This window comes from Salmo salar, chromosome ssa19, assembly GCF_905237065.1.
Source record: "Salmo salar chromosome ssa19, Ssal_v3.1, whole genome shotgun sequence".
NCBI classification, from domain to species: domain Eukaryota; kingdom Metazoa; phylum Chordata; class Actinopteri; order Salmoniformes; family Salmonidae; genus Salmo; species Salmo salar.
The window spans coordinates 62080290-62224468 of NC_059460.1; the positions used below are offsets into that span (position 1 = coordinate 62080290).

The following is a 144179-nucleotide window of genomic DNA, read 5'->3' on the forward strand; positions in this document are numbered from 1 at the left end:
AGGAGCGGTTCTCCAGCCTTCCCTGCTTAGCTGGGTTCCAAACCCACCTCAACCTTCTGGGCCACTCCCACCAGAACAATGCCAGTGGGCCCACTCTGGCACTGGCTCTGCTCCACAGCACAGTTACCCTCCTGGCCTTCCACTCAGAACCTGACGGGTGGAGGACCCTAGCTCCTTTCTCTCACTATCGCTACCATAGCCTGACAATGGGGCCAACATGATGAAGCTCCTTGTTGCCTCCGTGTACCCAGACCTAAGCTGCCTTACTTCGAAAGTGGGAAAGAGAGTGATTTCATTCTCTCGAAGATGGCACTAGACAACCTCCTAGGTAACGATGGTCACCTCTCAGAGCAGTACAAGTTTCAAGTGCTCCTGGATCATCTGAAACTGCCAAGTGCACAGAAACTGGTGGTCATACATATATAACACCAGGCAATACACCTCAACTCTCAATGCCCTGAATGCCAAGTATGGATGGCCCCATCAGCTCGTGCAGCATCAAACTGTCAATGTCCTCAATGCGCCACATGTGAGGGTAGGAGATAACACAGCTTTCCAAGAATTTTCTCTTTCCATCCAATCCTTGATAGGCATGCTGTAGACATTGGAAGATGATCAGGGTGCTGAGCTCAAGTGTGGTTCACATGTGGACCGGTTGTTGTGTAAACTGCCACCTGCATACCGTGATGGGTTTATCCTCTTAAGGATCTGACCCTTTTTAATTTTTTTTGCCTAAAATGACATACCCAAATCCAACTGCCAGTAGCTCAGGACCTGAAGCAAGGATATGCATATTCTTAATAACATTTGAAAGGAAACACTTTGAAGTTTGTGAAAATGTGAAATTAATGTAGGAGAATATAACACAAAAAATATTGTATTATTCCAGCCCAGGCACAATTTAGATTTGGCCACTAGTGGCAGCAGTGTATGTGCAATGTTTTAGACTGATCCAATGAACCATTGTAAAGCTGTTCAAAATGTGGTATCAAGACTGCCCAAATGTGTCTAATTGGTTTATTAATACATTTTCAAGTTCATAATTGTGCACTCTCCTCAAACAATAGCATGGTATTCTTTCACTGTAATAGCTACTGTACAGCGCAGTTAGATGAACAATCATTTAAGCTTTTTGGCCATATCAGATATGTCTATGTCCTGGGAAATGTTTTTGTTACCTTATGCTATGACACCGATGCCGCCGAGGTTATTGAGCACTGCTAGACTCATGGTATCTTAGGAGATGTAGCAGGGCAAACCTATGCCCTCCAGAACCTGTCTGACTGGTTGCAGGTGAAAGCAAGAGCCAAAAGACTATCCCAGACAGCTTCTGTTCTTCTCTACCAGGACAAGGGGGAGGTTAACCGGAAAGAACCACGGTGCCTGGGTGCCACCAACATGTTCCTGACTAGTGACCATGACCACAAACAAGCCAGTTACAGCTCTCCTCACGGTAAGCAGCAACAATCAAACCAGAACAAGCCCGAGTTTAAATTCTGTTGTCTTTACTGTGAAGGGGAAGAAGACTTCCTAGGCTCATGTCCTGAGTTCAAACCACTCTCGAGGGAGAAGGTCAGGGATTGGATCTCAGTTAAAAACCGCTGCTGGAGGTGTGGGCAAAAACACTCACCAAAGGAATGCAACCTAAGAAAGCCATGCAACACCTGCAAGAAGTTACACCACACCCTGCTACATGAGGTCATACCGCAAGAGCACAGGAGCGTCCTTATGGTCAGCACAAACAAAGCTGTGATGGGGGTCCACTACCTTGACCGCCCAACCCACTCATTACGGGTGATGTTAAAAGTGATCACTCATCCTCTATCATGGTGAGGAGGCAATGAAGACATATGCCATTCTTGATGACGGCTCAGAACGTTCCATCATTCTCCCTTGCAGCTCCCTATTGCTTTGGGTTAGGGGGTGAACCATAGGTACTGAGCATTTGAACTATACGTCAAGATGTACTCCAAGTAAGTGAAGCTTCTGTGTCATTCACCATACCCCCTGAAGGAGACAGCGGCACCCGGTATGAAGTCCATAATGCTTTCACAGCGGACATTCTCAGCCTAGCTGAGCACACCTCCCCCTCTGACATGCTTCAGAGGAGATGGACTCACCGCTGCCACAGATCCTCAGGGCACAGCCTCTATTGCTCATATGGTCTGACCATCCACACCTGTTGGTCTCCATTGAGCTAGTCCGTACTGGCCCTCTGGAAGGCCCTGTCGCTGTCCACACCTTGCTTGATTGGGCTGTGCAGGGCCCGAGAAGCCTGATGTCACACACATATGTCCAGCAATGCCTATTCACTACCATTGCTTCCCCAGCCACTGGACTCCTGAAGAATGTAGAGAAGCTATGGCAAGTAGATACATTCCTCCATCGAGACGAAAAGGATGTGACACATTCCAAGCAAGATCAGCATGCCTTGAATCTCCTGGAGAAGACCACAAGGGTCTTGGTGGATGGGGTCCAGAGATATGCAATGCCTCTACTCATGCAGCTGTGGGCTCTTGGGGGCCCAGAGTAGAGGCGTCAAGCATGTCTTCTATGTTGACACCTGCCTCCAAAGTCTACCCACGGAGACAGATGCAAGGTCACTGATGGACAGGCTGCGCTGCTGCCTCTTAGCTGGGGGGGGGGTCGAGGTCATGCAATGGGTCAGTAACATACCCTCTGTTGTGGAACACCTTCCTCCAAAAGTGAGGTCAGAGAGCAGTGAGTTATGGCTCTCCCAGTCCACCATCGATACACAAGAACTAACTCTGGGCCTGAGCTGGAGCTGTCAGCCAGACACCCTCGGTTACAAACATTGACCTGTCCGGAGAGAAGAGGAACCGACCCTGAAGGTAATTTACAGAGTGTTGGCCAGCCGATATGATCCCTTAGGCTACATCCTCCCTTTTACAACCCGGGCAACGTTTTTGTACAGGACCTCTGGTGCAGCAAGAGGGGCTGGGATGACCTCGTACAGCCTGACTGCCTGATGGAAGACATGGGAACGTGAGCTCTCAGACCTCTCCAACATAACTATGCCCAGATCCTATGTGCCCCCAAGGGCAGACAATCAGATGGTAGAACGTGAACTGCACACTTTCTGACTCATCAGAGCGAGCCTATGGGGCAGTAGCTTATCTCCTTACCCAGGACTCCCAAGGCCACATTGCTGTCTCCAAACAGTCATCTCACCTGAGTTCAACCTAGCTCCTGGGTAATGGCCCCTTCCTGTGGCATGCAAGCCAACTCCACCTTATCCTCCAGTGAAAGGGGGGTCAGATCCTCATAGTGTTCCCATTGTGCGTCACAGTACCTAAAAGTGAGTTTTACTTGCTTTTTCACGTGTATAGATGCACATTTATACACACTGGTTTAATACTGGTAGAATGTTTTGATGCACAGGAAAAAAAAAATTATAATAAAAAGGTATGAAATGTACTGTAATGTACTGTACTTACAGCATTCACTACTGTAAGTCGCTCTGGATAAGAGCGTCTGCTAAATGACTAAAATGTAAAAATGTAAATGTAATGTTGCTGCGTATGGATAGTAATATTGGATATGCCTTGAGATTAATATACTTAGTAAATGTGTAGGAAATAATTTATGTATGACGAGGAATAATGTTTGATGTAAAATATCCTAATGCAAATGTTTTGTTTACTGTTTATTTTTCGCACACACACTTATGGAAATGGATAATTGAAAGGATAAAATAAATGGGAGCTGCAACGGAACCTAAAACGGAACCTCAAGTTTCTCTCCCTATCCTTGTACTCTAACCGGGACACCTGCACCTGTATCAGCTCCTACCTCACCCAGTGCATTCAAAATAGGCAACCTGCCTTAACAGTTATGCAAAAACAATTAGCTGTGTCATGGACAGGAAAGTTTGTTACTCATTATGTTACATGTCATACAAAACAATATTCAAAGCTATTTAGATGCTAATAATGTTATGGTCCACTGTCTCGATACGGAAAAGAGACCGGGAGCGACAGGTAACATTATAGAGGGTTGCCAATTAACGTATGACCAGCGGCAACCTGTCACTCAGAGCAGGTGGGGCAGAGCCCCACATTTTTCGCAAAAAAATAAATAAAAATGTATATACAGTTGAAGTCTGAAGTTTACATACACTTAGGTTGGAGTCATTAAAAGTCGTTTTTCAACCACTCCACAAATGTCTTGTTAACAAACTATAGTTTTGGCAAGTTGGTTAGGAAATCTACTTTGTGCATGACAAAACTCATTTTTCCAACAATTGTTTTCAGACAAATTATTTCACTTATTCATTGTATCACAATTCCAGTGGGTCAGTAGTTTACATATACTAAGTTGACTGTGCCTTTAAACAGCTTGGAAAATTCCAGAAAATGATGTCATGGCTTTAGAAGCTTCTGATAGGCTAATTGACATAATTTGAGTCAATTGGAGGTGTACCTGTGGATGTATTTCAAGGCCAACCTTCAAACTCAGTGCCTCTTTGCTTGACATCATGGGAAAATCTAAAGAAATCAGCCAAGACCTCCGAAAAAAATTGTAGACCTCCACAAGTCTGGTTCATTCTTGGGAGCAATTTCCAAATGCCTGAAGGTACCACGTTCATCTGCACAAACAATAGTATGCAAGTATAAACACCATGGGACCACTCAGCCATCATAGGAGACGCATTCTGTCTCCTAGAGATGAATGTACTTTGGTGCGAAAAGTGCAAATCAATCCCAGAACAACAGCAAAAGACCTTGTGAAGATGCTGGAGGAAACAGGTACAAAAGTATCTATATCCACAGTAAAACGAGTCCTATATCGACATAACCTGAAAGGCTGCTCAGCAAGGAAGAATGCACTGTTCCAAAACCGCCATAAAAAAGCCAGACTACGGTTTGCAACTGCACATGGGGACAAAGATCGTACTTTTTGGAGAAATGTCCTCTTGTTTGATGAAACAAAATAGAACTGTTTGGCCATAACAACCATCGTTATGTTCGGAGGAAAAAGGGGGATGCTTGCAAGCTGAAGAACACCATCCCAACCGTGAAGCACGGGGGTGGCAACATCATGTTGTGGGGATGCTTTGCTGCAGGAGGGACTGGTGCACTTCACAAAATAGATGGCATCATGAGGACGGGAAATGATGTGGCTATATTGAAGCAACATCTCAAGACATCAGTCAGGAAGTTAAAGCTTGGTCGCAAATGGGTCTTCCAAATCGACAATTACCCCAAGCATACTTCCAAAGTTGTGGCAAAATGGCTTAAGGACAACAACGTCAAGGTATTGGATTGGCCATCACAAAGCCCTCAATCCTATAGAAAATGAAAAAGCGTGTGTGAGCAAGGAGGCCTACAAACCTGACTCAGTTACACCAGCTCTGTCAGGAAGAATGGGCCAAAATTCACCCAACTTATTGTGGGAAACTTGTGGAAGGCAACCCAAAACGTTTGACCCAAGTTAAACAATTTAAAGGGAATGCTACCAAATCCTAATTGAGTGAATGTAAAATTCTGACCACTGGGAATATGATGAAAGAAATAAAAGCTGAAATAAATCATTCTCTCTACTATTATTCTGACATTTCACGTTCTTAAAATAAAGTGGTGATCCTAACTGACCTAAGACAGGGAATTTTTACATGGCAAACGTACAAAATCAGCAGGGGATCAAATACTTTCCCCCCCCACTGTATATACACTGCTCAAAAAAATAAAGGGAACACTAAAATAACACATCCTAGATCTGAATGAATGAAATAATCTTATTAAATACTTTTTTCTTTACATAGTTGAATGTGCTGACAACAAAATCACACAAAAATAATCAATGGAAATCCAATTTATCAACCCATGAGGTCTGGATTTGGAGTCACACTCAAAATTAAAGTGGAAAACCACACTACAGGCTGATCCAACTTTGATGTAATGTCCTTAAAACAAGTCAAAATTTGGCTCAGTAGCGTGTGTGGCCTCCACGTGCCTGTATGACCTCCCTACAACGCCTGTGCATGCTCCTGATGAGGTGGCGGATGGTGTCCTGAGGGATCTCCTTCCAGACCTGGACTAAAGCATCCGCCAACTCCTGGACAGTCTGTGGTGCAACGTGGCGTTAGTGGATGGAGTGAGACATGATGTCCCAGATGTGCTCAATTGGATTCAGGTCTGGGGAACGGGCGGGCCAGTCCATAGCATCAATGCCTTCCTCTTGCAGGAACTGCTGACACACTCCAGCCACATGAGGTCTAGCATTGTCTTGCATTAGGAGGAACCCAGGGCCAACCGCACCAGCATATGGTCTCACAAGGGGTCTGAGGATCTCATCTCGGTACCTAATGGCAGTCAGGCTACCTCTGGCAAGCCCCCCAAAGAAATGCCACCCCACACCATGACTGACCCACCGCCAAACCGGTCATGCTGGAGGATGTTGCAGGCAGCAGAACGTTCTCCACGGCGTCTCCAGACTCTGTCACGTCTGTCACGTGCTCAGTGTGAACCTGCTTTCATCTGTGAAGAGCACAGGGCGCCAGTGGCGAATTTGCCAATCTTGGTGTTCTCTGGCAAATGCCAAACGTCCTGCACGGTGTTGGGCTGTAAGCACAACCCCCACCTGTGGACGTCGGGCCCTCATACCACCCTCATGGAGTCTGTTTCTGACCGTTTGAGCAGACACATGCACATTTATGGCCTGCTGGAGGTCATTTTGCAGGGCTCTGGCAGTGCTTCTACTGCTCCTCCTTGCACAAAGGCGGAGGTAGCGGTCCTGCTGCTGGGTTGTTGCCCTCCTACGGCCTCCTCCACGTCTCCTGATGTACTGGCCTGTCTCCTGGTAGCGCATCCATGCTCTGGACACTACGCTGACAGACACAGCAAACCTTCTTGCCACAGCTCGCATTGATGTGCCATCCTGGATGAGCTGCACTACCTGAGCCACTTGTGTGGGTTGTAGACTCCGTCTCAAGCTACCACTAGAGTGAAAGCACTGCCAGCATTCAAAAATGACCAAAACATCAGCCAGGAAGCATAGGAACTGAGAAGTGGTCTGTGGTCCCCACCTGCAGAACCACTCCTTTATTGGGGGTATCTTGCTAATTGCCTATAATTTCCACCTGTTGTCTATTCCATTTGCACAACAGCATGTGAAATTTATTGTCAATCAGTGTTGCTTCCTAAGTGGACAGTTTGATTTCACAGAAGTGTGATTGACTTGGAGTTACATTGTGTTGTTTAAGTGTTCCCTTTATTTTTTTGAGCAGTGTGTATATATAAATATTTGGGGGGGGCTTGCCTGTTTTGCATGTTATTTTTGCATTAATACGTGTCACATATCAGTTTGCAAACAATAAAAAAATATATGTAATTTAGTTAATAAAGCCGCATACAAACAGGCAGCTCCAAATACAAACAGGTGTTTCAGCCTAGCTCCGTGCTTTCTGTGGTGGTAGGGCAGGCCAGAAAATAGGAGCATTGCATCGTGATTGGCTCAGTGTTCTGTCACTCATCGGGACACTATGTCACCCGCCTTTAGTAAGGGTAGACATCAAGAATGTGAGCCCTTTGGGTGCTGCCATAGAGTTACATTAGAAGTGCCCTTCCAAGAAGGCTCAAGGTCATTGGCCACAGATAAAATAACGTCAAATCACGTTATATCTACAATAGCTTTGACTGGGCTGATCATGTCAACATCATCATTTCACAATCTTAGCTAGCAGTCACCAGCATGAATCAAGACTACTGGCAAATCATTTTTAATCCTTGTCATATAAAGAGAAATTATAGATAAAACGTATCGGTGCTCATCGGCCGTTGAAAATCGCTAATTCAACAATGAGTTGATTGTAAGGAATTGGTGACAGTGGCTAACCACAAACATTGCAACTGGGAAGTCAGACTGGGAAAATACGTTTTGAACGGTCATCCAACTCGGAATTGTAAATCTTTTTTTTTAATGACAACATTTGCCAACAAAGGACCACCACGCACAATAAGGTGAGTCCAAAAATGTCTTATATGCAGCTGCATAAATTATGTAACATGCCTGGGAGATATTGTCAGCTATATCAGCTGTTTTTTTAAAAGTAATTAAATGAGGCTGAATGAATTGTTTAACTGCTAGACTAGGCTCCGCTGATAGCCAGGTGTAGCCAGGATTCACTACATTGTGCCGGAAAGAAAGCTCTGCTGTTGGGACAGCTTTATGTAGGCCCTAACAGTTTGTGGGCACTGCTTTTCACCGTTATAGTGCAATTAATATATTGTTTAGTGTTGTGTAGTGGCTTTGCTGGCATGCATCTAAAAAAATAAAAATAATGGGGGGGGGTTCCCCACCAAAATGTACATGCTGAAATCGCCACTGCGTATGACTCCTCCTGGCAGCTATGTTGGAATACCACCGCATCAATTCTTTCAACAACTGCTGAGTGGCAACCCCAAGCTGCATGATAACAGTGATTTAAAACTAGTTGATTCATCACCAGTCAATTTCTGTGCAGTATTTGGCTGCTCTGACAAGGCAGGAAAGATAACGGATTTACAGTTTGCCCACAATTATGAAACACCAAGGAGATAAGACTCGAGAACTGTGAAGAAAAAAAGTTTGCCCGTCAAGACCTGAACCCACTGGTAAATATGATTGATTTTGTTTCTTTCAGCTATTATGCAAACCAGGTGTTAACAAGACTAAGTTGGCCAACATTAGATAGCTATATAGCTTATAATGACACAAGACCCAGATACAGGAGGCAGATGATTTGAGCTCTGATATTTATTATTGTCCAAGGGGTAGGCAAAGGTTGGTCTGGGACAGGCAAGAGTTCATAACCAGGTCCAAAACAGTTCAGGGCAGCAGGCAGGCTCAAGGTCAAGGGCAGACAGAATGGTCAGGCAGGTGGGCTCAGAGTCAGGACAGGCAAGTGTCAGAACCTGGATGATGAGAAAAACAGAGACTGGGCAAAAAAAAAAAAAAAAACAGGCGTTAGGAGAAAACCACTAGTTGACTTGGCAAACAAAACAAACTGGCACAGACAGACAAACACAGGTATAAATACACCGTGGAAGATGGGCAACACCTGGAGTGGGGTGGAGACAAGCACAAGGACAGGTGAAACAGATCAGGGTGTGACATAGCTTGTAGTCTAGCTATTAGCCTGTATCTCTTACATAGGCGGTGGGAGTTTCTCGTTTTGGGGAAGCAATTTTTTTTCACCATAAAAATGCACCTTTTTAACAAAGGATTGCATGCATGTATCATTGCATTTGCAGACTAATGTAAGCCTACTATTCCTAATGTGATGAGTAGATTGGATAGTCATAATTTACTCTATTAATGAGCGTATAGTGGCATAGGCTATATCAGATGTTTCTTTCCTTTGCACTGGAAAATTGTGGCCTTTGTGACATTTCAGGAAATTCTTCTACACTTCAAATGACAATATTTTTTTGAATACAACAGACTAGGCCTACTTTGCTGACACTGACAACAGATCAATAAAAACAACCTTGTCTTGAATGCAACCATGTAATCTAGGCCTACTGTATGATAAGGGGTGATGGCTAGAAGGAATTTCGTTTTATTTTAGCTAACCCTAACTCTTAACCTAAGTCTCCAACCTGCTACGAAAAGTAAAATCTGCAGCAACATCCGTCTCTCCTTTTACTACTTTGTCCTTTTCCAGATAAGAAAGGAGACATCCCTCAGTTATACAATGTGGTTGCCATATGCTGTGTTTAGGTCAATCTGAATGATTCTGTTGTGTCATTTGAGGAGAGAGCACCTTCACCTTGTCGTCATGACAAAAGTGCCCCCTTAAATCGTATGAATATATAAAATGTCATTTGGAACATGTATACTGAAGAAAAATGCAACAATTAACAATTTTACTGAGTTACAGTTCATATAAGGAAATCAATTAATTGAAATTTTATTAGGCCCTAATCAATGGATTTCAGGCTGCTGAGGGGAGGACAGCTCATAAATGGCTGGAACTGAGTGAATGGAATGGCATCAAACATGGAAACCATGTGTTTGCTGTATTTGATACCATTCAGCTCCAGCCATTACCACGAGCCCATCCTTCCCAATTTAGGGGCCACCAACCTCTTGTGCTGGGAATACAAATATGCATCTGTTGGTCACAGATTAAAAAAAAGGTAAGGGCGTGGATCAGTAAACCAGTTTTTTTTATTTGACTCTTGCAGCATGACACCTCTCCTTCACATAGAGTTGATCAGGCTTGATTATGGAATGTTTTCCCAACTTCTCTTCAATGGCTGTGCGAAGTTGCTGGATATTGGCGGGAAACAGAACACGGTCGTACACGTCGATCGAGAGCATCCCAAACATGCTCAATGGGTGACTTTTCTGGTGAGTATGCAGGCCATGGAAGAACTGGGACATTTTCAGCTTCCAGGAATTGTGTACAGATCCTTGAGACATGGGACCGTGTATTACCATGCTGAAACATGAGATGATGGCGGAGGAATGGCACGACGATGGGCCTCTGGATCTCGTCAAGGTATCTCTGCATTCAAATTGCCATAGATAAAATGCAATTGTGGTCAGAGACCATAGCTTATACCTGCCCATACCATAACCCCAGTGCCACCATAGGGCACTCTGTTCACAACGTTGACATCAGCAAATTGCTCCCCCACACAACGCCGTACACGTGTGCATTGCAAATGCCCATAAGGCAAATGCCATCACACTGTAGCTGTGGATCCCAACTCCGGTCCTCGAGTACCACCAACTGTAGACATTTTAATTGTAGCCCGAGACAAGCACACCTGATTCAACTAATCAGGCCCTCAATGAGTTGAATCAGGTATGTTTGTCTGGGGTTGCAACACAAATGTGTGCTGTTGGGAAGGTCCTCAAGGACTGGGGAAAAAAGTGACAATCAAAACTAATTGGAGAGCTTACAACTGAACAAAAAGCTAGTGTTTATTTGAGAATACAACACAAACGCAGACAAATTAGAGACCAATTCCCTTCCCCTCTTTATTGCAGTTGTTCATCTTGAATAATAGTTAACAATTAACCCTCTATTCTAAGCCCTGTTGGGGGGGATTATTTAGCTATTTGATTTGGAATGAAACACTGAATTTGGCATTACTGCTATTAGCCAACACATTGAATAGCATCTTCTTGCTCCACTGATCCCTGATCTACTGGGTGAGCAGACTTCTATTTCTGCTCAGCAATGGCACACTTAATTATCAACTAATTTGGTTTGATAAATTGAATCAGGTGTGTTAGTGCTGGAACAGAATCCAGCACACCCAGCAGGGTTGACCTGATCCAGTTTAATATGTTTACACATTGTGTGTGTGACTTTTTTTAAACTGTATTTTTGTTAACAAAATGTCCTAACATAGACCCATGGTATACAAGGATGTACCCTTATTCTCTCAGGGCGTTCATTGGGACATCTTCCTCTGCAGACAGGGTTTCACAGCTCTCTGAGGACAGAAAATATCACAAAGAAACAGGGTGCATTATACTCAAATTAGACAGCACTGAAAATGTTGCTATAGCTCTCCGTTCTCAGTTTTTCTCGCTAACTCTAGGGCCTGGAGAATATTTTCATAATGTCCTCCGACAAAGGTACCTGCGCTATTCAGAGTAGCCTGTTCTCTGACAGCCGGAACTGCTAGCTAATCCTTTCACCTTCTTCCACGGCTGTTAGCTAGCTACCTAGCTACAAATGCATTTAGAGTTACAATGATACATCAAGATAACTAGCTAATATGATGTTAGCTAGCTGGTGTTATTTAACTCACTTGGCTAGCTATCTAGCGAACATTACGTTAGCAGCTCATTTGAGTTAGCCTGAACACTAAGTTATTCTAGCTAGCTAATAATACATAGTTTATTATTTTCTAAATATATTTACTTACTTGAATAGGTTCTCCCTCTGCATACACTTGCTGGGTCCTTTTGGGAAAAACTAAATAATGGGGTAATCTTCAACGTTTCTGGTGGTAGCAAGCCATGTGGACGATTGGAGGACTTCTACCAGACTGACTCCGGTCTTCCAACATGGCGCCTGGTGTGGTTGCTAGGTGATTTGTGATACAACCTCAAGCCCTCTATAACGTTATAGCAGTAGTAGGATAGCTAACGTTAACCGTCTCAATGCTTTTTTTCAAGATGATTGAATTTTCAAGTTCACTGTTAGACATGTAGCTACAGTAGGTGTTGCAATCTATTGGGAAAGTCACGACTGATAGTGTTTTTAGATAATACTGCAACAAGTCTACACAATATTCTGCATAATGATAGCAAACCTACACAGTACAGCATAATGTGACCGATACAATTAACCTTCCAGTGGGCATTGCTAGAGAATTCCTAACAACGTAATCTATGTTTCTAATGATATGACTAATGCCTAGAAGTGCCCATAATGTTGTCATTCAATAAGGCTTCCAAGTTTAATTTGTATAATAGATCGTCAAAAGTGTAAAGCTGACTATTTGTACATTTGCATCGTGTTTCTGTGTCAGACAGACTGGCGGTGTTGTGCGAGTACACCCTCCAGTTTGGAAAATAAAATGGCAAGTCTTTCCGGTGGCTTCTGGAGAATGGTTTGGGATAGACCTTGTACCTCCATCAAGCAGGTTGAACAGGAGGGGAAGACTAGGCAGTTCAACCCAGTGGGTGACAAAAAGGACATCCTTCCTCCAGTACAAAAAGGACATCCTTCCACCAGTACTTGAGGAGCTTTCAAGAGATTGAGGACCTTCCGAAGTACAAGTCACTAAGACCAGCTACACCTGTTGTGACCTCAGAGGATGAGAACTTTGTTGGTTTTGGGAAACAGTCCAAAAACACCTTGAGGGGAAATTTGGAACACCAGGGCTGATGGGTATGCTAGCTTTATCCTTAGTCAGAAGTGTGTGTCAAGCACACATGCACTAACTACAGCAGTCCCTGTTGAAGAAGAAAAGCCAGAAAACAACTGCCTCTGTTCCACCTCCAACATCATCTGTTGGAAGCCCCAACCCCAACAGCCACCTCGACCCTCGCCTATGATCTTCCAGGTCAGTTAGTAACAAAAATATAGAAAACTATTGGTTTACTTTAATATGACATGCTATTTGAAATGACGTCTTTGTTTCATTTCACAGTAATGGATGAGGATTTGGAAAAGGAGATGCTGGGTTTGTCCTCATCTAAATTCCAGACCTAGCTGAGTGAGTGTACAAATACTTTAAACTCGTGCCAATCATGTCCAGATTAGTCATTTATTTAACTGTACCTACTGCAATGATAAATGCACATGTTAACTGTGATTTCAGGTACACCAGCAGCAGCCGTTGGAGCCCCAGCTTACCCTAGATCTTACATTACAGAATGTGAGGCCCCCTGTCCCGAGCAGAGCAGGGTACAGTGCTGCCTCAAGGTATGACATACTCTGCCATGTAATTCATCTACACACTGATCTATTTTGGTTTAACAATATGTTTCATGTTTATTTTGTATCTTGTAGCTCTGTAACACCCTGCTTCTCCAGCACACCCTGCAGCCACTCTCCCACCGCCACCACCCGCGCAGCCTGCAGCCTGTCTCCCTCCGCCACCACCACCCGCACAGTCTGCAGCCGCTCTCCCTTTGATCCCCAGCTATGACCAAGATGTCAGATGCTGCAACTGCTCTCACCATCAGAGGATTTGGATGAAGACTGAGCTGTAGGCCATGGGGCTGTGGCCAGGGTCCCAACCAGTGCAGCACCTCATGGACATGGTCTCATTGTGGCATTATCCACCTCAGCCCGAACTCATAGAGACCTCCTCTGAGCTACCGTAACAAATACTTCCAGCTCAATTCCTCCTTCATTTGTAAACCGGAGCATGCCATTATGGAGAGTTTGGGGAACAATTATGTCCTGCCTTGCCTCCACGGTTGTCCCAACCCCCAGGTGGTCTCTTCTGGAGTAGGAAGGCATAGGGTGATTATTGGCACCACTGGCCAGTACTATGTTGTAGCCTTCCATCTTAGCTGCAAGGTAGGCAAAATGTACTGGTTTGCTGACAAACCCCAGTGGCTGGACAAGCTACCAGGGCGTTTCAGCAACATCTTGCCAGCTTTCCTCGGTCTTCTTATGGTTATCTGCAAGACGGTGATGGATGAGCTGAGACGTTCCGGCAAGTCATCCAATGACATGGCCAACCAGGTGACAGAGACACAGCACCTGAAATATGAGGGTGCCCACCTGGCCTACCTGCTCAGTGTGCAGAACATCAGGGATGCTGAGGCGGGGCTTTATGGACAGAGGACCATCACAGGGCTCCTGAGACGGGAGGACTCATCTGCTCCGATTGGAGGCTATGAAGATGCAGACAGATGGCTGGTGTGGAGTGTCTGTGTCTTCACACTACCTGACTGACTGCCTCCTACAAGAGTGCCAACAGCAAGAGCCAGCCCTCATTCAGCTCTACATGGCACCTTCGGACAGGTATTCAGGTCTGACCACACCCACAAAGTGGCCAGGAAGGTGACATTGTCATCTGGCACCATGTCATCCTATGTGGTGATGAATGAGAACTGGATGATCCTCTCCTGGGTTATGCTGCAGTCGGAGAGTGAGCAGTCCCTGGAGGCTACGTAAGAGGGCCAATCGCTACAGCGCTGCTGGCATTGAGAAGGCCAAGTACCAGTGGGTGGACACAGGGCAGCTCATTAGGCAGAATTAGGCGGCCGCCTATTAGGCACTGACATGTTTAACAAACATATCCTAAAAATAGGAATGGTCAAAGTACAATGGACAATCAGACTACTCACAACTGCTGTCCAGGAGTTTCATCCCGTGGGCTAAATTGTCATGATCAGTGGTTTCAAGCCTTTTGGATGTCTTTTTTTGGTGCAGTCCGGACCAGCCTTGATTTCCACGGACGTTGTTTTTTGGTCTGCTGCGGACCAAATCTGAACCAATCATAGACGTCTATGTTTGGTTAAGATTTTGTCCCTTCTGGCCTAGCCTTGATTTGGCCCAAACATTGCCGTCTATTAATTACATCATTCAGGACCTTAAACAAACCTGATTTCAACGACTGGGAAATACGTATTTTCAACATCTGGGAAATGCGTATTTTCAACATCTGGGAAATACATATTTTCAACATCTGGGAAATACGTATTTTGAACTTTCATTCAGAACCGAAAATGAACGTGAGTTCAACACCCGGAAAGCCCCTGGGGTGGACAGGTATGAATCCTTCATCACATTAATCACAACTAGTTTTAAGTACATATTTCACAGCTATAAGAAAATACAAATAATTATTTGCATCTGAAATGAAAATGACACTTCTATTATATCAACAACAACAAAAAATTCTGTATGTGTAAATAGGGACTGCTGTGCTGCATTCTGAGTCCCGGACTCCCAGCCTCATGAGCATCTCCTGTGGGCTGCCTGAACGACCACAGAGGCTATAAGTGGCAGAGGTCACATCTGTGCCTCACGGAGCAAGTTCAACAAGGACATCAATGTAAAACTGGACTTGTTCCACTGCATGCAGTGGTTCACCAGAGAGTGTGTCTCGGAACACCATCCATGCAAGTTCCTGTCCACAGCCTTCACTGTGGCAGGCCAGGCTGACCTGGATAATCTGAAGGTCTATGCCTTCTATGGGATTGTCCCTGCTAACCCCACCAAGCAGCACATCTGGGAGCACTGCAGGACAAAGGTTTCCACACCCAAGAGAGCTAGTGAAAAGAGTGGAATATGTTCAACAACACTTCCACCTAGCCAAGAGCCCCAACGATGTCCTGCTCTTCAAGACGTCAATGCTGAAGGTATGGTGAATCCAGTGTGCACACATTCTGAGAGGCTGCCTGAGTAACCCAGAGGTGGAGGAGGGGATCCTCTTCAGTTACGGTGGAACCCTGCAAATCAATCACGTTAAGGGTGAGGGGGGAAATGTGCCCACATGGTTCCCTGTCAGGGGAGTCTCTCAGCAGGAGGGCTACAGGTAACCGCGTTTCCACCGAGGCTGGTGGACCCGAAGCAACCTGAAGTGGTCCTACCTGCTGTGGTCCTACCTGCTGTTTTTTTTACCTGTTTCTGATGGTGGAGCTGAACATGGCCTCTGTGAAGGTGTGGCCCAAGTATCCAGCAGGGACACAGGGGAGAGGTTTGGACTATAATACATGAAGCCAGGCTGTCGCCCTGTTCCCATTCGACTGTGACAAGTACAAGGTGCAGAAGACGGACCCGACTCTTGTGGCTGTAGAGCCAGACCATCCTCCAGCACTGTCCTGCGTGGATTCCTCTGCCCTAGCTGTGGTGTTCAGTGGCCCTGCAACCCCTGCTCCTTCTGCAGTGGCCATGGAGGGAGACATCTTCCAGGTAATCCAGAATGATTTCACTCACTCACATAGTTTTGCTCCATGATTATTTTTCCTAGGTAATTGGGCCTCCTATTTAGGGAAGGACGGATAACCATGACCTTCTGGCTCTGGCTGCTCTAGTCTCTGCTGATACTGATCCAGCCCCACCAGCGCAGGCCCAACCCTCACAGGCTGTCCTGTTCCGCTCCCCTTTGGCACTAGTTCCTGCCACAACAAAAGAGGAAGGTTTTGAAGAGTTCCTGCTGGATACAGGTAATTCAAATTATATCACATACTATACATACTTATTGGTGCGGGCAGTAACTCATTCTTTCCCTCACTCACACACACAATTTAGGTTAGTGTATAGTCAAGGACTTGTCATTTAAATTAATATTGTGCCTCTCTTTCAGATCTGCCAGCCACACCACCGCTGCCCCTGACAGCTTCTCCCCGTTAAGCCTGAACTGGGCCCATCAAGACAGGAGGTCTTTGTCTTTGACCACGGCCGATGTAGAGAGCCCATGAGAGCTGCCATTAATGGGCTGCTGGCCAAGCAACATGGGGCGAAAGACATCCTGAAGCAGGTGGATGAGGATTATCCTGGCATGGTGCAGAGTACATGCACTGACCAAAACAGCCTCCTGCATCCTACCATAAAGCAACATATCTCCAGGTATGTGAAACATCTGGCCAAGCGCAAGAACACCAGCTCAGTTCATAGCACCAGCCCAGAGAAGCTCCTGGAGACACCGCAGCTGTGGCAGCATCTTACTGCAGAGAGCGAAATGGACAGTAGACAGTGTCCCAGTACCCTTGCCACCTGCTCCAGTAAACCCCCTAGCAGTGGGTCCTCCCCAGGATGCCCCTGTGACCCAGGGTGCAGTCAAGAAGATGGTGAACGAAATCTTGGATAAGCAGCAGCAGCAAAAAAAACAACAACAAAAACGAGGAACTGTCTAGCGTGTGGCCAGCCAAGGTCCTGCTACCTCGGTGATAGCGCCTTCGTTTATTTTATCAGACTGGAGAGGTGAAGTACTTCTACTGCTCTAAAGAATTCTCCCAGACTTACGCAGCAGAAGGCCTTACCAATTCAAGAATGCCGTTTGAGGAGTTTGTTGCTAGTACCTTCTTTCAACGGGAGCTGGAGGCCTCAAGCAGAGTGGGCAGTGAGGGAGGAGAAACCCTCTGTCCGTCTGTGCAGGTTCTGCCAACAGCCGCTGAAGCAGGGCCCCAATCGTCCTCGCATCCACACTGGCTTCCCTGGAGTGGTAGGAACCTGCCCTGCCAAAGTGTTTTCCCTGTACCAGGCACAGGGCATGATGAGAGAGAGAGAGATGACCTGGAGGGAGTTCCAACAGTCTGCCTTTTATGAGACTAAAAAGCAGAGATGATAAATTGGAGCTGATACTCTATTTCCATTGATGGAAGTGGTTTTTACTGTATATATTATTGCTTATTTTGTGTAAATGCTGTACAAAGACCTCCATTTTATTCTAATTGATGATGTAAATATATCCTAAATTATAAACCAATTGCTAGTGTGTGTAAAAGTTTGTTGTTGACATGGTTGCATTTGCCATTGTAATGCACATCCTCTCCTATATGGACAATATCCAGAAAACAGTATTTTTTTTACTTTGAGGTTTACTTTAAACCAAAGGCATATTTATGACCGTGTTGAAAAACAATCCTTTGTACAAATAAAACGCAATGCATTTACATTCAAATACATTTTATTTTTTTTACATTAAACAGACCTTATACAACTATTCAGCGTTGTTGCATGAAGAAATAGGTGTTGATTGGCTTTTATTGTCCTACTTCACAAAATATGGATGCATTGCTCTGAAGATGCACTCAGTTGTCCCCCGAGCACTTGCACAGTACTGTATGTCACAGAAGCAAATGGCGGTTAAAATACTGAATTCAAATAGCAATACATTTAGTTGTTAAATTGTGCACCCATAAGATTACAGGCGGTTTTCAGTTATGTTCTGCCAATGTCACAACATCTGAAAAGTTGACAAGCTAAATTATTGTTTTAAATGTATTTTTTATTAATATTATTTTGAATATTTCCATGAAGCCACCATAATTCAATCAATATAGGCTATGCAATATGATTATTTTTCATGACTCTTGTGTTCGATGAGTACAGCAAGCTAGTGGTCAGGCTGATCTTCAGCTAAATTTAGGTGAAAACGGATGGACTAAATACTATTTTTGGGGTGAAATAACGGCTCTGACTGACGGAACTGATTTCGCCCATAATTCGACATGATGTGCTGAGTGGGGACCTGTAAGGTTTAAAGATGTACCTACTGCTGAACCTCAGGTCAAAATAATTCTGACTATGCAGGACCTGGAGATGTAAAGTGTGATTTCTGCAATGGGAGAAAGCAGAAAGCTGTCAAGTCCTGTCTGGTGTGTCTGGCCTCTTACTGGGGCCAGACAGGTTTGGCCCAAAGATAGATCAGTGGCGATTTTAGTATGTATATCTTGGTGGGGAAAAAAAAAAGAAAAGTGGATTGCATGCCAGCAAAGCCACTACACAACACAACACTAAATAATACATTAATTGCACTATAACGGTGACAAACGGTGCCCACAAGCTGTTAGGGCCTACATAAAGCTGTCCCAACAACAGAGTCCCAACAGCAGTCCCAACACCTTACCACTGCTACACCTGGCTATCAGCGGAGCCTTGTCTGACAGCGAAACAGTTCATTCAGACTCATTTACTGCCTTTTAAAAAACCATAGCTGATATGGCTGACTTGCTTAAACAAATGTGGCTTCTAATGACAATTGAGATGTACAAACTATGGCGTAAGGGGACGACAAGAGGATAAGAGGCAAACTGTAATTTCGATTAAGACAATGAGCGAGCTAGGACGGACGTAACGTTAGTCAATATAACTATTTGTTTAGCACTTTTGAAATGTACAGCGACAGAATTCAGAACATGAACCGTTCTGACAGTGCTCTCCCTGTACACCAAGTTAGAACCGTAGGATAAATAACGGGGGAATGTAAGCAGACAATAAAAGCTCTTACAATATTCAACATTACATTTCTCTAAAACAGGTTATGGGCTACAGTAGAACAGTAGGTGAAATTAAGAGAGGTAAATAGACCAAATTATTAGGGTGAGGCACATGGGCTACTAATATCTTACTACACAACATACACTTAGTATTACTTTCTTAGCTACAGTAAACATACCTCCCTGGCATATTACATAATTTATGAAGCAGCATACAATACATTTTTGGTCGGCTTACTTGAACAGGAAGGTGGCGTGGTGGTCCTCTGAGTTAACAGTTGTTTTGAGCATGGCATAAATCATGCTTCATTGACAGCTTACAATTTTAAACTTGGAAAAGAGCCCCTTAATCCCAGATTTGGGACCACACAGCCACTGTCACTGATTCCTTCCAAACCACTCGAGGAATTTGCAATTTCCAACTTGTCGTCTAATGTTTATGTCCAATGGCTGATGAGCACCGATACATTTTATCTACAATTTCTCTTCATATTACAAGGATTAAAAATTATTACATTGTGAAATTATGATGTTGACATGATCAGTCCAATCAAAGCTACTGTAGATATAACGTGATTTGACGTCATTTTATCTGTGGTCAATGACCTTGAGCCTTCTTGGATGGTCACTTCTATGGCAGCAGCCGAAGGGCTAGAATTTTCAATGTCTTCTCTTACACTTGGCAGTGACGTAAAGTCCCCATGAGTGACAGAACACTGAGCCAATCAAAGCGCAACATTCCATATTTTTTGCTGGCTTGTCCCACCACCACAGAAAGCACTGAGCTAGGCTGAAACACCTACATTTTGGAGCTGCCTTACTCAAGAAAACAAAAAAGAGACAATGTTTATATGCGGCTTTATTAATTCAATGATATATATTATTTTACATTGTTTGCAAACTGATGTGTGACATGTATTAATGCCAAAAAAACAGGCAAGCCCCACCAAAAAATTATATATATATATTTTATTTTTGCTAAAAATGTGGGGCTCAAAACAGGTGGGGCTCTGCTCTGAATGACGGGTCGCCACTGGATATGATGTTTTGGATATTCCTGAAATTAAATCCATATAAAGTTCGTTTGGGGGAAGGTTTGGTATGCATTTGAAATCTGTATCCAAAATGAATAGAGAAATTTGGGCAAAGGCCGGCCCGGGGGCCATATGAAGCCCGCGACCTGATTCAATACAGCCCGCAGAATCATGCACAGATCACATAAAGAATTTGTGATACAAAAGTTTTGAAAAATGTATTTGTTATTCAAATTAAAAGCCCAATGAATACTGACCTTTGTGTAATGATTTAACTCCCACCGCTTGTGGGAAAATTATTTTGAAGGCACGTATAAATATGAACTGCACGAGGACAGACAGTGACTGACATGCTGACACACACGTCATAGTTACACAGTGTAGCTAGCTAGAAATTGCGCAAAAATGAGTTTTTCAAAGATTTAAAAGAAAACAAAAGTAGACAATGAATGTTGGGTGTTCCAGCAAGAGTGGACATCGAAATATTTATTTATTGAGGTATCTGGGAAAGCTGTGTGCTTAGTGTGCAAAGAGAGCATCGCAGTCTTGAAAGACTACAACTCGTCCCGACACTTCCATACAAAGCATGCAGAGAAATATAGGAATATGTCTTCTGAGCAGAGGGCAAGTACATTGAAAGGTGTGGCTGTCTCAGTTGCAAAAGCAGCAAGGACTTTTCACAAAACTGCATTCAGAAAACGACGGAATTGCGAGAGCTAGCTATGTACTGTCCCACAAAATTGATAAATATATCAAGCCATTCGCTGAGGGTGAATTCATTACGTAATGTTTAATTGACTCAACACCAATACTTTGCCCTGACAAGAAAGAGCTGTTTGAAAATGTTTCCCTGTCAAGACGAACATCGCAGAGAATATGGAACAACAGTTGAAAGACAAGGTAAAGGATTTCACCTATTTCTCCTTGGCCCTGGATGAGAGCAGTGACGCACGTGACACGGCGCAGTTGTTGATATTCTTACGAGGCATAACCCCAGACTTTGAATGACAGAGGAGCTTGCTTCAGTGCAGGCAATGAGAAGCACAACCACAGGGAAAAAGATTTATTGGAGGAGGTTAATACGTGTGTGGCAAAGCTGGGACTGAGTTTTGAAAAGTTATCCAGTGTGACCACTGAAGGGTGCCCAAACTTGACAGGAAAAATGTTGGCCTTTTGAAAAAGATACAAGATCAAGTAGCTGAGCTGAAACCAGATCAGAAAATTATTTTTCTGCATTGCATTATTCATCAGGAGGTGCTCTGTAAATGTGTTCTGAAAATGAGCCATGTTGTGGATACAGTCACTACAGTGATACACTTTATAAGAGCTAAATCTTTAAACCATAGGCAGTTTGTCTTACTGTTGGAAGAGACAGAGTCGGGTCATGCAGATCTCCCCTACCACCCAAACGTGAGATGTCTGAGTTTGAGGAAGGTGCTTGAAATGGTGTGAGACCTGAAGTTGGAGATTGCTGAGTTTTTACAAATGAAAGGAAAATATGTGGATTTCCTTCAACTGCAAGATAAAGAATGGTTGGCCGAAGAATGGTTGGCCTTCACCGTGGACATCATGGCCCTCATGAATGAACTGAATTCCAAACTACAAGGGAAGGGCCTTTTTGCACATCAGATGTACAGCCTTGTCAAAGCCTTCAAGGGAAACTTACTCCCCCTGACCCGCCAAGTAGAAGACAACAATCTCACCCACCTTCCAACACTACTAGTCTGTTCCTCATCAGATGACCAGTAGTTTTGAGGATTTCAAAGTGTTGTAAAATGACATGCTGTTGGTTTCCTCTCCTTCACCTTCAATGTGGAAAACGCTCCCACTGACCTGCAACTTGAGCGTATCGATCTTCAGTCTGATGCAGTGATTGGAGAACTATTCAAAACAATGTCACTGACAAGGTTCTATGCATCTCTCGATGAACAAAACTTTCCAAAGATTAGGAGTCATGCTCAGAAGATGTTTGTACTGTTTGGGTCAACCTATGTACGCGAACAGACATTTTCAGTGATGAAATATAACAAGTCAAGGCACAGATCATCTCTCATTGACTCGCACCTCTCAGTAATCCTGAGCATAGCGACGTCAGAAACTATACCTGACTTCACTGCTCTAGTCAATGCCCAGAGATTTCACACCTCACACTGATTGAGTAGTTTAAATGTAATGTTGAGCTCTCTCTCTTTCTTGTGTTTTTGTGCATACCCGTTAACAAGAGTTCTGTCCGTGGTGTTGAATGCACAGTGTACTTTTCCCTCCGTGTAGTTTATTGAATGTTTAATAATGAAAATACCTACCAAAAGGAGAACATGGTTGTGTTTTATTTCTGTGCATGTTAAAAAAGTAAAATAAGTAGCATATCTGGATGTGATTTACAGTAGATATATCTGTCGACACAGTCATACACATGATGTATAATCCTGTAATATCATTCTGGCCCGCAATGGCAAAAATATATTCTACATTTTTTTTTAGTCATTTAGCAGACACTCTTATCCAGAGTGACTTACAGTAATGAATGCATAAATGTCATACATTTCATTTCATGCATTTTTTTTTTTTGTACTGGCCCCCCGTGGGAATCGAACCCACAACCCTGGCGTTGCACACACCATGCTCTACTAACTGAGCCACAGGGAAGGCTAATGTGGCCCTCCATCGCAAATAATTGCCCAGGTCTGCTATAAACCATACAGTACTTCCATTTGTACTGCATTACTGCCCTACATGTCTACCATATACATCAGCTTCAGGATACCAATATTGAATAAATAGTATGACGTGTGAAAAACTATTTCAAGCGATCAATATCCTACTGATAAAATATGCATCGCCAAAATGAGGGGGCACCTGGATTTGAACCGGGGACCTCTTGATCTGCAGTCAAATGCTCTACCACTGAGCTATACCCCCGTTAACGATAAACCTTAAGATTTAAGTTTATGTAGTCTACACCACAATTGCCTTTGCTGTTGTTGCACTATGGTGTTCTAATAGTAAGGTGTTTTATGAAGAAAGGCAGCTAAAACAAAAATATTTCTAAACACATCTACCAGCACGGAAAATCTCAGATATGTTACAATGTAAATACGTGGCAATGTAAACCGCTGCCATGACACCAAAGGAGCATGTTCTCAATTTAACACTAGGTCGATCAAATCATTCTAGGCGTTTGTCTAATTCACCACAAAATAATAGGGGGTAACACATTTCTGGTTTCAATATTTGTGTATTTATGTATGTAGCCTATTATGTACTTTTTAAATGGGGGTGTGGGTTACATGTCATTTTTGTCATTTTCTTCTCGAATAATGGTCAACACATGGCATTGTTGTTCTCTGACTGAGCTTGGTTTTTTTTCTTTGATGGTTATTCGCCTAGCTACTAGTACATGTTGAAATTACTGCAACGCCCTAGAACTTGGCACACTCATCCAGGATTGCAACTTCAGTAGGTCTACCCCCTAAACTACAAGTTGCGAATGACTTGAATACCATAACCATACTTGTGCCAATGTTGTTTATAACAGCAAATACAAGACACATCTGCTGTGCTCCTTATAAGGTTATTACGGAGCAAATGGTCTGCTTGAAGGTTGTACATCATTACAGCGGTACCGCCTTCCCTCTCCGCTCTCCGAAAATAAGCCTCTCCCTCTCGCCTCATGACCGAGTTTTCATTTAATCAATTTCGTGAACGCGCGCGCCTAGTAAGAATTGTGCGCTGTCAAAAACCTGACTATTGGAATTTAGAACATCTGCCGATTTACCCGATGATATTTTGGATAGGTTCCCTTCAATAGGTCTACACCAGAATATTAATTTCATTGCGTCCCGTTATTTCTGAAAGAGGATTTCCCCTTTCGCCATGAATCCGTTATGTGGAAGATGCAGTAAAATGGTTTACCCCACGGAAAAAGTGAATTGTCTAGACAAGGTAAGGAGTGGGCATGGTTCGAGCGCATTTTGCCCTACGCATATTCACAGAATAGAATAAACTATATTGAGTTAGCTATCTTCTTTGTGCAAGCGCGTTTTGGGTTCATGGGTGAAAAAAGCAATGATTGATAAATTATCTAGTTGCACTAAAAGTTAATAAGTTTTGCTGTGTCAATGATAGCCTACAGTCTGCCATTGTCTGTTTACATTATACTTAGTCTTTTGGAAAATGTACAATGGATAGGCCAGCATATAAAACATTGTCTGATGTGGGTAGTATTGCTTATCTATCCAGCTCTGGCTAAATGTATCCAGTCCATATATAATAATACAATTTACTCCATGTAACATTTTAATGCCCTGTTTGGGAGCTGATTCATGTTGTAATCGGCTGTAACATGCAATTACAACTGCAAGGTGTGCATGACAAGCTAGACATAAATTCTCCTCTTTACATGACCAGTGAATTGGAAGCTCAACAAATCTCTATGTCCCTCTCTACATCTACAACATGGTGTTAATAACCCTGGTATTGTGAACAGTAGGAACATCATTTTGTTGTGTGTGTGTGAAGCTCATTGCATTTGTCATAGACCTGCCCAAGATCATATCATGTCTATTATCAAACACTTGAGGTTTGTGGCATGTGCTTATCTACCAGATAGGATTTTTGGTTATTGTTATTCTGTGTGTGTGTGTGTGTGTGTGTGTGTGTGTGTGTGTGTGTGTGTGTGTGTGTGTGTGTGTGTGTGTGTGTGTGTGTGTGTGTGTGTGTGTGTCAAATCTGGAACGTTGAAAGCACAAAAATCCCTCCAAATATATTTTACACTTGCTTTACGGATTTCTTCTAAATCAAGTCTGAAAACTCAATTTCCCATGTCACCCCACTCCGAGACCACACAGGTCAGGAGGATATGGTGGTTTTGTGAGTCATGGAACAGTGGTGCAGCTGTGCTTTAATGTTAGAAGAATGGAATTTTCCCATGCTGTCATTGCAGATTACATTTAATTTGCCATTACACTTGGATTTGATTTTCCCATAGGACAAACATTCCAACATTCATAGATTTAGTCATAGTTGAGTCGTGACACTAGTCCTAAATCATGTAATTTAGCTATTTTACCCTAATATTCCCCCTCTCTCCCTGCTCCCTGTCTCCTTCCATCTCTCTACCCCATCCTTCCATCTTTCTCTCTCTTCATCCGTCCATCTCGCTCTCCCTCCATCCGTCCATCTCTCTCTCTCAACCCTCCATCTCTTTCTCTCCATCCCTTTCTCTCCATCCGTTCTTCACAGTACTGGCATAAAGGATGTTTCAGCTGCGAGGTGTGCAAAATGACCCTTAACATGAAGAATTACCAAGGCTTCGACAAGAAACCCTACTGCAGTATGTGAGTATATCACACAGCATACCATTGATATTATCGTCCATGTTTGTGTTTGTCTGGCAGGCACTGCAAGCACGTTGTCTGGTGTGCTAGGTGCTTTTCATTTGAATTTTCATTCATGCAGGCAGGCAGACAGACAGATAGACAATGATCCCGCCAACTCCACTACAATGAGCTACGGGAATCACAAGACAGTAAGGCTATTGTCATGTCATTGAAAAGGTGATATAGAGAAGTGGGACTAGGCAGACAGACAGACGGGCGAAGGGAGGGAGGGACAGAGACAGAGACAACTCTGTCAGTCGTATGAGGATTGCTTCTTAGAGAGAGAGAGAGAGAGAGAGCGAGAGAGAGAGAGAGAAAGTCTTACATTTTCTCCCACACTCCCCCATGGTGACTAGATAAAATTAACCAAGAAAGGATTGTGCACAGGATGTATGACAGCGTGCAGTTGGCAAACTGACAAACACACACAGACATGCTGCGTGTCCATGTGTGTGCGCACACGTGTGTGTGTGTACTCACAGTAGTGTGTGTGTGTGGTGGGATTACCTGCTAATCCAGGATGTATTTTGCCTGTGTGCACACACCCTTCTCCAGATGGGGGCATTATAGGAGGGCCTTCTTAACATAGATTACCTTAGCTTCAACCACCCAAGTTTAGTTTGGTCAGTGCTCTGGAAAGGCCCAAAAATGCCACTGAAAATCAATTGACACTGGCAAAAAAGCCCTAGAAGAACGAAAAATGTACATTCTTACCCTGTGTATGTCTCTTCACATCCTGCTCTAATATCTCTTCTCTGTGGCTCTTTGTTTCAGGCACTACCCGAAGAGCTCCTTCACCTCCGTGATTGACACCCCAGAGAACCTGCGACTCAAACAGCAGAGCATGTTAAACAGCCAGGTTAGAACACAGATACTACTGAACTCTATGGGCCAGTTTCCTAGACAAAGAGTAAATCTGGTCCTGGACTAAAAAGCACAAAGTACTTTCAATGGAGATTGTCCATTGAAAAAGGCTTTTTTACTGTAGTCCAGGACACTATCTGTGTGCAACTTGCCTATCTGTGTGTATATACCCATATAATTAATTTATTTAACCATTATTTAACTAGGCAAGTCAGTTAAGAACAAATTCTTATTTACAATGACGGCCTACCTCCTTGGCCAAACCCTCCCTACCCAGACGACGCTGGGCCAATTGTGCGCCGCCCTACGGGACTCCCGATCACGGCCGGTTGTGACACAGCCTGGGAACAAACCAGGGTCTGTAGTGACACCTCTAGCACTGCAATACAGTGCCTTAGACTGCTGTGCCACTCTGGAGGTATAAGCGTTTATAAGAGTGCAAAGGCCCTCAAATCAACATCGAGGGCCTCTTTAACCAAATTGAAATTGAAACCAATGTATTTTAGACTAGGAATCAAAGACAACCCAGATTCACGTCCTGTGTGCAGAGATAGACTTTTAAATCCTGACATTAGACCTTACCTTGCAGGGCGCATAGACACTTGGTGTCGTACTGTAACCTCTCTCTAACCTTTTTCCTCCCGTCATTGCTACCCAGGTACCATAGTAATCTTTCTTTAATCCTGTGGCATGACCTCTTCTATCTTTCTTTTCCTCTCTCTATCTCCATCTCTTACTCCGTCACTCAGTAAGACAGATTGAACCCAACTCTCTACCCCGCTGTCATGACAATTGGATTCCTTCTACAACTGATGAATCCCTCTTTACCCTCCTTAGAAACTAACACACTCACACAGACACACACACACTTCATTGACGTTTGCATAGCCCAATTTGAACTCACATATTAGTAATGAGGCCATGGAAACACACACACACACACACACACACACACACACACACACACACACACACACACACACACACACACACACACACACACACACACACACACACACACACACACAAACACATACTTTATCTATCCAGCAATTACCAACATGGGTACTGCAGACACCCTACTGCAAAAGGTTACAAACCTAGGGGTCGAGATCAAGTTTCCTGGGGGGTTTGCAGGGCCTTACTTAATTTGAGGGGTAAAAAAATGCGATCCTTATTAAATAAATATATTAAATGTATAATGATGAATATCTCTGCAATGCTTTAGGCTAGAAACAACAAACCATAAACATTCAGAGCAACAACCTTCAAATGAGTCACAAATATTTGTTGCCATCAATTGAGCTATTCACTTTCTGAAAACTGCATAAAACCATAAAGCATTTGGCTACTTTGATAGTCCACAGTGTTTTGAATTGTAACGAGGGTCGTATAAAGGGGACCAAGGCACGGCGTGTAGAGTGCTCATACTTCTTTTTAATGAAAACACTTAAACAAAAAAACAACAAAACGACAGCCAACAGTTCCGTCAGGTACACTTGACAAAACAGAAAACAACTACCCACAAACACAATAGAAAAAAACCCATCTTAAATATGATCTCCAATTAGAGGCAACGAGGACCAGCTTCCTCCAATTGGAGATCAACCCAAAAAACAACAACATAGAAATAGAAAAACTAGAACTAAACATAGAAATAGAAAACATAGAAAACCACCCAAAACACCCCCTGTCACGCCCTGACCTACTCTACTATAGAAAATGACATCTTACAAGGGTCAGGACGTGACATGAATAAGAGGTTAAAATGGCTTATAATACAATATTACGACAATATTACGTCAAATTACCGGAAATTTGCTTTAAATTAGCAAACATTTCCTAGCGCTTCCAGGAATTGATCAAATGTAAAGTATGGTTGGGAATCCCTGTAAAAAGGTTAGGAACCCCTGTCGGGCCAATGTGATCATGGAGTCACATGCATTTAAAAATAAATACAAATATTTCATCTTTATTTAACTAGGCAAGTCAGTTAAGAACAAATTCTTATTTTACAATGACAGCCTACCCCGTCATTGTATATGCTCACACATATGCACACTCTCATGTGGCAATGAGCCAAAACTCACACACTGGCTTTCCTTCCCTATTCATACCTCTGATACAAAGCGACTAGATTAAGCAAAGTACTGTACTGAGTGTACAGAACATTATGAACACCTGCTCTTTCAATGACAGACTGACCAAGTGAATCGAGCTGAAAGCTGTGATCCTTTATTGATGTCACTTGTTAAATCCACTTCAATCAGTGTAGATGAAGGGGAAGAGACAGGCAATAGAATGATTTTTAAGCTTTGAGACAGTTGAGTCATGGATTGTGTATGTGTGCCATTCAGAGGGTGAGACAAAAGATTGTGTGCCAAGATTGTGTGTATGTGTGCCATTCAGAGGGCAAGACAAAATATTTAAGTGCCTTTGCACAGTGTATGGTAGTAGGTGGCAGGCGCAACGGTTTGTGTGAAGAACTGCTGAGAACTGAAGAGCTGCTGGGCTTTTCATGCTCAACAGTTTCCGTGTGTATCAAGAATGGTTGCCCATCCAAAGGACATCCAGCCAACTTGACACGACTGTGGGAGGCATTGGAGTCAACATGGGCAAGCAAACCTGTGGAACACTTTCAACACCTTGGAGAGTCCATGCCCGACGAATTGAGGCTGTTCTGAGGGCAAAAGAGGGGCGGGTGGGTGCAACTCAATATTAGGAAGGTGTTCTTAACGTTTTATACACTCAATGTACATTACCATGAACAAAGATGATCCAAACCAAGATGAACAATCCAATACAGAATCTCATGTGCATAATAACTCATAATCCTTTATGCATGTAGTTATAGCTTAAAGTGCATTGTGCATAGCTAATTAGGCACTATGAATGTGTTTATAATGCATTATGAAGAAGGTATTCATAAGAAGTGTTACCTATAACTCTTCCCTAAAACAATAGTCATGGATAAGGCTGGTCTTATCTTTTCACTTGTTGTATGACATCACATTTTATGTATATACATTTTATATATATTTTATGTATGTTTCTGCATATGTACCAAGATGATTAAATAAACCTAAACCTATTACTAGCCACACTGATACCACATAAATCCTCCCCACAGCCAAAGGTCAAAGCCCCCTATCGCTAAAGACGCCCTGTTCTGCTTGTCTTTCTCTATCACTATCTGTTGCTTTTTCTATTCCTTTCTTTCTCCTTCTATCTCTCGTTTCTTCCAAGGAAACGGGAGTATGTTTTGTGTGTTTTTAGGTTAGCAGCCACTATGCACACACAGCTGTACAGTATGTTTAGTATTAGCGAAAATATTAAGTGGCCAGTGTTACATGTAATTCTTCCCACTACCATAGATGCAGCTGTTTTTATATCAATATCGAATCATTTTTGGGTAACAATTAAGTACCTTACTGTGTTGTTATCAATTAAAATCATCAAAAAGAAACATAAATGGCTTCTTACCAAAGAGCAATTTCTCAAGCAACAATTTTGCTAGGACTATCTGGGAGTGGGGAGCTGAAAACTCCATCCCACCAAAACAGACAGAAATTTCACGCGGCCTTTTCAAACAGCTCTTACACTAAAAGGGCATTATCATCCTTTTCACAATTTCACAGTATTATTCCAACCACATAGTGTGGAAATATATATATAAAACACAGGAAAATTGACTGCACTGGGCCTTTAATGATAGTAGATACAGCCATATCTCAAAGATTAGCAATTCACATTTAAGTGAAAGAAATGCCTTGTCTGTCAATTTGGTAAAACTTTTAGGGGAAGGTTTGACAAAAGGGAAATGTTAATGTGATGTTAAACAATATAAATGTTTAATAACTTCTTAGAATCTTCCTATTGTAGGAGGGTACTTTCTGTGAACACTGTATGGTCCTTTCCCCCTCACTCTCACTCACCCGAGCAAGGCCTTTTTATTGTTCATAAACCATAACCATAAAAGTCGATGCACCCCTGCTCTCCCTCACTGAGAAAGCATATTCCTCATAGCATAGCAAGCACATGACTCACATCTGAGTGTGTGTGTGTGTGTGTGTGTGTGTGGCAAGGAGGAGTTCTCTCTTCTCTGCTATGGGTTGTTGGTAATTACTTTAGTACTTGTGGCTCCCAGCAGTTGGAGGCTTTAAAATTACGGGGTGTCTGTGGAACCCGAAATCTTTGGAACCTTCTTCCTGACAGCTAAAAGTTTGAAGCTTCTCCACATGTGCCAAATTCTCCACTATATGCACAGTTTCTGCTCTACTTGTTCGGGTGCCAAGAACAGGCTACTCTGGTAAATCTCAGTGAGGAATGGAGAATGGTGCTCGTTTATTAAAGTTATATCAAAGCTGAATCAATGTCTGCAAGATCACATAATGATAGTACTCTACATAAAATAACCAAATATAATAGAATAGTATAGCGTCATTTCTTATGAGATTTTAGGATGATTGTGCAAACGGTCAAATTTTTATCTTAGGCGTCCAAAAGTCAACAGCGTGCTCCATTAGGTAGGGCTGTTGCGGTGACCGTATTAACGCCACACCGGCAGTCACGAGTCATGACCGCAGTAAAATTCCACGTGACCGTTGAGTCACGGTAATCTCCTTTTATGAACTCTGGACATGCTTTGATAGTACACAACTTGCTAACAGCCATCAGGTCCTAATGGCCTTGTACTCAGTACTCTACTGTCCCTCTAACCACTCTGACATCAATGCAAATGCAATCGAAAATCATCAAACACTTATCATCAAAACGGTATCATGCTTTTAAAACTCACCTCAATGTGATGATCAATTTCAAGAAAGAAGTTCAACAGCAGGTTGAAACTGAGTGTAAAACATGGTCGTTGTGGATGTTGTTTCAAATCCTAGCACAATGAAATAGACAGCGCTTTCTAAGGTGACGATTAATTCGAAACATCAATACACATGTTAGAGCTTATGCTTAGGCTTATGAGCCCAAGTCCCAAAGGCTTACAGTTAGCCTACAATTATAGTGAATTTGTATTTGATTTTGAACAGCCTAGTAACAGGGCATTTTTTATATTTTCATAACTCACTGGGTGACACATTACCTCTAGCTATACAGAGTATCTCACCACCATGCTTTTCCATCTACTCCTCTCTCTCCTTTATTCCTGTCTCGAGCGTGTAGAGGGGCTGTCAACAGTTTAGGGAAATATGTTTCGTTTTGATTTCTAAGACATTGTAAGGTTTGAATCATTCACAATTAAAGTTGGCAAATAACTCTAAATCTAGCGTATAGGACCTGTTTCAAATGATCACATTTACGCTCAACATAGCCACTTCATATGCACCCCTCGCTCCGGAATGGGAAAAATATCCTTCCTATTTTATTCAGCTAAGTTCAATTATATTCTTCTTACTATAAAATCATATAATATATATAATGGCACAGGACATATCTTGTCAGCTAAATGAACAAGCCTACAGCATATGGCATGGCACATTGCCAGATAACATACATTAGGCCAACTCAAATTCTGTTCTTCTGAAATACATTTTCTTCATATCATGTTTCTTTAGACCTGACTAAAATACATATTGGATTTATTGTGTTGATTTATATTAAATTGATTTATTAAACTTTTTTAAAATGTAGATGTTTCAAAGGCGTGCATAAGTGTTTTGTATGCAGCTAAACTTGTTTATCCTTTTAGGGACAGACGTTCCGCTAGCGGAACGCCTCACCAATATCCAATGGTAGAGCGTGGCACGAAATACAAATACCTCAAAAATGCTATAACTTCAATTTCTCAAACATATGACTATTTTACACCATTTTAAAGACAAGACTCTCGTTAATCTAACCACATTAGCAAGCATATATGTCACAAAAAAACAAAACCACAGCTAAATGCAGCACTAACCTTTCATGATCTTCATCAGATGACACTCCTAGGACATTATGTTATACAATACATGCATGTTTTGTTCAATCAAGTTCATATTTATATAAAAAAAACTGCTTTTTACATTAGCATGTGATGTTCAGAACTAGCATACCCACCGCAAACTTCCGGTGAATTTACTAAATTACTCATGATAAACGTTCACAAAAAACATAACAATTATTTTAAGAATTATAGATACAGGACTCCTTTATGCAATCGCGGTGTCAGATTTTAAAATAGCTTTTCGGCGAAAGCACATTTTGCAATATTCTGAGTACATAGCCCGGCCATCATGGCTAGCTAATTTGACACCCACCAAGTTTGGCCCTCACCAAACTCAGAATTACTATAAAAAAATTGGATTACCTTTGATGTTCTTCATCAGAATGCACTCCCAGGACTTCTACTTCAACAACAAATGTTGTTTTGGTTCGAAATAATCCATAGTTATATTCAAATAGCTCCGTTTTGTTCGTGCGTTCAGGTCACTATCTGAAGGGTGACGCGTAAGCTCATTTCGTGACCAAAAAAATCAAAATATTCCATTACCGTACTTAGAAGCATGTCAAACGCTGTTTAAAATACATTTTTATGCTATTTTTCTCGTAAAATAGCGATAATATTCCAACCGGGCGACGTTGTATTCATTCAAAGGCTGAAAGAAAAAAATGGAGTAGTCTCGTGGACGCGCATCTCCAGTCTCACTGTTCCCAGCCTGACCACTCACAAATTCTCCTGCTGTTCTTCGCCCAGAGACTGCAGACACCCCATTCCACTTTCTGGCACCTTCTGAGAGCCAATGGAAGCCTTAGAAAATGTCACGTTACAGCACAGATGCTGTATTTTCGATAGAGATGCTACAGAAGGACAACAAATTGTCAGACAGGGCACTTCCTGTATGGAATCTTCTCAGGTTTTGGCCTGCCATATGAGTTCTGTTATACTCACAGACACCATTCAAACAGTTTTAGAAACTTTAGAGTGTTTTCTATCCAAATCTACTAATTCTATGCATATTCTAGTTTCTGGGCAGGAGTAGTAACCAGATTAAATCGGGTACGTTTTTTATCCGGACGTGAAAATACTGCCCCCTATCCCAAACAGGTTATGTTAATTAACGGTCACTTACCGCGAGACCGGCAGACTTTTGCATGACAATAACCAGCTGACAAAATCTCATGACTGCCACAGCCCTACGCACCACAAGGCAAAATATTTGTTTTGATGGAAACAAAGCACAGGTATGCTACAGTTTGTTAACACCATCTGCTCTAAAATCCACTCACCGTACGTAATTCAGAACAACAATGTACCTTGAAACAACACTGTACATAACTCAAGAAGATCTAAATGCATATTCCTGTGAAAATGATTGAGATGAAATGGTTGACATTCAGATGCTGCATGGACGTTTCACTGGTAAAACGTATCATTCACGATTTGTCACACCTGCTCCCGCTCTCCCTCCCTGGCGCTCAAGGGCGCTAGGCTGCCCAGCATTGCGCACTCCTACCACCATCATTACGCACACCTGCTCCCCTTGTCACGCGCATCAGCGATTCATTGCACTCACCTGGACTCAATCGCCTGTGTTCCTCCCGTTTATCTGTCTGTTGCCCAGATCTGTTCCCCGCTTCAGCATTAATGTTTGTTTGTAATTTTCTTCCCTGGTTCTGACGCTGTTCCTGTCCTGTTCCGTGTCTGTGCTACATTAAATGTTCAACTCCCTGTACCTGCTTCTCATCTCCAGCTTTGGTTCTTACACGATCGACAGATAGAAATGTGAAGCGAGGGTGACCACAAAAATGTGTGTGCAAATTAGGGGTAAAGAAACACATGCACAGAATGTGATTCGGATCTTCAGCTCTGGGGAAGACCCTTCCATGGACAACCTTACAATCGTTAGAGTGGAGGCAACGGTATGGAGTCACCATTGGTTTATTTTACAAAAAAAGTATCGGCGTTCCAGAATCCAGTGAGGAATATTAGCTGGGTGACCAGACTCTCTGGATGCCTCTTCCCGATAGCCAAACAACCTTCTGCGCATTTTATACTTTATACACAAATGTTTTTATGTAGCTCCGGTAGCTCCGCTGCTGCTTTCCCTTCCCTTCCAGTTCTCACTCACCCCCCCCGGCGATGATCAGACATCTTTGTCTGTTACAGCCTACGACATGTTGTACAAACTTCTTTGTCTGTTGTAGGCCTAACTATAAACAGCATGATCACAAACACAAATCGAATTTGGAAGTTGGAAGCACAGAATCATCTAGAATGTCATTGTATGCTGTAGCGTTAAAATGTCCCTTCACTGGAACTAAGGGGCCTAGCCCGAACCATGAAAAACAGCCCTAGACCATTATTCCTCCTCAACCAAACTTTACAGTTGGCACTATGCATTGGGGCAGATAGCGTTCTCTTGGCATCCACCAAACCCAGATTAGTCCGTCGGACTGCCAGATGGTGAAGCATGATTCATCACTCCAGAGAATGCGTTTCCACTGCTCCATAGTCCAATGGCGGTGAGCTTTACACCCCTCTAGCCGACGCTTGGCATTATGCATGGTGATCTTAGGCTTGTTTGCAGCTGCTCGGCCATGGAAACCCGTTTCATGAAGCTCCCGATGAACTGTTATTGTGCTGAAGTTGCTTCCAGAGGCAGTTTGGAACTCGGTAGTGAGTGTTGCAACCGAGGACAGACGGTTTTTACGTGCTATGCACTTCAGCACTCAGCAGTCCTGTTCTGTGAGCTTGTGTGGCCTACCACTTTGCGGCTGAGTCGTTGTTGCTCCTAGACGTTTCCACTTTACAATAACCTCTTACATCTAGACGTTCCGCTAGCGGAACACCTGCTCCAATATCCAATGATAGGCGTGGCGCGAATTACAAATTCCTCAAAAATACAAAAACTTCAATTTTTCAAACATATGACTATTTCACAGCATTTTAAAGACAAGACTCTCCTTTATCTAACCACACTGTCCGATTTCAAAAAGGCTTTACAGCGAAAGCAAAACATTAGATTATGTCAGCAGAGTACCAAGCCAGAAATAATCAGACACCCATTTTTCAAGCTAGCATATAATGTCACAAAAACCCAGAAGACAGCTAAATGCAGCACTAACCTTTGATGATCTTCATCAGATCAAATCAAATGTATTTTTATATAGCCCTTCGTATAGCTGATATTCTCAAAGTGCTGTACAGAAACCCAGCCTAAAACCCCAAACAGCAAGCAAAGCATGTGAAAGAAGCACGGTGGCTAGGAAAAACTCCCTAGGAAAAACTCCCTAGAAAGGCCAAAAACCTAGGAAGAAACCTAGAGAGGAACCAGGCTATGAGGGGTGGCCAGTCCTCTTCTGGCTGTGCAGGGTGGATATTATAACAGAACATGGTCAAAATGTTAAAATGTTAAAATGTTCATAAATGACCAGCATGGTCAAATAATAATAATCATAGTAGTTGTCGAGGGTGCAACAAGCACGTCCGGTGAACAGGTCAGGGTTCCATAGCCGCAGGCAGAACAGTTGAAACTGGAGCAGCAGCACGGCCAGGTGGACTGGGGACAGCAAGGAGTCATCATACCAGGTAGTCCTGAGGCATGGTCCTAGGGCTCAGGTCCTCCGAGAGAAAGACAGAAAGAGAGAAAGAGAGAATTAGAGAGAGCATATTTAAATACACACAGGACACCGGATAAGACAAGAGAAATACTCCAGATGTAACAGACTGACCCTAGCCCCCCGACACATAAACTACTGCAGCATAAATACTGGAGGCTGAGACAGGAGGGATCAGAAGACACTGTGGCTCCATCCGATGATACCCCCGGACAGGGCCAAACAGGCAGGATATAACCCCACCCACTTTGCCAAAGCACAGCCCCCACACCACTAGAGGGATGTCTCCAACCACCAACTTACCGTCCTAAGACAAGGCCGAGTATAGCCCACAACGATCTCCGCCATGGCACAACCCAAGGGGGGGGGCGCCAACCCAGACAGGATGACACACCTAGGACATTATGTTATACAATACATGCATGTTTTGTTCAATCAAGTTCATATTTATATAAAAAAACTGCTTTTTACATTAGCATGTGACGTTCAGAACTAGCATACCCCCCGCAAACTTCCGGGGAATTTGCTAACAATTTACTAAATTACTCACGATAAACGTTCACAAAAAGCATAACAATTATTTTAAGAATTATAGATACAGAACTCCTCTATGCACTCGATATGTCCGATTTTAAAATAGCTTTTTTGGTGAAAGCACATTTTGCAATATTCTAAGTACATAGCCCAGCCATCACGGGCTAGCTATTTAGACACCCGGCAAGTTTAGCCTTCACCAAAATCAGATTTACTATTATAAAAGTTTGATTACCTTTTGTTGTCTTCGTCAGAATGCACTCCCAGGACTGCTACTTCAATAACAAATGTTGGTTTGGTCCAAAATAATCCATCGTTATATCCGAATAGCGGCGTTTTGTTTGTGCGTCCCAGACACTATCCGAAATGGTAAATCAGGGTCGCGCGCGTGGCGCAATTCGTGACAAAAAAAATTCTAAATATTCCATTACCGTACTTCGAAGCATGTCAACCGCTGTTTAAAATCAATTTTTATGCAATTTATCTCGTAAAAAAGCGATAATATTCCGACCGGGAATCTCCTTTTCGGCAAACAGAGGAAAAATCACAAAGACGGGGGCAGCCAGGGCACGCGCCTAAGCCCACAGTCCCTTGATCGGCCACTTGAGAAAGGCGGTAATGTGTTTCAGCCTGGGGCTGGGATGACGACATTCAGGTTTTTCCCGGGCTCTGAGCGCCCATGGAAGACGTAGGAAGTGTCACGTTAGAGCAGAGATCCTTTGTAAAAGATAGAGATGGCAAAGAATTCAAGAAATGGTCAGACAGGCCACTTCCTGTAAAGGAATCTCTCAGGTTTTGACCTGCCATTTGAGTTCTGTTATACTCACAGACACCATTCAAACAGTTTTAGAAACTTTGGAGTGTTTTCTATCCAAAGCCAATAATTATATGCATATTCTAGTTACTGGGCAGGAGTAGTAACCAGATTAAATCGGGTACGTTTTTTATCTAGCCGTGAAAATACTGCCCCCTAGCCATAACAGGATAACAGCACTAAGAGTTGACCGGGGCAGCTCTAGCAAGGCAGAAATTTGATGAATTGACTTGTTGGAAATGTGGCGTCCTATGATGGTGCCATGTTGAAAGTCACTGAGCTCCTCAGTAAGGCCATTCTACTGCCAATATTTTTCAATGTAGATTGCATGGCTGTATGCTCGATATGAGCATCCCTGCCCTAAATTTTACATATGCACTAAGGTTGAGCAGCAAACTCTATTACACCTGACACTGATATTGATACACTGTACAAAATCTATTGATACTCTGTACAAAAAATCAAGGCAATCAGCTGCAACATGATTTCTAGTTTACATCTTGTATCATTCACATTTGTGGCTAATGTTAGTTAGGTGACTACGTTAGCTAGGTTAGGGTTTAGGGTTCAGACTTGGGCAGAAATTAGTTCTGTTTTGTAGTTTATTTTAAAATACCAACTTTTCAAATACTCAAGGTAGTCAAATATAGTTTATATAGAGCTTCAACTAAAAGGCAACTGTTTTCTGTGATATTCAAATTCAGAAAACCAAATAATAGTTGAAAGTATTTTGAATACCTCTCAGAAAACCAAATAATATTTGAAGGTATTTGAATATAATGATCATAGGCACATGGTTTGGAGGGCTCTTATATATTCAGCTTAATATAGTTTATAGCCTAAAATGAAATACATGAGGGACATGGAATCACCACAACATTAGAGTAGACCACTTTTGCAGCCTCAAAATGACTAACAAATATATTTTCATATTGAGTGACACATAAGGTAGTACAGTAATTCTTGACATCAAGCTCTTATACATGTGCTGTAACTTTGTGATTATTACAATAACAACATTGTTTTTACATAGGACTTTGGAAATAGCTTTATAATTGCATAATAATGGAGTTATTACATACTTGGAATATGGGACAGTCACTATACCTTGTTTACAGTAGTTACAAAATTCTCAGCTCATTGCTATGCAATTAAAATGCAATTACCAAAGTGTTATGTAACAACATGCTAATAAAATGTTGCTCCAATAGTAATTACAGTTGTATTAAACAGGTACAAGAACAGTTTAATTTTAAGTGTCACTGAGAATGCTAACAGTAACAAAATATGGGTATTAAGTATCGAAAGGAAACAAAATATCCCAAAACTGCCTTCTTGAATCAACTACAGACAAGGTAAGTAGAAAATCATGTTAGTTTATATTCTGAGTAAACCATCCCTTTAAAGATGGTATAGTGTGTGTTTAAAACAAGAACACTTAACCTCAGATGTAAAAGAGGTTAGAAGTTGTTTTCGCTCAGCATCCAACTTGCTGTTTGCAATATTTGCAAATGGCTTTGAATTACTCTACAGTATTTTCAGGTATGGTAAAATTAATTGCAGACTTCAAAATTTTCAGTGGCATGTTGAAAGAGTCGTACAGTAGTTGAGCGTCATAACTTATTTGTACTTATCGGTAGAAAATATTGGTAGTAATTTTAGTAAATAGTTGTAGTCACCTCCAAAGTAACTATGTGTTCCTCGGGAAAAATAGTTACTTTCCACAAAGCATAGTAAAACTATAATTATTCCAGGCCTGTTAGGGTTAGGTTGAGGGTTAACTAACATGCTAAGTAGTTGCACAACACTATGGTTGAGGTTAGCTAAAGTTGTGGTTAGCTAAAGTTGCTTTTTAGCTAAAGTACTCAAGTTGTCCCAGACGCGATTCGAACACACAACCTTTGGTTTGCTAGACGTTTGCATTATATGCCACACATCCTCCCGGGCCATCCTCCCTTCTATGGTTTTGCTAAATTTAGCTGTTAAGTACCAGTGTCCTGCCAAAAGCTCACACTGAATGAGGCCTGAGCCTTTTGCCTTTATCATGACTTTACTGACATTTAGGCAGATAGCTAGTAAACTTACAATTAGCAGACCAAGTGATATGGCCAATTAGCTCATATGGTAATTAGCTAGGTAGTTGGCTAGCTTGCTAATTTAGTCAGCCAGTTGGCTAACATAAATACGCCTGCCCATAAATCAACAGAACTGCTTTGAAAATGCCAGCTGTCAATGAAAGAGAAGAGACTGTCTGTTTGACAAACATGAACCACACAGACAGGTGAAAATAACTACATTCTAAAAGCAAATTCAACCATAGCTAGCTAGATAGCTACTAGCTAACGTTAGTGATGCTATCGCTACCTGTCCTATTTGTTTCCCAGTGCTAGCTAGCTAGCCTAGCGTTAGCCCATCGCAGAGATTTCAGATTGTGTGAGAGCAGAGCAACAACGTGAAATAAAATGTACAACCCTCATAGCTATACAATCAACACCCATTGCTTGCCTTGAGTGAGAATATATTATCTATACCACTTCTATAAATGATATTTTTCTCCTTCAACAAAGATGAAAATTTGCCGTTAGCAGGTGCCATATTACAGGACATGTACCAAATTAGCTTCCCTTCATTTTGACTGTAAGATTGATTTTAATTATATCAACAATACCTTTCTTAAATATTCAAACGGAAGTTGAAGGTCATAATTAATCTTTCTCTGTGATTCGAGTGTCACTATTGACAACTTTGTTGGATTTCTTTAATGTCTGTTCAGTAGTTGTCTATGGCAGAATTATAATTTTAAAACCTATCTTCGTGAAAGAAAACTGGTGAATGGATCTGGGCGTCGTGGTGAGCATTTAGGGAATGTAGTTCTTTGTGGACGTGCGCAATTTCGTTCCGGAATATGGAGGGTTCACGGAGAAAAGCATGCATTGCCCGATCAACACTATCACAACCACTAATGTCATAATTGTAGTACAGTATTTCGATTTCAGCCCTCCTACTGAAGTGTCTGTATGACCTACAGTAAGTAAGCAAGTGAAGAAATGTTGTTAGTATGTGAGGTTTTCTGTAAACCTGTGTGTGTGTGTTTCTGTGTGCGTGCGTGTGCGTGTCAGGCGCTGTACAAAGAGGAGTTTGAGAAGAACAAGGGGAAAGGCTTCAGCGTGGTGGCCGACACACCGGAGATGCAGAGAGTGAAGAAAACGCAAGACCAGATCAGCAACGTAAGTCTATTAACTCTGTATCTACATTTTCAAAAACAGAACTAAACCAGTATAGAATCAACATTCCTAATGAGCTACACCCACTTTCCTATCTCCCCCTCTTCTCATTTTGGACCAAAATATTTTAGCTGCAAAGGTCATTGCTACTAGCCTGGTCCCACATCTGTTTACGCTTAATACGTTTACAGATCTGGGACCAAGCTACATTGCTAATAGTGCTACGTACAAAACTGCAGTCCTTCTTTGCAGGCTGTACTGTTTTGTGCTCTCCCTTATCCTTTTTCCATCAGCAAACATAAACCCATTTTCTCCTGACTGACCAAACTAATAGACAGATTTTGTAAAATGGACTGGCTCAATCTATCTCATTCCATCTCTATATCATATATCAGATAAGGCTAAAAGAATGAGACTATTAGAGACTGTACTATTCCCTAGAGGTATAATGGAGAGCCATGGCTAGAATTCAACACTATCTCTCCTCATTCCGCTCTGCTACTGCTGCTCCAAGGAGAGAGAGAGAGAGAGAGAGAGAGAGAGAGAGAGAGAGAAAAGGGGGATAGAGAGAAGGGAGTGGAAAGAGAGGGGAAAGGGGAAATATAGAAAAAGGCAAGAGAGAGCAGGGGGAAGAGAGAGAGAGTGAGAGTGTCTATCTGGGGAACAGCAGCAAACTGAGAGTGGACATTCACTTTCTCCTCATAGCTGAGGGAATTTGACCATATAGGGCAACTCCTTCTTGGGCCCTAAGAAATGTCTGAAATGTGACTTCAAGTGTCAGATTAACAGAATCCTCTCCACTGACTCCCCCCTAGTTCTCTCTGTTTATGTTTATCCTTTCATTCTTTCCTCTTACTGTCTGTGTTTCTGTCTAGATGTGTCTTCTCTCTCTCCGGTCTTTCTGTCTCGTCGTTGTCCTCCCCTCTCTCTGCCTGTCTCACATTCTTAACTCTTTATCTCTCTTTGATTTTTCTGAATACTTGCCTCAGTCTGTCTCTAGCTGTTATTGTCTTTATTCTATTCTAGCTATTTTCTCTGTTTTCTTGTCTTTCTGTCTTTTACATACACTCTATATTTGTTATCCCTATTTTCCTCTCGTTCTAAAGCTCCTTAGTAGTTTGTTTACTTCAGGTCGTTTGAGGACGAGGGGGTTACAGAGGGCTGCACTTCACTTCCTCTGGACATTCAGTCCTCTGTTTCCTCCATCCTCAAATTTCAATGGCTGCATTCCAGTAGTTGTACACAGTTCGGACAGATCGTCTCCTTTCCTTTCATGGCCACTTGTCTCCTATAAGGGTTACTAGATACAATTGCTACTGGTTTATGAGAACTACTAACCCTATCCAGCCCTTTAAGACAAGTGGTCATGAAGGAAAGGAAACAAGGAAAGGAACCATTGTAGGATTTTCTTAGCACATGGTTGTGGATGGGAAAGTGATCTCGTTTTAGAACTTTAGAGCAAACCTCCTACCAAAGTTATGTGATCAGGGCTTAACTTGGTTGCAAACGTATTCATTGTTAAATCACTGTTGTCTTTGAAATGTAATTTCCTCTTTGTTTTTTTCAATACCTCCAAAAATGGTACTTCACACAAACCTAGACTATTGCGTTGTTGATGGCAGAATTTGGCAACATAGTGACCCCTTCTGGAATGATCTATAAAGTGCAGTATTCACTCAGTACAATGTATGATGTCTCCGTTCTGTCTGTCTGTCTGTCTGTCTGTCTGTCTGTCTGTCTGTCTGTCTGTCTGTCTGTCTGTCTGTCTGTCTGTCTGTCTGTCTGTCTGTCTGTCTGTCTGTCTGTCTGTCTGTCTGTCTGTCTGTCTGTCTGTCTGCAGATAAAGTATCATGAGGAATTTGAGAAGAGCAGAATTAGTAGTGATGCCCCACCCCCAGTGAATGCCAGTCAAGGTAAATACTCCACACACATGCAGGCACATGCGACGTGCACACACTCATACACGCATATACACATACACACAGACAATAAAAAGCATACTGTAACAGACCTGGCTGGGTTCAAATACTATTTTGGGTATGCCACTAACTTATAGACATTTGGAAGTAAGTATTTGGATATATAGAGAGGGAAAGAAAGAGAGAGGGAGGAAGTTAGGGAGGGAGGGGGAAGAGAAAAGAAATAACAACCCAAAAGCCCATTTTGACTTGAGAATTGTTTCCAACCATGTTTTTGCTCATATGGTCTATTATTCATGATTTTTGAAAAGTCAATTGATAAGCTAATAATGCTTCTCACTGACATTCTCAGTACACAGTCCACTATCAGACAGCCTGATGCTCTAATACTACAAATTGTTTTATATGTCTATGTCTTCCTTGCATCTATAGTATCAGGCCATACTTCCAAGTCATTACCAAAAATGTATTAATTAATTATTCTGAAATGTTGCATAAAGTTGGAAACTTTAAGATTGGCTTCCCGTTGACAACTACATTTTAAGACAGATATTTCTAGAATTTAAAACCTAGTGGGCTTCCGTGTTAGTACTTGTTAGCATACTATATCTACTAACTAGTACTTGTTAGCATACCTACCTGTCTTTCTGTACTGGTTACCATAGTTACACTAATCAGCAGCACCTGGTTTGGGCTGGGATGAAACAGGCGAGCGCAATTAGTAATCAATCAATGATGTCCTAATAGAGCAGTTGAAAATACCAGCACTGTGCATACGAAAAATATTTAATTGGTGGTGTGATGCAACTTGACAGAAATGAAGAATTCAATAATTTCATCATTCACAAGGAAGTTGTACAATATTTTTAAAATAAGAAATATGTATTATTTACAGTGTATTCAAAAAGTATTCAGACCACTTGACTTTTTCCACATTTTGTTACGTTACAGGCATATTCTAAAATTGATTCAATTGTTGTTTTTATCCCTCATCAATCTACACACAATACCCCAAAATGACATAGCAAAAACTGTCATTTAGAAATGTTTGCATATAAATATCACATTTACATAAGTATTCAGACCCTTTACTCAGTACTTTGAATAACTTTGACAGCGATTACAACCTTGAGCCATCATGGGTATGATGCTACAAGCTTGGCACACCTGTATTTGGGGAGTTTCTCCCATTCTTCTCTGCAGATCCTCTCAAGCTCTGTCAGGTTGGATGGGGAGCATCGCTGCACAGCTATTTTCAGGTCTCTCCAGAGATGTTCGATAGGGTTCAAGTCCGGGCTCTGGCTGGGCCACTCAAGGACACTCAGAGACTTGTCCAAAAGCCACTCCTGCGTTGTCTTGGCTGTGTGCTTAGGGTCATTGTCCTGTTGGAAGGTGAACCTTCGCCCCAGTCTGAGGTGCTGAGCTCTCTGGAGCAGGTTTTCATCAAGGATCTCTCTGTACTTTGCTCCGTTGATCTTTCCCTCAATCCTGACTAGTCTCCCAGCCCCTGCCGCTTAAAAACATTCCCACAACATGATGCTACCACCACCATGCTTCACCGTAGGGATGGTGCCAGGTTTCCTCCAGACGTGACGCTTGGAATTCAGGCCAAGGAGTTCAATCTTGGTTTCGTCAGACCAGAGAATCTTGTTTCTCATGGTCCAAGAGTCCTTTAGGTGCCTTTTGGCAAACTCCAAGCGGGCTGTCATGTACCTTTTACTGAGGAGTGGCTTCAGTCTGGCCTCTCTACCATAAAGGCCTGATTGGTGGAATGCTGCAGAGATGGTTGTCTTTCTGAAAGGTTCTCCCATCTCCACAGAGAAACTCTGGAGCTCTGTCAGAGTGACCATCGGGTTCTTGGTCACCTCCCTGACCAAGGCCCTTCTCCCCCGATTGCTCAGTTTGGCCGGGTGGCCAGCTCTTGGAAGAGTCTTGGTGGTTCCAAACTTTTTTCATTTAAGAAAGGTGGAGGCCACCGTGTTCTTGGGGACCTTCAATGCCGCAGAAATGGTTTGGTACCCTACCTCAGATCTGTGCCCCGACACAATTCTGTGGCAGAGCTCTACGAACAATTCCTTCGACCTCATGGTTTTTGCTCTGACATGCGCTGTCAACAGTGGGACCTTATATAGACAGGTGTGTGCCTTTCCAAATCATATCCAATCAATTGAATTTACCACAGGTTGACTCCAATCAAGTTGTGGAAACACCTTCTTTGCCCGCTTTGAGGATAATACAGTGCCACCGACATGGCCAGCTACCAAGGACTGTGGGCTCTCTCTGAGTAAGACATTTAAACGTGTTAACCCTCGCAAGGCTGCCAGGCAAGACGGCATCCCTAGCCACGTCTTCAGAGCATGCGCAGACCAGCTGGCTGGTGTGTTTACGGACATATTCAATCTCTCCTTATCCCAGTCTGCTGTCCCCACATGCTTCGAGATGGCCACCATTGTTCCTGTACCTAAAAATGCAACGGTAACTGAACTAAGTGATTATCGCCCCGTAGCACTCACTTCTGTCTTCATGAAGTGCTTTGAGAGACTAGTCAAGGATCATATCACCTCCACCTTACCTGTCACCCTAGACCCACTTCAATTTGCATACCGCCCCAATAGGTCCACAGACGATGCAATTGACCATCACACTGCACACTGCCCTATCCCATCTGGACAAGAGGAATACCTATGTAAGAATGCTGCTCATTGTCTGTAGCTCAGCATTCAACACCATAGTACCCTCCAAGCTCATCATTAAGCTTGAGGCCCTGGGTCTCAACCCCGCTCTGTGCAATTGGGTCCTAGACTTCCTGACGGGCCGCCCCCAGGTGGTGAAGGTAGGAAACAACATCTCCACTTCGCTGATCCTCAACACTAGGGTCCCACAAGGGTGCGTGCTCAGCCCCCTCTTGTACTCCCTGTTCACCCATGACTGCGTGGCCATGCACACCTCCAACTCAATCATCAAGTTTGTAGACGACTCAACAGTAGTAGCCTTGATTACCAACTACGACAAGACAGCCTACAGGGAGGAGGTGAGGGCACTCGAAGTGTGGCATCAGGAAAACAACCTCTCACTCAATGTCAACAAAGCAAAGGAGACAATCGTGGACTTCAGGAAACAGCAGACCACTGGAGGCTGAAGACATTTGGCTTGTCACCTAAAACCCTCATAAACTTTTACAGATGCACAATTGAGAGCATCCCGTCGGGCTGTATCACCGCCTGGTACAGCAACTGCACTGCCCACAACCACAGGGCTTTCCAAAGGGTGGCGTGGTCTGCACAATGCATCACCGGGGGCAAACTACCTGTCCTCCAGGACACCTACAACACCTGATGTCACAGGAAGGCCAAAAAGATAATCAAGGACAACAACCACCCGAGCCACTGCCTATTCACCCCGCTACCATCCAGAAGGCGAGGTCAGTACAGGTGCATCAAAGCTGGGACCGAGTGACTGAAAAACAACTTTTATCTCAAGGCTATCAGACTGTTAAACAGCCATCACTAACACAGAGAGACTGCTGCGTACATACAGACTTGAAATCATTGGCCACTTTAATAAATGGATCACTAGTTACTTTAATAATGTCACTTTAATAATGTTTACATATCTTGCATTACTCATCTCATATGTATATACTGTATTTTGCTTATGCTGCTCTGTCATTGCTCATCCATATATTTATATATTCTTATCCCATTCCTTTACTTAGATGTGTGTGTATTAGGTAGTTGATGTGGAATTATTAGATTGCTGCATTATCTGAAGTAGAAGTGTTTCGCTACAGTCGCAGTAACATCTGCTAACCATGTGTTTGTGACCAATAAAATGTGATTTGATGATTTATCAAGAATGATCAATGGGAACAGGATGCACCTGAGCTCAATTAAATAAGGTATTTCTGTTTCATTTTTTTTTTTATGGGAAAAGATTGCTAAAAACCTGTTTTTGCTTTTTCATTATGGGGTGTTGTGTGTAGATTGATGACGACATTTTTTTATTTAATCCATTTTAGAATAAGGCTGTAACATAACAAAATGTGGGAAAAGGGAAGGGGTCTGAATACTTTCCGAATGTGCTGTATAATATTCCATTCAAAATTTTGCTATGAAGCATTGCAATTCATTATGTTGAGTAAAACACTGAATATTTCAGAATTTGTGTCCCGGTGTCATCATTGTTTTTCTTAATATACCCAAAGCAGCCTATGTGCCAGAATGTCTCTGCTTCTGCTTTAGAAAGCTAACTTGTCGTTAATGCAACACTGTCAAATCAAGCCAATCTTGAAAGCTTTCTTTACACTCTTGAGCCAGCCAATATTAAGCTGGCAAGAGAGACTACAATGACTGCATTTAGACAGGCAGCCCAATTCTGATCTTTGTTACACGAATTGGTATTTTATGACCGATCAGATCAGCTCTAAAAAATAACTGATGTGAAAAGATCTTACGTGATTTTTCAAAAGACCAATTAGTGTAAAAAATATCAGAATTGGGCTTTCTGTCTAAACGTAGCCTATGCAGCTAGCATTGTTGAATGTAGAACCAGTCAGGTACCCAGTCTACCCAAAGAGTAGGCTTTGAATACAGTACATCCAACACAACAATAAAAGTGTAACGTTTTAATAATTTGATGATTGTACATCAATTGCAAAAAAAAACATGTATTTACTGATGAGAACTGATGTTCTCTTTGCGAAATATCCAATTAAAGACTACATGTAGCCATCTCCCATTCAAACCTGTGTGAGAAAACCCAAATGGTCATAGAAGAAGACAGTTTAAAGGTAGACTCTGCAAAATGACGTTGCCATGAGCAGCACCAGAGATATTCAGATGAGCGAGATGCAAGACTTCGCTTTCACACGGTCAAACACAGTATCTGCGCATGTGCATGGATTCACTTCATGCTGTTCTAAGCGTGGTAGCCAAGAATCTCAAATCTAAAATATATTTGTTTAACACTTTTTTGGTTACTACATGATCCCATATGTGTTATTTTATAGTTTTGAGGTCTTCACTATTATTCTACAATGTAGAAAATAGTAAAAATAAAGAAAAACCCTTGAATGAGTGGGTGTGTCCAAACTTTTGACTGGTACTGTATATTTTCTTTGAAATACACTGATAAATCCAAACAATTCAGATTTATATTTCTTCAATAGGTGTTTAATTGATGTGAAAATAAGTGGTTTCTCTAATAGGGGTAGAGTTATAAACTGTCTTGGTCAGGGGAGCCTTCAAGGACAGCGACACTGCATTACATGAATCATGGATCAATAGATCGCTTGATGAAGCCATCCATGTTGGTGCCCTTGTACCGGTGCTTGCCGGAGTCGTAGAACCCCCGTCTTTTGCTCTTGGAGGCGACCTTAGCACTTTTCTGGCTGTGTTTATCCAGGCAGTCGGGATGAAAGCGCCAGCCGCAGATATCACACTCTTTCAGGTTGAAGTTGGCTGATTGCAGTTTTGAAACTGCAGTAAAGGTTTCAGTAACTGCAGTCGACTGTGGGATTTTGTGTGCAGTGATTGCAGAATAACTGCAGTGTACTGAAATTGAACTACAATTATACTGCACTGTAGCACGGCAGTTACAATTATACTGCAGTTATACTGCAGTAAAAAAACTGTGTTATTTTGGATGCAGCATTTGCAGCATTTATACATTCTAACTACAGTTGTACTGCAGTTATACTGCACTCTGACTGCAATCTTTTTTTGTAAGGGATGGAGCAGCTCACAGAAGAATGACATCGGTAGCCGGTAGGTAGGATAGACTTTCAACTTATATCTACCAATAAATGCTAACTATGGCAACAATGGGTATGCAAACCAGGTATCAAAAAATGTTGGTCCAATTTGCGATGTGCAATTCAGTCATCATGCGCTGTTTGCATGAACATTTCTAAAGGCTTTCCCAAAAAAACATCCCAATTAAATGTTGACCGCAATGTAGGCTTACCTGATAGAATGATATAATGCTGATTTGTATCAATGGGGAGGGCATTTGCTTTGGTCAATTGAATTAAAGGGCAACTACACCCTCCATAAATATATTTTTGTTGATTTTTCCCAGACCTCAAATGGTCTGCTGATGTGGTTAAGCATTGTTGTGGACTTACAGCATAACATTTTTGAAAGTGTGATGTTGAAAGTGAAAATCTGAAAAATCGATGGGAAAACAGGATTTTTCACACAGGACGCCTTTCCTTCACACAGGACCCACTTCTACAGGCACCACTACACCACTGCATAGGGTCGATGGAAAGACAGCATGTCCATTCACTCTGACATAATAAGCCAGTAGGTCCCAGTCATAAGAATACAAAAACACAACCATTAGGCTAAGCATTTCCCAGTCGAAATGTACAACTGTTACTTCCCAGCTCAATTTTTTTTCTCAGGTTTAGCACACAAAGTAACCAGTGATCTAAAGTTGAAATGCAACAATGTGTCACACACATAAGTTATTTTCAAAGAGATGGCTACCAGCATGCAAACAGCAATAAAAAACACAGTTCCACTACCTCTTGTTGAAAGTTATTCTTGAAAAGGGAGAAGCTAACAAATAAGCAACAACATCCTCTTCAATAACACCTGCTGCAGCCGCTGCAAACTAGCCTACAATAAAAGCTAGCTAGCGAGACCTTGGGAAAACTAATGTTCGCTATTACACAGTTGACCTGTTGGCCTTCAAGAAGGCAAAAGTTTCCATACATTTTTGTAAAAACGGTCCCACCCATTACAAGTCAATGTAATTGGTTGATTCCACTGTCACTCCAACATTTTGCCCTAATACAGTTGAATGGCAGATGCCTTCTATCAAGCTTCTGATGGCCTAGCCCTCGCCAGTGGCTGACTTTGCTAGCTAGATGTATCTCCTCAGAGTCCACCAAAGAAGAATCCTGAATGGATCTTTTTTTCTCTTCAGTGTTAACCCTTTCCTTTTGAACAAAAACTGAAGAGATTAAATCAGAACATGATTGAAAAGAATAATATAAATAATGATTTGTATTATTTTATAAATCCTTAGCTTTTCTCTTAAAGCGTAGAAGGCTCTCATTGATCCCCACTGTTTTTGGGTTAGTAATGTTTTTAGACTGGCTCTATTTGAACTCTTGTTATGGGGACGATTTGACAAATTTACAATCATGGTCTTGAATTGGACTCGCATTTTTCAGGTCTCGGTCTTGACTCGGTCTTGTACCGCTCGTCCCCCTCCCGGTCTCAGTCTTGACTCGGTCTTGCCCCCTTTCGGTCTTGGCTTTGACTCTGACTCTTTTCGCTCTAGTCTTGGTCTTGAATCGGTCTCGAACACAACACTGTATATACCACTATTTCATAAAAAGAAAAATCACCACCCCCATTCCACCACTTTGACCGTAATTGATCCTACACCAGGCCGATGGCCTGGGAGGACAGGACTCTTTTATTCAACACATTTTGTAACTCTTCTGCAGTATAACCTCGCACACCAAAGTACTTCTCTGCAGCTGCTACCACAACATCTATTTTCTGTGATTTACATTCCATTTCTACAGTACAGTTGATAACCATGGCAATGAATGAATGCTAAGAAGCCAACCTTACTGAAGCACAAATTCATATCACTCTGTATTGGCCTAGGCCTACTACTCACCCTTGACCCATCATCCTCTACTCTCTTCACTGCCTCAGCATACAACACCTTCTGTTCTAGTCTGACCCTGGCAACCTCAACCTGTCTCTCTTGCACCAGGGACTTGTGATCCCCAGCAACATGAGTACTCACACAATTGACACACACAGTTTTTTCCACCGAAACTACACATTCCTTTATCCCATACCCTCCAGCACACTTCTCTCTCAGAATCTCCCTCCTAAACACTGCTGCAACATGACCAAAAGCTTGGCATCTGAAACACCTTGTGGGTTCGGCACAAAAGCTTTCACAGGATAACTGACATATCCTAACATCACTTTATCAGGTAAAGACTGCTTCAAAACAAAATGACAGACAGTGTCTTTTCAGTTTCACCAAGCTCGCCTCTGGGTCTGCGTCACACGAAACGGTGGGCATCACAGACATAGGGAATTTTCAATTTGCTCCACCTCAACACATAACATCACCCCAATAATCACTCCTTTCAAAGGCGCCCTGCTCCCAATTGCAGGTCACAGCTCTCTGCACTCGGCTCTTCTCCTTCTTCCTCACTGTCCATAACCACGTCTATCCTTTCATCGAGCTCATTCCGCGCCTTCATCCGCTGTACTGCTTGCAGAACACGCACTGATGGCCTTTCTCCAAAACCCATCTTCTGTTCCTTAGCCCAATTTACTAGTCTAGCAACAGTATCTCTGGCCTCTTCATGCTCCCAAAATGTGCCACAGTTGTCAGCCAGGTCTCTTCCTCGTCATCCATCCGAAAACTCCCAGCCTCTACCTCTTCTTCTCCTGAACCAGATTCAAAGTCACATGGAGGAAACACGTGAACAGTTACCTCGATGTCATGTGATATCTGTCATTTTTAATACTATTCTTGGACTCGAGTCTGACTTTACCTGACCGTTTATTGCAACAATAACTACATTTCCATCCACAATTTTAATGCAAGTAAAGTCATACCTTATAAAAAATTATCACGACAGCTATGATGAAAAGAGGTGGTTTCGGTACAATTTTATAAATGCCGAAAGATCATTTGTTCCTTCGACATAGTGGGATATTTTTTGTCTGTAAAATCTACTTAGACATTTCTGTTTCATTTTTGACAAGATATATTTTAATTTAGGCCTATAATTTATTACCCTCTGAATTGGTACGATGTTTATTGTGCACATGAACGTTCGCAAGACTCATGAAGTAGAATTTCTGTTTATTTACGGCTGCAATATATAACTTTTTGGGTGACCTGACCAAAGAACCCGATGGTCACTCTGACAGAGCTCCAGAGTTCCTCTGTGGAGATGGAACAACCTTCCAGAAGGACAACCATCTCTGCAGCACTCTACCCATCAGACCTTTATGGTAGAGTGGCTAGATGGAAGCCACTCTTCAGTAAAAGGCACTTGACAGCCCGCTTGGAGTTTGCCAAAAGGCACCTGAAGGACTCTCGGACCATGAGAAACAAGATTCTGTGGTCTGATGAAACCAAGATTGAACTCTTTGGCCTGAATGCCAAGCATCACATCTGGAGGAAACCTGGCACCATCACTACGGTAAAGTATGGTGGTGGCATCATTATGCTGTGGGGATGTTTTTCAGCAGCAGGGACAGGGAAACTAGTCAGGATCGGGGGAAAGATGAATGGAGCAAAATACAGAGATATACTTGATGAAAACCTGCTCCAGAGTGCTCAGGACCTCAGACTTGGGCGAAGGTTCACCTTCCAACAGGACAACAACAGTAAGCACACAGCCAAGACAACACAGGAGTGGCTTTGGGACAAGTCTCTGAGTGTCCTTGAGTTGCCCAGCCAGAGCCCGGACTTGAACCCGATCGAACATCTCTGGAGAGACCTGAAAATAGCTATGCAGCAACACTCCCCATCCAACCTGACAGAGCTTGAGAGGATCTGCAGAGAAGAATGGGAGAAACTCCCCAAATACAGGTGTGCCAAGCTTGTAGCGTCATATCCAAGAAGACAAGCCTGTACTCGCTGCCAAAGGTGCTTCAACAAAATACAGAGTAAAGGATCTGAATACTTATGTAAATAAGGTATTTCATTTGTATTTTTATACATTTGCAAAAATCTAGATTGATGAGGGGAAAAATTATTTTATCCATTTTAGAATAAGGCTGTAACGTAACAAAATGTGGAAAAAGGGAAGGGGTCTGAATACTTCCCGAAGGCACTGTGGTTTCAATGTCGCAAAAAAAATATATTGTGACTTATGTAGTCTAATGGAAACGGCAGATATAGGAAAAATGTTCTAAAGATTGACAACATTTTTATCTGTTCGGTGGATTTTCATTTTGTCAAACTTTATTGCGACAAATGATGCTGGAATTAAATGATAACTAGTGTATAATGTACCGTGTCTGTAAAATATATATAGTATGTATAATCTGGATGTAGAAGTCTAAGTATCGTTCTCCATTAGTTTACTCCAATTGGGAGAGGGGTGGCAAGGTTATGGTAAATAAAATAAAATTGGTAAAAAATATATGGGTTTTGGAAGGGATGCAGACAATTACATTGATAGAACCCACAATCTATCTGCACATTTTTTTTAATCCTGGTTAGCATAGCTAGCATAATGAAATTGGTGGTGGTAGTCAAAGTAGTTTTTAACTTCAAAGCAGTTGATTGGTGACAATGAAATTAACATTTAAGGTTGACATCCATACAAGCATTATAACAACAGCCTAAATGTAGGCAAATTTTGCTGGGGGCAATGAGGAGACTGGATCTTTCCCCAGTGCGTTTCCATAGCAATTCCATTGTTTTGGGTTGAGTTCGATGGAACTCTTTACCACATCTATGTCACAACTGATCAGTGCACCTTGAACATTTCATTTGAACCATTTGGTGGCTGACCACTAAAACTATAACACAAATCTTCTAAACAGTGGTGGTAGAAAGTGCTATCAAAGCAATTTGCTTGCAATGAAGCCTCCAGAAGTTTACAAGGAATTACTGCAGGCATACCTGAAACTGAGGGAGAAGGAGCAGATGAACCAGGTGATCATCTGGATGATGAAAAGATATATTCAATTAGAGGATCTGTGCTCACAAGATGACCTCAGTACAGCTACTTTAGTACAGCAAAAGGCTAGACCGCATCTGCCATCCAGACTCCCTGTGCCACCGACAGCAGTTTATTATTTTACCCTAACTCTACCACCCCGCTCCCCTAATTGGAGTAAAGATAATGGACAACAACACGTAGGCTTCTACTTCCAGCCTATACATACAGTACTATATAAATTTTACAGACACAGTACATTCTACACTAGTTATCTTTTTTTACCCTTCAGCTACCCTCAGACCCTCCCGTCTATCTCTGAAAACCATCCAGTTTTGATTCCTACTTGCCATACATTTTTCAACTGTGCTGTGATGTTTCACAAAAGTTCCGAAACTTTCTATTCTCATAGTTTCTCCAGACTGTAAATTAAAGATTAACATTTTTACTAAGAGTATTATTATATTATTGATCAAATGACTATGGCTTTTTAAATCAGCCAGCAGTGCTATTTGCAGAGTCAGCTTTAGATAAATGTTGTGATTTTTCAGCCATTACTAAACATGCGACCAAAACCAAGCTACATATGGGCTGTACCAAAACAAGTGATCTATGGATTCTGTCTCTTCGCGGCAAAATCTGCAGAGCTGGGATGGTTGTGTCCATGGCCGGCCCGCTCATTAGGCAGGATTAGGCAGGCGTGCCAGATTGACAAGGGTGGCATTTTCGGAGCTAAACTGGCCAACAACGACAAATAAAACCTCACATAATTCTGCCCAAAAACAATGAACATTTCTCTCAACCAGTGGCATATGGTCTTTTTAGGTGAGCGCTGATGCCGCCCTTTGATAAGCAGTGGCTACTTTTTAAAGGCGGGCGCAAAATATTTTGATTCTCCATTCCCAGCGCGCCTCTCCAGGGTGCTGTCGGAGAGACGCATCTCTGCAGTGCTCCACCAACGTTCTGTAAAAAATCATGTAACATAAATCATATAGCAGATAGAGGATATGGTAGAAAGAGTATGTGGCCTTTTGTGTAGCCTACACGCTGAAGATAAAATGTATGACAATGTAATGAGATGGACACGTTTTACATCATGCAGGTTTCTCCGATCAAATAGCCTAAGCTAAATGGCACTCAATCCCCTCAAAAATACATTGTCATGTTAACAAACAACATATTCTAAAAACAGGACAGGTCAAAGTAAAATGGACAATATGGAATGGACAATCACAACTGTTGTCCAGGAGTTTCACCCCATTGTCATGATCAGTAGTTTGAAGTTTGTATCCATCAATTTTTGACAAGCTTATCATAGTGAAAAATAAATTACTTTTGCATTTCCCGCTGTGCAAATAGGCTCGCGATAACTCCTGATAAAGTTGGGTAGCTGATATTCAGAGCTTAAATAGCCAAATGAATTAGTCACAGGAATCAGGACTAATAAAGCCAATGCAATGGCCTGTTTTACAAATGGTGGGCCTACCACATGGATGGGCATTCATAAAATTCCATTGTGGGCTGATATGGTAGGCTATACCCCAGTAAGCACGAGCCAACGTTATTTGGACGTTTATTTTTTTCCTGCCCAGACGTCGTTTTTTGGTGTTTTACAAATGGTAGGCTTGCCACATAGATGGGCATTAAATACAATGCCATTTCAGGCAACACTGTAGGCAACACCTCAGTAAGCACTGACCGACGCCTTTTGGATGTCTTTTTTTGGTGCAGTTCCGGACCGCCCTTGATTTCCACATCCACGGACATTGGTTTTTGTCCATTCCAGACCAAATCTGAACCAATCATAAACATCTATGTTTGATTCAGATTTGGTATGGTCTGGACAGGGCTGTGGCGGTCACATTTCATCAGCCGGTGATTGTCAAGCAAATAACTGTCGCTATCACGATAATTGACCATTAATGAACATCAACACATTTAGCATCTCCTGGCTTCTACACATACAGTTGAACTTGGAAGTTTACATACACCTTAGCCAAATACATTTAAACTCAGTTTTTCAGAATTCCTGACATTTAATCCTAGTAAAAATTCTCTGTCTTAGGTCAGTTAGGATCACCACTTTATTTTAAGAATGTGAAATGTCAGAATAATAGTAGAGAGAATGATTTATTTCAGCTTTTCTTTCATCACATTCCCATTGGGTCAGAAGTTTACATACACTCAATTAGTATTTGGTAGCATTGCCTTTAAATTCTTTAACTTGGATCAAAAGTTTCTGGAAGCCTTCCACAAGCTTCTCACAATGAGTTGGGTGAATTTTCGCCCATTCCTCCTGACAGAGCTGGTGTAACTGAGTCAGGTTTGTAGGCCTCCTTGCTCACACACGCTTTTTCAGTTCTGTCCACAATTTTTCTATAGGTTTGAGTTCAAGGCTTTGTGATGGCCACTCCAATACCTTGACTTTGTTGTCCTTAAGCCATTTGCCACAACTTTGGAAGTATGCTTGGGGTCATTGTCCATTTGGAAGACCCATTTGTGACTCGTTTTACTGTGGGTATAGATACTTTTGTACCTGTTTCCTCCAGCATCTTCACAAGGTCCTTTGCTGTTGTTCTGGGATTGATTTGCACTTTTCGCACCAAAGTACGTTCAGAACGCGTCTCCTTCCTGAGCGGTATGACGGATGTGTGGTCACATGGTGTTTATACTTGCGTACTATTGTTTGTACAGACGAACGTGGTACCTTCAGGCGTTTGGAAATTGCTCCCAAGGATGAACCAGACTTGTGGAGGTCTACAATTTGTTTTCTGATGTCTTAGCTGATTTCTTTAGATTTTTCCATGATGTCAAACAAAGAGGCACTGAGTTTGAAGGTAGGCCTTGAAATACATCCACAGGTACACCTCCGATTGACTCAAATTATGTCAATTAGCCTAACAGAAGCTTCTAAAGCCATGACATCATTTTCTGGAATTTTCCAAGCTGTTTAAATGCACAGTCAACTTAGTCTATGTAAACGTCTGACCCACTGGACTTGTGATACAGTGAATTAATCTGTCTGTAAACAATTGTTGGGAAAATTACTTGTGTTTTGCACAAAGTAGATGTCCTAACCGACTTGCCAAAACTATAGTTTGTTAACAAGAAATTTGTGGAGTAGTTGAAAAACGAGTTTTAATGACTCCAACCTAAGTGTATATAAACTTCTGACTTCAACTGTAGCCTACACCTTCACAATAAATCCATTATTTATTTTAGACAGGTCTAAAGAAACATAATATGAAGAACATGTAGTCTATTTCAGAAGAACAGAATAGCAAACTCTGAGTTGTCTTTATGTTAGGTCCTGATGTGGCTATGCCTGTAATGGGTGCGTGCTGGTGGCAGGGAAGTCAGGCGCAGGAGAACGAACTTGGTATAAACGGAGTCGTTTAATTAGTGCTCACAAAACTCCGAAAACCAAAATATACAAAATGATAAAAGTGGGTACAAAACCCGTCGCGCACCAGAACATAACTTGCACATCACATACAAACAAACAATCACCGACAAGGACATAAAGGGAAACAGAGGGTTAAATACACAACATGTAATTGATGAGATTGGTTTTGTCTTGTCTTACATCACACCTGGTTCCAATGGAAAATGAAAAATGGATCAGCGATGGCTAGAAGGTCGGTGACGTCGACCGCCAAACACCGCTCAAACAAGGAGAGGGACTTTGGTCTTCCCTGTGGCTCAGTTGGTAGAGCATGGTGTTTGCAACGCCAGCATGGTGTTTGCAACGCCAGGGTTGTGGGTTCGATTCCCACGGGGGGCCAGTACGGAAAAGAAAATGTATGAAATGAAATGAAAATGTATGTATTCACTACTGTAAGTCGCTAAAATGTAAGTCGTGACAATGCCAAATGGCTGTGGGCTACACTAGTTCATTTAGCAGAAAAGATTTGTTTATAATTCCGTGGCATTATTTTATAGTATGAAGAATACTATTGAACAAAGCTGAATAAAATATAAATATTTTCTCCAAACATTTGAGGGAGTCCCCTTATGCTATTCTGTGTTGCTATTCTGTGTTGAGCGATTAACAAAGATAGGTTTTAAACGTTTTTTAATTTTTTATATATATATATTTAAAAAATATATACATTTGTATATTTGGGTTTAACCATAATATTTGTTGTAATATTTGTTTGTATTTTCTGGTGGATTAAACAGAAATTGAAACAGCTTTCTATGGGTTATTTTAAATACAGCAATATTTTGGAGATTATTTCATTTTCAAATAACCGAAAGTGAGACGTTGTAATCTGAATATTGGGAGTGAGGCTATTTTTTAACACAGGGTGAGCCAGTTCGGATTTAAGTGTAACTTTTGTATGTACGGGAGTTAGCATTTACTTCTTCTAAACCTGAAAACGTATAAATGTTGTGCTGCAAAAACAGCCAAATATATCAAAATCGGACTTAAGTAACCACATTGTGGGCCTGTTACAATACATAAACCATGATGGATTTGAGGAATATCCAATTTGTTAGATCAGATTTGTTGACTGTGCGCCAATCTGCTCAATGGAATGGTCTGCGTTCCATTTACTCCTTTACCGCATCTATTGTTTTTTATTTTATTTTATTTTTATTCAAAATACAGATCAACAATTTACATTCTTACATCAAAACATTACATTAAAACAGAACGCAGGTATTAATGATAAAATACTGGAACAAACAAAAAATATATAAAAAATGAACTATTCTAGTGCAATTGTAATCACTCAGAAAAAATCGTATTATAATTATGTAGGAAAATGTTATTCTTGTTATTGTTCACTAGGGCTAATGTTTTAATAAAATAGTTAAATTCAATTAAAAAAAATGTAATTCTATGATATCTAAATTTGTGACTATGGACGATATCTGCGTTTTCTGTGAAAAAGGTGAGAATCTGTCTCACTTGTTCTTTAAATTTGTGTCAGAATTTTGGGAAAACCTTGCAAAATACTTATTTACCATTATGAACACTACCTATGTTTTTGACATGAAAGATATGTTACTATTGCAATGATGACAAGACCACTGAAATGATTGTGAATTTTTTATTCTTGTTGCCAAATACTTCATACACAAACAAAAATACCGCATCTATTGTGGCTCACATTGTTGTGCTGTGGTGATGTCATAATAGCCCAGAACTGCCAAGAGTTGATTTCACTAGCTGATGTAATTATAATTTTGGTTTATATGATAAAAAGCTTGTGGTTTAATTATAACAGACCATCTTTTGGGTTATTTTAACAGTCTGCAAATTACCCCCTAAGTTTGTAAGATATGTTATAACCTGTTACATATCAAAGAAATCTCCTTGACTTCATCATTTTGAGGTTTATATGATATAAAAAGCTTGTTTATTAAAGTACACCATATATTAAAATCACTTTGAGCAAATTACCCTCTGAAATTATGTAAAATATCCACACGAAAAATCCCCTAAATCAACGGTTATTTTAGCCTCTCATCTAGATGCTACTGTATACTATTGTGTATAATAGTTAGATCTTTTTATATTTTGCCAGTCAATCAATCGAAAGGTTATCACTGTAATGTTTATCAATCGAAAGGTTATCATTGTAATTGTCATACATTGTTCCTTGAATCTCTTTACAAGAATGTGGAGTGTGCGATGTCTGATCCTGTGTCTGTAGATCCGCAGCCAGCCATCCCTCAGACCTACAGCTCCCAGCCGGATCCTGTGTCTGTTCCCTCTGCTGCTGCTGTACCACCACCTAGTGGAGGGGTAAGGAATAACACAGCAGTACATCACTGTATTACATTTGATGTCATACTGTATAGTCCACTGTTCTTTGTCTTCCTCTCTGTGTGCCCTGAGCAGCAATGGTAGGAGTGTTTTATGATTTTTTTTTTGTAGTGGTGATATGATCTGCTTAACTCTAGTGTGTGTGTGCACGTGTTTGTAGAGGTAACACCCACACAATTCTGTAGCCCTATGTTGATGAATGTGTGTGGTGTGCATGCATGGATATACAGTATGTCCCCATATGTGTCTACAGAAGCGCTACCGGGCTCTGTACAGCTACACGGCTGCTGACGCCGATGAGGTGTCTCTCCAGGAGGGCGACCTGATTGCAGACGTACAACAGATAGATGAGGGATGGATGTACGGCCGCATCGAACGCACCGGGCAACAGGGCATGCTACCTGCTAACTATGTCCAACCCCTCTGAAACCCTGGGCCTCGTTCAATTGGTTGAAACATTCAGAACACTGCAGACAGAAATGTAAGCATGGGTTGTGTTCATTAGACACCAAATGGAAGAAAATGGATTGAAAGAAGGCCAATTCGTAAGTCGCTCTGGATAAGAGCGTCTGCTAAATGACGTAAATGTAAATGTGTGACTGCCCGGACGTGTCCAATAAGAAGCGCTCAATTTACTTTTATTGCAAAGCATTTAAAACCCTTTCTGTTGCATGTCATAATGAACAAAACCCAGGTTGAAGGTTAGTGTCCTCTCTAGGTTGTATTTTTCTATCTGCAACGTTCAGAGTTTCATTCCACTGCTGAACTTAGTCCAGGAGAAATGGGGAGATGAAAAAAGGGGGGGGAAAATATGGGAAACAAATCACAGCCCAAGAGAGGGAGAGGAGGGAAGAAGGAGAAAAGAAAACAACTAGTGCCATTAAGACTTGAATATTGTCTCTGACCATGTTTTTGCTCATATGGTCTATTATTCATGGTTTAGCTAATAAAGCTTCTCACTGCCATTTTCAGTACACAGTCCACTATCGGACAGCTCAATGCCCTAATACTACTACACCTAAATAGTTTTAAAATGTCTAGGTCTTCCCCGTGGTTTATTTCTAGTGACATAACGACCCCAGTGAGGCCATACCATATTAAGTTTGCATCTATTAGGCAGTGTACAATATAGAGTTGAATGGTGGCTGCCATTCTTCCAAGTCATTCCCCAAAATGTATTAATTATTCCGAAATGTTGCATAAAGTTGGAAAGTTCAGGATCGGCTTACAGTTGACAATTGTACATTTTAGGACAGATATTTCTATCATTTAGAACCTAGAGGGCTTCCGTGTTAGAATACCTAAAGGTCTGTGTCTACCGATTACAATAGTTACACTAATCAGCAGCACCTGGTTTGGGCTAGGCAGAAACAGGTGTGCACAATTATCAAGCAATGGTATTTTATTAGGATCCCCATTAGCTGTTGTGAAAGCAGCAGCTACTCTTCCTGGGGTCCACACCAAACATAAAATAGAACATTAATAAACAAGAACAGAACTAATGATGTCCTAAAAGAGCTGTTTAAAATAATCACTGCTATGCATACAAAAAAATACTTAATTGGTAGTGTGATACGGTTTGACAGAAATTAAGAATTCCAAAATTTTACAATTCACAGGGATTCAAGGGTGTTTTATAAGTTTGAAAAATTAAATGGGTATGATTTATATTATTCTATTCTAAGTTTTGCAATGAAGCATTAAAATTCATTGGAGTAAAACTGAAAATTTCAGAATTTGTCTCATTGTTTTTCTTACATACACAAAGCAGCCTGTGTGCCAGAATGTCTCTGCTTCCGTTTTAAAAAGCTAACTTGCCTTGAATGCAACAATGTCAAATCTAGCCAATCTTGCAAGCGTTCTTTGAAATCTTGTGCCAGCCAATGTGTAGCTGTCAAGAGGGACTACTTCAATAGCCGCGTTTAGACAGGCAGCCCAATTCTGATCTTTTTTCACTAAATTGGCCTTGATTAGAATTGGGCTGCCTGTTTAATCACAGCCTATGTAGCTAGCATTGTTGAGGTACCCAGTCTATCCAAAGAGTAGGCTTTAAATAGAGCACTTCCAACAATATTTTAAGTCAGCAAAATTTTATTAAATCAACATTAACAGAAAATACAACAACTTTATTTTCCTGTTTTCATTTTGTCAAGTTAAAAATGGGCTACTATTGATTGTACATTAATTGCTAAAAAAATGTTTGCCAAATATCCAATCTTACTACCTGTAGCCATCTCCCATTCAAACCTGTGAGAAGAGCTTTAGACCGATGCACAAATGAGACTCATTTCCTGATGAGCTTTAGAAATGTGAAATGAACAAGTTCTGATAAAAACAAAATACCACACTTAAACAAAACAGTCAATAAAACTTAAGTCATGTAAATATACTGTCAATCTAAAACCAGGTCCAACCATCTTTTATTTTCCTGGTTTGGGCCGATCCTGAAGAAGGACACTCTTGTCCACAGTCTCCTGTAGTTTGGGTGGCAACCACAACAGCTGCTCTCGCAAAACATCAGCGTTACATCCTATGCAGTCTTTACATAATCTATAAAGAGAAATTGAAGTACAGGTTTGTTAAAACATCAACGGCTAACCAGGTGCTGGAAACTAAAAAGGTGTTACTATAGCTAGCATGGCAACCATATACAATGTGTGTAAATACAGACTTGAGAAAAGTAGTGATTGAATATCTAAAAATAGTTCTCTCTGGTTAAGGCTTAAATAATTGGTTTTAAAGTTTACGGTTTCACATAAAACATGTGAAATCTCTATTGCACATTTACAGTAAGGCTCATTTTTGGTTAAGTTCTTTATAAAAAAATAAATAAAAACATTTACAAAAAAGAAATCAGCACTACTTCACAGTGGAAAAGCACAGCAAAATCCCACAACACAAACACTGGTGAAACAAGTAACGTTAGGATCAAAGTCGGAGCATAAATAGCACAACATGCTCAAATGGTCACTGTGGACTTTGTTAAACCACTTAGCCATATATGGTTGGGTTGAGAATGGACCAACACGTACACACACTTGCACAGGCGACCACTGAACATGTGCCAGTGCACTGGCTTACACATGTGGTCACAGATGTACAACAGTTTTGTAACGGTATGACTTTATGTAGCATTGTTCCTAGATTATAGCTATGTTGATTTGTCCTGGTATCAGTGGTTAAAAATGATAATATAACACCAAAGGCGAGTGAGTATATTCCCATATCAAGAGACATCACAATCCAAAATCAAAGTTTGTCAGTTGTTTTCAGACCTCAAAAGTGGACCTGTTGAGGATAACTCCACATCCCAAGTCCTCTTTTGTAGATTCGGCTATGATATGCCACCATCCAAAACCATTCATTTGAGAGTATAGCTGGACCTACACAACCAATGTCATGGGATCTGGACTCATCTTTACTTAGGCTACTTTTTGTGTCCTGAAAAGATCTAACAAAATTTGATTCAAGTGCAGCATATCACCAGGTGTGTGGCTTACCTGAGTAGGGGGTATGGCTGGGTCTGAAAGACTAGAACATCTTTGCAGTGGTTCTGTGATGGAGACCTCAAAACAGTGACCTGAAAGCAGAGGGTTGGTAGTGAGATGGGTAGATGAATGGATGGAGGGTATGTAGTGACATAACAACCCCAGTGAGGCCATACCATATTAAATCTAAACCCAAACATTGCATTTGCTTGACTAGGTTCTTATGTGCTGGATCCTGTTTTAAGTCCATTCATGATCCATATAGAAATGTATGAATCCATACATTTATACACAAAAGCTCAAGTCCACCTCACACCCAAGCAGTTGCGTTGGAAATCACCTTAACTCCATTTGAGCTTTGTTTGCGTCAGTCTAAACCAGCTCAAGTTTTGTCTACTTAGAAAAGGATTATAAGGCCCCTAAACAAGATGTTAAATAGGGAACGATGTGTTTTAACGTGTCGTTTCAGAAGTTTCCACATAGAAATGTATTCCTTGTGTTTGTGGCTTGGTTAAAAATACATTCTCCTTTCAAATATTTCACAAGGAAATGTAATCTTGTTTGCCACGTGAATAGACAAGGCTCTTTATTGTATGGAATATAGCTAGTGGACTCCTGATATCTCCAGGAGTGATAAGTATAATTTGTTGTCTTTATCTGTTCTGGTCTTGTACAGTCTTTTTGCTAGCTAGGGCCATCTACTTTAAGTGCTGCTTGTTTTCCCAGTGGCATACTTCGTGTGTGAACTGCTGACAATTTGCCGATTATTGACACATCAACCAGGATAAAGTGGCTGGGCAATTTGTGACTTGGTTTGGTAATCACTGGCTGTATTGGAGGATGAGTGGTTTCACCTCTCCAAGGCAATCAGTACAGGGAGGTGTGCTCTCCACCTCTGCTAGGCAATTAGCAATTATTGTTAGTTCTCCAGTCTCCCCTGGTTTGTCAGCGGCAGCTGTAAACCGCGATTGTGTCGATTTTGTCACAAAACTAAGACCGCCGCCGAAACAAAGACGGTTCGGCAGAGTTATTCAATGAAAGAGAGCTTCACACCACTCACTTGTGTATCTTACCTAGTTATTTACAGATTTTCATTTTGCTCTTTTGTAGCTTTGTCAACTATGTGTTTGCACCTCTCCCTGTAGGCTTTACAGACTCTCCTCACCCCTTGGCTGCAACCCTTCTAATTTAGTGTACCCTGCGCGCACAACCCATGTGGAATTTCCGCCCATCTGCAGTCAAGAACGCAGAGTTCATCTCAGCAAATGCTACCCTTCAGTCCCTTGACTTTTTTTTGCATTGACGGAGACATGGATCACACCAGAGAACACTGCTAGCTGCTCTCTTCATTTGACTGTTTTCGCTCATAGTCTGAGTGTATCAGGTCATCGTGCTACTGGCACAGGTCTACTCATTTCTCCTAAGTGGAGATTCTCTTTTCTCCCTCTCTCAAGTCTATCTCCGCATTTGAATTCCATGCGGTCACTGTCCACTCATGCGTAACATTGTCATCCATCGCCCACCAGGTGCAACTTGGAGAGTTCCTCAATGAGATTGACACCTTGATAAGCTCATTTCCTGGCGATAGCTCACCACTCTTCGTACTTGGTGACTTCAACCTCCTGATGTTTGCTTTCGGTTAATGTATTTCCAACTCTCTCATTCCCCACCTTGCCTCTTTTGACCTCACACTTTCCCCATCCCCTCTAACTCACAAGGCAGGCAATACGCTTGACCTCATCTTTACTAGAGGCTGCTCACCTACTAATCTCACTGCAACCTCCCTCCAGGCCTCTGATGACTACTTTGTTTCCTTTTCCGCCAAACCTAACCACTTAGCCCCTACCCAGATGGTCATGCGCTGTCGCAATATTCGCTCTCTCACTACTCTTCTATCATCTCTCCCCTCTGCTAAATCCTTCTCCCTTCAGTCTCCTGATTCTGCCTCTTCGACCCTACTCTCCTCCCTTTCCGTATCCTATGACTCACACTGTCCCCTTTCCTCCCAGCTGGCTTGGCCCTTCCCTCCTGCTCCGTGGCTGAGTGACTCATTGCGAGCTTACAAAACAGGGCTGTGGGCAGCTGAGCGAAAATGGAGGAAAACTAAACTTCCGGAGGACCTATTATCCTTTCACTCCCTCCTCTCTACCTTCTCTTCCTCTGCTAAAGCCACTTTCTACCACTAAACTTCAAGATTCTAACTCTAACCCTAGGAAATGTTTCTACCTTCTCCTCCCTCCTTAATCCTCCTCCCTCTCTGCAGACGACTGTCAACCCCTTTGGAAAAAAAGGTGGACGACATCTGCTACTCATTCACTCAGCCTATTGAGTCTACTGGTCTCACTCACAGAACTACCCTACGCCTTGACCTCTTTCTCCCCTCTCTCTCCAGATGACATCCTGCGACTAGTGTGGTCTGGCTGCCAGACAACCTGCCCGCTTGACCCCATCCCCTCCTCCCTTCTCCAGACCAACTCTGGAGACCTTCTCCCATTCCTCACTTCATCCCTGACCACTGGCTGCGTCCCCTCAGACTTAAGATGGCCCAAGTTGCTCCCCTCTTCAAGAAACCAACACTCGACTCATCTGACAAACTACAGACCTGTATCCCTTCTTTCTTTTCAAAACACTTGCTGTCTCTTTTCAAAACACTTGCATGCTGTCTCTGATAACATTTCTCGTTATCTCTCTCAGAACAATCTTCTTGACCCTAACCAGTCAGGCTTCAAGACGGGTCACTTAACCGTGGCTCTCCTCACTGCCAAAGCTAACTCTCTCCTCTGCTCTCATCCTCTTCAATCTATCCTCTGCCTTTGACAGTGAACCATAGGATCCTCCTCTCCACCCTCTCAGGGCTGGGCGTCTCAGGCTATGCACACTCTTGGGTTTTATTCTACCTGGCAGGCCGCTCCTACAAGGTGACATGGAGAGGATCTGTCTGCACCACATACTCACTACTGGTGTCTCCCAGGGCTCGGTTCTAGGCCCTCTCCTCTTTATACACAGTCTCTTGGCTCATTTATGTCCTCACATGGTCTCTCCCATCATTGCTATGCGGATGACAACTTCTTTTCTCCTTCCGCCCTTCTGACACCCAGCTGGCGACACGCATCTCTGCGTGTCTGGCGGATAACTCAACTTGGATGTCGGCCCACCACCTCAAGCTCAACAAGTCAGAACTGCTCTTCCTCCTCGGAAGGCCTGCCCACTCAAAGTCCTCTCCATCACAGTTGACAACTCCAGTGTCACCCTCCCAGAGTGCAAAGAACCTTGGCGTGACCCTGGACAACCCAGTCCTTCTCTGCAAACATCAAAGCAGTGACCCGCTCCTGCAGGTTCATGCTCTACAACATCCTTAGAGTACAACACTACCTCACACAGGAAGTGGCGCAGGTCCTAATCCAGGCACTTATCCTCTCCTGTCTGGACTACTGCAAATCGCTGTTGACTGGGCTTCCCGCTTGTGCCATCAAACCCTGCAATTTATCCAGAACGCAGCAGCCTGCCTGGTTTTCAACCTTCCCAAGTTCACTCATGTCACCCCCCTCCTCCACACACTCCAGTGGCTTCCAGTTGAAGCTCGCATCCACTACAAAACCATGGTGCTTACCTGTGGAACAGCAAGAGGAACTGCCCCTCCCTAACCAACACTCTGTTCTGCCACCTCAGGTCTCTTGGCCCTCCCACCCCTACGGGAGGGCAGCTCCCACTCAGCACAGACTTGAGATGAACATGAGTACATTAAGTATTGTAGTGATTGTTGGAACAGTGCAAGGTTAAGATCCGCAGCATGAAATTGGGTCGCCATGACCAAAGGCAGTGACCGTAACTACTGGTCCAAGAAAGCTAGTTCCATTAGGAAATCAGTTATCGGTCATATCAATGGCAGGTTTTTTTTTTTACAGTGTCTTTCAACCATAAGATTACTTATTTGATCAAATTAAAATGAATCAAAATGCACACAATTCAACCATCGTTCAGACTCCATCTATCAAGCTAGGGAATGTGAAAAGCATCCTTAAGGACTTATTTTTCCCCAGTGTAGACTTATACCTACCGAGTCCATCAGGAGGACGTAGTCTCGACTCCCCCCGAAGACAACCACATCACCATCCTTTCCCCGACAGGCCGAATGCCACAACCTTTGGAGGTATACCACGTTCAGACAACTTTTTGTTTTGTTTTATTGAATAAAATAAATATCTGCTCAATAATTGGTGGCACCTAACGAATAACGAAATAAAAAACAGGAACGTCGCAAGCATTACAATAAGCTATTGCTTGTTGAATCTCTCGGTTCAAAACGTCTGCACAGAGATGGCGTGTTACTGGAAATTAGGCTAATGCCAGTGAGAACATGCACACACAGTGGCTCGATGGCCATCCCCTACCTGGGCTTGTCATGGTGTAGGTGATCCATCTCTCTCCATGTATTTGTCTGAGTGTCAAACTCCCATCCGTCACCTAAAGGAAAGATGTGTAAAAGATTTTTTACAAACCACCTTCAATATAAGTAAATCTTTACAACAGCACTACTCTCGGAAACCCAGAACTAAAATCTTCAGTAATGCGTCAGACGCTCGATTAAGTTCTGGGTGCAGACATGTTAGGAGAAAAATACTAGAATGAGGGGTGGAAGCAAGGCGGTAGCGCCACCCCCCCTCTCTCTTTGCAAGTTACAGGGTAGTCTATGGGCCAATTGTGCCACCCACTTCCTAAAGTCAAAAGATGCGAACACTTGCAAAATCGTGATTTGTCCAAATGATCAGTGGTGATAAATCTGCGCAGCAGAACAAAGTTCTTCGTTAGTCATCGCATCCCACAGTCTGTTGACAGATGCTAAAATACCAGTTATGTTACAGGCGTCTGTCCACGAGAGATTACAAAAGCACTTTAGCATTTTAGAAAGACGTAAGTGCTATAAGGACCGATGGGGCTGTTATGAATCCTTATTACACCCATAATGCATTAGGGTTTGATAAAAATAAAAATGTTTAAAAAAACTAAATGAATGTATCTATTTGTTGATTCAATGAGGTAACACTTTTGTTGGACACAACTAGCCTGGTAAACAAAAGTGAGTGTAGCACTGCCTGGTTTATCCAGGCTAGCTTCAGACTTACTTAAAGAATCCCCGGTGATACTCAGCCCACCAAACAGGAAGAGAGTGTGGTCAGACACTGGGGTCAGGGTGTGCATGGAACGCCCCACGGGCACCAAAGACGAGGGGAAGTCACTGGAGGAATGCAGTGTTTTACACAAACACACAGATATAGCACTAAACACATGCTAACAAGGTCAAAACTTCTTACAGAGACGAGCCCCTGGTTGTTGTAGGTTGAGTAAACATATTAGATCCAACAGTCTTGAGGCACGCTAGAGACCCAGGTTCAAACCTATAAAGTCACATACTTTATATAGATAGAGAGTAAATGAGCTTACATCCGTGTCCATATCCAGGTGTCCAGATCAAGACAGTGGATGTCCAAATCTGTGTCCTCCTGTCACAAAGATGAAATGTTTTGAAATCACAGGGACATAAGTCAGTCACCATCAGCAAATCCTAGTCTCAATCCTCCTCCCAAGATGCAACATTGTCAGCTTCTTTTCTCTTCTCCTGATAGGTCAATACAGTTGGCAAACACTGATATAAAGATGTTCAAAGCAAAGGACCAGAGTTGATTTCAAGATGGCAGATCCAAAAAGAGATGTAGACCACCCATAAACAGCAGGAATCTAATGGTGGTCCACTCACCAGACCTCCGCAGATGTAACCTTTGTCCCCTAGGGTGGCGCTGGTGTGGGAGGCTCTAGGAGATGGGGTCTGACCCTACGGAAGGAAGCCAAGAGGGAACGTGTCATCAAGAGTTTTATCAATGTGTCAACATCAGAAAACAAGTGACAAGATAGTTGCTACATAGTGATGGTAGATGGGGTTAGTTACCCTTATACAATGTAAACTAGTAAAAAAAAAGTAACTTAAAATCATGATTAGGGACATGGCAACAATAATAAGATCATTCATTTAATTCACATGAATGTAGTAGTACCACACACACTCACATGGGTTTCAGGTTCTTCCCACGTCGCAGTGCGTGTGTCAAAAACGTTGACTTCGCTGTTCCAGCCCCAGAACCTAAAGAATGCCGTCCCAATCATTGCCTGAGGAGTTAACACCCAAGTAAAACATAAACAAGTAAACATATGCCATAAACATTCACGTAAACATGTTCCAGTATCAGTGAAAATATAGTGTATTTATATTGTTTATTTCTTGTTTATTTACCCAGGATGATTCATGGACTGTGAAGTTCCTTGAGTTGTTGACCTCTCTTATGGTTTTACATCCATACCCTCCAAAGTAGATGAGCCTATAAAACAATATCACAAAAGATCACTAATGGCACCATCGTTACTAGATCCAGCTGCTTGCTGCATCTAATGATTAATAAATGCATCCAACTTAACCCTCTCACATATATTGCAAGCAGTGTGAAAACAGTGAACACAGTGCACACTCACATAATGTTTGCATTGTTTCGTTTGTTCACAATACACCCATCACTGGAATCTAGGTCAGTCCTTACTACTAATGGCTATTGTCCTCCCATAGAGATGTAATAAGTAGGTAAATTTGCAAGTAAAATGAGGGATTCCAACTGAGTGAATCTGAATAGGCAGTTAATAGACATTGTCAGCTAGAAGGTGTGAATGTTTGGCGAATGGCTCAAGAGCACCTTTTGTTGTGGGGCTAGCCTTAAATGCTAGCAACAATGGGTGTGGGGAGAAGGCTTTAAAATGCCCTCTTCCTCTGCATCATTGTCACATTTCTAGGCCTAACCAGTCTGGATAGTGATCAATGTCATAAATATAGGGTTGCAAAACTACCGGTAATTTAGCAAAGTAAATCAGAATTTTCAATCATTAACAGGTAATCAATGCCATTGATTACCTGCTATTTATTTATTTATTTATATATAAAAATAAATAATACATACACACACACACACATATATATATATATATACACATACATACATACATAAATACATACATACATGTTTCTAGTTAATAGACCATATGGTTCAAGAGAAAATAGCCTAACGCAAAAAAAGCATCAACCAACAATGCCATTATTTCAATTAACACTGCAACTCTTCCAACTATTGACTTTTTCCACATCTGCCATCAGTTTGGCGCCAAAACATTTACAGCAAAGGTGTATTGACATTTTATATATATATATATATATATATATTTGTTTTATTAACCTTTATTTAACTAGGCAAGCCAGTTAAGAACAAATTCTTATTTACAATGACGGCCTACCCCGGGGCGGCAGGTAGCCTAGTGGTTAGAGCGTTGGACTAGTAACTGAAAGGTTGCAAGATCGCATCACCGATCTGACAAGGTAAAAAAATCTGTCGTTCTGCCCCTGAACAAGGCCGTCATTGATAATAAGAATTTGTTCTTAACTGACTTGCCTAGTTAAATAAAAGGTCAAATAAGATATTTTATACTGAAACCTTCATATTAAACACCAATGGTATTCACTAAGTTGATGGGTTTGTCATTTTATTTTGTATTTAAAAATCGAATTTTATATATGATGAAAATTCCATCAAGGCATAATCTACCGCATACACAAAACCGATTAGTGAAGGTGCTGGAGGAAAACCCCAAACTGGAAAAACAGGAAAAAGTCAGACGCAATTTTATTTTAATTTTTTTATAGAAGCTAAGCTTTCGGTCAGTCAACCATCAGAGCATCTCCACAAACAGTGGGACAGGTAAGGCCAAAAAGATGGCCAGAGAAATTTAGACACCTGTAATTATCTGAAGTACTGAAAAAGGCCACTAGATGTCATGTGATTAAAATTCATTAAAATCATTAAAAGTAAAAAAAAAAATGTGTGTGTACATTACTTTAGTGCTTGCAGAGATAGCACACTAACAAAGTTCTGTAGCCATGTTGGTCTTTGTGTGTGTGTGTGTATTACCATCCTTGTGAGTACCGGAAATCCCTCAAAGTCCCCACAACAATAGTACTACAAGGAAAATTCTCCCTCGTGGGGACATTACCCCACAAGTAAAAATACTAGTTTAGGGTTAAGGGGTTTAGGGTTAAGGAGTTTAGGGGTAAGGAGTTTAGGGGTAAGGAGTTTACGGGTAAGGAGGTTACGGGTAAGGAGGTTACGGGTAAGGAGGTTACGGGTAAGGAGGTTAGGAGGTTACGGGTAAGGAGTTAGGGGTTACGGGTAAGGAGGTTAGGGGTTACGGGTAAGGAGTTAGGGGTTACGGGTAAGGAGTTAGGGGTTACGGGTAAGGAGTTAGGGGTTACGGGTAAGGAGTTAGGGGTTACGGGTAAGGAGTTAGGGGTTACGGGTAAGGAGTTAGGGGTTACGGGTAAGGAGTTAGGGGTTACGGGTAAGGAGTTAGGGGTTACGGGTAAGGAGTTAGGGGTTACGGGTAAGGAGTTAGGGGTTACGGGTAAGGAGTTACGGGTAAGGAGTTAGGGTTAGGGGTTACATTTTGAATGGAAATCTATTTTAGGTCCCCACAAGCATAGTAAAACATGATGTGCGTGTGTACCTGTCTCGGTTTAGCCAACAGGACTGTTTGTCTCTGGGTGAGGGGGTGTTTCCCCCGGCGCCTGTCACTTTCCTCCAGGTGTAGCATCCTTCCAGCAGGTCAACACTGTACAGCTGCAGACAGAGCAACATTACGCTCTCATTTTAACACAAGCAGAGGACTGTTGCTCCATAATGTATTACAGACATAAAAGGTATAGGCTCTGTCCAGAAACAACCCTTTTGAGGATGGTTATTTCTATTTGACTCAACATTCCATGATGTACACTAAGGCATTGTAGGCAGAAAAGATGGATGCAGCTTAATGCATGATTAATATAATTCACCAATACATTTCTTGGTAGTCCAAAAAAATATTGCTATCAGGTTTCTAAATTCAAAGACTCAATCGTGGACACACTTACCGACAGTTATGGCTGCTTAGCGTCGTGTATTGTTGCCTCTACCTTCTTGCCCTTTGTGCTGTTGTCTGTGCCCAATAATGTTTGTACCATGTTTTGTTACTACCATGTTGTTGTCTTAGGTCTATGTAGTGTTGTGGTGTCTCTTGTCATGTGTGTTTTGTCCTATATTTTATTTGCAATCCCAGCCTTTTGCCTTTTGGTAGGTCGCCATTGTAAATAAAAATGTGTGGTCGTATCGTTTTTTCGGTGGCTACACAACTAGAGATGCACGTGTCATTTGGTTAGCTAGCAAGAAATGTGAATCGCCCTTTGCCCCAGCTAGCACAGTGGATCTGGGCCGATTCCGGCTGAGAGTCGGGGCACTAGGCTGAGTCAGACTCGGCCGACGTCATGTGGCCCGAGTCTGGGCTGCCTTAGGCAGTATTACTTATGGCTAGGAGGAAGGGATTAAGCTCGGGCCGATTCCGGTGTGAGTTATCAGGCCCAAATGTATTACTTGTGTCGCGAGCCAATTCCACTGCCTCGCAGTGCAAACTGCGTTGCTACAGATGCTAGTTCGATACCCGTGCCGGCCGCGACTGGGAGACCCATGAGGCGACGCACAATTGGCCCAGCGTCAGAGTTAGGGGAGGGTTTGGCCGGACGGGATGTCCTTGTCCCATCGCGCTGTAGCGACTCCTGTGGTGGGCCAGGCACAGGCAAGCTGACACGGTCACCAGGTGTTTCCTCCGACATAACATTTTTTATGGTGGATGGGTATAATTTGTATGCATAAAATGTATAATAGTAATATTGAGAATTACTAAATCAGGCTGCTTCTGGGGGGATTCCGGTAGACGGAAATGGCCCGATGTACTTGGGCCAATTCTGGGCAGTCGTTCCTTTTGATTCCGGGCCGGGTCTGACACCCGATTCAATCAGTTCCAGCCTCCCGGAAGAGGGCCGCTTCTTGGCCGATTCCTCATTGCTAGCTGGGGCTGAACGACTGTTATCCAGTCAGCATTTCTCTTGCGTTTGAAAATCCACTCTGGACAGCTATCTACTTTGATCTCTCTGCTAGTGTGAGTAAAATGGTCAGTGAGGTGTTCTCATTTGTGTTTGGAAGTAGCTAGGTAGCATGCTAGCCAATTTTAGCCAGTTAGCTTGGGTGCTTGTTTGGGACAACGCATGCATTGGCGGGCAAGCTGCAGAGGGACAATCTGGCTGTTCCCCACTGTTTATCTGCTGTTTGTCTGCTAAATGACTAAAATGTTTATCAGTGCAATTTTGACAGCCAACTAGCTGAAAAGTTTCAGAGGGTTCAACTACTGTTCCTTCGTTAGATTTGAGCGCATCTTGCTCTGGCTAGCATTAGTCGTTGATCTTGTTGTTGATGTGTATACAGGGAAAGATAGCCTACCTTTTTATGGTTGTTTAGGACTGTAAAGTTCCCAAATTTAAATATTTGCAGAAATCCATTGAAGTGTATTTTGTGGCTTTTGCCGAATGTGTTCTAATGATCTATAGTCACGCTTTTGCAAATGCCTGTAAACAAAGTCCAATTCAAAGTGAATGATGGCATGCCCTTGTGGCAAATGGCTTGTTTGCATATAACCTCTGACTATGGCGGACCAGTCTGCCTAGACTCAGGTCCTGGACAAGACAGATGTTTTTATTTACTGCAATGTCTATTAATTGTGCAAATGCACAGCCACTTTCCCACTCTATATTGCTATAGAATTTTCAAATGCCTTTGTATAGATAAATTCTTAGAATGTTTGAGAATTATGAAAATGACCATGTCAAAATCATCACTTGTCAGAAAATAAATAAAATAGATATAACCATCTTCCTGAGAGTGTATATGAACAGATTTTTAATAAGATTTCATGTTGCTAAAAATGCAGTCAATTCCACTTTAACAGCTCCCTCTCAGAACACATGGTTCCCTCACTCTGGAAGACCTCTGAGATCTGACCAGCTCCAAAGAGAACAACCCAGCGGAACTGTATGAATACTACCCTGGGGCAGTTGGGCATAGGACAGATGCAGGCCCAATACACGGTCAGACAGTAGGCCGCAGAGACTTTGACTATGTGAAAATGTAAATGTGTGTCATAACTTTTCCGTACTGAATGTAATATATTGCGTTTTTGTACACTGATGTCACAAAATAAATGTTAATGGACAATTATGTATATTGTATTGTTAATGTCAGTCGTTGTGAAGTGCCTTGAGAGCCTGATGCCAACACGTCTCAGGTCACATGGGAATGGAGTCCTTGACCCAATGCAGTTTGTATACAGGAAGAACAGACCAGGGGAGGATGCAGTCCTGACGGTGTAGCACAGCACCATGACACATTGCCGTGATCCACGGTACGGATAGCCACGCTAGCTAGGTACTGCTAGGTATCAACAGCCAATCCAGTACGGGCTGGAAGCTATAGTGAGCTTCGATTGGGCAATCACGCTGCGATGAGTAATTGCATAAAGTTCTGCTTTCCCCAATTTAGGGCCTGCCCTGTTCACTCGCCCATGCTTGCGTCGCCCAATGTTCACCCTGCCCACTTCCCTTCCTCCATTGAAAATGAATGGCTTCAACGCCCATATCATGTTCCACGTGGACAGAGAGGAAAAGGCAACGCGAAAGGATTTACTCTGCCCAAAATCTGTCGACGTTAGATAAGCCCTTTTTATGTGGGTGTCTATGAAAATGTAAAATGATGTGAGGCTTATTTGATCTAATATACGTGTTGTCATGTTTAGGCTATTACAAATGTACTGATATAAGTGGATGCACATGGCATTCCGGCAACTGAGAAAAACGACTTAGTTGTGCCTGTTATTCACATGCGCATCTGCCCTCTCATTGGGTAGAATGGTCCCACCGGATTTCCACTGTCACTCTTGTGTGTGCACATCCTTTTCCTGGGATTCTCTTCTGCTTTTCAACTGCATGCAGCCTCAACTTCTCTGTGTAAAACTCTAACACCTACAGGTAAACCCCAGCATTATCTTGTGGGTGCTGGACTTCCTGCTGAACAGGGGGCAGTATGCCAAGTTCAACACAACATCCCTTCCTCTGTGCAGATCTACTGGTTCCAAAGAATGAATCTCTCCAGTGCTATTCTCCATATACACCAAATGACATGAAAAGGTTCAGACAGAGACTGCTTGGCAGTAAAATACGCCGACGACGCCACCCTTGTGGACTTCTCAGATTACACAATGCATTCCCAAAACAGAAGTAAACAGGGTTTATGAATGGTGCTATAACAACCTCACACTCAACAAAATAAATGCTCATTGATTTCCAGAGGAAGCCAGCTATTACTGGGTGTTGAACAGGCAGAAAGAGCGGGGAGTTTCTAGTACCTAGGGAATATCTTGGACAGCACACTCGCTTTTAATGGCAACACTGAAAACATTTTTTTTTTAAATCCAACAACATCTGTACCTCCTATGCAGACTAAGACAACTTTGTGCTTAGTTCCCTCCTGTACTCCCCATTCACCCACGACTGTGTGGCCGCACACGACTCCAACACCATCATTAAGTTTGCTCACGACACGATGGTGGTAGTCCTGAACACCAACGACAATGAGAGTGTGGTGCCAGGTCAACAACCTCTCCCCTCAATGTCAGCAAGACAAAGGAGCTGATCTTTGAACACAGGAAACAGAAGGACGAGCACGCCCCCATTCACATCAACGGGGCTGTAGTGGAGAGGATCGAAAGTTTCAAGTTCGTCGGTGTCCACATCACTAAGGACCTATCATGGCCCAAACACTAACCCAGTCATGAAGAGGGCACGACAACACTTCTTCCCCCTCAGGAGGCTGAAAAAAATTTGGCATGCGCCCACAGATCCTCAAAAAGTTGTTCAGCTGCACCATTGAGAGCATCTTGACTGACTACGTCACTGCTTGGTATGGCAACTGCTTGGCATCTGACCGCAAGGCGCTACAGAGGGTAGTGCATACAACCCAGTAAATCACTGGAGCTGAGCTCCCTGCCATCCATACCAGGCGGTGTCAGCGGAAGGCCTTAAATTGTCAAAGACTCCAGCCACCCAAGTCAGACTGTTCTCTCTGCTCCCGCACGGTAAGCGGTACCAGAGTGCCAAGTATGGGACCAAAACACTTCTGAACAGCTTCTAACCCCAAGCTATAAGACTGCTGAACAGTTAATAAAATGGCTACCCGGAGTATTTGCATTGACCCCCTATATTTTTTGCACTGACATTCTTGCACTGGCTCTATGCAGACTCACTGGACTCTAGCCTCATTGTAATTTATTGTTTTACTATTTCCTTTAATTTGTTGCATTTTAAAATCTGCATTGTTGGGAAAGGTAAGTAAGCATTTCACGGTAAAGTGTACACCGGTTCCATTGTATTCGGCGCATGTGACAAATAAAATTGGATTTGAACTGCATGTCAACACCCAGGGTCTTCAGGGAATCTTTGATAGACGGGCAATGGAAAAGGCCAAACGATTCATAGAGGACCCCACACACAACCTTGCCCAATTATTTGAGCTGCTGCCCTCCAGAAGGAGATATACTCTAAGGTATCACTGTTCAGCAAGAATAGGAGCAGGTCAAGTTTCATTCTGACGGCCATCAGGCCGCTGAACAGTGGGACATAGGACAGATGTAGGTCCAATACATGGTCGGACAGTAGGACACAGCAACTGTGAATAGGTGTGCGTTAACTATCCATATTTTCTGCTTCACATGCATTATAGTGTATTGTTGTTGTGTATTTGTTTGCAGACTTCACAAAATGAATTTCCATGTAAATAGACAAAGTACATTGAATCGTATAGCTTGAATTACACTTCAGAAGGCCGCAGGGCCAGACGGATTACCAGGACGTGTACTTCAAGCATGACCAACTGGGCAAGCATTTTCAACCAGTCCCTGACTGAGTCTGTAATACAAACATGTTTCAAACAGACCATAGTCCCTGTGCCCAAGAACAATAAGGTAACCTGCCTAAATGACTACCGACCCATAGCACTCACATCTGTAGCCACGAAGTGCTTTGAAAGTCTGGTCATTGCTCACATCAACACCATTATCCCAGAAACCCTAGACCCACTCCAATTTGCATACCGCCCCAACAGATCTACAGATGATGCAATCTCTATTGCACTCAACACTGCCCTTTCCCACCTGGACAAAAGGAACACCTATGTGAGAATGCTATTCATTGACTACAGCTCAGCGTTCAACACCATAGTGCCAACAAAGCTCATCACTAAGCAAAGGACCCTGGGAATAAACACCTCCCTCTGCAACTGGATGCTGGAATTCCTGACGGGCCGCCCCCAGGTGGTAAGGGTAGGGAACAACACATCCGCCATGATGATCATCAACACCGGGGCCCCTCAGGGGTGCGTGCCCAGTCCCTTCCTGTACTCCCTGTTCACTCATGACTGCACGGCCAGGCACGACTCCAACACCATCATCAAGTTTGCCGATAACACAACAGTAGTAGCCTGATCACCGACAACGATGAGACAGCCTATAAGGAGGAGGTCAGAGACCTGATCGTGTGGGGCAAGGACAACAACCTCTCCCTCAACGTGATCAAGACAAAGGAGATGATTGTGGACTACAGGAAAAGGAGGACCGAGCACGCCCCCATTCTCATCGACAGGGTTGTAGTGGAACAGGTTGAGAGCTTCAAGGTCCTTGGTGCCCACATCACCAACAAACAATCATGGTCCAAACACACTAAGACAATTGTGAAGAGGGCACGACAAAGCCTATTCCCCCTCAGGAGACAAAATATTTGTCATGGGTCCTCAGATCCTCAAAAGGTTCTACAGCTGCACCATCGAGAACATCCTGACTGGTTGCGTCACTGCCTGGTATGGCAACTGCTCGGCCTCCGACCGCAAGGCACTACAGAGGGTAGTGCGTACGGCCCAGTACATCACTGGGGCTAAGCTTCCTGCCATCCAGGACCTCTATACCAGGCGGTGTCAGAGGAAGGCCCTAAAAATTGTCAAAGACTCCAGCCACCCTAGTCAGACTGTTCTCTCTGCTACCGCACGGCAAGCGGTACCAGAGCGCCAAGTCTAGGTCCAAAAGGCTTCTTAACAGCTTCTACTCCCAATCCATAAGACACCTGAACAGCTAATCAAAGGGCTACCCAGACCCCTCTTTTACACTGCTGCTACTCTGTTTCTAATCTATGCATAGTCACTGTACCTACATGTACATATTACCTCAACAAATCAGTGCCCCCCACACACTGACTCTGTACCAGTACCCTGTATATAGCCTCACCTCTTATTTTACTGTTGCTGTTAAATTATTTTTTACTTTTATTTTCTATTTTCTGCTTAACACTTATTTAGATTTTTTTTTATTAAAGAATTGTTGGTTAATAAGGGCTTGTAAGTAAGCATTTCACTGTAAGGTCTACATCTGTTGTATTCGGCGCATGTGATAAATAAAGTTTGATTTGATTTGACTAAAACGATCAGAGAGCAAGGTGGAGCTACTACCATACTGCTTATGCCTATCCAATTATTATTAGTGTACTAACAACTACCACGAAAGGGTTGCTTTCTTGTCATACCAAAGAAAACACTTTCCCAAGCCCGGATTTAATAGTCTACCAAAGACCATTTCGAACTCCCTTTTCACAAAGTCAGCTTCCAATTCACTTCCAATCGACAAGCAGCCACATTCTCATGAACACAGTTCATACGAATGGCACTAATGCATTCCTGTCTTTTTCTCTGTCTGCACTTCTCTGATATCATGTTACAGCCCAGGCTGCATGTCACAGAGTTTTCATAACAATGCTACGTGGCCATGAGCAAAACAAAAACACGTCCGACAGCTTTTGGCCTTTCTTGGTTCTCTTAATAGGCCCCTATCAATCACACAATCTGATCTGAGGTCAGTTTCACGCTAACACTTTGTACCTCCAAGGGGGAAAGGATACAGCTGGGTAAAGGCATCCGCATACATAGGTTCGGTTTGCTCCTTGCCGAACTTACCTAAGAAAAGTGAACGTCTATGCTCGCATACTCCCTTAAAATACCTTCGCTTGGAAAACAAGAAAAAAGAAGTAATACTACTGTTTGTCCCTCTTGAGACACAGTAGCAAAAGTACACTTCTTCAAAATAGTCTGAATTAATAACATTTTGTAATTCATTTTGACATTTTTGCTAGGATGGTCATAGTCACACAATTTTACATTAAAATGTTTGGTGCAGTATTTCTCAAGTGAAAAAATGTGCATGAAAACGAGTCGTCTGTCGTTGAATGACAACAAACACGTCATTGAAGAATCGCTACTGTTGACCAATCGCAGACAAAGAAGCGTAGACTTTGGCTCCACAACTTTACACATGCATGAACAGCTGAAAAGAAAAACCCTGCCAAACACCAAAACAAACAAAAATATCACAAAATGTTGTCAAAATATGCAGAAACTGTTTTGACTCAGAAGCAAACGGTAAGCTTTAGGGTGACCTGATCCTAGGTCAGTGGGTGGATAATTGCTGTCTTGGGGTGGGGGAGGGGGGGGTAAGAGAAAAGGGGGGGCGATTCTTACCTGGTTGGTGTGTCCATTTGGGTCACACCCTCCAAACACGTAGAGAGTGCCGTTGTGATAAGAACCACAGGCGCCTGATAAGGCCGGAGGGATTTCTCCCTCCATCCCCCTCCGCTCCCTGACACACACACACACACACACACACACACACACACACAAATGAAAGCTCCGTAGTGCGTATGTCTGTGGGGGTGGGTAATGTGTATGTCTGGGAGGGGGGGTAGTCTGTTCACAAAAATCGAAATAGGGAAGAGTGATAGCATGTACACAAGAAAGGCTTCGGCACTGCAAACTTGGTCAAGTTAGTTAAGATATTAACGAAAAATAAACAATGAATTACAAAGAAGTGTCAACAGCAGCCGGCAGGTGAATCATTGAATTTTAGAATAATTGAAAGAAATGAACAATGACTAAAGAGCTTGAGTCCAACAGGAAACAGCCATTAAGATTATTATGAGACGCTTACCATATTCCACTCTCCAAATCGCACAGCCAAATCTCATCACTAGGTAACAGTGTTTCTGTTCCGGAGACTGACTGTCATGGAACATACAAAAAAAAAAAACATCTACCATCAGTAAGATAGTGTAACACTCTATTGAAACATTGTAGCAATTCACACTATAGATTAAACCTACTAAAAAGGTTCGGGCAGTGGTAACATTAATAAAAACAGAAAAGGTAGCCCAACATTACACATTATTGTCCAAAGACCTTACATGTTCTGTTTAGAGGCTTTGGCAGCTAAAACAACCAAATACTCAATCTCATAAATAGGGTCTCAATTGCGGTACGGCTCTAGCAACATAAAGCCCTCCATTTTTTTTTTTTTTATATACACTGTTTTAACCAGTTTTACAGTTGCAGCAGATTGTATTTTTCAGTGACAAGTTTGTGGCGTCTGTCTTCGTTACACACAGGTGTCCGGAGACTCAGATAACTAATTAAAAACACAGGTAGCCTATGCCTCGGTCTTCCGTTTGTTTTCTGTCAACAAGCGCGGTAATATGCCCGTGTGGGAACCCTAACCCTATAAAAAGGTGTGTAGTAATTTCACATGATGTATTATTAGTTCTCGCTGTCGGTATGAAAGAAAAGTTCATTTTGTTTCCAAAAACCGTACTGAAAGCGATGCGTTTGAATGTTAATAACGAGATTTGAAGCTCAAAAAAAAAAAACTAACCCCGGCTATAAGATATTATCGTCGATAGGAGCTGAAAATGGTTACGTCTATGAATTAGTGAAAAGAAAGCCGAGTCTCTCAACTCCGCGACGTAGGTCTACATCGCGAGAGAAACCGCGAGGGAAAAGGTGTCTGAACATATTAAATGTGATGCCTATAGCGTTTTGCTCAAATGCGGCTTTTTAAAAAAAAGTATTATTATTTTTACTTTGCCCCATGTAACCTTACCTTACAGCCTCCCCACACATAAAGAAAGCTCCCTTCCACGAATGCAGTGTGATCACTCCGCTCCAGCGAGTTCAACATCTCGACACCAGTTCCTGTAGCCATCATCTACTGCGACTAAAGAATAGCAACCGTGTGTCCCTCGGTTTTACTTTCTCCAGATCATAGGACTGCTAATGTCTTTGAGATGGGATGGACTTCTTGCTACATGCAAAGGCAAGCCGGAGTGTGCAAACGTGCTTTTCAGGATTAATTTAATACTCCTGGGCTGCGTTTCTATTGTGAAATTTAAATCGTTTCAGAACATTATGTGACTGGGTGAAGGTCGCCGTTTCAATTGAATAAATCTCCTACATATTTTTTTTAGGCTATAATACACTAGCTACATTTTGAATTGATAGAAATAGACACAATACCCTACATTTTATGTCGTATGTTTGAATGATGAACTTCTAATTGTTTAATTTTATTAGGTCGAGGTAAAAACCAATATAATAATTCTGCTCAGTTTAACATTAGACAAAACACTTCAAATATAGGCTACACGTTTTTCTGTCTTCTAGTAGCCATTGATTGAAAACTCAGCAAAAAAATAAACGTCCCTTTTTCAGGACCCTGTCTTTCAAAGATAATTCCTAAAAATCCAAATAAATTCACAGATCTTCATTCTAAAGGGTTTAAACACTGTTTCCCATGCTTGTTCAATGAACCATAAACAATTAATGTACATGCACCTGTGGAACGGTCGTTAAGACACTAACAGCTTACAGACAGTAGGCAATTAAGGTCACAGTTATGAAAACTTAGGACACTAAAGTGTGACACAAACAACAACACAGAGTTACACATGGAATAAACAAACATACAGTCAATAATACAATAGAGAGAGTACATACAGTGTGTAGACTGGGGGGTGAGGCAATAAATAGGCCATAGTGGTGAAATTATTAGTATGGCAAATTAAACACTGGGGTGATAGATGTGCAGAAGATGAGTGTGCAAGTAGCGATACTGGGGTGCAAAGGAGCAAAATAAATAAAATAAATAACAATATGGTGATGAGGTAGTTGGATGGGCTATTTACAGATTGGCTATGTACAGGTGCAGTGATCTGTGAGCTGCTCTGACAGCTGGTGCTTAAAGCTAGTGAGGGAGATATGAGTCTCCAGCTTCAGTGATTTTTGCAGTTCGTTCCAGTCATTGGCAGCAGAGAACTGGAAGGAAAGGCGGCCGATGGAGGAATTGGCTTTGGGGGTGACCAGTGAAACATACCTGCTGGAGCACGTGCTGCGGGTGGGTGCTGCTATGGTGACCAGTGAGCTGAGATAAGGCGGGGAATTACCTAGCAAAGACTTATAGATGACCTGGAGCCAGTGGGTTTGGCGACGGATATGAAGCGAGGGCCAGCCAACGAGAGCATACAGGTCGCAGTGGTGGGTAGTATATGGGGCTTTGGTGATAAAACAGATGGCACTATGATAGACTGAATCCAATTTGCTGAGTAGAGTGTTGGAGGCTATTTTGTAAATGACATCGCCGAAGTCAAGGATCGGTAGGATAGTCAGTTTTACTAGAGTATGATTGGCAGCATGAGTGAAGGATGCTTTGTTGCGAAATTGGAAGCCGATTATAGATTTAATTTTGGATTGGAGATGTTTAATGTGAGTCTGGAAGGAGAGTTTACAGTCTAACCAGACACCTAGGTATTTGTACATATTCACATATTCTAAGTCAGAACCGTCCAGAGTAGTGATGCTGGATGGGTGGGTAGGTGTGGGCAGCGATCGGTTGAGAACATGCATTTAGTTTTTCTTGCATTTAAGAGCAGTTGGAGGCCACGGAAGGAGAGTTGTATGGCATTGAAGCTTGTCTGGAGGTTAGTTAACCTCTCTTGGGAAGGGGGCAGTATTTTCACGTCCGGATAAAAAACGTACCCGATTTAATCTGGTTATTACTCCTGCCCAGAAACTAGAATATGCATATAATTATTTGATTTGGATAGAAAACACCCTAAAGTTTCTAAAACTGTTTGAATGGTGTCTGTGAGTATAACAGAACTCATATGGCAGGCCAGAACCTGAGAAGATTCTATACAGGAAGTGCCCTCTCTGACCATTTCTTGGCCTTCTATAGCCTCTTTATCGAAAACAGAGGATCTCTGCTGTAACGTGACATTTTCTAAGGCTCCCATAGGCTCTCAGAAGGCGCCAGAACGGGGAATGATGACTCTGCAGTCCCTGGCTGAAAAACAGTAGGGGTTTTGGATAGTGGTCGATCTGAGAACAATGACACGGTTGTGCGCGTGCATGTGAAGACACCATTTTCTTCTTTCAGTCTTTGAACGAAAACAACGTCTCCCGGTCGGAATATTATCGCTATTTTACGAGAAAAATCGCATAAAAATTGATTTTAAACAGCATTTGACATGCTTCGAAGTACGGTAATGGAATATTTTGAATTTTTTTGTCACGACATGCGTCCGAGCGTCACCGTTCGGATAGGGACCTGAACGCACGGACAAAACAGAGGATATTTGAACATAACTATGGATTATTTTGAACCAAAACAACATTTGTGGTTGAAGTAGAAGTCCTGGGAGTGCATTCTGACAAAGAACAGCAAAGGTAATCCAATTTTTCTTATAGTAATTCTGAGTTTAGTGAACGCCAAACTTGGTGGGTGTCAAATTAGCTAGCCCGTGATGGCAAGCTATCTACTCAGAATATTGCAAAATGTGCTTTTGCCGAATAGCTATTTTAAAATCTGACACCGCGATTGCATAAAGGAGTTCTGTATCTATATTTCTTAAAATAATTGTTATGTTTTTTGTGAACGTTTATCGTGAGTAATTTAGTAAATTCACCGGAAGTTTTCGGTATGTTTGCTAGTTCTGAACATCACATGCTAATGTAAAAGCTGGGTTTTGATATAAATATGAACTTGATTGAACAAAACATGCATGTATTGTATAACATAATGTCCGAGGAGTGTCATCTGATGAAGATCAAAGGTTAGTGCTGCATTTAACTGTGGTTTTGGTTTTTGTGACATTATATGCTAGCTTGAAAAATGGGTGTGTGATTATTTCTGGCTGGGTACTCTCCTGACATAATCTAATGTTTTGCTTTCGTTGTAAAGCCTTTTTGAAATCGGACAATGTGGTTAGATTAACGAGAGTCTTGTCTTTAAAATGGTGTAAAATAGTAATATGTTTGAGAAATTGAAGTTATAGCATTTTTAAGGTTTTTGAATTTCGCGCCACTCGATTCCACTGGCTGTTGACTAGGTGGGACGATTTCGTCCCACATACCCGAGAGAGGTTAACACAGTGTCCAAAGAAGGGCCAAAGGTATACAGAATGGTGTCATCTGCGTAGAGGGGGGTCAGAGAATCACCAGCAGCAAGAGCGACATCATTGATGTATACAGAGAAAAGAGTCGGCCCGAGGATTGAACCCTGTGGCATCCCCATAGAGACTGCCAGAGGTCCAGACAACAGGCCCTCTGATTTGACACACTGAACTCTGTCTGAGAAGTAGTTGGTGAACCAGGCGAGGCAGTCATTTGAGAAACCAAGGCTGTTGAGTCTGCCGATAAGAATGTGGTGATTGACAGAGTCGAAAGCCTTGGCCAGGTCGATGAATACAGCTGCACAGTATTGTCTCTTATCGATGGCAGTTATGATATCGTTTAGGACCTTGAGCGTGGCTGAGGTGCACCCATGACCAGCTCGGAAAATAGATTGCATAGCGGAGAAGGTACGGTGGGATTCGAAATAGTCGTTGATCTGTTTGTTAACTTGGCTTTCGAAGACCTTAGAAAGGCAGGGTAGAATAGATATAGGTCTGTAGCAGTTTGGGTCTAGAGTGTCTCCCCCTTTGAAGAGGGGGATGACCGCGGCAGCTTTCCAATCTTTGGGGATTTCAGACGATACGAAAGAGAGGTTGAACAAACTAGTAATAGGGGTTGCAACAATTTTGGTGGATAATTTTAGGAAGAGAGGGTCCAGATTGTCTAGCCCTGCTGATTTGTAGGGGTCCAGATTTTGCAGCTCTTTCAGAACATCAGCTATCTGGATTTGGGTGAAGGGGAAATGGGGGAGGCTTGGGCAAGTTGCAGTGAGGGGTGCAGGGCTGTTGACCGGGGTAGTGGTAGCCAGGTGGAAAGCATGGCCAGCCGTAGAAAAATGCTTATTGAAATTCTCAATTATCGCGGATTTATCGGTGGTGACAGTGTTTCCTAGGCTCAGTTCAGTGGGCAGCTGGGAGGAGGTGCTCTTATTCTCCATGGACTTTACAGTGTCCCAGAACTTTTTGGAGTTAATGCTATAGGGTGCAAATTTCTGTTTGAAAAAGCTAGCCTTTGCTTTCCTAACTGCCTGTGTATATTGGTTCCTAACTTCCCTGAAAAGTTGTATATCGCAGGGGCTATTCGATGCTAATGCAGTACGCCACAGGATGTTTTTGGGCTGGTCAAGGGCAGTCAGGTCTGGAGTGAACCAAGACTATATCTGTTCCTGGTTCTGGAATGGGGCATGCTTATTTAAGATGGTGAGGAAAGCACTTTTAAAGAATAACCAGGCATCCTCTACTGACAGAATGAGGTCAATATCCATCCAGGATACCCGGGCCAGGTCGATTAGAAAGGTCTGCTCGCTGAAGTGATTTAGGGAGTGTTTGACAGTGATGAGGGGGGGTCACTTGACCACGGACCCATTACGGACGCAGGCAATGAGGCAGTGATTGCTGAGATCCTGGTTGAAGACAGCAGAGGTGTATTTGGAGGGCAGGTTGGTTAGGATGATATCTATGAGGGTGCCCGTGTTTACGGATTTGGGGTTGTACCTGGTGGGTTCATTGATAATTTGTGTGAGATTGAGAGCATCAAGCTTAGATTGTTGGATGGCCGGGGTGTTAAGCATGTCCCAGTTTAAGTCACCTAACAGCATGAGCTCTGAAGATAGATGGGGGGGCAATCAATTCATATATGGTGTCCAGGGCACAGCTGAGGGCAGAAGGTGGTCTATAGCAAGCGGCAACAGTAAGAGACTTGTTTCTGGAGAGGTGGATTTTTAAAAGTAGAAGCTCAAATTGTTTGGGCACAGACCTGGATAGTAAGACAGAACACTGCAGGCAATCTCTGCCGTAGATTGCAACTCTGCCCCCTTTGGCAGTTCTATCTTGTCGGAAAATGTTATAGTTATGGATGGAAATTTCAGGGGTTTTGGTGGTCTTCCTAAGCCAGGATTCAGAAACGGCTAGGACATCCGGGTTGGCAGAGTGTGCTAAAGCAGTGAATAAAACCAATTTAGGGGGGAGGCTTTTAATGTTAGCATGCATGAAACCAAGGCTTTTTACAGTTACAGAAGTCAACAAATGAGAGCGCCAGGGGAATGGGAGTGGAGCTAGGCACTGCTGGGCCTGGATTAACCTCCACATCACCAGTGGAGGAGTAGGATAAGGGTACCTTCTAAAGGCTAAAGAACTGGTCGTCTAGTACGTTCAGAACAGAGTGTTAAAGGAGCAGATTTCTGGGCACGGTAGAATAGACTCAAGGCATAATGTACAGACAAAGGTGTGGTAGGATGTGAATACAGTGGGGGTAAACCTGTGCATAGAGTGACGATGAAAGAGATATTGTCTCTAGAAATATCATTTAAACCAGGTGATGTCACCCTATGTGTGGGAGGTGGAACTAAAGTGTTAACTAAGCCGCATTGAGCAGGGCTAGAGGCTCTACAGTGAAATAAGGCAATAATTACTAACCAAGACAGCAATGGACAAGGCATATTGATGTTAGGGAGAGGCATGCGTAGCCATTCTCTACTATTTTGCGTGCTACGCACTCATTGATGTGGATTCAATCTATAGCTGCTGTGTGTGTGGACTTGACCACGAGCCCCGCACACTACGGACGGCCTTGACACAATGACCTACTTTGAACCAGAGCGGAGGCCTTTTAGGGTACTGGGAGGGTGAAACTCATTCACCCTTCCCTTAGTTAAGTAACGTTAGCCTACACTGTCCTACCAAGCAAAAAGGCAGTAACTACTCATTTGGTCGAAAATGAAGTAGTAATTTTTGCTACATTTAAATACATGCTTAATCACGTGTATCCTGCCTCTATTGTATTGTGTTTCGGAGAAAATTGGGGTCATATTAGCAGTAACTGCAAAAAGTTACTGTGAAACCAAGGTAAATGGCAGTAACTGAACTTGCTGCCCTTTAGCTTGGTTTTAACCTGCCCGTGGCTGTAGTTACTGCCTTTTACCTTGGTATCATATATTTTATTCTGATAGTGATACAATCGAACCTGTATGACACTGACTGACAGCTACACACACATACATCTCTAATCTAGGGACACAACATCATGGCACAAAATGATGGTTGAACTTGCCCTGAAACCCCGACACCCAGACACTTGTAAGAACTAGCTAGCTAAGTAGATCTGAGAACGTCATTAATTAGCTAGCGAGCTAGCGAGCATTGACTAACAATGCTACCGGCTCTCATAAGAGAAGATCAGCAATGGATACTAACTTCAATCTATTAGCCCTATAATTCATTATATTCTGAAATGTCATCTGATGGTTTCTTTGAATCAGTACACCACACACACAATCTCTAAAAATTAAATTAAAATGTTACTTAAAAATGAAATGTAACTATTCAGCATTTGATCAATTGTAGCTAAATGTCATTTGTGTCTTCTTATGAAAATGTAAATACGTTTCAAATTAATTCTTAAAGCTGTAATTTATTCAACATTGTCTATATAAGTGTCATTAAAAAAAATACAAATAATTTCCTTTGCAATCTCATGGTCATTTTTTATAATTAGTATTACCCTACGCCATACTTCTAGCATGTTCCAATACATCATTATACACTGCTCAAAAAAATAAAGAGAACACTAAAATAACACATCCTAGATCTGAATGAATGAAATAATCTTATTAAATACTTTTTTCTTTACATAGTTGAATGTGCTGACAACAAAATCACACAAAAATAATCAATGGAAATCCAATTTATCAACCCATGGAGGTCTGGATTTGGAGTCACACTCAAAATTAAAGTGGAAAACCACACTACAGGCTGATCCAACTTTGATGTAATGTCCTTAAAACAAGTCAAAATGAGGCTCAGTAGTGTGTGTGGCCTCCACGTGCCTGTATGACCTCCCTACAACGCCTGGGCATGCTCCTGATGAGGTGGCGGATGGTCTCCTGAGGGATCTCCTCCCAGACCTGGACTAAAGCATCCACCAACTCCTGGACAGTCTGTGGTGCAACGTGGCGTTGGTGGATGGAGCGAGACATGATGTCCCAGATGTGCTCAATTGGATTCAGGTCTGGGGAACGGGCGGGCCAGTCCATAGTATCAATGCCTTCCTCTTGCAGGAACTGCTGACACACTCCAGCCACATGAGGTCTAGCATTGTCTTACATTAGGAGGAACCCAGGGCCAACCGCACCAGCATATGGTCTCACAAGGGGTCTGAGGATCTCATCTCGGTACCTAATGGCAGTCAGGCTACCTCTGGCGAGCACATGGAGGGCTGTGCGGCCCCCCAAAGAAATGCCACCCCACACCATGACTGACCCACCGCCAAACCGGTCATGCTGGAGGATGTTGCAGGCAGCAGAACGTTCTCCACGGCGTCTCCAGACTCTGTCACGTCTGTCACATGTGCTCAGTGTGAACCTGCTTTCATCTGTGAAGAGCACAGGGCGCCAGTGGCGAATTTGCCAATCTTGGTGTTCTCTGGCAAATGCTCTGGACACTACGCTGACAGACACAGCAAACCTTCTTGCCACAGCTCGCATTGATGTGCCATCCTGGATGAGCTGCACTACCTGAGCCACTTGTGTGGGTTGTAGACTCCGTCTCATGCTACCACTAGAGTGAAAGCACCGCCAGCATTCAAAAGTGACCAAAACATCAGCCAGGAAGCATAGGAACTGAGAAGTGGTCTGTGGTCACCACCTGCAGAACCACTCCTTTATTTGGGGTGTCTTGCTAATTGCCTATAATTTCCACCTGTTGTCTATTCCATTTGCACAACAGCATGTGAAATGTATTGTCAATCAGTGTTGCTTCCTAAGTGGACAGTTTGATTTCACAGAAGTATTATTGGCTTGGAGTTACATTGTTTAAGTGTTCCCTTTATTTTTTTGAGCAGTATATATTACAAGATAGGTCATCATTTAATGTAATTTAAACAATTGCAGTGCTGCTGTCACATTTATTCTTATAGCAAGACATGGGCTACTTGTAAAACACAGTATGTAATGTGACTGATGCAGAATCTACATCTCCAAGTAAATGCAACTGGTATCTTAATGGAAGACACACAAAGGATGCAGTTTCAACTCTGTTACACTGTCAGTAATTACACTGATCTTTTATTAATATCATAAATGAGAAGTATAGTAAACTAACAAATGAAAATGGCAGACACTGCTCTTTGCTTTTGTATTACCCTGCAATTTGTAACATATCATGCCAAGGAAGAAGGCAGTAACTGCCATTTACGGGTCAAAGGTCATGTCAGAGGTCAGGGTGAACATGAATAAAACATTTACTCATAGTAAGACAACAGATCACCACATCTTCAATGATCTCCCTAGAATTAATTTGGCTGGACAATTAAAAAAAGTTCTCAGTTCCACAGCTTTTAAAAACATAGCTTTACCCTTTTTATATTTTTGGACTTGTCCAATTGGAACTTTAAGATATAGTTAAAATAAAGATTACTGTGTGTGTGTAGCCGATATGAAATGGCTAGCTAGTTAGAGGTGCACACTAGTAGCGTTCAACTGGTGATATCACCCACTCTGAGACCTTGAGGTAGTTGTGTCCCTTGCTCTGCAAGGGCTGTGACTTTTGTGGAGCGCTAGATAACGATGCTTCGTGGGTGACGATTGTCGTTGTGTTCAGAGGGTCCCTGGGTCAAGCCCAGGTTACAATTTATATTCCAAATAAATCAATTAATTGACTGGCCTCGTATCTTAAAATAGTAAAACTAACTTTGAGAGTCCAGACAGAGGGAATATTCATAAAGACTGAACACATCACAATTTTCATTAAAAGTTGTTAGTTAGACAGAAAAGTTTATTTTAACTTCTGTGAAGATGACATACCCTCATAGTTCAGTCTACTCACTAGAGCCCCTAGTACCCAGAACTATTTTGTTTGAACATGGAGCTGTGTCATACAGAGTGTTGCCATACTATGGTCAAATTAGGGCCATTTTATAGAAAGGGGAAGGAAAAGACGGTGTAGGGGAGATTGGGGTAAGTTGAGCCATTTTTTACATTCAGCATCACTCCATAAAGGGAAATAGATTATTCTTTCGAACAAAGATATCTACATACACGGCATGTACCAAACATTAAGAACACCTGCTCTTACCATACGCCACTTAACATATACTAAATCCAGTGTCTCGGATTTACGTGAAGAATAATAAGAAATGCTCTGAGACCAGGCCGTGTGGCGTGGGTTATTTCCCTAGGACTCAATGGACTCAATAGCCCATTGTTGATTGTCCCTTACATGTATGCCTGTTATCTTCAAGGTATTTTTACAACAGAAATGTGTATATTTTTTCATTAGTTACTAAAAATGTTGAGCATGTCATAGTCAAATCATAGCAATACATCACACATCCATTGATCTGAAATCCACAACATGGATGATCCAGAGTAGCTTTACTTTCCTAAGAGTTGTTGACTGAATCTTTTATGATTATTTACGAGTTAAATTAGCACTTGCTTACTGGCCGAGATTGAAGGGTAGTAGCAAAGATTTTTTATAACTAACCCAAGACAGACCACAGCCTTTCGTTTCCAATGGGAGCAAATTAATCGTAATGGGCAGAACAAGCAAGGTGGGCAGAGCTAAACACGAGCTAGCAAGATCATACTGGCACATTGTAGCATGTATTGCACATTTCCGTTAGAGAACGCCTACTCTGTGAAGTGCGAGATCCTATTGGCACGTTGAAGCATGTATTTGCATATTTCTGTTAGGGGAACGCCTGCTCTGTGTAGAGTGCATGTGCAATAACTTCTTAACAATGCAATTTTTCGAAACTTTGGCAAAGGGTAAAGTCTTCAAAACTTAGTCCGCTCTGTTCATAACAGATTCTAGTTTTGGGAACAGAACTGTATAGAGATCAAATATTTAATAGATGAGAAAATTTGCAGAATGTCGGCCAAAATCCATCTTGCTCCATCTTTTCCCACTGCCGGCCACTGGGCTTCCTCTCAACACCATATTTGGTGGTGCGTGGAAATGCCAACCGGATGCTTCAGATTTATACATCTGTTGAAACATCTGGCTCAGTGTTCTATCTGTGGTAGTAGTACTGCAGACCATCCTACAATGGCCAGCTTGGAAGACTGTTGGGAATGTGCATTATCTCAACAGAGGGGTTTTGGCCCGGAGATAGGGAAAAGGGTAGATGAGTATGGATTCAGGGACCTGGTTATAGGGCCATCTGTGGTAATGTGAAATGTCCCACTGTGGTTTTTACAATGGCATATGTAGATTTTAATCTGATCAAAGATAATAAGTAGTGGAGCAAACGGTTATAGTCCTGCCAGAGCACGGAGGAGCGGCGCTCCCTTACTTTTTTTTTCAATTTAAAACTATTTCTGGAAAATGTATTCTGATAAATTCGAAAGAAATTATATTGAATTAGCACTACAATTCCATGAAAAACTATAAAATGACAAACCAAATGAATATGTATAGCAGCCTAGATGTAGGTAAATGGTGGTTTCTTCCCTGTCTTCTCTCTGGCGGTGATGAGAATGATGAAGAACTTTAGGCTGTGTGTGTGCACTGCGGAGACCCATCAGAGGCTTGACCACCTTTGTCAATCAGAACGTTAAAAAAACTAAAACAAGTGTCTGCCTTGATGTTAATAAAAGTTCCATGTACTTACTCCCTCTTTAACCCAGAACACTGTGTGACCACTTTTGCACTTTATCAATGGCAATCTTCTCTGCAGATCCTCTCAAGCTCTAGGTTGGATGGGGAGCGTCGCTGTGCTGCTCTTTTCAGGTCTCTCCAGAGATGTTCGATCGGGTTCAAGTCTGTGCTCTGGCTGGGCCAATCAAGGACATTCAGATACTTGTCTCGAAGCCACTCCTGCATTGTCTTGGCTGTGTGCTTAGGGTTGTTGTTCTGTTGGAAGGTGAACCTTCTCTCCCGATTGCTTAGTTTGGATGGGCGGCCAGGTCTTGGAAGGGTCTTCGTGGTTCCAAACTTCTTAAATTTAAGAATGATAAGTGGCCGTGGCCACTGTGTTCTTAGGGGCCTTCAATACTACAGAAATGTTTTGGTAACCTTTATCGTGGAAATTCTCACCAGAAAGGAAGAGAGAAACTGTAGATTCTTCAAATAACAACTTTATTATAGGGTTTGCAAATCTGGAACAATTAACAATTCGCTCAATGGTGCAGAGTTAAGAGCCCAAAGAACAAGAGTTGGGTCTCAGCTTTTATAACCTTTGTCAGTTAAGCAGGTGTGTCAAATCATGATGGGAACATAGCATACAAACAAATGATAACGTCAATTTTGTCACTACTTTCGGCTGATAGAATTGGCCCCCAAAGACGGCCCTTTGTCTTTGGCCACGTGATTAAGTTACTCAGAAACAAGGGAGGAAAAACACTGGCTTCTTCTTACATGACAGAAACAGACAGTGGACATTTACAGGTTTAAGGCTTATACAGCGCATGTGCATAACAAAGTTTGTAATTCCCACCATACCTTCCCCAGATCTGTGCCTCGACACAATCCTGTCTCGGAGCTCTACGGACAATTCCTTCGAACTCTTGGCTTGGTTTTTGCTCTGACATGCACTGTCAACTGTGGGACCTTATATAGACAGGTGTGTGTGCCTTTCCAAATCATGTCCAATCAATTGAATTTACCACAGGTGGACTCCAATCAAGTTGTAGAAACATCTCAAGGATGATCAATGGAAACAGGATGCACCTGAGCAAAATTTTGAGTCTCATAGCAAAGGGTCTGAATACTTATGTAAATAAGGTATTTCTGTTTTAAATTTTTTAAATACATTTTCTAAAATGTCTAAAAACCTGTTTTCACTTCGTCATTATGGAGTATTGTGTGTAGATTGATGAGGAAAAACATTTTTTAATATGTGGAAAAAGTCAAGGGGTCTGAATACTTAAGCTATAGCCTACAAATAGCTGTACCACTTAGTCGTAGGCCTATTAGGCTAAAGGCCTACTGCAAATTATTGTTGTTAGTTCCTGAACAGGCCAAATGGAAGAGATATCCTTCAGCACCCCAAGTTGGTTCAACTTCTTTAACAATCCTGGCACTGTCTTTTCAACACCACGAAGGGCACTCCAATCGCTTAAAATTACAACTCATCAAGCTCTGTTGCCTAATTCTAATAGTCATACTCATCACTTACTTTTATTACAAATAGAAGATTATCACTTCTCACAAAGCCGAATCAATGTCTCGCAAGATCAGATAATGATTCTTTTTTTATTTACATAACAGAACCCAATATAATACCATAGCATAGTAGGTCTGTAATGTTACTGTTACACCAAAAACACCTCATTTCTATGAGCGAAACACGCCCCTCTGACTCTGTATGTGTAGGGCACCTATCTAATGCTGTCTGGTCAAAAGTAGTGTGGTAAACTGTGGGGTGTTGGGTTGAGCGTGCAGAGATTGACACAGAGACAGGGAGGCTTTAGTCCAAAAAACAACTTTACTAAGACAGAAAATAAATATATCAAAGAAATAACTTAGGTTTTGCTCGGTCTTTCTTCTCTCTCTTAACTGGTGTCCGTCTCTCTCCCGCTGTGTGCCATCGTGCTCCTTTTATTTAGCCTCCACGGCTGGTTGGCACTTTCCTCTAATTACCTCCACTTAGCTGTCCATGTCAGGGTGACCAGCTCCCGTATTCCCAGCAGAGGGAGCCAACGTCGCCTCACGTACCTCCCCTCTATCACCATCCACCGGGGTAGACCTCCTGGGATACCACAATAGTAAGACATTGTTGCCGCCCGTAGCATTGAATGCAAGGGAACCCAGTGAGCATTAAGCGGCACGTGAAGAAAATACAAAATAATAGCCAATCAGCATTGAACTAAACTGAGTGAGCTCAACTGTGAATGGTCCTGGTGCACCAAAGCAAAGTTTCAAGGGAAGCCAGTTCGGATTTGGCTTCACTCCAATCACATCACATCCAGACCAAAACGTAATTGACAGAAAAAAACTTGAATTGTTGCATCTTGTTGTGTTGTTGTCCTCCGGTGGCTAGCTAGCTAGCTAAAATTGTCCCTTTCCTAAATTAGCCATGGATGGAGATAGGGATTTGGACTTGTGGTTTTACTTAATTCTCCATACTGGCCAATGACTATAACGCAGATTCTGATCCAACAATAATTAAAAAATTGTGCCCCTGGCCTGAGAGTAGAGGATGGAAGTTCAATATGTAGCTAGATTTAGTAGGCTAATGTTAACTAGCTGTGCTGGATCATTCTTGCCCATTAAAACCTGTTGGGGCTAGGGGGCAGTATTTGCACGGCCGGATAAAAAATGTACCCGATTTAAATTGATTACTACTCTTGCCCAGAATCGAGAATATGCATATAATTAGTAGATTTGGATAGAAAACACTCTAAAGTTTCTAAAACTGTTTGAAGGGTGTCTGTGAGTATAACAGAACTCATATGGCAGGCCAAAACCTGAGAAGATTCCATACAGGAAGTGCCCTGTCTGACAATTTGTTCTCCTTCTGTGGCATCTCTATCGAAAATACAGCATCTCTGCTGTTACGTGACATTTTCTAAGGCTTCCATTGTCTCTCAGAAGGCGCCAGAAAGTGTAATGGGGTGTCTGCAGTCTCTGGGTGAAGTACAGCAGCTCTGTTTGTGAGTGGTCAGGCTGGGAACAGTGACACTGGAGATGCGCGTCTATGAGAATTCTCTATTTTTTTCTTTCAGCCTTTGAATGAATACAACGTCGCCCGGTTGGAATATTATCGCTATTTTACGAGAAAAATAGCATAAAAATTGATTTTAAACAGCGCTTGACATGCTTCGAAGTACGGTAATGGAATATTTTGAATTTTTTTGTCACGAAATGCGCATCACCCTTCGGATACTGACCTGAACGCACGAACAAAACGGAGGTATTTGAATATAACTATGGATTATTTGGAACCAAAACAACATTTGTTGTTGAAGTAGAAGTCCTGGGAGTGCATTCTGACAAAGAACAGCAAAGGTAATCAAATTTTTCTTATAGTAAATCTGAGTTTGGTGAGGGTCAAACTTGGTGGGTGTCAAATTAGCTAGCCGTGATGGCCGGGCTATGTACTCAGAATATTGCAAAATGTGCTTTCGCCGAAAAGCTATTTTAAAATCTGACACCGCGATTGCATAAAGGAGTTCTGTATCTATAATTCTTAAAATAATTGTTATGTATTTTGTGAACGTTATTCATGAGTAATTTAGTAAATTCACCGGAAGTTTGCGGTGGGTATGCTAGTTCTGAACATCACATGCTAATGTAAAAAGCTGTTTTTTGATATAAATATGAACTTGATTGAACAAAACATGCATGTATTGTATAACATAATGTCCTAGGAGTGTCATCTGATGAAGATCATCAAAGGTTAGTGCTGCATTTAGCTGTGGTTTTGGTTTTTGTGACATATATGCTTGCTTTGAAAATGGCTGTGTGATTATTTTTGGCAGGGTACTCTCCTGACATAATCTAATGTTTTGCTTTCGCTGTAAAGCCTTTTTGAAATCGGACAATGTGGTTAGATTAACGAGAGTCTTTAAAATGGTGTAAAATAGTCATATGTTTGAGAAATTGAAGTTATAGCATTTTTGAGGTATTTGTATTTCGCGCCACGCGATTCCACTGGCTGTTGACTAGGTGGGACGCAAACGTCCCACCTTGCCCAGGGAGCTTAAAGGAAGTTAGACTAGTGAGCAAGCATTTTAGCCAGTTAGAAAAAGTGTGTACTGTATGACAGAATCATAGACTGTTTCTAATTCCACGAACCCTCTCTCACAAACACACACAAACACACACAGAAATCAGAACCATGGACAGCCACATCATATTTAGCTTACGTTGATTGGACTAAATTGTTTTTGGTATCTTTTAGTTGTCACTGTATTAGACTAAGCATATCTGATAATTTGTAAGTCGCTCTGGATAAGAGCGTCTGCTAAATTACTTAAATGTAAATGTAAATGATGATGTTGAAGTTGACATGGTGCTGGAATAGTGGAGGCAGCTCCTGTTTTCTTTGCGACTTGCATTAACTATCCATGGTTCTAAATCAATAGTTGTTTAATAGCCCGAAAGTGTTGGAAACATTAAGTTGCTTGACCATGCTATAGGTCATGTAACTGTTGGTTACATGCAATATTCTTTGTGGACTTCACCAGACAGAGGTTGGTCTCCGGTTTTGTGATGAAACAAAGGTGTGGTTGAATTTATTTATTCCCCAGCTGATTGCCGTTGCCAAGCACGAGGTGGGAAGGATGGTCTCGGGTTCCGGGGTTGTAGCTGTGGGGCTATATCGGCATGACAGCACTTCCGGCTTGACATTCTTGGATCCTGGTCAGTATGAGAGGGAGATGTTGAACCGGGTGACAAGCAGGGCCCACTTAGCTTGTCTGGAATTGAGATGCTTGGTGGTGCGGAGATATTCCAGGTTCTTGTGGTCGGTCCACACAATGAACAGATGTTCCGCCCCCTTAAGCCAGTGCCTCCACTCCTCCAACACCATCTTCACCGTGAGAAGCTCACGATTTCCCACATCATAGTTCCTCTCTGTGGCGTTGAGGCGATGGGAGAAGGTGGCGGAGGGATGTAACTTGAGATCCAGGGCAGAACACTGGAAAAGGACACTCCCCACTCCGACATCCGAAGCATTGGCCTCCACCAGGAACTGGCGGGACGGGTCAGGATGAACCAAGATGGGAGATGTGGTGAAATGGTTTTTGAGATTCCGGAACGCCCGGTCAGCAGCTGGGGACCACGTGAACGGAACCTTGGGAGAGGTGAGAGCAGACAGGGGAGAAGCCAGGGTGCTGTAACCCCAGATAAAGCAGCAATAAAAGTTGGCGAATCCCAGGAAACGTTGCAGCTGCACCCTGGACGTAGGCTGAGGCCAATTCACCACCGCTCTCATATCTGTACACTCCCTGCACCACTGATGTAACCCAGGAAGGGGATGGAGGAGCGATGGAATTCGCACTTCTCTGCATTCACAAAAAGATGGTTCTCCAGAAGGTGTTGGAGAACCTGTCGAATGTGGAGCACGTGTTCTTGGGCAGAGCGGGAGAAGATGGGGAAGATGGGCGACACCTGGAGGGGGGGTGGAGACAAGCACAAAGACAGATCAGGGTGTGACAGTGAAGTCATCGTTTGTCCTGCGGGCAGAATACTATCAAAGACGTGATCCTAGTGCCTGTGAGATGTTTCGCAGGAATGGAGCCCTGTTCTGGGGCTGGTGGAATCTGATTCCGTAGTAGACTATTTGGGACACTTTCAACCTCATAACTGAGAAGAACCAAACAGAATCTGATGGCGAGAAAAACGGAACACCCGAATCAACCAATGACTCTGAGCCCTCCTCTGAAGTAAATCGATAAAGTGACAACAATGAAAGTGATAATGGGAAAGTTGATCAAGTTGAGAGTAGAATACCACTGAACTCAGCCAAAGAAAAAAAAGGTGAGTTTCCTGATCTGAAATATGATGTGTGCGGAAAATGCTTTGAGAAAGCATTTAATCTGAAACTGCATCGGCACAATGAGGAGAGACGACACGTGCGACACACGTTGGAAATGTTTCATCCAGAAGGACGATATGACCCAGTACATGAAGCATCACACAGAGGAGAAAAAACATTGCTGCACTGAATGTGGCAAATGTTTCCTTTACAAGTACAGCCTGAAAAATCATATGGGTACTCATAGAGGGGAAGCTTTTAAATGTGATGTGTGTAGAAAATGCATGACGACAGCTGGTGGTCTGAAAGTGCATCAGAAAAAAAACACTGAGAAATCGCATCAGTGCAAAGAATATGACAAAACCTAAACCTTTAAGGGAGACCTGATAAGGCATATGAGCATTCACACTGGGGAGAAACCATTTCGGTGCAAAGTATGTGCCAAATGCTTCGGTGACAAGGGAAGCCTTCGTAAGCATATGATAACTCACACAGAGGAGAAACCATGATAACTCACACAGAGGATAAATCCCATCGCTGTAACGAATGTGGCAAATGCTTCAGTCTGAAGGGAAGCCTGACAGCGCATATGAAGATTCATAAGTGGGAAGGACTTCAATGTCGTTTGTGTGGAACTTACTTGAAGTTAAAATCAAGTCTAAAAAGACATCTGCGAACTCATGGAAGGAATATTCACAATGACTGAGAACACATAAAAATGCCCTTTGTGTAAAATATGTTAGATGGAAGAGACTATTAAGAGGACATACCTCTCAGGTCATTGTTCTTGGTTAAAGGTACAGTCTGCAATCTGGGAATCTGTTCCATGATCAAATCAATTCATATAACCTATCCATTGATTTTTTGTATGGATATAACTTGCATAATGTTTTGTCTTACCCTATCTTAACCCATAAACATGTTATTCTTTGTTTTATTTCTCTATTGTTTACAAACAACAAGAATGTTAACAGACAATGGATGGCTCTAAATGATCAGGTGTATGTCACGACTTTCATTCTTTTTATCTAGACTGCGGTTACATTTCCCTAGCCCCATTTACATTTACATTTACATTTAAGTCATTTTGCAGACGCTCTTATCCAGAGCGACTTACAAATTGGTGCATTCACCTTATAATATCCAGTGGAACAACCACTTTACAATAGTGCATCTAAATCTTTTAAGGGGGGGTTAGAAGGATTACTTTATCGTATCCCAGGTATTCCTTAAAGAGGTGGGGTTTCAGGTGTCTCCGGAAGGTGGTGATTGACTCCGCTGTCCTGGCGTCGTGAGGGAGCTTGTTCCACCATTGGGGTGCCAGAGCAGCGAACAGTTTTGACTGGGCTGAGCGGGAACTGTGCTTCCTCAGAGGTAGGGAGGCGAGCAGGCCAGAGGTGGATGAACGCAGTGCCCTTGTTTGGGTGTAGGGCCTGATCAGAGCCTGAAGGTACGGAGGTGCCGTTCCCCTCACAGCTCCGTAGGCAAGCACCATGGTCTTGTAGCGGATGCGAGCTTCGACTGGAAGCCAGTGGAGAGAGCGGAGGAGCGGGGTGACGTGAGAGAACTTGGGAAGGTTGAACACCAGACGGGCTGCGGCGTTCTGGATGAGTTGTAGGGGTTTAATGGCACAGGCAGGGAGCCCAGCCAACAACGAGTTGCAGTAATCCAGACGAGAGATGACAAGTGCCTGGATTAGGACCTGCGCCGCTTCCTGTGTGAGGCAGGGTCGTACTCTGCGAATGTTGTAGAGCATGAACCTACAGGATCGGGTCACCGCCTTGATGTTAGTGGAGAACGACAGGGTGTTGTCCAGGGTCACGCCGAGGCTCTTGGCACTCTGGGAGGAGGACACAAGGGAGTTGTCAACCGTGATGGCGAGATCATGGAACGGGCAGTCCTTCCCCGGGAGGAAGAGCAGCTCCGTCTTGCCGAGGTTCAGCTTGAGGTGGTGATCCGTCATCCACACTGATATGTCTGCCAGACATGCAGAGATGCGATTCGCCACCTGGTTGTCAGAAGGGGGAAAGGAGAAGATTAATTGTGTGTCATCTGCATAGCAATGATAAGAGAGACCATGTGAGGATATGACAGAGCCAAGTGACTTGGTGTATAGCGAGAATAGGAGAGGGCCTAGAACAGAGCCCTGGGGGACACCAGTGGTGAGAGCACGTTGTGCGGAGACAGATTCTCGCCACGCCACCTGGTAGGAGTGACCTGTCAGGTAGGACGCAATCCAAGCGTGGGTCGCGCCGGAGATGCCCAGCTCGGAGAGGGTGGAGAGGAGGATCTGATGGTTCACAGTATCAAAGGCAGCAGATAGGTCTAGAAGGATGAGAGCAGAGGAGAGAGAGTTAGCTTTAGCAGTGCGGAGAGCCTCCGTGACACAGAGAAGAGCAGTCTCAGTTGAATGCCCAGTCTTGAAACCTGACTGATTAGGATCAAGAAGGTCATTCTGAGAGAGATAGCAAGAGAGCTGGCCAAGGACGGCACGTTCAAGAGTTTTGGAGAGAAAGGAAAGAAGGGATACTGGTCTGTAGTTGTTGACATCGGAGGGATTGAGTGTAGGTTTTTTCAGAAGGGGTGCAACTCTCGCTCTCTTGAAGACGGAAGGGACGTAGCCAGCGGTCAAGGATGAGTTGATGAGCGAGGTGAGGTAGGGGAGAAGGTCTCCGGAAATGGTCTGGAGAAGAGAGGAGGGGATAGGGTCAAGTGGGCAGGTTGTTGGGCGGCCGGCCGTCACAAGACGCGAGATTTCATCTGGAGAGAGAGGGGAGAAAGAGGTCAAAGCACAGGGTAGGGCAGTGTGAGCAGGACCAGCGGTGTCGTTTGACTTAGCAAACGAGGATCGGATGTCGTCAACCTTCTTTTCAAAATGGTTGACGAAGTCATCCGCAGAGAGGGAGGGGGGGGGGGAGGGGGAGGAGGATTCAGGAGGGAGGAGAAGGTAGCAAAGAGCTTCCTAGGGTTAGAGGCAGATGCTTGGGGTTTAGAGTGGTAGAAAGTGGCTTTAGCAGCAGAGACAGAAGAGGAAAATGTAGAGAGGAGGGAGTGAAAGGATGCCAGGTCCGCAGGGAGGCGAGTTTTCCTCCATTTCCGCTCGGCTGCCCGGAGCCCTGTTCTGTGAGCTCGCAGTGAGTCGTCGAGCCACGGAGCAGAAGGGGAGGACCGAGCCGGACTGGAGGATAGGGGACAGAGGAAATCAAAGGATGCAGAGAGGGAGGAGAGGAGGGTTGAGGAGGCAGAATCAGGAGATAGGTTGGAGAAGGTTTGAGCAGAGGGAAGAGATGATAGGATGGAAGAGGAGAGAGTAGCGGGAGAGAGAGAGCGAAGGTTGGGACGGCGCAATACCATCCGAGTAGGGGCAGAGTGAGAAGTGTTGGATGAGAGGGAAAAGGATACAAAGTAGTGGTCGGAGACTTGGAGGGGAGTTGCAATGAGATTAGTGGAAGAACAGCATCTAGTAAAGATGAGGTCAAGCGTATTGCCTGCCTTGTGAGTAGGGGGGGAAGGTGAGAGGGTGAGGTCAAAAGAGGAGAGGAGTGGAAAGAAGGAGGCAGAGAGGAATGAGTCAAAGGTAGACGTGGGGAGGTTAAAGTCACCCAGAACTGTGAGAGGTGAGCCATCCTCAGGAAAGGAACTTATCAAGGCGTCAAGCTCATTGATGAACTCTCCAAGGGAACCTGGAGGGCGATAAATTATAAGGATGTTAAGCTTGAAAGGGCTGGTAACTGTGACAGCATGGAATTCAAATGAGGAGATAGACAGATGGGTCAGGGGAGAAAGAGAGAATGTCCACTTGGGAGAGATGAGGATTCCTGTCACGTTCCTCGTATTCTCCCTCATCGGAAGATATGTCGAAATCACTCGATGACCAATACGCAGCAGGTTGACTGTTCCACATCATATTTATTTTAGATGGAAACGACAAAACAAAATAAACACTCAGAGGAGAAAGGTGACAGTTTCACAGGTGAAACGAAACACAGTGCAAAATTACAATTACCCACAAAAATCAAACACAAACACACCCCACTATATGGGACTCTCAATCAAAGGCAGATAGACAACACCTGCCTTCAACTGAGAGTCCCAACCCCAATTAACCCAACAGACATACACTCACCAAACTCCACATAGAAATACCTAACCTAGAACCTACCCCAACACTCACAACCCCACTATACCATAACCAAACATAACTGCCACGTCCTGACCAAATATAATACAAAAAAACCTAAGTATATGGTCAGGACGTGACATTACCCCCCCTAAAGGTGCATACACTGAATGCACAAAACCAACAGAAAAAACAAAACAAAAAAAACACACAATTAACCTCCTAACTAAAGGGAGGGAAGGGAGGGTGGCTGCCGTCAACGACGGCACAGTGCTACACCCCCCTCCCCAACCCACCTATATTGGAGGTGGCTCCGGTTCTGGCCTACTGTCCAACAGACCGTAGACAGACCTGTTGGGCTTAGGACAGTAGGCAGACTTCTTTGGTTCTGGTTCGTGGGCCGACTCCGTCGGTCCCAGGCTGTAAGCAGACTCCTTCGGTTCTGGGTTGTAGGCAGAATCATCACAGTCATAGTTAATCAACTTTATTTTAGAATTGTGACCAGACTCACCCGGTTCTGGGTCACAGGCAGCTCCCCTCAGTCCCGGGTCGCAAGAGGTTGTCGGATACTCTGGTCCGCACCCGGTGTCGGATCCTCTGGGCCGCACCCGGTGTCGGATCCTCCGACGGCCCTGACCCAGGATTCACCAGGCTGGGGAGACATGATGGATGCCTGGCCCTGGGCACAGGCACAGGACTCACCAGGCTGGGGAGACCCACTGAAGGCCTGGTCCTGGGAGGTGGCACAGGATGAACCAGGATGGGGAGACCCACTGGAGGCCTGGTCCGAGGAGGAGGCACAGGATAAACCGGGCTGTGGGGGAGCACTGGAGTTCTGGTACGGACACTCTTTACCCACACTCCAGGCTGAATGCCCACTTTGGCCCGGCACGGGCGGAGAGCAGGCATTGGGCGAACTGGACCCTCCCAGCGCTCTGGAGACACAGTGCGCAACGCCGGCGCAGGATAACCTGGACCGAGGAGGCGCACTGGAGACCAGACGCGCTGAGCTGGCACCATCCGCCCTGGCTCGATGCCTGCACTCGCATGGCACTTGCGGGGGGCTGGTATGTAGCGCACCGGGCTTTGAACGCGCACTGGGGACACCGTGCGCTCCACAGCATAACACGGTGTCTTACCAGTACCACGCTGCTTCCGGTAAGCACGGGGAGTTGGCTTAGGTCTACCACCTGACTCCGCCAATCTCCCCGTGTGCCCCCCCAAAAAAATTGTGGGGCTGCCTCCCGTGTCCGTTGCGCTCCCTCTCCTCATACCAGCGCCTCTCAGCTCTCGCCGCCTCGATCTCCCACTGTGGGCGGCGATAATCGCCAGCTTGAGTCCATGGTCCTTTCCCGTCCAGGATTTCCTCCCAAGTCCATGACTCCAGATAGCTTTTCTCCTGGTGCCTCTCCTTGTGCTGCTCCTTCCTCTGCTGCTTGGTCCGTTGTTGGTGGGTAATTCTGTCACGTTCCTCGTATTCTCCCTCATCGGAAGATATGTCGAAATCACTCGATGACCAATACGCAGCAGGTTGACTGTTCCACATCATATTTATTTTAGATGGAAACGACAAAACAAAATAAACACTCAGAGGAGAAAGGTGACAGTTTCACAGGTGAAACGAAACACAGTGCAAAATTACAATTACCCACAAAAATCAAACACAAACACACCCCACTATATGGGACTCTCAATCAAAGGCAGATAGACAACACCTGCCTTCAACTGAGAGTCCCAACCCCAATTAACCCAACAGACATACACTCACCAAACTCCACATAGAAATACCTAACCTAGAACCTACCCCAACACTCACAACCCCACTATACCATAACCAAACATAACTGCCACGTCCTGACCAAATATAATACAAAAAAACCTAAGTATATGGTCAGGACGTGACAATTCCAGTGCCACCACCCCGCTGGCTCGATGCTCTAGGGGTATGCGAGAACACGTAGGCAGACGAGGAGAGAGCAGTAGGAGTAGCAGTGTTATCTGTGGTAATCCATGTTTCCGTCAGCGCCAGGAAGTCTAGGGACTGGAGGGTAGCATAGGCTGAGATGAACTCAGCCTTGTTGGCCGCAGACCGGCAGTTCCAGAGGCTGCCGGAGACCTGGAACTCCACGTGGGTCGTGTGCGCTGGGACCACCAGGTTAGAGTGGCAGCGGCCACGCGGTGTGACGCGTTTGTATGGCCTGTGCAGAGGGGAGAGAACAGGGATAGACAGACACATAGTTGACAGGCTACAGAAGAGGCTACGCTAATGCAAAGGAGGTTGGAATGACAAGTGGACTCCACGTCTCGAATGTTCAGAAAGTTAAGCTTACGTTGCAAAAATCTTATTGACTAAAATTACGAAAATGATACAGTACTGCTGGCTGGTGGAGTAGGCTAGCTAGCAGTGGCTGCGTTGTTGACTTTGAACGTGTAGCTGGCTAGGTAACCTCGATAGTTTCAGTACTACACCTTGTCATGATACAAAGCAACTTTGTAGCTAGCTAGCTAACATAACACTAATCAAGACGTTCCTTGTAATGTATTTAGTTTCTACAATGCTGCTCGTCGGTAATATTTGGCTGGGTTAGGAAAAATGGCGTCGCGGGGGACGGAAATAGCTGGCTAGCTAACCTCGATGGCTGGCTAGCTAACCTCGATAATTACTAAACTACACAATTATCAAGCTATGACAAAGACAACTAAGTAGCTAGCTAGCTAACACTGCACTAGTCAAATCGTTCCGTTGTAAAGTATTAGTATCTACAGCGCTGCTAGTCGGTAACGGTTGGCTAGCTAGCAGTGGGTTAATGATGACTAGGTGACTAAGTCTGGCGCCGCGTCGCGGCTGGCTAGCTCACCTCGATAATTACTCAAACTACACAATTATCTTAGATACAAAGACAGCAAAGACAACTATGTAGCTGGCTAACTAACACTAACACCACACTAATCAAGTCGTTACGTTGTAATGTAATAGTTTCTACAGTGCTGCTAAGTCGGTAGAAGTTGGCTAGCTAGCAGTGATGACTAGCTAGCTAGCAGTGTTGACTACGTTAGGAGGACGAAGATAGCTAGCCTCGATAATTACTCTAATTACTCTAAACTACACAATTATCTTTGATACAAAGACGGCTATGTAGCTAGCTAAGAAGAATTGCTCAGATCAAACAAATCAAGCCGTGGTAATGTAGTGAAGTGTAATATTACCTGTGGAGCGAAGCCTAGTGCGACTGCTCGCTCCAAACCCCATGCCTCTGCTGTTTATTAAAACAAGTGGTGGGGATCCCAATTTGTTATTGTTTCAACTGCAGATTGCCCATTTAAGGTTGGATATGAATATGTAAGGGGTAAACAACAATGGGCTATGAGTTCTCTGGAATTAAGGCACAATGTTGAAGGTGTGTCACGACACACAGCCGACCTCTTTAATATTAAAGACAGTAGTGGGACATTACACTTTCAAGTCAAAGTCTGTATATGTTGAGTTAGATTCGCCTTCTGATTGAAGCTTTTTCCAGTCACCACAGCTACATTATTTGTCTCCTGTGTAAGTCAGTATGTGCATGTCCAGGTGCTCCTTCTGATAGAAGCTTTTTCCACAGTCTCCACAGCTAAAAACAAGAGAAACACCTAAGTGAGAATGCTGTTCGTTGACTATAGCTCAGCATTCTACACCATAGTGCCCTCCAAGCTCATCACTAAGTGCAGGACCCTGGTACAGAACACCATCCTTTGCAACTGGATCTTGGAGTTCCAAGACAGGCCGCCCCCAGGTGGTGAGGGTAGGCAACATCACATCCGCCACACTGACCCTTAACACGCGGCCCACCTTAGGAGTGCGTGCTTGTCCCTTTCTGTACTCCCTGTTTACCCACGACTGCGTGGCCGCGCACGACTCCAACACCATCAGTAAGTTTGCTGAAGACACAACGGTGGTTGGCCTGATCACCGACGACGATGAGACAGCCTAGGGGGAGGAGGTCAGTGACCTTAGCTGTGTGGTGCCAGAACAACAACCCCTCCCTCAACGTCAGCAATACAAATGAGCTCATCATGGACTAAAGAAAATGGAGGGCCGAGCACGCCCCCATCCACTTCAACAGGGCTGTAGTGTAGCGGGTCGAGAGCTTCAAGTTCATCGGTGTCCTACCATATCTTTGTCTGTACATTATGCCCAGAAATCGTGCCCAGAAATCTGCTACCTTTACTCTCTGTTCCGAACGTGCTAGACGGCCAGTTCTTATAGCCTTTAGCCGTACCAATAGCCTACTTCTCCTCTGTTCCTCTTGTCATGACTGTCCTGATCAGGTCAGGGTACAGGAGACCACCACCCTACAGATTATCTCCCAAAACCCAAACAGAGGAGGAGAGATCTAGGGGTCTGAAGATGTGGGGGTTTTATGACCCCTCACGCCATAATAAACCTTAGGCCACTGAGAAATTCCTTTGTCCTCTCACTATGGAGAACTGGCCTCAGAACATTAAAACATGCAATAAAGGGACTTTGGAACAATGGTTTCCGTCAGCCACAATGGTGGTCATGACGAGAGGTGGAATATGAAAATGTATGTAACTTTTGAATTGTTATTAAAGGTTAAGAGATGACATTATTATGAAAACATTGTACCTTTAAGAGTTTTCCCAGTATATGCCTGATGTTTATACATTGTACGTTGTGTGGAAAATATCCAAATCAAAGAGAATGTTTTGGTAAAGATGAGATGTGAAGGTAGTGTCTAAAATAGGATTTTAGTCAAATCTAGGCCTTGCCCCTTTACTTGGTCCGCCCAGAGAATTGCCCTAAAGGCGGTTACGCCCACTTCTGACCCTAGGGTATAAGACAGGAGAGTGAAGAATTAACATAGGAGACTAAGTGACCCCAAGCTGCAGCTAAGGTCCAACAAAGTCAACGAACCCCAAAACGAAACACAAGGTTGAAGACAAAGAAATATTTTTCTACACGAGCTACGGACGAGTAGCTGTGTCTAAGCGGGTGAATTCAAGCCGAACCACACTCACCATTGAATCGTGGTATATACACCGTTCGAGTCCGAAGCTGTGAGCTCTGAGCTATAGAGCTGTCTGTCCTCAGAAGACCCCTTTCAGATCAAGGGCGAGGGATCAGACCACTTAGCCAAGAAGGACACTGACATCGTGAGGACAACCAGAGAGTTGCGCCGGAGAAGTGCGTCATTGAGAAGCCTAAACGACACACGCGGAGCTCCCCACCTGAGACCTCCAACACGTAATTACATCATTATATTCTGACCCATAAGAGCGGCAGTTCGGGGCAAGGCTAGGTTTAAATAAGCATGGCTGACAAATGAACCCAAATGTATATTTCTCTCGTGTACTTTCTTGATTTCTCTCTCTTTTAAATCCCCATTTTGGGTAACACGCGCCATAGTGTGTTGGCCCGTTATACTAAGTCCTAATCAATATCTAGACTGTGTTTTGTGTATGTGTATTTTTTATCATCATTTTAGCTTGCTAGTAAATAAATAATCAACTAAGATTGGTGTGGTAAACTCATTGGTGAAGCCCGGGTCCGTGCAGATTCCCGGATTATGCGACGTTCAGAATGAGACTGTAGAGGAAATTGATTAATTTAGCGACTGTTGTAAAATCGATATTCTGATATCCAGTGAGTTAATTTGGGAAATAGAAACTCAATGAAAATACTGTTCCCATGGTGCCCCAGGTTGATGAGTTAATAATTGCTTGATTCATCGCTTAATTCATTTAATCACGCAATTATAAACCGTTAATCATTCGATGAGCAACAGTCGTCACATTAACTAATACAACGTCACGACACTCTGGTGATGTAGAAGTTAATCCAGGACCTGCAGTGCCTAGCTCTACTCCTACTCCCCAGGTGCTCTCATTTGTTGACTTTTGTAACCGTAAAAGCCTTGGTTTCATGCATGTTAACATTAGAAGCCTACTCCCTAAGTTTGCTTTATTCCCTGGGGGCGGTGTTGCAATCTACTGCAGAGATAGAACTCTGCAGGCTATCTTACTATCCAGGTCTGTACCAAAACAATTCGAGCTTCTACTTCTAAAAAATTCACCTTTCCAGAAACAAGTCTCTCACCGTTGTCGCTTGCTATAGACCATCCTCTGCCCCCAGCTGTGCCCTGGACACCATATGTGAATTGATTGCCCCCCATCTATCTTCTGAACTCGTGCTGCTAGGTGACCTAAACTGGGACATACTTAACACCCCGGCCATCCTACAATCTAAGCTTGGTGCCCTCAATCTCACACAAAATATCAATGAACCTACCAGGTACAACCCCAAATCCGTAAACACGGGCACCCTCATAGATATCATCCTAGCTAACTCGCCCTCCAAATACACCTCTGCTGTTTTCAACCAAGATCTCAGTGATCACTGCCTCATTGCCTGCGTCCGTAATGGGTCTGCGGTCAAACGACCACCCCTCATCACTGTTAAACGCTCCCAAAAACACTTCTGCGAACAGGCCTTTCTAATTGACCTGGCCGGGGTATCCTGGAATGACATTGACCTCATCCCGTCAGTAGAGGACGCCTGGTTATTCTTTAAAAGTGCCTTCCTCACCATCTTAAATAAGCATGCTCCATTCAAAAAACGTAGAACTAGGAATAGATATAGCCCTTGGTTCACTCCAGACCTGTCTGCCCTTGACCAGCACAAAAACATCCTGTGGCGTACTGCATTAGCATCGAATAGCCCCCGGGATATGCAACTTTTTAGGGAAGTTAGGAACCAATATACACAGGCAAATAGGAAAGCTAAAGCTAGCTTTTTCAAACAGAAATTTGCATCCTGTAGAACAAACTCAAAAAAGTTCTGGGACACTGTAAAGTCCATGGAGAATAAGAGCACCTCCTCCCAGCTGCCCACTGAACTGAGGCTAGGAAACACTGTCACTACCGATACATCCACAATAATTGAGAATTTCAATAAGCATTTTTCTACGGCTGGCCATGCTTTCCACCTGGCTACCCCTACCCCGGTCAACAGCCCTGCGCTTCCCACAGCAACTCACCCAAACCTCCCCCATTTCTCCTTCACCCAAATCCAGATAGTTGATGTTCTGAAAGAGCTGCAAAATCTGGACCCCTACAAATCAGCCGGGCTAGACAATCTGGACCCTCTCTTCCTAAAAGTATCTGCCGAAATTATTGCAACCCCTATTACTAGCCTGTTCAACCTCTCTTTCGTATCGTCTGAGATTCCCTTAAATTGGAAAGCTGCCACAGTCATCCCCCTCTTCAAAGGGGGAGACACTCTAGACCCAAACTGCTACAGACCTAAATCTATTCTACCCTGTCACGACTTCCACTGAAGTCGGTTCCTCTCCTTGTTCGGGCGGAGTTTGGCGGTCGGCGTCACCGGACTTCTAGCCATCGTAGATCCACTTTTCATTTTCCATTTGTTTTGTCTTGTTTTCCTACACACCTGGTTCTCATTTCCCTCATTAATTGTTGTGTATTTAACCCTCTGTTCCCCCCATGTCTTTGTGTGGAATTGTTTGTTGTAAGTGCTTGTTTTGTACCCATGTTGTTTATTTCCTTATGCCGTTGGCTTTGAAATTAAACTGCTCCGGCTATTACCTAGTTCTGCTCTCCTGCGTCTGTCTTCACTGCCACTAGTTACGCACCCCTTTACATACCCTACCTTTCTAAGGTCTTTGAAAGCCAAGTTAACAAACAGATTATCGACCATTTCGGATCTCACCGTACTTTCTCCGCTATGCAATCTGGTTTCAGAGCTGGTCATGGGTGCACCTCAGTCATGCTCAAGGTCCTAAACAATATCATAACCGCCATCGATAAGAGACATTACTGTGCAGCCGTATTCATCGACCTGGCCAAGGCTTTCGACTCTGTGAATCACAACATTCTTATTGGCAGACTCAACAGCCTTGGTTTCTCAAATGATTGCCGCGCTTGGTTCACCAACTACTTCTCCGATAAGAGTTCAGTATGTCAAATCGGAGGGCCTGTTGTCCGGACCTCTGGCAGTCTCTATTGGGGTGCCACAGGGTTCAATTCTCGGGCAGACTCTCTTCTCTGTATACATCAATGATGTCGCTCTCGCTGCTGGTGATTCTTTGATCCACCTCTACGCAGACGACACCATTCTGTATACCTCTGGCCCTTCGTTGGACACTGTGTTAACTAACCTCCAGATGAGCTTCAATGCCATACAACTCTCCTTGCGTGGCCTCCAACTGCTCTTAAATGCAAGTAAAACGAAATGCATGCTCTTCAACTGATCGCTGCCCGCACCTGCCCGCCCGTCCAGCATCACTACTCTGGACGGTTCTGACCTAGAATATGTGGACAACTACAAAAACCTAGGTGTCTGGTTAGACTGTAAACTCTCCTTCCAGACTCACATTAAACATCTCCAATCCAAAATTAAATCGACAATCTGCTCCAGGTCATCTACAAGTCTCTGCTAGGTAAAGCCCTGCCTTATCTCAGCTCACTGGTCACCATAGCAGCATCCACCCGTTGCCCGCGCTCCAGCAGGTATATCTCACTGGCCACCCCCAAAGCCAATTCTTCCTTTGGCCGCCTCTCCTTCCAGTTCTCTGCTGCCAATGACTGGAACGAACTGCAAAATCTCTGAAGCTGGAGACTCTTACTTCCCTCACTAGCTTTAAGCACCAGCTGTCAGAGCAGCTCACAGATCACTGCACCTGTACATAGCTCATCTGTAAATAGCCCTTCCAATCTTCCTCATCCCCATACTGTATTTATTTATTTATCTTGCTCCTTTGCACCCCAGTATCTCAACTTGCACATTCATCTTCTGCACATCCTACCATTCCAGTGTTTAATTGCTATATTGTAATTACTTTGCCACCATGGCCTATTTATTGCCTTACCTCTCTTATCCTACCTCATTTGCACACACTGTATATAGAGTTTTTCTATTGTATTATTGATTGTATGTTTGTTTATTCCATGTGTAACTCTGTGTTGTGTGTCGAACTGCTTTGGTTTATCTTGGCCAGGTCGCAGTTGCAAATGAGAACTTGTTCTCAACTAGCCTACCTGGATAAATAAAGGTTAAATAAAATACATTTTAAAAAATCACTAAGGAATTATCATGGTCCACACACACCAACACAATGCCTCTTCCCCTTCAGGAGTCTGAAAAGATTTGTCAAAAGGTTCTATAGCTGCACCACTGAGATCATCTTGACTGACTGGATCACTGCTTGGTATGGCAACTGCTTCCGACCGAAAGGTGCTACAGAGGGTAGTGCGTATGGCCATATACATCATTGGGGCTGAGCATCCTGCCATCCAGGATCTCTATACCAGGCGGTGTCAGAAGAAGGCCCTAAAAATGGTCAGACTCCAGACACCCAAATCATAGACTGTTCTTTCTGCTACAGCATGGTAAGCGGTGCCGATGCACCAAGTCTGGAATCAACAGGATCCTGAACAGCTTGGTTAACTATTTAACTATCTACATTGATCCTTTTTGCTCTAACTCTTTTGACTCATCACATACTCTGCTGCTACTGTTTATTATCTATCCTGTTATCTATTCACTTTATCACTACCTATATGTTCATACAGTCTCTACCTCAATTATCTAGTACCCATGCACATCAACCCAGTACTGGAACCAAGGGTACATAGCCAAGTTATTGTTACTCATTGTGTATTTATTCCTCATGTTATTCTTTTTTTTTATTATTTCTCTTTTTTTCTCTCTGCATTGTTGGGAAGGGCCCGTAAGTAAGCATTTCACTGTTAGTCTACACATGTTGTTTACGAAGTATGTGACAAATACAGCTTGATTTGCCGATTTCTCTCCTATGTAAGTCATCATATGCTTGGACAGATCTTCCTTGTGTTTGATGGTCTTCCCACAAACGGGGCAGGTTTAGGGTTTCTCCACGTAGAAGATTCGGACATGGGCCTACAGTTTACAGGTGGAGTTGTAGCGTTTTCTGCAAAGCGCCATTTGCTGGGTCTTTTCCTGGTAAGAATCACATGCATTTGCAGGTCAGCTTTCAGAGTAAACATTTCCCCACAGTCACAGGACAAAAGGAACACCTATGTGAGAATGCCAATCATTGACTACAGCCTAGCGTTCAACACCATAGTACCCTCAAATCTCACTAAGCTCCTGGGGCTAAACACCTCCCTCTGCAACTGGATCCTGGACTTCCTGACGGGCCGCCCGCAGGTGGTGAGGGTAGGTAGCAACTCATCTGCCACGCTGAACCTCAACACTGGAGCTCCCCAGGGGTGCGTGCGCAGTCCACTACTGTACTCCCTGTTCAACCACGACTGCATGGCCAGGCATGACTCCAACACCATCATTAAGTTTGCAGATGATCACCGACAACGACGAGACAGCCTATAGGGAGGAAGTCAGAGACCTGGTCGGGTGGTGCTAGAATAACAACCTATCCCTCAACGTAACCAAGACTAAGGAGATTATTGTGGACTACAGGAAAAATTAGGACCGAGCACGCCCCCATTCTCATCGAAGGGGCTGTAGTGGAGCAGGTTGAGAGCTTCAAGTTCCTTGGTGCCCACATCAACAACAAACTAGAATGGTCCAAACACCCCCGTCCCCCCCGCAACCCCTATTCCCCCTCAGGAAACTAAAAAGATGTGGCATGGGTCCTGAGATCCTCAAAAGGTTCTACAGCTGCAACATCGAGAGCATCATGACTGGTTGCATCACTGCCTGGTATGGCAATTGCTCGGCCTCTGACCGCTAGGCACCACAGAGGGTAGTGCGTATGGCCCAGTACATCACTGGGGCTAAGCTTCCTGCCATCCAGGATCTCTACACCAGGCGGTGTCAGAGGAAGGCCCTAAGAATTGTCAAAGACCCCAGCCACCCCAGTCATAGACTGTTCTCTCTACTACCGCATGGCAAGCGGTACCGGAGTGTCAAGTCTAGGACAAAAAGGCTTCTCAACAGTTTTTACCCACAAGCCATAAGACTCCTGAACAGGTAATCAAATGGCTACCCAGACTTACCCCCCCAACCCCTCTTTTTACGTTGCTGCTATTCTCTATCATATATGCATAGTCACTTTAACTATACATTCATGTATATACTACCTCAATTGGGCCCACCACCCGCCAACCCCTTTTTTACAATACAAAGAAAAATAGAATTACATGGTCATGTTATTTTCAAAGCTTTCAATCATATTCAGTGCTCCCACACATTAGCTAACTGGGCTATCTGCATTGTGTCCCACCCACCACCCGCCAACCCCTTTTTTACGCTACTGCTACTCTCTGTTCAACATATATGCATAGTCACTTTAACCATATCTACATGTACATGCTACTTCAATCAGCCTGACTAACCGGTGTCTGTATGTAGCCTCGCTACTTTTATAGCCTCGCTACTAAACATAGCCTGTCTTTTTAATGTTGTTATATTTCTTTACCTAGCTATTGTTCACCTAATACCTTTTTTGCACTATTGGTTAGAGCATGTAAGTAAGCATTTCACTGTAAGGTCTACACCTGTTGTATTCAGCGCACGTGACAAATAAACTTTGATTTGATTTGACAGCAGCACTGAGTTTGTTTAGAAGGGGTGTTGTCTTTAGAACAGTGTTACCCCATTAGTGGCTTGGAATCCAATAGAAGGGTTGGGATCCAATGGGCTACTGTCAAGTCCTACTGGTTCTCTGCTTAAGGCTGAGCTGTGGCTGGAGGCATTGTTTTGATTATCTGGTGGGTCACAATGCCAAAAGGTTTGAAATCCACTGGTTTAGAGTCAATCTCTCCATTATCCACAGTCTGGATTTGGGGAAGTCAAGGACTGAAATGGGTCCTCCTCATCACATTCAGTTTTCACACAAGGAAGCGTGAATATGGAGTCTTTGGTGTCAAAGAACCCATGAAGCTGCTCTTCCTCATGACATGTAAGGGGGTTCCTCCTGTCCCTCATTAATTTGTGTGGGCTCTTGGTCCTCCTGCCCCATACTGGAGCTCCACTCCTTCTCACAGTTCTGCTCAGAGGAAACCTCATCTTCAGAGACAGGGAAAGGGAACTGCAGGGAGTCTGGGGGGGAGGAGAGGAGGAGGTTATATATTCTATGCAGCCTTTACATGCCTCAGTGCGTATTCCATTTAAAAATGCTTTTCCTGATACACTTTTTAATCAATGATGGTAAACAATTTCTTAAAAGGATATTTCGAGATTTAGGTTGTTAACTACTTACCCAGAGTCAGACAAAGTCATCATGGATACCATTTCTATGTCTCTCCATGCAGTTTGGAGATTATTGAAGTTAGCATATCGTTAGTTTAGCGCAATTGCTGGAAGTCTCCTGGTACAGTAGCGGGGCTAGTCTCAAAAGAGGGGAATAGACCTTTAACTACTCCAAAATTGGGTGATAGGTAATTTATAGTCTTACAAAGCTATACACAGTAATCAATATTTTATACTTTTTAAATTTCACTGATAGTCATAAGAAAATTGATTCTATCCACTTCCTCATTCTTTCCCCGTTATCGGCTAGAGATGTATAGAGATCACAACGTTGCATCTGTCTCAATAGCGCTGCCTGTGCACTCACATTCGCTATAATGAGACGAATACAATTTTGCGACCTATATACGTCTCTATGCAATTCAACAATTGCAACGATTGTAATTTAGCAGTGGTGGAAAAAGTTCTCAATTGTCATACTTGAATAAAAGTAAAGATACCTTAGTAGAAAATGAATCAAGAAAAAGTGAGTCACCCAGTGAAATACTACTTGAGTAAAAGTCTGAAAGTATCCAGTTTTAAATGTACTTGTGGTGGACAAATTACTCAATTGTCATACTTGAGTAAAACTACAAAGTAAAAGTAAATGCTATACATCAAATTCCTTATAAACCAGATGACACAATTTTCTTCTTTTTTATTACGGACAGACAAGGGCACACTCCAACACTCAGACATAATTTACAAACACAGTATTTGTGTTTAGTGACTCCGTTATTTTAACAGAACGTTTCCTAAAAGTTCAAAGATGGTTACATTTAATTTCAATTTTGGTAATGTTCTGGGAACGTTCTCCAACTGGTTTGACATTGGGAATGTAAATAACCTTCTTCGGTGGGAATTTCAGTAATTCAGCATAACGTTTCCTAAATGTTTCCTCATGGTTCTATTTAAAGTCTTGTTATTAAATTAAGAATTTAAAAAAAAAACACACAAAAGGTTTTGTAACATTTTAAAAACATTGTAAGAATGTTAGCTTCATCCTAGTGGCGCAGTGGACTAATTCCATGGATATACGTTGAATAGAAGATCATTGGTTCGAATCTCACTGACATCATGACACAATAGAAAATGTATGTGTTTGCATGATTATTGCCTAAGCAAATTAATTTCCATTTGTCCTATCTGTGCTTAGAGTTCAAAACAGTCAAACTAAGCTAGCAGTTTTATTAAAAGTCCTATTGAAGAATACAGTTTAGTAGACGTTCATCCAGTGCAACTTACATAAGCAATTAGGGTTAAGTGCCTTGTTCAAGGGCACATCAAAAGATTTTTCACCTAGTCTGATCAGGGATTCAAACCAGCAACCTTTCAGTTACTGGCCCAACACTAAGGATTGTACCCTTTTTCTTCTTTTTTTCTCGCCTAAAATGACATACCCAAATCTAACTGCCTGTAGCTCAGGACCTGAAGCAAGGATATGCATATTCTTGATACCATTTAAAAGGAAACACTTTGAAGTTTGTGGAGATGTGAAATTAATGTAGGAGATCTGGTAAAAGATTTTTAAAAAACTTTTTTTTCCCCCATCATCTTTGAAATGCAAGAGAAAGGTCACAATGTACTGTGCTATTCCAGGTTAGGTGCAATTTTGATTTTGGCCACTAGATGGCAGCAGTGTATGTGCAAAGTTTTAGATTGATTCAATGAACCATTGCATTTCTGTTCAAAATGTTGTTTCAAAACTGACAAATATGTGCCTATTTGGTTTATTAATACATTTTCAAGTTCATAACTGTGCACTCTTCTCAAACAATAGGATGGTATTATTTCACTGTAATAGCTACTGTAAATTGAAAGCTAGATTAACAAGAATTTAAGCTTTCTGCCCATATCAGATATGTCTATGCCCTGGGAAATGTTCTTGTTACTTACAACCTCATGCTAATACCATTAGCCTATGTTAGCTCAACTGTCCCGCGGGTGGGACACAGATCCTGTAGAGGTTTTTAACCACTAGGCTACCTGTGCCCCATGTTCTCACAATGTTATCTTTATTACCTCCAAATAGCTTATATTTTCCGTTCTCAGACCATTAATAAAACCTACCGGGAAAATGTTCAGGGAACCATAGTGAAGCGTTCTCAGAACATCCCTGCAACCTAAAAATGTACATTCCCAAAACAGGCAACATTTTCACTTCCGTAAAACGGACCGTTTTTTAAACGGCCCGGAAACGTATGGCTTTGTTCCTAGAACCAATGGGAAACCAAAAACTTAAGCTTCCACATCTTCCAAGGAACCGAATGTGCTAGCTGGGTAGCTAGCAACTCTTGTGCAGGACAAAAAACAATAACTTCTCCCACTCATTTCCTCCCCAAAATGTCCAAACCACACCTACTTAATAAGGTTTTCAATGTAAAAATTTGCTGCATTTCCTTTGGAGATATCCGTAAAAGTTAAAACGACAATTGCAGAGTACCAGGAAGGAATCGTCTGTTTCAAACGGGCAAATTGTCACATCCTGACCAGCAGAGGGAGTAATTGTATTAGTTTTGGTCAGGACGTGGCAGAGGTTTTGTGTTATGTGTAGGTTGGGTTGCTGGACTCTCAATTGGAGGCAGGTGTTTCTAGTTGCCTCTGATTGGGAGTCCTATAAACAGGTGTGTGTTTTTCTTTGGGGTTGTGGGTAGTTGTTTTTGCATTGCTTTTCGTATAGCCTGCAAGACTGTTGTACTGTCGTGTTTCTTTGTTTCTTGTTTTTGTATAGTGTTCACGTTCTTGATTAATTACATTCTAAGATGAACACGAACTCCGCTGCGTATTGGTCTACTTTCTCAGACGAGGACTTCTCTGTTTCGTCTGAGGACGAGGACAGTTGTGACAAAAATGCACACGAAGACTGCTGGATTTGGTTTTCAAAAGTTGCATAGATTGCCGACCACCAGTGTTACCAACACTTTTTCAGTGAGAATCGCCATTGGCTACTTGATTTGTCCCGACGAAGTCACAGTACTAATTTGCCTTGCTGTGGCACAACTGCGGTCCCTGGAGTACAGTTTTCGCCAGCTCTGCCACTGCACACCACCTCCCCTTGTGCTTCTCTGCCTGTGTGGACTGTTGCTCTGACTTCTGTTGCACAGACAGCTTCTCCTGTGAAAAGCAATCCTCGGTGTCAAAACTCTGCAAGGCAGCCTGAAAAGTAGCTGAATTTGTCGCTAGCCTCTTTTACCAATAGAAGTCGCTGGATGGGTCTGAAAACTCGCTAAATATAGTAACAAAGTCACTAAATTGACAACACTGGTGACTACTTCTTTCTATTTGAATTTCATTTTACATTGTAGCCGAAGAAAATAAGAAATGTGGAAACAAATGCGTTTGTATGAAACGAGTCTCTCCTTGTCCACTATGGCGTCATAAAGCAACATCACAAGCAGCAAAAAATGTTGTGTACAAAACAACTGGGAACTGGTTTAGTGTTCAAAACAACTGGGAACTCTGAAGAATATTCCAACACAGGGAACTCTGGCATATTTCTAGAGTTCCGACTTTCCGACCTGAAGATCACTGATATCATGATTTTACCTCATATTTTTCAGAGTTGTTCCAGTTGTTTTGAACGCGGCGATGGAAACAAGAAGCAAAGCGTCACTAGCCACCTAATCATGATGATGCAAAATGCATCATATGAAGTGAAACGGAAGTGCTACTTTGCTTCTTGAAAGTCCAATATTTACACTAAATTACCAAAAGTATGTGAACATCTGCTCGTCGAACAACTCATTCTAAAATCATGGGCATTTATATGGAGTTGGTCCCCCCTTTGCTGCTATAACAGCCTCCACTCTTCTGGGAAGGCTTTCCACTAGATGTTGGAATATTGCTGCTGCGACTCACTTCAATTCAGCCACATGACCATTAATGGGGTCGGGCACTGATGTTAGGCGATTTGGCCTGGCTCGCAGTCAGCGTTCCAATTCATCCCAAAGGTGTTCGATGGGGTTAAGTCCAGGGCTCTGTGCAGGCCAGTCAAGTTCTTCCACACCTATCTTGACAAATCATTTCTGTATATACCTCGCTTTGTGCACAGGGGAATTATCATGCTGAAACAGGAAAGGTCCTTCCTAAAACTTTTGCCACAATGTTGGAAGCACAGAATCATCCAGAATGTCATTGTATGCTGTAGTGTTAAGATTTCCCTTCACTGGTACTAAGGGACCTTGCGTGAACCATGAAAAACAGCCCCAGACCATTATTCCTCCTCCACCAAACTTTACGGTTGGCACTATGCATTGGGGTAGGTAGCGTTCTCCTGGCATCCGCCAAACCCAGATTCGTCCACCTGACTGCCAGATGGTGAAGTGTGATTCATCACTCCAGAGAACGCGATTCCACTGCTCCAGAGTCCAGAGGCGGTGAGCTTTACACCACTCCAGCCAACACTTGGCATTGTGCATGATGATCTTAAGCTTGTGTGCGGCTGCTCGGCGATGGAAACCCATTTCAAGAAGCTCCCAACGAACAGTTTTTGTGCTGAAGTTGCTTCCAGAGGCAGTTTGGAACTCGGTAGTGAGTGTTACAACCGAGGACAGACGATTTTTACGCGTTACGCACTTCAGCACTCAATGGTCCTGTTCTGTGAGCTTGTGTGGCCTACCACTTCGCGGCTGAAGCTTACACTTCACAATAACCAAACTTACAGTTGACCGAGGCAACTCTAGCAGGACAGAAATTTGACGAACTGACTTGTTGGGAAGGTGGCATCCTATGACGGTGCCACGTTGAAAGTCATTGAGCTCTTCAGTAAGGTCATTCTTCTGCCAATGTTTGTCTATGGAGATTGCATGGCGGTGTTCTCGATTTTAGCAATGTGGCTGAAATAGCCAAATCCACTAATTTGAATGGATGTCCATATACTTTTGGGGATGTAGTGTAGAAAACGTGACTGCTGAAATGCAAAACATTTTGGGACTGTATCAAATCAAATCAAAAATCTAATTTTATTTGTCACATGTGCCTAATACAGACCGTACAGACTTTGTAGACCTTGCCGTGAAATGCTTATTTACGAGCCCTTAACCAACAATGCAGAGTTGTAAAAAAGAAAGAAGAATTTGCTCAATAAACAAACAAAAAAATAGTAACACAATAAAATAAGATAATGGAGGTAATATGTACATGTACAGTGCATTCAGAAAGTACCCCTTGACTTTTTCCACATTTTGTTACGTTACAGCCGTCAATCTACACACAATATCCCTAGAAACAGGTTTTTATGTGGGCTCAAAACAGTTAGGGCTCTGATTCATCAATGAAAACATGCATATATCTTGCGTGCGGCAGTTTGATAAATACCAGTAATTTGTTGTGCACGCAAATCCTTAAATCTCCACGTACCCCAGAATTTTGTATGAAATGAACCACGTTTGATAAATGAGGCACCTGGGGCCTTGTGTATGTACAAAATATATCCCAAAACATGTGCTCCAGTTTTCCCTTAAAAGTTGTCATTTTGCAATCTAAAATAATTTGAAATATGAATATATTTGCTATTATATGTTGCATTTTCCAAGATCATTGTAGTGTAAATTCCTTCCCATATGTCAGTTCAACGTCTAGTTTTGATTTACATTTGGTTGAGTTGTCAACTAACGTGAATTCAACGTAAAATCAACAACAACACAATTCACAATGTCATAGGATGTAGGTTAAATGTTGGGAGAAAATAGACGAAATGCCCTTATGTTGATGACTTTTTGCAAATCCAAATAATTTCCCACGTTGAATCAACGTCATTACATATATTTTGTGGGTTGAAATGACGTTGAAACAACCCAGTGCCCAGTGGATCTATTTTTCTGACTGATGGTTCCATACTCTCGAAGTAGCCTATACAACAGATTAGGATAGGCGACAATTCGTTCCATCACTCATTTAATTGGACCTACTTCACAGTAATAACTAGATACACCATTTAAAGTATTTTGATCTCGGTAAAAAACAAAATGCCTGCAGTAGAACGGTAGAACAGAGAGTTCACTTTTTCCATTGACATATAGGCTACGTCTGAATATGCTACAGTAATTTCAAATATCTCGAGTAGACAATGTTTCAGAATTCGCTGGCAGTGCAGCCTATTTAGATTGAAAAAATACATTCTACCAAAACGTTTGATCAAATTTACCATGACCTTTTCTTTTAGAATGTGTAGCCTAATTCCATCAACTCCAAATAATACAGCCAATAATGGAGTTATTGTCACCGTAAAAGGTGAAACAATGGGCGTTTTCTAGGCGGACACTAGTTATAATGATCGTTCACAATATGAACAGGTTTAGGACAGGTCTGATTTATAACGGAAACAAGCACATGCATGGCATACGCAAAGTTTATACGTCTCAATATTTGTATATGTACGCATTATTTTCAGAAATGGTGTACACAGTTATTTAGTGTGAAATTTACGCAACGTTTCTAAATGAGGTTCCTAAGCTCAACCTAATTTTAAACAATTGAGCAATGAGGTTTTCTGGTCAGGCACGTCGATTTAGTTTCCCCCATCCACTGTTTCTGGCTCAAACAGATTTATTTCGCCCATCCAATTTGCCAGGGTCAAATTACAGTAGTGTCAGCGGAGTAAACTGCACACAAGATGGCGCCATTTACCACTTTATAATGACCAAATCTGCGACGAATTAGAATACCAATTAACTAACTATTACATCTATAAAATGTTGTGCATTTGATCAGCCGATGCATAATCTTAGCCAAGCTTAACCAGTGGTCTATAATGACAACAGGATATTGAATGAAACAAATCATTTTCTGTAAAGCCAAAAATCAAAAAATATACAAGTTTACATAATCCCATACAAAATGTGCACTCATGCCTCATGAGCTTAGTACAGCTGTATTACCCCATCATAACCCAACATGTGAAATTGTAAACAAACTATGTATAGCTTTAAATGTGGTTAAAAAGTCCATGTCTTTCTCATTCCAGACTGCAGCTTTAAAATGAGGGGAACATGATTTGCAGTGCGCCCAGTTCCTGTCCCTGTTGTTGACGACTGGGCGTTTCCCCACATACAGCTTGAAGGAAATACCGGAGGATGTCCTTTTCCTGATTCCTAAACCATGGAGTGTGTGTTTTGTGTTGTGTGTTGTGTGTTGTGTGTGTGTGTGTGTGTGTGTGTGTGTGTGTGTGTGTGTGTGTGTGTGTGTGTGTGTGTGTGTGTGTGTGTGTGTGTGTGTAATTCTCTTTAATACCTGCTGTTAGGAATGTTACAATGTATTTCCTTAATATGTTATTACAAATGAACTAGCCCATAATTTCTCAACCACGGTGACAAACAAGATACAAATACACATCTGCATATCAATAGCCCTATGTTCACAATATAAGGTCACATTGTGAATTAAGACTGCAAATTCAAAGATCCCCTGCTTTCAAGGCAGAAGACATGTCAGCCAATAGTGCTATAATAGAGCCCCACAGTGGAGGTGTCATAATACCCATAAAACCTAGCAGTCAAACAGGGAAATGGTTCCAATATTTTTTCCACCATTCATTTTTCCCATAGGGGATTTTAGAAACACTTCAAATAAGGGCTGTTTTTCGTTTAGGCTTACCCTGGCGTGACATTTTGATAACCATGTAAATCTCTCTCGGACAAGGTGACTTTTATCAATATATTTGGCTCTTTTTACTCTCAGATTTGAAAATAATAATTAGCATCAAAGTAGACGTGCAAAACCACAAATCCCTGCAGGCTTCTGCACGTCATCTCTAGCTGACACGTTTGCTAACAGGTATTGTGTCAATTTAAAACTTGCACAAGACAGTTCACATAATTGTCCATTTAAAGAAATGTAGCCAAGTTCGTCACTACTACATTTAGCTAACATTAGATAGTTAATCCAGATTATTACCTTTGTCTCGATTCATCAGTCTCGTCCAGATCATCATGTAATTCTTTGTAATTCTTTATGATAGCCACATTTGTAGCTAATTAGCATTTCATTTTTGGTGTGTAAAACAGGCCAATATATTGATAAAAGTCACCTTGTCCTAGAGAGATTTACATGGTTATCAAAATGTCACGCCAGGGCAAGCCTACACGAAACACAGCCCTTAATTGAAGGTTTTCTCAAATCCCCTATGGGAAAATGAACGGTGGAAAAATGATTGGAACCATTTCCCAGTTTGACCGCTAGGTTTTATGGGTATTATGACTCATACTGTGGTACTCTATAGGGACACAGGGCTGCTGTCAATGGAGAAGGATGAAGCAGCTAGTCTGCCTACGGAGGAATGAGCCTGACAGCTGGTAGGTAGAATCCTACTACACAACTCTACTAGGTCACATGGTTGCCTCCTTACTATCCCTCTGATCCTCTTTCGCTCTCTCTCGCTCTAATTCTGTGTGTGTGTACAGTCATTGGTGTACTGTGAGGGAGAGAGGAAGGGGGAGGGGAGAAATGGGAAGGAGGAGGAGCGGCTGAGTTGAGATAGAGAGAGAGAGGAGAGGCACAGAGGGATCGGTCTGTGAGCCCAGCTCAACGACAGAGTGGGAGGTTGAAAAGAGTGTGGAGAGAAAAATAGTCAAGGTCCTTATTCTCTGTCGGGCGTGGAGAAAAGAGACAAGGAATATACACACATTCCTTTTGAGAGAGAGTGAAGGAAGGAGTGATAGAAGAGAAGAGGACTAGATAGATCTACTACATCAAAGAACGAGCTATTCAGTGGACGTTGGCGGCTTTGCTGTCACAGGAAAGGGAGGAGGGGAGGGGGGAACAAGGGATCATGCTGGTCACGGCGGGACGGAGGAGTGTGTGTGCGAGGGTGTATCCTGGTGTCTGCTTCGTGCTGGAGGAGTGTGTTTGAGGAAGAGAATTCTGGCGATTCAGTGCCATGCTATGGACTAGGAGCCAGCTGGAGTCTTGCTGAAGACATGGCCCAGGTAAAGAGAGGGATGTCACACTCACACACATGCAAAATTCTCACAGAAATAAATAACAGAATACGATTTACACACAAAGTAGAGCTTTAATGCAAATGCACACATTTATCTCCACACATCACTGCATACACTCATTATGTCACAAACACACACACACCAGCTCTATCATCAATATTCATATTAGTTCCCATGATAGCCTCTGGGCACTCAGTCACAGAGCAACAGTGTGTGTGTGTGTGTTTGTGTGCGTGTGTGCATGTTTGGAGTATAATATTTAGCTGGTTAGAGAGCCACACACAGTGTGAGAGAAATACATTGAAGTGGAACAGCGTGCATTCTGGGCTTGAATGTATGAGGGAGAGGCATCATTCTTGTTGGAGAAAGAGAGTAGCTGTGTATTTTTAGAAAAACTGCTGAAGCGAGACTTTGTATTCATAGCAAGTGTGTATGTGTCTGTGTGAGAGAGGGAGAGTTACTTTATTCTTAGTAGTCAAAGAAGTTTGTGTGAAAGAGAGACAGTGCACTTTCTTAGAGATAGAGAGACAGTGTGTGTGGGGGGTTCAGTGTGTGTGGCAGTGGAGCCTGGTGGAGAAATGGGAAGGATGGGCTCATTGTTTCTCCCTCCACCAGCTTCCACTGGTAGATGTGTGTGTGTGTGTGTGTGTGTGTGTGTGTGTGTGTGTGTGTGTGTGTGTGTGTGTGTGTCTGTTTGTGTGGGAGAGGTGGATAATTGTGTCATAGTGTAAAGGAATATTCTGTGAGACTTAATGGAGAAACCATGTACTCAGGGAGTGAGATGCATTGTCTTTCAAAGCCACATTGTAACAGAGGCATGGACTTCAGGATTTCCTGTTCTTGGCTGGGCTTTGGACGGCTGAATGCTTTTACTGTGATGAACATGTTTGCTCAATACAATACAGTAAATTATACTGTACCCTACTCTAGAGTGCTATACTGCACTGAACTCTAGTCCTCTGTACTATACTGTATTTTATTGTACTGAACTATACTCTATATATACTCTTTTTTTCTAAGACCCCTTTTCCATCTGTTTGACCAAAAATCAAAGCCTTTGCTTATTCCTAATTGTTAGGATGGAAATATATAAAACATTTTATATTTGCCTAAATTAAAAACTACTGTACACTACCGTTCAAAAGTTTGGGGTCACTTAGAAATTTCAATTTTTCGTCCATTAAAATAACATCAAATTGATCAGAAATACACTGTAGACATTGTTAATGTTGTAAATGACTATTGTAGCTGGAAACGGCTGATTGGAATATCTACATAGGCGTACAGAGGCCCATTATCAGCAACCATCACTTCTGTGTTCCAATGGCACGTTGTGTTCCAATGTTCCAGTTGCACCTTTTAAAAGGCTAATTGATCATTAGAAAACCCTTTTGCAATTATGTTAGCAGCTGAAAACTGTTGTTCTGATTAAAGAAGCAATACAACTGGCCTTCTTTAGACTATTTGAGTATCTGGAGTATCAGCATTTGTGGGTTTGATTACAGGCTCAAAATGGCCAGAAACAAAGCACTTTCTTCTGAAACTCGTCAGTCTATTCTTGTTCTGAGAACTGAAGTCTATACCATGCAAGAAATTGCCAAGAAACTGAAGATCTCGTACAACGCTGTGTACTACTCCCTTCACAGAACAGCGCAAACTGGCTCTAACCAGAATAGAAAGAGGAGTGGGAGGCCCCGGTGCACAACAGAGCAAGAGGACAAGTACATTAGAGTGTCTAGTTTGAGAAAGAGACGCCTCACAAGTCCTCAACTGGCAGCGTCATTGAATAGTACCCGCAAAACACCAGTCTCAACGTCAACAGTGAAGAGGCGACTCCGGGATGCTGGCCTTCTAATGAACAATTAGCCTTTTAAAATGATAAACTTGGATTAGCTAACACAACGTGCCATTGGAACACAGGAGTGATGGTTGCTGATAACGGGCCTATGTACGCCTATTTAGATATTCCATAAAAAATCTGCCGTTTCCAGCTACAATAGTCATTTACAACATTAACAATGTCTACACTGTATTTCTGATCAATTTGATGTTATTTTAATTGACAAAAAATGTGCTTTTCTTTCAAAAACAAGGACATTTCTAAGTGAGCCCAAACTTTTGAACGGTAGTGTATATATAGCTTAGACTCTTAGCTTTCATTTTACACCACATTTGATGTGTTCCTATGTTAGTGCTCATGTGTCCTTTTATTTGGAAATGCCCTTTTCACAATCCAACCCATTGTAACCATATTGTTCAGTATTCAACAGTATGCCACTGCCAGTATACAATCAATCCCAAGCTCTTTTATGCTTGTAACACGCATACACACACACACACACATTTACTCAAAATGTCATATGTTTTTATCAAGGCATAAAATGCAGAATTATGGGGGAATATCGTTCTATCAAAGAAAGGCTTTGCTACTTCTAAAACTATATATTGCTTAATTTCCTGTTACAAAAGGAACAGGTTACTAGCAAACTTCGTGACAACCAACGCCATACTGTGACAACCAACCCCGCGATCGGGCTGGTTGTCACAAAGTGTGTTTGATGGCTTATAACTCCATTTTGGAATAAGATATGAGAATTAAAAAGGGCCCCCATTTCAACCCAAGACCTTGGTCTTTATCCTAATATTGAAATGTCTTGTAAGATATACTGGTGCTGAGAAATACACACAAGAGTTAAGAAGTATGACAACCAACCCTGGTCTCCCCTACATAGCCTACTAACAAAAAAAGAAAGGAAGACAGAAACAAGCAAACAAACAAAAAGACAGACTAACAAGCACGCATGAGAGCTGTATATTTACGGTACCTAATTTATTGTAAATCCAAATCTGCATTTGGAGAGTTCCTCCACTACCATTATCCGTGTGTGAGAGAGAGAGGTTTTTGAGTTTTTTTTGTATTTGTTATTATTGTTTATTTTTTCTTTGTATTATTTTAATATTATTGTTTTTTATTATCATCATTGAGAGAAAGAGGTTACTCCAGTACCATTGTGTGTGTGTGTGTGTGTGTGTGTGTGTGTGTGTGTGTGTGTGTGTGTGTGTGTGTGTGTGTGTGTGTGTGTGTGTGTGTGTGTGTGTGTGTGTGTGTGTGTGCTCGTGCGTGTGTGTATGGGTGAGTGAGTGAGAGAGAGAAAGAGAGAGAGAGAGAGCACTTGTCTGTGTGTATGTGTTTGTATGCGTGTGTCTGTCCGTCCGTGTGTGACTAAGTGAGTGTGTGTGGGTTACAGTGGCCCCATCCCCGGTCCACTCAGTATAAAAGCCTTATGCCTCCTCTCGTCTGCTGTTATCTCCTCTCATATCCTCCTGTGCTGACCACTCATATGAACTAATGGGCTCTGTGGAGGAGTTTGAAGAAAAGTGACTGTTGTGCATCTCCAATACATGACCCCTTACTTACTTATCCAGTATAGTGAACCCAGCCTGGAGTTACTTTTTTGAGGATAGAATGGGGATGTGGATAAGTGAGGGATGGGGAATGTGTGTGTGTGTGTGTGTGTGTGTGTGTGTGTGTGTGTGTGTGTGTGTGTGTGTGTGTGTGTGTGTGTGTGTGTGTGTGTGTGTGTGTGTGTGTGTGTGTGTGTGTGTGTGTGTGTGTGTGCGTGCGTGCGCATGTGCGCGTGAGAAAAAAATATGTATTGATGGTTTGTAAATCATTGACATAGCTACTTAGAAATGATATACATAACATAAACTGCAACACAAATACATTGCAGGCAATTCCTACTTCCTCACTGTAATCTAAGGCCAGACAGTGGAAGGGAGTGTTATTAGTGCTCAACAGAAGAGGAGAGAGGGGGAAGACAGACAGAAAGGGGGAAGAGTGAGAGACAGAGAAAATGATGGACAGATCAAGAGTGTAGGACTGGACTGGAGGGAGGAAGGGAAGATATTAGACAGTGACTTAACTGCAGAGAGAAAGAGGAGAAGGAAAGAAAGTGACGGAGAAAATGATGGACAGACCAAGAGTGTGACTGAAATGGAATGGAGGGAGGGTTTGTTAGGGAGGAGGGGATGGAGGAATGAAAGTCTCTGGATACATTTAGATTATTGGTCCTTTAACGGCCTATAGAGATCTGGATAGTAGGTTAGAAATATCTGTCTCTTTCTCTAAGTAGAATGTCCAGAGAGACGTGCGTGTGTGTGTGTGTGTGTGTGTGTGTGTGTGTGTGTGTGTGTGTGTGTGTGTGTGTGTGTGTGTGTGTGTGTGTGTGTGTGGAATGTCTGTGTTATATGATGCCCCTCTCAAAGCAGAGATCTCTCGCTCTCTCTCTCTCTCTCTACTCTCTCACTGATGGAATGGGAATTATGTAATGAATGTAATATGAGTTATCTTCGTTATCCCTTTGGACTGTAGGTGAGTGTGAGAAGGAATATCCCCTGACGCACACACACACACACACACACACACACACACACACACACACACACACACACACACACACACACACACAAATGTGCATACACACTCTCTCTCAAATAGACACATGCATATATAGGCACTGGCAGGCAGACACACACACACACACAAACATCCACACCCCCTTAAAAAACGTCACTCCCTCTCAACCCGTGACTCTGTTTTTGTAGCTGGTGTTGTGTAAAAGCACCCTATTCAGTTAATTAAGTGCTCCTTAAACTCTTTCCAATTCTGTCTTTCTGACTAGACATTATGAAATGTGTACAGTAGGTAGGTACTGTATTGAAAGAGATAAGATAAATTCACCCTAGTGGCCCTGGTCAGAAGTGGTGCACTATGGAATGAAAAGAGTGCCAATTGAGACACGACCCAATTAACTCAATCCCGGTCTAAACTGAGTTTGACCTGGTGCTGTTTTTGGGCGCAATGCTGCTTGTTTACAACGTGGGGGATTATGACATCAGGTCGCTGCTCTCTTGGGGGAGATGCTCGCATTTGTTTACTCGGCTAAGGTCAACCATTGTGACATCATCAGTGTGCTGTGCATGCAGCAGTTGATGTTTAAGTTATGGAGTAGCATCTGTTTTGTGTCACCCCATCAGTGTGATTATGAGTTTGGGTCAGGGTATTTGTGAATGTCAGATTGCGGGCAAGTAATTCTGAATATGTGAATGGTAATATGTTTGTGTCCTACCAGAGCTTACTTACTCAGGCAAAACGCAAGTTTAGCTTAAAAAAAACAGAAAGAAAACAAACATATTGTATCACAGCGCCTCTCCTCTTTCTTAAGATCTATTTAAATTTTTTATTTAACTAGGCAAGTCGGTTAAGAACAAATTCTTATTCACGCTTTATTTTAACTATCCTGTTTATAAGAATATCAATATGTATATATGAATAGTGTGTAAATAGTATTTTTGTTGTCTCTTGGTGTCATTCATATAGCTTAATATCATTCTTATAAATTTTTTATGTTGAATGTAATGTAATATCTTACGTTGTTCTTGTTTATAACTGTTCTATACTTTGTCATGTATTTCTATGTTTTATGTAGACCCCATGTGTGCGTAGTGTGTTTGACTGTCCGTCTATTCGTCTGTCCATCCATCTATCCATCCGTGTGTCCATTAGTGTCTCTCATGTGTGTGTGTGTGTGTGTGTGTGTGTGTGTGTGTGTGTGTGTGTGTGTGTGTGTGTGTATGTGTGTGTGCCCCTTGTCCGATACTGTCTAGCACTCCAGTGTATTTAGCTTCATCAGAGCTATAAATATCTCACGTGCTTCGTTGTGTATGTGCATGTGTGTATGCAACGTGAGTGTGGATGTAGATGTGCGTGTATTTGCCTGGCATGTGTATGTATACTGTGTATGTTTTTGTGTGTGTATATACTGTGTATGTGTGTGTGTGTGTGTGTGTGTGTATACTGTGTGTGTGTGTGTGTCCACCAGATAATGGGCTCTCTTCCAGAGTGTGTGCCTCCCTGAGGGTCCTCTCCGTCTGTTTTTGAATAGAGAACAACAAACAGCATGGTCAATGAGTGTACTACACCTAGGGGTAGTCTCCTTATTTCATGCTCCATTTTGAAAGCTGCAATATGTAACTTTTTATGGCGACCCGACCAAATTCACATAGAAATATGCGTTATAGATTTGTCGTTTTCATTGAAAGCAAGTCTAAGAAGCGCAAGATCTGTTCCATGTGCACTATTTCAATGCTTCCCGTTCTTAAGTTGAGTTTTTGTATCTTTTACTTTTGATTTTGTACACCAGATTTAAAAAGCTGAAAATACAACATTTTTTGTTATTAAAATATACTTCACAGCAGTTTAGATGGTAGAATGATTCTCTAAACTATACATTGCTTGTTTTGTCACATCATCCTCTGAATTCACAGTTGTGTACAAATTGTGATTTACATTTTACTACAGTATTTGAAAACAGAACACAGTAAAAATAATATTGTTTCAACACAAAAAGATGGGTGTCATGTATTTATGCCCTATGATCTTATATATGTGTCAAAACAGGTTTCTTTGGATCCCATGGTCTGGCGACAGAAGGGTAGAGGAAAACATGCATGAGCAGGGAGCCATTCTGAACAGAAGTATTTGACCACACATGTTAAGGGGTCAACCATACCTTATCTGCAGATTAAAGAGTGCTGTCGATTCAAGTCCCACCCTAGCTGCAAGTCATCAGTGTCCTGGTTCAATTTTAACAACAAATTCCACACAAGAAAGGTTGGTCCTCCAAGGGGGAAACTATATATATACAGTTGAAGTTGGAAGTTTACATACACTTAGGTAGGAGTCATTAAAACTCGTTTTTCAACCACTCCACAAATTTCTTGTTAACAAACTATAGTTTTGGCAAGTCGGTTAGGACATCTACTTTGTGCATGACACAAGTCATTTTTCCAACAATTGTTTACAGACAGATTATTTCACTTATAATTCATTGTATCACAATTCCAGTGGGTCAGAAGTTTACATACACTAAGTTGACTGTGCCTTTAAACAGCTTGGAAAATTCCAGAAAATGATGTCATGGCTTTAGAAGCTTCTGATAGGCTAATTGACATAATTTGAGTCAATTGGAGGTGTACCTGTGGATGTATTTCAAGGCCTACCTTCAAACTCAGTGCCTCTTTGCTTGACAAAAATCAAAAGAAATCAGCCAAGACCTCAGGAAAACAAAATGTAGACCTCCACAAGTCCGGTTCATCCTTGGGAGCAATTTCCAAACGCCTGAAGGTACCACGTTCATCTGTACAAACAATAGTATGCAAGTATAAACACCATGGGACCACACACCCTTCGTACCGCTCAGGAAGGAGATGCGTTCTGTCTCCAAAAGATGAACGTACTTTGGTGCGAAATGTGCAAATCAATCCCGGAACAACAGCAAACGACCCTGTGAAGATGCTGGAGGGAACAGGTACAAAAGTATCTATATCCACAGTAAAACGAGTTCTATATCGACATAAGCTGAAAGGCCGCTCAGCAAGGAAGGAGCCACTGCTCCAAAACCGCCATAAAAAAGCCGGACTACGGTTTGCAACTGCACATGGGGACAAATATTGTACTTTTTGGAGAAATGTCCTCTGGTCTGATGAAACAAAATAGAACTGTTTGGCCATAATGACCATCGTTATGTTTGGAGGAGAAAGGGGGATGCTTGCAAGCCGAAGAACACTATCCCAACTGTGAAGCACAGGGGTCGCAGCATCATGTTGTGGGGGTGCTTTGCTGCAGGAGGGACTGGTGCACTTCACAAAACAGATAGCATCATGAGGAAAGAAAATTATGTGGATATATTGAAGCAACGTCTCAAGACATCAGTCAGGAAGTTAAAGCTTGGTCTCAAATGGGTCTTCCAAATGGACAATGACCCCAAGCATACTTCCAAAGTTGTGGCAAAATGGCTTAAGGAGAACAAAGTCAAAATATTGGAGTGGCCATCACAAAGCCCTGACCTCAATCCAATAGAACATTTGTGGACAGAACTGAAAAAGCCTGTGCGAGCAAGGAGGCCTACAAACCTGACTCAGTTACACCAGCTCTGTCAGGAGGGAATTTTTACAAGGATTAAATGTTAGGAATTGTGAAAAACTGAGTTTAAATGTATTTGGCTAAGGTGTATGTTAACTTCCGACTTCAACTGTACAAATAACATGCTCTTTTGTTACCTAGTTTTGCCATAATTTGACTGCAGACAGCAGGGTAAAAAACAAGAAGTATATCCTGCATTTTTTTGAGAGATATTGGTAGCAGTGTTATTTAGTGTGAGTGTCTGTGTGTGTGTGTTTACATGTGTGTGTGTGTGTGTGTGTGTGTGTGTGTGTGTGTGTGTGTGTGTGTGTGTGTGTGTGTGTGTGTGTGTGTGTGTGTGTATAGCAGTGTGAGGGGTGGGCCTAAGCTCAGAGAGGATTAATGTTGTGTAACAGAATGTAGGTCTGTTCTCTGTAAGGATTAACACAGACAGACTGGTAGATGTGATGGCACACACACATGGACACACACACACACACACACACACACACGCAGAGAGAGAGACTGGTAGACATGATGAGGCTTTTCTGGTCAAAGGCTGCTTTGCTAATGAATTACTGTACACAGGACAATACAATACTTTGGAGGAGAGGAATTAAGAAAAGAGAGGAGCGATTCAAAGTAGTGCTGTCTTGCTTGTCAACACTCTACCCTAACATACACTGAGTGTACAAAACATGCTCTTTCCATGACCATAGACTGACCAGGTAAATCCAGGTGAAAGCTATGATCCCTTATTGATGTCACCTGTTAAATCCACTTCAATCAGTGTAGATGAAGGGGAGGAGACAGGTTAAAGAAGGATTTTTAAGCCTTATGACAACTGAGACATGGATTGTGTATGTGTGCCATTCAGATTGTGAATGGGCAAGACAAAATATTTAAGTGCCTTTGAACGGGGTATGTTAGTAGGTGCCAGGCGCATTGGCTCTAGTGTGTCAAGAACTAAAACGCTGCTGGGTTTTTCATGCTCAACAGTTTCCCTTGTGTAACATGAATGGTCCACCACTCAAAGGACATACATCCGACGGCAAGCCAGTGGTCGAAAATGGTTCATTGATGAAAGAGGACAGGAATTGTGCAGAGCAACTGACGGGCTACACTTAGTCAACCGACAGTCCAGTACAACATTGGTGCCCATAGACCCATGAAAGAATGCACAACTCGTTGTACCTTGACACAAATGGGGTATGGCAGTCGACAACCTTACATATATAACTGTGGTTGCAGTGGGCTAAGGAACGAAAACATTGGACGCTGGAGAATGGGAATTACATTGCCTGGTCTGATGAATCCCGGTTCCTGCTGTTTGGAGAAAACCACATGAGTCCATGCATCCATCATGCATCGTGTCGACACTGCAAGCTGGTGCTGGTGGTGTGCTGGTGCGGGGTGTGTTTTCATGGCACACATTCGACCCCTTGATAAAAGTGGAGCAACGTTTGAATGCCACAATATATACATGTATGAACATCATTACCAATCAGGTGCATCCCTTCATGGCAGCAGTGTATCTGCAAATTGATTTTTTTCAGCACGATAATGCCCCATGCCAAAAGGCTAGGATAGTGCAGGAATGGTTCTACGGACATGACAGTGAATTCAGCTTAATGCAGTGGCCTGTCCAGTCACCAGATCTCAATCCAATCGAGCATGTGTGGGATGAGATGGAAAAAGATATTTGGAGTAGAGATCCACTACCAGCCAACTTGACACAACTGTGTCAAGCATTGGATTCAACATTGGCCAGCATCCCTGTGGAATGCTGTCTAGACCTTTGAGAGTCCATGCCCGACGAATTAAGGCTATTCTGAGAGCAAAAGGGGGTGCAACTCAATATTAGGAAGGTGTTCCTAATGTTTTGAGAACTCAGTGTATACACACTTCCATACAACGTAACCTAATGCAATTTGAATTTGAGGGAAAAAAATCTTTATTTACGCTCACATTCACATAACAAAAGTCATGTCTCTTCTTTCCTCCCGGGGACGGTCTGTCCTGGTACAGTCATAGTTGATTTGCTGATTCAATCATTACAGCTTCCCAGAGCACCAGTACTTTATAGGACACTCACTTTAGATCAGTCTCGTGTAGTTTTACATCTCTGTCATAGTTTCGAGTAGGGAGTTAGGTCCAAATCCATTCTGTTTTACAGGGTTGGGACGTCTCCATTTAAATTAGTTTCAAGTTTCAATGTTTATTCGCCATGTACACAGGATATGACAGGTGTAAAACAGTACAGTTAAATTCTTTCGCAACAATGAAGTGCTAATAATAATATAATAAAAAAAATTAAAAAACACACAAGAACAACGCGATGTGAGTTAAAGATACGCAAGAATGCAAGTATATACAGGTCAGTGCCAGTACCTTATTCAATGTGCAGGGGTACTGGAGTGCTTGAGGTGAGTTTGTACATAAAAGTGACTGGTAATAGAATATACATGTAAACAGGGCAGAAAAGTGACTGGTAGCAGGAATACAGTGCCTACGGAAAGTATTCAGACCCCTTGACTTTTTCCACATTTTGTTAAGTGACAGCCTTATTCTAAAATTGATTCAATATTTTTTTTCACCTCATCAATCTACACAATATCCCATAATGACAAAGAAAAAACAGGTTTTTAGAAATGTTTTCTAATTTATTCAACATTTAAAAGTTAAATATCCTGTTTACATAATTATTCAGAACCTTTACTCAGTACTTTGTGAAGCACCTTTGGCAGCGATTACAGCATCGATTATTCGCTACAAGCTTGGCACACCTGTATTTGGGGAGTTTCTCCCATTCTTCTCTGCAGATTCTCTCAAGTTTTGTCAGGTTGGATGGGGAGTGTTGCTGCAAAGCTATTTTCAGGACTCTCCAGAGATGTTCAAATGGGTTCAAGTCCAGGCTCTGGCTGGCCACTCAAGGACATTCACAGACTTGTCCCGAAGCCACTCCTGCAATGTCTTCGATGTGTGCTTGGGGTTAATGTCCTGTTAGAGGGTGACCCTTCGCCCCAGTCTGAGGTCCTGAGTGCTCTGGAGCAGGTTTTTATTAAGGATCTCTCTCTACTTTGCTCCGTTCATCTTTGCCTCGATCCTGACTAGTCTCCCAGTTCCTGCCGCTGATAAACATCCCCACAGCACGATGCTGGCACCACGCTTAACCGTAGGGATGGTGGCAGATTTCCTCCAGATGTGACACTTGGCATTTAGGCCAAAGAGTTCAATCTTGGTTTCATCAGACCAGAGAATCTTGTTTCTCACGGTCTGAGAGTCTTTAGGTGCATTTTAGCAAACTCCAAGCGGGCTGTCATTTGCCTTTTACTGAAGAGTGGCTTCCGTCGTGCCACTCTACCATAAAGGTCTGATGGGTAGAGTGCTGCAGAGACGGTTGTCCTTCTGGAAGGTTATACCATCTCCACAGAGGAACTATAGAGCTCTGTCAGAGTGACCATCAGGTTCTTGGTCACCTCCCTGAGTGCTCATTTGGCAGGGTGGCCAGCTCTAGGAAGAGTCTTGGTGGTTCCAAACATCTCCACTGTGTTCTTGGGGACCTTCAATGCTGCATAAATGATTTGGTACCCTTCCCTAGATCTGTGCCTCGACACAATCCTGTCTCGGAGCCCTACGAATAATTAATTTGTCCTCATTACTTGGTTTTTGCTCTGACACCCACTGTCAACTGTGGGACTTTATATGAACAGGTGTGTGCCTTTCCAAATCATGTCCAATCAATTGAATTTACCACAGGTGGACTCCCATCAAGTAGAAACATCTCAAGGATGATCAATGGATACAGGATGCACCTGAGCTCAATTTAAAGTCTCATAGTAAATGGGCTGAATACTTATGTAAATAAGGTATTTCTGTATTTTATGTGTAATAATTTTACTAAAACTTAAAAAATACAGTTTTAACTTTGTCAGTATGGGGTATTGTATGTAGATTGCTGAGGAATTGTTTTTATTGAATCCATTTTAGAATTAGTCTGTAATGAAACAAAATGTTGAAAAAGTCAAGGGGTCTGAATACTTTCCGAAGGCACTGTATATAAACAGTTATGGCAATATACTAAAGCTAATATATACGTGTAAACTGGAGAAATAGTGACCAGTTGCAGGATAAATCGATAAATACTAATGGTAATGGCAATCAATAATCAATGGACAGCATTGTAATGGAGTAATAAATCGAATCAATAATCATTTTAGCAACAGTGTAGGTTGTGTCTGAGTGGGTAGAGAATTGTGGATTGGCATAAAGTCAGTGTGCATAGTCTGTGGACATTTTTGTAAAGTGCTGCCTAAATGGTGGTATACATGGCATTGTTCATTTCCCTTGGTTTAGACAAAGTTTATGCTATGTTTATGCAATGGGTCACTTTTGATTAGTGTGTCTGATAAACTGAGGTGTAAATTAGATGAAGTGCTCATCTCTCTGTGTGTGTGTGTGTGTGTGTGTGTGTGTGTGTGTGTGTGTGTGTGTGTGTGTGTGTGTGTGTGTGTGTGTGTCTGTGTGTGTGTGCCCACAAGCATGCATGTGTGCTTGTGTACACACATGTAAACTCAAAGATAATTCGGAATAATCCTAATAACTTCACAGATCTTCATTGTAAATGGTTTAAACACTGTTTCCCATGCTTGTTCAATGAACCATGAGCAATTAATGAACACGCACCTGTGGAACGGTCGTTAAGACACTAACAGCTTACAGACAGTAGGCAATTAAGGTCACAGTTATGAAAACTTAGGACACTAAAGAGGCCTTTCTACTGACTCTGAAAAACACCAAAAGAAAGATGCCCAGGGTCCCTGCTCATCTGCGTGAACGTGCCTTAGGCATGCTGCAAGGAGGCATGAAGACTGCAGATGTGGCCAGGACAATAAATTGCAATGTCCGTACTGTGAGACTCCTAAAACAGCACTACAGGGAGACAGGACGGACAGCTGATCATCCTCGCAGTGGCAAACCACGTGTAACAACACCTGCACTGGATCGGTACATCCAAACATCACACATGCGGGACAGATACAGGATGGCCCGAGTTACACCAGGAACGCACAATCCCTCCATCAGTGCTCAGACTGTCCCCAATAGGCTGAGAGAGGCTGGACTGAGGGCTTGTAGGGCTGTTGTAAGGCAGGTCCTCACCAGACATCACTGGCAACAATGTCGCCTATAGGCACAAACCCACCGTCGCTGGACCAGACAGGACTGGCAAAAAGTGCTCTTCACTGACGAGTCACGGTTTTGTCTCACCAGGGGTGATGGTCGGATTCGCGTTTATCGTCGAAGGAATGAGCGTTACACCGAGGCCTGTACTCTAGAGTGGGATCAATTTGGAGGTGGAGGTCCGTCATGGTCTGGGGCGGTGTGTCACAGCATCATTGGACTGAGCTTGTTGTCATTGCAGGCAATCTCAACGCTGTGCGTTACAGGGAAGACATCCTCCTCCCTAATGTGGTACCCTTCATGCAGGCTCATCCTGACATGACCCTCCAGCATGACTATGCCACCAGCCATACTGCTCGTTTTGTACGTGATTTCCTGCAAGACAGGAATGTCAGTGTTCTGCCATGGCCAGTAAAGAGCCCAGATCTCAATCCCATTGAGCACGTCTGGGACCTGTTGGATCGGAGGGTGAGGGCTGGGCCATTCCCCCCAGAAATCTCTGGGAACTTGCAGGTGCCTTTGTGGAAGAGTGGGGTAACATCTCACAGCAAGACCTGGCAAATCTGGTTCAGTCCATGAGGAGATGCAATGCAGTACTTAATGCAGCTGGTGGCCACACCAGATACTGACTGTTACTTTTGATTTTGACCCCCCCTTTATTCAGGGACACATTATTCCATTTCTGTTAGTCACATGACTGTGGAACTTGTTCCGTTTATGTCTCAGTTGTTGAATCTTGTTATGTTCATACAAATATTTACACATGTTAAGTTTGCTGAAAATAAACGCATTTGACAGTAAGAGGACGTTTCTTTTTTTGCTGAGTTTCGTAGCAAACAAATCACAATGGAAATACTCATCACTTTACCAAACTCATCGACTCACTGGCAGCCAGGCAGGGTTCGTTTGGCTCCCCCATGTGGACAGACCTTGTCCCTACATGCTCTCTCCATACACATGATGAAAGGATTAGGTGGATTAGATATTTAAGGAAATCTCTCTAGCCTGTAAATAGACAGATGGACACCCCCCTGTCTGTCCTCCCAGGGCAGATGTTTGTGCCCTAACGCCTATCCGGAACTTAATGTTTTCAGCTGTCTTTTTTTGTCTTTCTTTCTTTCGTTCTCTCTTTCTCTGTTATCTGTCCCAGAGCCATGTAACTACTATATATGGCTGTGGTCTGTCCTTTCTGGTCGTGCTGTTTGTGATTGAATATGTAATGCTACATATAATATATTCTCATTGCATTGTGCCAATTGTGGTGGTGTGATGGTTGCTTGTGGAGGAAAGAAACGTGTTTAGGGGTTGAGGGAAGGACTGGTTTGTTGAAGTCTCCCCTAACCACAGATCCAGGGTCAGATATTTTGTAACCCGCCTTATGGGTAAAATTGGATGTAGGGTTGGGTAATCTGATCCGATCGGGGAAAGGGGTGTTCAAAGGATCACAGGGTATGTGATGATAGGAGGGATGTGTGGGGGTGGGTGGTGTTGGTACCCCATGGGGCGGGGGTGAAACCCGTCAGGACAAGGCCAGATTAGTGTCTATGGCACGCAGACACACACACACCCATCCTGTCCCAGGGGAGCCCCCCCTGGCTCTGGCTTCTACCCCCTTCATTTTTACCTCATCACTTTCTAGCACAGCAGAGTATAGACTAAATCTGTAGGCTTACTTTTTTGTAGGGCAGAAGGGTTTTATGGATAATGATAATACCTCTCTGTCAGTGTTTCCTGGATACACATATTTGGAGGGAGGTGTGATGTCAAAATGAGTGCTTTGCAGGGGTGGAAAAAGTACTGAAATATCCTACTCAAGTAGAGGGACTGTTACTTTAAATGAAATTCTACTCAAGTAGCAGTAAAACTCTAAAAAACGACTCAACTAAAAGTAAAAAGTTGCTCATATAAAAGTAATGAAGAGTAAAAGTAATTTAATTACTTTTAAAATAAAAACATTGACCTTATAGCTAATTTCACTAAGATTACCTGAACGTTGCTACACATTCTTTTCCATGTAGTAAATGTAAAAAAGAAGAGAGGAAATTAATGTACAGTATGAAATAATTGAATTTATTGTTTGAGTTGCATCAAGGCACATCTGTATACAAAAAAGGAAGGATTTGTCAATATTACTAATATTTGAAAATAAATTCAACATTAAAATCTATTAAAATGTACTGATGAATTACACACTGAACATACCTAAAGGATTTGATGTCAAATGAGCTCTGGAGGCAACAACAGAACATCCTGGAAATAATAATGTATGAGCAAACCCCCCTGAAATAGAGAAAGGGCTACATATGTTGCATTAGAGTACATTAGGTTATGTAGTGTTCCTTTGCGCAAAAACAAACGAGTTTTGTTCTAACGCTTTCACTTCTCTCTGAACTTGCTGTTTAGTTTCAGGTGCTGATTTTCAAAGTGAATTGAGCCTATACTGGCTCGCTTTGCAGTGAAGAACAGTCCAACAAAGCTAAAAAAAGACGCTCACGGGCGGCAGAGGCAGGCAGGCCTGAGTTCAGTTTGAGGGGCTGCTTATTTATGTATGGAAAGGAATGAAGCAAGTCCATCTTGTCTGACACACAGGCAAGGTACCCATCCAGCCACCCTGTGCCTTGTGACCTTTTGGGCATCAGTGATGAGGAGAAATCATCTTCATCAGATGAATGCTGCCTCTGTTGCTCTGTCTCTTTGAAACCTGTTGGAAACGTTACGCTAAAGTATTGAAATTCCCACTGGAGAAAGTTGTTTCTCAATGTTCTCTGAACGTTTTGAGAACATTCCTAATGTCAAACCAGTTGGAGAACGTACATAAATGTAACCATTATTCAACTTTTAGGAAACGGTCTGTTAAAGTAGTGAAATGCCAAGAAAATAACGTTATTTTATTCCTTAAATGAGCTGAGAATGTTCCAAAGCCAAGCAACTATCCTGCACCATTCCCAGAATGTTTGGGAAGGTTTTATGCAAAATAAGTGTAACAGTGTAGGTTCCGTCCCTCTCTTCGCCCCAACCTGGGCTCGAACCAGGGACCCTTGCACACATCAACAACTGACACCCACGAAGCATCGTTACCCATCGCGCCACAAAAACCGCGGCCCTTGCAACGCAAGGGGAACAACCACTTCAGGTCTCAGAGCGAGTGACGTCACCGATTGAAACGCTATTAGCGCGCACCACCGCTAACTAACTTGCCATTTCACATCGGTTACATAAGCATATAGCTAAGTGAGAGCGTGGTTGTCCTAAGAAACATAAGGTTCTCAGAATGTGTTGTTCTCAGCCTAGCCATACTTCAGGTGTGGCTAGGTGCTACCTAGACCTTTTTAATACAATATTATTGACTAGAATTATTCAATCACCACAATAGTGATGACATACTGTATGAGTATCTTTTTCATTACAGATGCAAAGGCCTACATGATGCAACCCTGTTTTAAAAAATAAAACATAAAACCTGATTATGAAAATAATCTGGTTCCATCATAGCCTATATAAAATCTTTTTTTTTTACACCTGATTTATTACTTTGTCATATGCTAGCTACAACTAGGGTCCGGAGTTGGTTAGGTTAGCCTACTACTAGATCAGGAAAAACTCAGGGGCCCCAGGAAAACAATTTCTGGGACATCACTCTGGGACCTGTGGTGCCACCTCTGAAATCACCACACAATGTTACAAATAAAAAAATGATTGTATGATCTGCATTTTACATAGTTTTATGTGGCTCAGTGCAGCCGACAGCTACTGAGACAATTTCAAAATGTAACAGATTGCAATTTTGGGTAAAAACTCAATAAAACAAGTCTCAAATATTAGGAAAATGTCTATACATTTAAAAAAAAATAAAAAACATTACTCTGCTATTACCATTTATACAGGAGTGTTGGCGCAATGAGACAATTCTGTTCATACTACCATGCTTCAATACCTCCGGATGTAGCGGTCGAGATGTAGTAAGTAAGCAAGTTTACATTTGAGTAATATCACAGATTATCCATTATATTGACCAGATAATCTAGTGGCCCAACCTAGTGGCCGCTCTAACAATGGAAATAACCATCTAAAAATGGGATGTCTGCAATATGTAACTTTTTGGGAGACCCGACCAAATTCACATAGAAATATGTGTTATAGATCTGTCATTCTCATTGAAAGCAAGTGTAAGAAGAGGTAGATATTCTATGTGGCTTTTTCTATGCTTCCCGTTCTTAAGTTTCGTTTTTGCTCCTTTTACTTTCGGTTTTGTACTGCAGCTTCCAACAGCTGAAAATACAGTATTTTTGGTTATCGGAAAATATACTGTATCTCACAGCTGTTTAGATGTACAATGATTCTCTACACTATACTTGCTTGTTTTGTCACATAAACTGAATTTAGGCAAACTTTTAGAATTTCAGCAACCAGGAAATGGTGGAGCGATTTCTGCATAGTGTATCTTTAAGTATATTTAAAACCTAATACTTTTAGATTTTTACTGAAGAAGTATTTTACTGGGTGACTTTCACTTTTACTTGAGTCATTTTCTATTAAGGTATCTTTAATTTTACTCAAGTATAATTTTTTTCATCACTTCTATTATGGATAGCCTATAAAATGGTACACTGTTATGGATGGGTTTAAAAAGGTAGCGAAGTACAATACCTCATTCAAAACATACAGTACTTAAGTAAAAGTAAAATTACCGACTTGAAAAAATACAACAACAAAGTAGAGTGAATTCAGAAAGAGTGGGACCTGATATAAACTCGGACAGCTTAATTCTGACATTTTTATTTCTTGGTCTGTCAAGTCAAAATCTAAATTATCGTTACTAAGCCCTTGCAGAGAAACCACATTATTAAAATCACATCACTTCATTGGTGTGACATCATTGGCAGAGAAAGCTTCAAACAGGAAGTTCACCCTGCAAAGCACACAGTAAGATCAGTGACATAGCTTTTTTCTGTTTTGATGTCAATGTTATAAAACTGTCATAAGTAATGCACTGTGCTAAATTGTGATGTAAATGTGCATACTATGTACTGGTGCATCAAAATACATAAGAAAGTTGCCAATATTATGTTTCAATTTTGTAATTTAGTAATTATTTTAGTTGTCCCGCTTTACCAACCATAACTAGCTAAAGTAGGACAGCATGGAGTCGCTATGGTGAGATAGTCATATCGGCTTTTCCAATGGAGGACAGAGATCCTGTTTACCTAAGGGAGCCCCTTTTCTTAGATTAGGCAGGGCTCTTGTTCTTGTTGTACTATAGCAAGTTCATTTTTTCTTGTTCTTAGTACTGTTAGTTGGGTGAATTCAGAAAAAAATTGTAACTGTTTGCATTTCCGTCTCCTGTAATCTCTTCAGACATCTACCTAACATGTTAGCCCAACACATGATACATTTCTGAAATCCTCCGATGTTTTCTAATCACACAAAATTGAACTGTCATTGGGGTACAATTAGGACTAGAACAATGGTGTCCCAGTTTATCTAACCTGCTGTCCCAGTCTACCAAATGCAAACTGAACATATGTTTTTGGCTCAGTGTACACAAATGGGTGTGCCATGCCTCTTTGTGAATATGATTTCAACATTCGTTTATTTTTGGTGTGATTATAAAACATCTTGAGGATTTCAGAAATGTATTATGTGCTGGGCTAATATGCTGGATAGATGTCAGAAGAGGTTACAGAAGGGGGAAATGCAAAAAGCGTCCCACTTATTCTGAATTCACCCAACAAGTAATCAGAAAAAATACTAAATTGAAGTAACGAGAGTATTTGTAATTCGTTACTTCCACCCCTGATGCTTTGTACCCCTTTGTTTGAGGGTTAATAGTTAGTGACCCTAATCTATAGGCACTGATGGAAGCCACCCAGTAATTCGTCTAGATTATTTACTTAATCAAAACAAAGGTTTCTGAAGCAGCACACAACAATTGGCAACAGAGCTATGTACAATAAAAATAACACAAATGTGATATAAAAAGAAAACAAAAACCCCAAAATAGTCACAGGTTCCCATCCAAATGGCGAAAGTTTTTAATGCGAATATTCTCAAATCTGCATGAAACAATATGCTCATTTTCCCACCAGAGATGTTTCTGTCAAACTGATTTATTGAGGATAAAAGGCAGTGCGTGGTGACGTAGTGCACATAAAAATAACTTTTGAGGTTAAATTCCCATGTACCAAATAAAAAAATACAAATTAAATGGATTTACATTCCATTTTCAACTCTACTGATGGTTTTGTCACAAAAAGTGTTGCGTTACATAGCAAATGTGCCCACTCTGATCTTAGTATGTGCACTCTAGCCAACAGCTCGCAAATACGATATGGTTAGGCTACCTACATGATGAGATTATTATGGATAAGAGCGAGATTATTTTATTTGTCAAACGGCAGCCAAGCATTGATCATCATTTCACCAGAATAAAACCCTCAATATTTATTGGAAAGGAGCATTAAACTCATAACCGTGCACTTTCACAACCCTGTGAAGTTCATCATTACTTATTTCCAGGGGCGCAACTTTCACCTCCCCCCACACAGTTTTATCATTGGAATGTGATATAAAAGATGGAACGGTGTGCTTTAGGAGCATGCGGATGCCTCCGAGCGGTCGGGTAGGCTGTTTGGAATGTTTATCTGACAAAAAATAAATAATAATAATGTCCCCCTCATTTCTAAAACCAAAGTTGAGCCCCTGCTTATTTAATGTATAGCCTAATTAACTGCAGGCTTTCCCAAATCGTAGTGGGAGGACCATGCAACATATCATCGCGTGACTCACAAATTTACTTCGATATGAAGGTTATTATATATAGATTTGTGCACTGCCATTTCTCATATAATTAATTTTACCAGCACAAAAATATCCCATCATGTCTAACAAACAAACTGTCTGTCGACATTTATAAAATCGTACCTGCATTTCCTGTTTCCATCAGCCCGGTCGTGACTTCTCTCTTGTGTCAGGTAATTAATCCGCATCAAATGGTTGGATGGGAACCTGGTTAATCATATGATATTTTCAGATGAAGTAACAGAAAAAATAATGATCTTTTATATTATAAAAATGCAGATGCTAGTTATAACATTTTAAGAGACATTGCTTGATGTTTGTTTAGCTAATAGGTGCTTATTTCTTGCTTGGATAGATCATACTTGACCTATCTGTGTGCTCATTGTGGTAGGTAGATAGAGTTATTTTCCCACTGGTCATTGAGAAATTGGTGGTGTGTGGTTGTGTGTCTGTATACTCCTGCCCTCTGTTGGTTTAATATAGCACTACATATAAAAAGACTGAACCCATCTTGCAAATTTAGCATAAAACCACTATTTTTGTACATGGGGAGCATATCTCGATGAGGGAGTGCATCTTGAAACAATATCGGCTGCATATTAAGAGGATAAATTTAAGACAAGAAAGGAATCAGAGGGGAAAATGATACAGGCATGTTGATTTGTGCTGTCTGTGTCTATTTTATCTGGACTGGATACACGTCTGCTACACTGGCTCTTACACATGCACTGGCCCTGTGGACTTATCTGTGAGTGAAAGTGATCTGTCGGTCCAAACCAAATCTGTATATTTTCATGGGAGGATGACATATCATTCAGGGGTCTCTGGGGGACTATGGGGGCCAAGGAATGCCCTCTTTTCCTCTTGACTAAATTTTAACTGAAAAAAAGATGACCCATTCAGAGAGACAGAGAAGGGTTTGGGATTCGTTTGGGGTGGGGGGGTGGAAACAATAATATGGTCTACACTCACTTTTGAATGCTTCAGGGAAAAGTTGTGCACTGTGGTAGCCTATGTTCTAAATCCTCAGCACTAAAGCAGCCGACCCTGCTTAGCTTCAGAGGTAAGCCAGCAGCATACCACCCTGCATACTACTGCTGGCTTGCATCTGAAGTTAAGTAGGGTCGGTCCTGGATGGGAGACCAGATGCTGTTGGAAGTGGTGTTGGAGGGCCAGTAGGGGGTACTCTTCCCTCCGATCTAAGGAAATCCCAGGGCAGTGAAGGGTACATTGCCTTGTGTAGGATGCCGTCTTTCAGATGGGACTTTAAACGGGTGTCCTGACTCTCTGTGGTCATTAACAATCCCATGGCACTTATTGTAAGAGTAGAGGCGTTAACCCTGGTGTCATGCCTAAATTCCCAACCTGGCCCCATTCCATCATTCCTAACTGGCATATATCAGCTGATGTGTGGTGAGTGTTCTGGCACAACATGGTTGCTGTGCATCACCCAGGTGGAAGCTGCACATTGGTGGAGGAGGTGAGTTTTCCCCTTTCTATGTAAAGTGCTTTGAGTTCCTTGGTAGAAAAGCACGATATTAATTCAATCCTTTCTCA

General features: G+C 42.6%; 3 protein-coding genes, 4 long non-coding RNA genes and 1 other non-coding gene across 13 annotated transcripts in view; 4 read left to right on the forward strand and 4 right to left on the reverse strand.

The window, feature by feature from the left end:
- Window positions 1-7642: 7642 nt before the first annotated feature.
- On the forward strand, window positions 7643-10293 carry LOC106579117 (uncharacterized). Its single transcript, XR_001322594.2, has 2 exons — window positions 7643-7982; window positions 10191-10293. It is a non-coding gene; the product is annotated as an uncharacterized lncRNA (long non-coding RNA).
- LOC106579114 (uncharacterized) lies at window positions 8740-12044 on the reverse strand. The gene is made up of 3 exons (XR_001322589.2): window positions 11892-12044; window positions 11393-11453; window positions 8740-8938 (listed from the first exon to the last, which is right to left on the reverse strand). It is a non-coding gene; the product is annotated as an uncharacterized lncRNA (long non-coding RNA).
- Window positions 12045-12358: 314 nt separating this feature from the next.
- On the forward strand, window positions 12359-18057 carry LOC106579116 (uncharacterized). 4 transcript variants are annotated; one of them, XR_001322593.2, is made up of 6 exons: window positions 12359-13037; window positions 13125-13190; window positions 13296-13399; window positions 13487-16348; window positions 16428-16602; window positions 16743-18057. It is a non-coding gene; the product is annotated as an uncharacterized lncRNA (long non-coding RNA). The 4 variants fall into 4 exon arrangements; XR_001322592.2 differs by having other exon boundaries at window positions 16471-16602; XR_001322591.2 differs by having other exon boundaries at window positions 13487-15202; window positions 15350-16602.
- Window positions 18058-23258: 5201 nt separating this feature from the next.
- trnac-gca (transfer RNA cysteine (anticodon GCA)) lies at window positions 23259-23330 on the reverse strand. The gene has a single exon. It is a non-coding gene; the product is annotated as a tRNA-Cys (tRNA).
- Window positions 23331-24158: 828 nt separating this feature from the next.
- Window positions 24159-60872, forward strand: lasp1 (LIM and SH3 protein 1). Its single transcript, NM_001140542.1, has 7 exons — window positions 24159-24353; window positions 25653-25747; window positions 26564-26648; window positions 40673-40780; window positions 42618-42690; window positions 59032-59123; window positions 59398-60872. Exons 1-7 carry the CDS (start codon window positions 24285-24287, stop codon window positions 59569-59571), a joined length of 696 nt encoding a protein of 231 aa, NP_001134014.1. The 5' UTR covers window positions 24159-24284; the 3' UTR covers window positions 59572-60872.
- A 345-nt stretch (window positions 60873-61217) lies between these two features.
- LOC106579113 (kelch domain-containing protein 1) lies at window positions 61218-80881 on the reverse strand. Of its 3 annotated transcripts, XM_014158683.2 has the most exons (13): window positions 80603-80881; window positions 79658-79728; window positions 79192-79309; window positions 71225-71337; window positions 68919-69003; window positions 68696-68794; window positions 68388-68462; window positions 68075-68133; window positions 67756-67868; window positions 67024-67096; window positions 66690-66774; window positions 62645-62724; window positions 61218-61694 (listed from the first exon to the last, which is right to left on the reverse strand). In XM_014158683.2, the coding sequence occupies exons 1-13, from the start codon at window positions 80705-80707 to the stop codon at window positions 61565-61567; spliced, it is 1206 nt and encodes a 401-aa protein (XP_014014158.1). In that variant the 5' UTR covers window positions 80708-80881; the 3' UTR covers window positions 61218-61564. The 3 variants fall into 3 exon arrangements, 2 of the variants coding, with proteins under 2 accessions (XP_014014158.1, XP_014014159.1); XR_001322588.2 differs by lacking the exon at window positions 66690-66774; XM_014158684.2 differs by lacking the exon at window positions 71225-71337.
- A 41334-nt stretch (window positions 80882-122215) lies between these two features.
- The window catches only part of arhgap23b (Rho GTPase activating protein 23b), an 81710-nt gene continuing 59746 nt past the window's right edge, over window positions 122216-144179 (forward strand). Inside the window, exon 1 of the mRNA XM_014158679.2 lies at window positions 122216-122662. Coding sequence (XP_014014154.2) covers window positions 122654-122662 — 9 coding nt within the window. The 5' untranslated portion in view covers window positions 122216-122653. The remainder of the gene's footprint in view (window positions 122663-144179) is intronic.
- The window catches only part of LOC106579112 (uncharacterized), a 7750-nt gene continuing 1494 nt past the window's right edge, over window positions 137924-144179 (reverse strand). Inside the window, exons 2-3 of the long non-coding RNA XR_001322585.2 lie at window positions 142746-142829; window positions 137924-140733 (exon numbers count right to left, since the gene is read on the reverse strand). This is a non-coding gene — a long non-coding RNA (uncharacterized lncRNA). The remainder of the gene's footprint in view (window positions 140734-142745; window positions 142830-144179) is intronic.

What these genes read in the sequence shown, in the direction of transcription:
- lasp1 (NM_001140542.1), top strand. Translation starts at nt 24,285, where the DNA reads ATGAATCCGTTATGTGGAAGATGCAGTAAAATGGTTTACCCCACGGAA. An exon ending in AAGTGAATTGTCTAGACAAG is followed by an intron (nt 24,354 to 25,652) that starts GTAAGGAGTGGG and finishes CGTTCTTCACAG; the next exon opens with TACTGGCATAAAGGATGTTT. An exon ending in AGAGCATGTTAAACAGCCAG is followed by an intron (nt 26,649 to 40,672) that starts GTTAGAACACAG and finishes TGTGCGTGTCAG; the next exon opens with GCGCTGTACAAAGAGGAGTT.
- LOC106579113 (XM_014158683.2), bottom strand. Translation starts at nt 80,707, where the DNA reads ATGATGGCTACAGGAACTGGTGTCGAGATGTTGAACTCGCTGGAGCGG. An exon ending in CAAATGGACACACCAACCAG is followed by an intron (nt 71,338 to 79,191) that starts GTAAGAATCGCC and finishes CTCTGTCTGCAG; the next exon opens with CTGTACAGTGTTGACCTGCT. An exon ending in GTTACATCTGCGGAGGTCTG is followed by an intron (nt 68,134 to 68,387) that starts GTGAGTGGACCA and finishes TCTTTGTGACAG; the next exon opens with GAGGACACAGATTTGGACAT.